The 144,179-nt window shown below is 44.4% G+C and overlaps 4 protein-coding genes, 5 long non-coding RNA genes and 4 pseudogenes across 23 annotated transcripts; 8 read left to right on the top strand and 5 right to left on the bottom strand.

Annotated features, from left to right (window-relative positions):
• The first annotated feature begins 57,280 nt into the window (after positions 1 to 57,280).
• LOC127336400 (uncharacterized) lies at positions 57,281 to 60,058 on the top strand. The gene is made up of 3 exons (XM_051363210.2): positions 57,281 to 57,686; positions 58,161 to 58,235; positions 58,316 to 60,058. Exons 1-3 carry the CDS (start codon positions 57,369 to 57,371, stop codon positions 58,424 to 58,426), a joined length of 504 nt encoding a protein of 167 aa, XP_051219170.1. The 5' UTR covers positions 57,281 to 57,368; the 3' UTR covers positions 58,427 to 60,058.
• Positions 60,059 to 64,073: 4,015 nt separating this feature from the next.
• On the top strand, positions 64,074 to 65,741 carry LOC139829904 (uncharacterized). The gene is made up of 3 exons (XR_011752731.1): positions 64,074 to 64,932; positions 65,042 to 65,131; positions 65,297 to 65,741. It is a non-coding gene; the product is annotated as an uncharacterized lncRNA (long non-coding RNA).
• A 2,153-nt stretch (positions 65,742 to 67,894) lies between these two features.
• Positions 67,895 to 69,829, top strand: LOC127336401 (uncharacterized). The gene is made up of 5 exons (XM_051363211.2): positions 67,895 to 68,041; positions 68,439 to 68,822; positions 68,938 to 69,137; positions 69,289 to 69,433; positions 69,560 to 69,829. Exons 2-5 carry the CDS (start codon positions 68,487 to 68,489, stop codon positions 69,692 to 69,694), a joined length of 816 nt encoding a protein of 271 aa, XP_051219171.1. The 5' UTR covers positions 67,895 to 68,041; positions 68,439 to 68,486; the 3' UTR covers positions 69,695 to 69,829.
• A 10,585-nt stretch (positions 69,830 to 80,414) lies between these two features.
• Positions 80,415 to 82,863, bottom strand: LOC127330709 (subtilisin-like protease SBT1.4; annotated as a pseudogene).
• A 1,961-nt stretch (positions 82,864 to 84,824) lies between these two features.
• On the bottom strand, positions 84,825 to 125,501 carry LOC127336404 (uncharacterized). Of its 15 annotated transcripts, none has more exons than XR_011752725.1 (16): positions 124,973 to 125,501; positions 124,034 to 124,319; positions 123,185 to 123,520; positions 122,838 to 122,878; positions 122,338 to 122,479; positions 121,717 to 121,817; positions 121,329 to 121,583; positions 120,540 to 120,855; positions 119,667 to 119,789; positions 119,384 to 119,438; positions 118,375 to 118,547; positions 117,858 to 118,034; positions 117,609 to 117,748; positions 117,300 to 117,519; positions 116,969 to 117,210; positions 115,650 to 116,018 (listed from the first exon to the last, which is right to left on the bottom strand). It is a non-coding gene; the product is annotated as an uncharacterized lncRNA (long non-coding RNA). The 15 variants fall into 15 exon arrangements; XR_011752729.1 differs by lacking the exon at positions 122,838 to 122,878 and having other exon boundaries at positions 120,518 to 120,577; positions 120,690 to 120,855; XR_011752724.1 differs by lacking the exon at positions 122,838 to 122,878 and having other exon boundaries at positions 120,540 to 120,577; positions 120,690 to 120,855.
• Positions 88,431 to 90,159, bottom strand: LOC127336405 (uncharacterized). The gene is made up of 2 exons (XR_007873298.2): positions 89,579 to 90,159; positions 88,431 to 88,925 (listed from the first exon to the last, which is right to left on the bottom strand). It is a non-coding gene; the product is annotated as an uncharacterized lncRNA (long non-coding RNA).
• On the bottom strand, positions 95,508 to 108,839 carry LOC127336406 (uncharacterized). The gene is made up of 3 exons (XR_011752716.1): positions 107,878 to 108,839; positions 96,373 to 96,842; positions 95,508 to 95,763 (listed from the first exon to the last, which is right to left on the bottom strand). It is a non-coding gene; the product is annotated as an uncharacterized lncRNA (long non-coding RNA).
• On the top strand, positions 95,800 to 96,418 carry LOC139836174 (uncharacterized). Its single transcript, XR_011752717.1, has 3 exons — positions 95,800 to 95,971; positions 96,074 to 96,145; positions 96,341 to 96,418. It is a non-coding gene; the product is annotated as an uncharacterized lncRNA (long non-coding RNA).
• On the top strand, positions 96,653 to 98,605 carry LOC127329467 (ubiquitin-like-specific protease 1A). The gene is made up of 8 exons (XM_051355983.2): positions 96,653 to 96,708; positions 96,794 to 97,085; positions 97,204 to 97,352; positions 97,439 to 97,618; positions 97,717 to 97,842; positions 97,921 to 98,054; positions 98,148 to 98,223; positions 98,309 to 98,605. Exons 2-8 carry the CDS (start codon positions 96,968 to 96,970, stop codon positions 98,603 to 98,605), a joined length of 1,080 nt encoding a protein of 359 aa, XP_051211943.2. The 5' UTR covers positions 96,653 to 96,708; positions 96,794 to 96,967.
• LOC127336403 (uncharacterized) lies at positions 98,592 to 100,078 on the top strand. Its single transcript, XM_051363212.1, has 5 exons — positions 98,592 to 98,887; positions 98,986 to 99,102; positions 99,173 to 99,432; positions 99,534 to 99,609; positions 99,696 to 100,078. Exons 1-5 carry the CDS (start codon positions 98,672 to 98,674, stop codon positions 99,828 to 99,830), a joined length of 804 nt encoding a protein of 267 aa, XP_051219172.1. The 5' UTR covers positions 98,592 to 98,671; the 3' UTR covers positions 99,831 to 100,078.
• On the top strand, positions 109,709 to 113,058 carry LOC127329468 (uncharacterized; annotated as a pseudogene).
• A 7,329-nt stretch (positions 125,502 to 132,830) lies between the features above and the next one.
• On the top strand, positions 132,831 to 135,089 carry LOC127329469 (uncharacterized; annotated as a pseudogene).
• Positions 135,090 to 137,436: 2,347 nt separating this feature from the next.
• Positions 137,437 to 139,316, bottom strand: LOC127329470 (subtilisin-like protease SBT1.4; annotated as a pseudogene).
• Between the last annotated feature and the right edge of the window lie 4,863 nt (positions 139,317 to 144,179).

Here is a 144,179-nt window from a genome sequence, read left to right as displayed (position 1 = left end):
TACTACTACAGCAAATGCCATTCAAGTTAGAATTAATGAGAATATAAGATTAATGGCTGAACTGCGTGCTAGGTGGGATAGAGAAGAAAATGAAAAACTAGCTAAAGAAAAGAATATAGCTAAAGTTTGGACTATTACCACCACTAGTAATGCTAATGCTACACATGTTGCTGCACCTCCCACTAATACTAATAAAAGAATTGGTGTTAGCAATGTTTCCACTTCTAATGCAAAGCGAAAAACTGCCTGAAATCGCTAAAATCATTAAATCGCCTGTGATAAAGCTGCTGAAATTTTTTCCAACATTGGGGATGATGATCCCATTGCTTTAGATTATAATGGTTTGAATTTTGATGATTGCCACATCTCTGAAGTTATAAAGTTCTTGCAAAAACTTGCTAAAAGTCCTAATGCTAGTGCTATAAATTTGGCTTTTACACATCATATTACAAATGCTCTTATAAAAGCTAGAGAAGAGAAACTAGAGCGTGAAGCCTCTATTCCTAAAAAGTTAGAGGATGGTTGGGAGCCCATCATTAAGATGAAGATTAAAGATTTTGATTGTAATGCTTTATGTGATCTGGGTGCAAGTATTTCTGTTATGCCTAAGAAAATTTATAATATGCTTGACTTGCCACCGCTGAAAAATTGTTATTTGGATGTTAATCTTGCTGATCATTCTACAAAGAAACCTTTGGGGAAAGTTGATAATGTTCGCATTACCGTTAACAATAACCTTGTTCCCGTTGATTTTGTTGTCTTGGATATTGAATGCAATGCATCTTGTCCCATTATATTGGGAAGACCTTTTCTTCGAACTGTTGGTGCTGTTATTGATATGAAGGAAGGTAATATAAAATATCAATTTCCTCTCAAGAAAGGTATGGAACACTTCCCTAGAAAGAGAATGAAGGTACCTTTTGACTCTATTATGAGAACAAATTATGATGTTGACACTTCGTCTCTTGATAATACTTGATACACACTTTCTGCGCCTAGCTGAAAGGCGTTAAAGAAAAGCGCTTATGGGAGACAACCCATGTTTTTACCTACAGTACTTTGTTTTTATTTTGTGTCTTGGAAGTTGTTTACTACTGTAGCAACCTCTCCTTATCTTAGTTTTGTGTTTTGTTGGGCCAAGTTAAGCCGTTGATAGAAAAGTAAGTACTAGATTTGGATTACTGCACAGTTCCAGATTTCTTTGCTGTCACGAATCTGGGTCCACCTCCCTGTAGGTAGCTCAGAAAATTAAGCCAATTTACGTGCATGATCCTCAGATATGTACGCAACTTTCATTCAATTTGAGAATTTTCATTTGAGCAAGTCTGGTGCCATTTTAAAATTCGTCAATACGAACTGTTCTGTTTTGACAGATTCTGCCTTTTATTTCGCATTGCCTCTTTCGCTATGTTGGATGAATTTCTTTGATCCACTAATGTCCAGTAGCATTATGCAATGTCCAGAAGTGTTAAGAATGATTGTGTCACCTCTGAATATGTCAATTTATATTGTGCACTAACCCTCTAATGAGTTGTTTCGAGTTTGGTGTGGAGGAAGTTTTCAAGGATCAAGAGAGGAGTATGATGCAACATGATCAAGGAGAGTGAAAGCTCTAAGCTTGGGGATGCACCCGGTGGTTCACCCCTGCATATATCAAGAAGACTCAAGCGTCTAAGCTCGGGGATGCCCAAGGCATCCCCTTCTTCATCGACAACATTATCAGGTTCCTCCCCTGAAACTATATTTTTATTCCATCACATCTTATGTGCTTTTTCTTGGAGCGTCGGTTTGTTTTTGTTTTTTGTTTTGTTTGAATAAAATGGATCCTAGCATTCACTTTATGGGAGAGAGACACGCTCCGCTGTAGCATATGGACAAGTATGTCCTTGGTTTCTACTCATAGTATTCATGGCGAAGTTTCTCCTTCGTTAAATTGTTATATGGTTGGAATTGGAAAATGATATATGTAGTAATTGCTATAAATGTCTTGGGTAATGTGATACTTGGCAATTGTTGTGCTCATGATTAAGCTCTTGCATCATATGCTTTGCACCCATTAATGAAGAAATACATAGAGCATGCTAAAATTTGGTTTGCATATTTGGTTTCTCTAAGGTCTAGATAATTTCTAGTATTGAGTTTGAACAACAAGGAAGACGGTGTAGAGTCTTATAATGTTTTCAATATGTCTTTTATGTGAGTTTTGCTGCACCGGTTCATCCTTGTGTTTGTTTCAAATAAGCCTTGCTAGCCTAAACCTTGTATCGAGAGGGAATACTTCTCATGCATCCAAAATACTTGAGCCAACCACTATGCCATTTGTGTCCACCATACCTACCTATACTACATGGTATTTTCCGCCATTCCAAAGTAAATTGCTTGAGTGCTACCTTTAAAATTCCATCATTCACCTTTGCAATATATAGCTCATGGGACAAATAGCTTAAAAACTATTGTGGTATTGAATATGTAATTATGCACTTTATCTCTTATTAAGTTGCTTGTTGTGCGATAACCATATTCACTGGGACGCCATCAACTATTCATTGTTGAATTTCATGTGAGTTGCTATGCATGTCCGTCTTGTCTCAAGTAAGAGAGATCTACCACCATATGGTTAAGCATGCATATGTTAGAGAAGAACATTGGGCCGCTAACTAAAGCCATGCTCCATGGTGGAAGTTTCAGTTTTGGACAACAATCCTCAAATCTCAAATGAGAAAATTATTAATTGTTGTTATATGCTTATGCATAAAAGAGGAGTCCATTATCTGTTGTCTATGTTGTCCCGGTATGGATGTCTAAGTTGAAGAATAATCAATAGCGAGAAATCCAATGCGAGCTTTCTCCTTAGACCTTTGTACAGGCGGCATAGAGGTACCCCTTTGTGACACTTGGTAAAAACAATGCATTGTGATGACCCGGTAGTCCAAGCTAATTAGGACAAGGTGCGGGCACTATTAGTACGCTATGCATGAGGCTTGCAACTTATAAGATATAATTTACATGATGCATATGCTTTATTACTACCGTTGACAAAATTGTTTCATGTTTTCAAAATCAAAGCTCTAGCACAAATATAGCAATCGATGCTTTTCCTCTATGGAGGACCATTCTTTTACTTTCAATGTTGAGTCAGTTCACCTATCTCTCTCCACCTCAAGAAGCAAACACTTGTGTGAACTGTGCATTGATTCCTACATACTTGCTTATTGCACTTATTATATTACTCTATGTTGACAATATCCATGAGATATACATGTTACAAGTTGAAAGCAACCGCTGAAACTTAATCTTCTTTTGTGTTGCTTCAATATCTCTACTTTGAATTATTGCTTTATGAGTTAACTCTTATGCAAGACTTATTGATGCTTGTCTTGAAGTGCTATTCATGAAAAGTCTTTGCTATATGATTCACTTGTTTACTCATGTCATATACATTGTTTCGATCGCTGCATTCACTACATATGCTTTACAAATAGTATGATCAAGATTATGATGGCATGTCACTCCAGAAATTATCTGTGTTATCGTTTTACCTGCTCGGGACGAGCAGAACTAAGCTTGGGGATGCTGATACGTCTCCGACGTATCGATAATTTCTTATGTTCCATGCCACATTATTGATGTTATCTACATGTTTTATGCACACTTTATGTCATATTCGTGCATTTTCTGGAACTAACCTATTAACAAGATGCCGAAGTGCCGATTCTGTTTTCGCTGTTTTTGGTTTCAGAAATCCTAGTAACGAAATATTCTCGAATCGGACGAAATCAACGCCCAAGTTCCTATTTTTCCCGGAACCATCCAGAACACCCGAGAGCCGCCAGAGGGGAGCCCTGGGGGCCCCACACCACACCCTGGCGCGGCCAGAGGGGGGGCCGCGCCGCCCTATGGTGTGGGCCCCCCAGAAGCCCTCCTGCGCCGCCTCTTCGCCTATATAAAGCCCCTGGATCGAAAACCCTGGGACGATTGGCGAAAACCACAGAAACCTTCCAGAGCCACCGCCATCGCGACGCCAAGATCTGGGGGACAGGAGTCTCTGTTCCGGCACGCTGCCGGAACGGGGAAGTGCCCCCGGAAGGCTTCTCCATCGACACCGCTGCCATCTCCACCGCCATCTTCATCACCGCTGCTGCTCCCATGAGGAGGGAGTAGTTCTCCATCGAGGCTCGGGGCTGTACCGGTAGCTATGTGGTTAATCTCTCTCCATGTACTTCAATACAATGATCTCATGAGCTGCTTTACATGATTGAGATTCATATGAGTTTTGTATCACTACTATCTATGTGCTACTCTAGCAAAGTTATTAAAGTAGTTCTATTCCTCCTGCACGTGTGTAAAGGTGACAGTGTGTGCACCGTGTTAGTACTTGGTTTATGCTATGATCATGATCTCTTGTAGATTGCGAAGTTAACTATTGCTATGATAATATTGATGTGATCTATTCCTCCTACATATGCATGAAGGTGACAGTGTGCATGCTATGTTAGTACTTGGTTTAGTCTTTTGATCTATCTTACACTATAAGGTTACTTAAACATGAGCATTATTGTGGAGCTTGTTAACTCCGGCATTGAGGGTTCGTGTAATCCTACGCAATGTGTTCATCATCCAACAAAAGTGTAGAGTATGCATTTATCTGTTCTGTTATGTGATCAATGTTGAGAGTGTCCACTAGTGAAAGTCTAATCCCTAGGCCTTGTTCCTAAATACTGCTGCGTTACTACTGCTTGTTTACTGTTTTACTGTGTTACTACTGCTGCAATACTACCACCATCAACTACACGCCAGCAAGCTATTTTCTGGCACCGTTGCTACTGCTCATACTTATTTATACCACCTGTATTTCACTATCTCTTCGCCGAACTAGTGCACCTATTTGGTGTGTTGGGGACACAAGAGACTTCTTGCTTTGTGGTTGCAGGGTTGCATGAGAGGGATATCTTTGACCTCTTCCTCCCTGAGTTCGATAAACCTTGGGTGATCCACTTAAGGGAAAACTTGCTGCTGTTCTACAAACCTCTGCTCTTGGAGGCCCAACACTGTCTACAGGAAAGGAGGGGGAACGTAGACATCAAGCACTTTTAAAGCGCCGTTGCGGGGAGGAAAGGTAAAAGGCACTCATACTTCGGTTCCAGGTAAAGTACTTTTCTGGCGCCATTGTGTTTGTGCTCGAAGCTATTTCCTTTAGATCCTGCAATTGCATCTTTTTGTTTCTTGTTTACACTAGTAAGGCATAATGGAAAACATCTGTGAGCTTTTTATTCTATTTCCTGAGTCAAGACATGAATGGTTTAATGCGAAAATTAAAAAACCCATGGAATCTTATTTGCATGCTAGTAGCAATGATATTAGTATGAACGCTTTGAACACCATTGTTGCTAATGATATGGAAAATTCTAAGCTTGGGGAAGCTGGCTTTGATGAGCATGATATTTTTAGTCCCCCAAGCATTGAGGAGAAAATTTTCTTTGATGATACTTTGCCTCCTATTTATGATGATTATAATGATATTGGTCTTTTAGTGCCGCCTACTATGGAGAGTAATTTTTATGATGATAATACTATGCCTCCAACACTTGATGAGAATAATAATGATAGCTACTTTGTTGAATTTGCTCCCACTACATCTAATAAAATTGATTATGCTTATGTGGAGAGTAATAATTTTATGCATGAGACTCATGATAAGAATGCTTTATGTGATAGTTATATTGTTGAGTTTGCTCATGATGCTACTGAAAGTTATTATGAGAGAGGAAAATATGGTTGTGGAAATTTTCATGTTACTAAAACACCTCTCTATGTGCTGAAATTTTTTAAGCTACACTTGTTTTATCTTCCTATGCTTGTTACTTTGCTCTTCATGAACTTGTTTATTTACAAGATTCCTATTCATAGGAAGCATGTTAGACTTAAATTTGTTTTGAATTTGCCTCTTGAAGCTCTCTTTTGCTTCAAATACTATTTCCCGCGAATGGATTATTAAAACTACTGAGCCCATCTTAATGGCTATAAAGAAAGAACTTCTTGGGAGATAACCCATGTGTTATTTTGCTACAGTACTTTGTTTTATATTTGTGTCTTGGAAGTTGTTTACTACTGTAGCAACCTCTCCTTATCTTAGTTTTGTGTTTTGTTGTGCCAAGTAAAGCCGTTGATAGAAAAGTAAGTACTAGATTTGGATTACTGCGCAGTTCCAGATTTCTTTGCTGTCACGAATCTGGGTCCACCTCCCTGTAGGTAGCTCAGAAAATTAAGCCAATTTACGTGCATGATCCTCAGATATGTACGCAACTTTCATTCAATTTGAGCATTTTCATTTGAGCAAGTCTGGTGCCATTTTAAAATTCGTCAATACGAACTGTTCTGTTTTGACAGATTCTGCCTTTTATTTCGCATTGCCTCTTTTGCTATGTTGGATGAATTTCTTTGATCCACTAATGTCCAGTAGCATTATGCAATGTCCAGAAGTGTTAAGAATGATTGTGTTACCTCTGAACATGTGAGTTTTTGATTATGCACTAACCCTGTAATGAGTTTGTTTCGAGTTTGGTGTGAAGGAAGTTTTCAAGGGTCAAGAGAGGAGGATGATATACCATGATCAAGGAGAGTGAAAGCTCTAAGCTTGGGGATGCCCCGGTGGTTCACCCCTGCATATATCAAGAAGACTCAAGCGTCTAAGCTTGGGGATGCCCAAGGCATCCCCTTCTTCATCGACAACATTATCAGGTTCCTCCCCTGAAACTATATTTTTATTCCATCACATCTTATGTGCTTTTCTTGGAGCGTCAGTATGTTTCTTGTTTTTGTTTTTGTTTGAATAAATGCTTGTGTGGGAGAGAGACACGCTCCGCTGGTTCGTATGAACACATGTGTTCTTAGCTTTTAGTATTCATGGCGAAGTTTCTCCTTCGTTAAATTGTTATATGGTTGGAATTGGAAAATGATACATGTAGTAATTGCTATTAATGTTTTGGGTAATGTGATACTTGGCAATTGTTGTGCTCATGTTTAAGCTCTTGCATCATATGCTTTGCACCCATTAATGAAGAAATACATAGAGCATGCTATAATTTGGTTTGCATATTTGGTTTCTCTAAGGTCTAGATAATTTCTAGTATTGAGTTTGAACAACAAGGAAGACGGTGTAGAGTCTTATAATGTTTACAATATGTCTTTTATGTGAGTTTTGCTGCACCGGTTCATCCTTGTGTTTGTTTCAAATAACCTTGCTAGCCTAAACCTTGTATCGAGAGGGAATACTTCTCATGCATCCAAATCCTTGAGCTAACCACTATGCCATTTGTGTCCACCATACCTACCTACTACATGGTATTTTCCGCCATTCCAAAGTAAATTGCTTGAGTGCTACCTTTAAAATTCCATCATTCACCTTTGCAATATATAGCTCATGGGACAAATAGCTTAAAAACTATTGTGGTATTGAATATGTAATTATGCACTTTATCTCTTATTAAGTTGCTTGTTGTGCGATAACCATGTTCACTGGGGACGCCATCAACTATTCATTGTTGAATTTCATGTGAGTTGCTATGCATGTCTGTCTTGTTTGAAGTAAGAGAGATCTACCACCTTATGATTAAGCATGCATATTGTTAGAGAAGAACATTGGGCCGCTAACTAAAGCCATGATCCATGGTGGAAGTTTCAGTTTTGGACAAATATCCTCAATCTCAAATGAGAAAATTATTAATTGTTGTTACATGCTTATGCATAAAAGAGTAGTCCATTATCTGTTGTCTATGTTGTCCCGGTATGGATGTCTAAGTTGAAGAATAATCAATAGCGAGAAATCCAATGCGAGCTTTCTCCTTAGACCTTTGTACAGGCGGCATAGAGGTACCCCTTTGTGACACTTGGTAAAAACATGTGCATTGTGATGATCCGGTAGTCCAAGCTAATTAGGACAAGGTGCGGGCACTATTAGTACACTATGCATGAGGCTTGCAACTTGTAAGATATAATTTACATGATACATATGCTTTATTACTACCGTTGACAAAATTGTTTCATGTTTTCAAAATCAAAGCTCTAGCACAAATATAGCAATCGATGCTTTTCCTCTATGAAGGACCATTCTTTTACTTTTATTGTTGAGTCAGTTCACCTATCTCTCTCCACCTTAAGAAGCAAACACTTGTGTGAACTGTGCATTGATTCCTACATACTTGCTTATTGCACTTATTATATTACTCTATGTTGACAATATCCATGAGATATACATGTTACAAGTTGAAAGCAACCGCTGAAACTTAATCTTCTTTTGTGTTGTTTCAATGCCTTTACTTTGAATTATTGCTTTATGAGTTAACTCTTATGCAAGACTTATTGATGCTTGTCTTGAAGTGCTATTCATGAAAAGTCTTTGCTATATGATTCACTTGTTTACTCATGTCATATACATTGTTTTGATCGCTGCATTCACTACATATGCTTTACAAATAGTATGATCAAGATTATGATGGCATGTCACTCCAGAAATTATCTGTGTTATCGTTTTACCTGCTCGGGACGAGCAGAACTAAGCTTGGGGATGCTGATACGTCTCCGACGTATCGATAATTTCTTATGTTCCATGCCACATTATTGATGTTATCTACATGTTTTATGCACACTTTATGTCATATTCGTGCATTTTCTGGAACTAACCTATTAACAAGATGCCGAAGTGCCAGTTCCTGTTTTCTGCTGTTTTTGGTTTCAGAAATCCTAGTAACGAAATATTCTCGGAATCGAACGAAATCAACGCCCAGGTTCCTATTTTTCCCGGAACCATCCAGAACACTCGAGAGCCGCCAGAGGGGAGCCCTGGGGGCCCCACACCACACCCTGGCGCGGCCAGAGGGGGGGCCGCGCCGCCCTATGGTGTGGGCCCCCCAGAAGCCCTCCTGCGCCGCCTCTTCGCCTATATAAAGCCCCTGGATCAAAAACCCTGGGACGATTGGCGAAAACCACAGAAACCTTCCAGAGCCGCCGCCATCGCGACGCCAAGATCTGGGGGACAGGAGTCTCTGTTCCGGCACGCTGCCGGAACGGGGAAGTGCCCCCGGAAGGCTTCTCCATCGACACCGCTGCCATCTCCACCGCCATCTTCATCACCGCTGCTGCTCCCATGAGGAGGGAGTAGTTCTCCATCGAGGCTCGGGGCTGTACCGGTAGCTATGTGGTTAATCTCTCTCCATGTACTTCAATACAATGATCTCATGAGCTGCTTTACATGATTGAGATTCATATGAGTTTTGTATCACTACTATCCATGTGCTACTCTAGCAAAGTTATTAAAGTAGTTCTATTCCTCCTGCACGTGTGTAAAGGTGACAGTGTGTGCACCGTGTTAGTACTTGGTTTATGCTATGATCATGATCTCTTGTAGATTGCGAAGTTAACTATTGCTATGATAATATTGATGTGATCTATTCCTCCTACATATGCATGAAGGTGACAGTGTGCATGCTATGTTAGTACTTGGTTTAGTCTTTTGATCTATCTTACACTATAAGGTTACTTAAACATGAGCATTATTGTGGAGCTTGTTAACTCCGGCATTGAGGGTTCGTGTAATCCTACGCAATGTGTTCATCATCCAACAAAAGTGTAGAGTATGCATTTATACTGTTACATTATGTGATCAATGTTGAGAGTGTCCACTAGTGAAAGTCTAATCCCTAGGCCTTGTTCCTAAATACTGCTGCGTTACTACCGCTTGTTTCTTGCTTTCTTGTGTTACTACTGCTGCAATACTACCACCATCAACTACACGCCAGCAAGCTATTTTCTGGCACCGTTGCTACTGCTCATACTTATTTATACCACCTGTATTTCACTATCTCTTCGCCGAACTAGTGCACCTATTTGGTGTGTTGGGGACACAAGAGACTTCTTGCTTTGTGGTTGCAGGGTTGCATGAGAGGGATATCTTTGACCTCTTCCTCCCTGAGTTCGATAAACCTTGGGTGATCCACTTAAGGGAAAACTTGCTGCTGTTCTACAAACCTCTGCTCTTGGAGGCCCAACACTGTCTACAGGAAAGGAGGGGGAACGTAGACATCACGTATCGATAATTTCTTATGTTCCATGCCACATTATTGATGTTATCTACATGTTTTATGCACACTTTATGTCATATTCGTGCATTTTCTGGAACTAACCTATTAACAAGATGCCGAAGTGCCGATTCTTTGTTTTCTGCTGTTTTTGGTTTCAGAAATCCTAGTAAGGAAATATTCTCGGAATTGGACGAAATCAAAGCCCTGGGGCCTATTTTCTCACGAAGCTTCCGTAAGTCCGAAGGAGAGACGAAGAGGGGCCACGGAGGGGCCACACCATAGGCGGCGCGGCCCCCCCTTGGCCGCGCGCCGGCCTGTGGTGTGGGGCCCCCGTGCCGCCTCTTGACCTGCCCTTCCGCCTATAAAAAGTCTCCGTGACGAAACCCCCAGTACCGAGAACCACGATACGGAAAACCTTCCAGAGACACCGCCGCCGCCGATCCCATCTCGGGGGATCCAGGAGATCGCCTCCGGCACCCTGCCGGAGAGGGGAATCATCTCCCGGAGGACTCTACGCCGCCATGGTCGCCTCCGGTGTGATGTGTGAGTAGTCTACCCCTGGACTATGGGTCCATAGCAGTAGCTAGATGGTTGTCTTCTCCCCATTGTGCTTCATTGTCGGATTTTGTGAGCTGCCTAACATGATCAAGATCATCTATCTGTAATTCTATATGTTGCGTTTGTTGGGATCCGATGTATAGAGAATACTTGTTATGTTGATTATCAAAGTTATGTCTATGTGTTGTTTATGATCTTGCATGCTCTCCGTTATTAGTAGATGCTCTGGCCAAGTTGATGCTAGTAACTCCAAGAGGGAGTATTTATGCTCGATAGTGGGTTCATGTCTCCGTGAATCTGGAGGAGTGACAAGAACCACTAAGGTTACGGATGTGCTGTTGCCACTAGGGATAAAACATTAGTGCTATGTTCAAGGATGTAGTCACTAGTTACATTACGCACCATACTTAATGCAATTTTCTGTTGTTAGCAACTTAATACTGGAGGGGGTTCGGATGATAACCTGAAGGTGGACTTTTTAGGCATAGATGCAGTTGGATGACGGTCTATGTACTTTGTCGTAATGCCCAATTAAATCTCACAATACTCATCATGATATGTATGTGCATGGTCATGCCCTCTTTATTTGTCAATTGCCCAACTGTAATTTGTTCACCCAACATGCTGTTCGTCTTATGGGAGAGACACCTCTAGTGAACTGTGGACCCCGGTCCAATTCTCTTTACTGAAATACAATCTACTGCAATACTTGTTCTACTGTTTTCTGCAAACAATCATCTTCCACACAATACGGTTAACTCTTTGTTACAGCAAGCCGGTGAGATTGACAACCTCACTGTTTCGTTGGGGCAAAGTACTTTGGTTGTGTTGTGCAGGTTCCACGTTGGCGCCGGAATCCCTGGTGTTGCGCCGCACTACATCCCGCCGCCATCAACCTTCAACGTGCTTCTTGGCTCCTCCTGGTTCGATAAACCTTGGTTTCTTTCTGAGGGAAAACTTGCTGCTGTGCGCATCATACCTTCCTCTTGGGGTTGCCCAACGAACGTGTGAAATACACGCCATCAGTCAGCACAGTCCTCGTGGTAGAACGAGAAGAAGAAGGGAAGATTCATGGAGTTCATCGGCCGATATATTTCCTCAGCAAAGTCTTATCACCATCCAAACAGCGCTACCCGCAATATCAGAAGCTAGCTTATGGAGTTTTCATGTCAGCACAGAAGTTAAGACACTATTTTTCGGCGCACCCGATAATAGTAGTCAATGAGGCTCCTCTCTCGAACATACTGAACAACCCAGAAGCTAAAGGACGTGTCTCCCTTTGGGGAATCAATTCCCCTCGGGATATCACATATGAAAAAATAAAGGCGATCAAGTCGCAAATTCTACCGGACTTTGTTGCAGAGTGGATGGAACTCCAAAATACGGGACCCCCAGATTTATCGAGTACCTGGCATATGAATTTTGACGGGTCCAGGAGATTGGAAGGAGCTGGAGCTGGCGTGGTACTTGTTTCACCACAGGGCGACAAGATGAAATACATATTGCGGATGACCTTCCCGAACGCATCAAATAATGAGGCAGAATATGAAGCTCTTATTCACGGGATGGCGAAGGTGTGTGGTGCTACTCGCTTAAAAATCTTTGGCGACTCCCAGTTGATGGCTCAATAGGTGATGAACAAGTGCGACGCAGCCAATGACAACATGATAGCGTATAAGCAGGTATATAACGAACTCGAGAAAACCTTCGACGGATGTGAAGTTAATCACATCAGCAGACTCATCAGCAATGATGAAGCCGACGTTCGAGAAAACATCGGCTCGCAGTGCCTTCTCATACCACCAGGAGTCTTTTTGGAAGAGATCAGTCAAAGATCAACCAAGGCAAAGAAGGCGCCGAAGCAGCCAAAGAAAAAGGAGAAATCCAAGAAAGACTCGGGGGCTCCAGCTGCTCCAGAAACACATACATCAGAAGATGAGGAAGAACCAGAGGAAGTCATGATGATTCAAATCCCCTAGATGCAGGTTTATCTGGCGTACATCACGAATAAAGAAATACCCGAAGATCCAGTTGAAGCAAGGCGAGTTATTTGACGATCCAAAGTGTTTACCGTGGTCAAGGGGAAACTATACAAACAAAGCATCTCAGGAGTGTTACAAAGATGCGTCACACCCGAAGAAGGGTGAGTTATATTAAAGGACATACACGAAGGAATATGTGGCCACCACGCAAGCAGTCGAGCAATAGCAGCAAAAGCTTTTCGCGCAGGATTTTATTGGCTGACGGCAATAGTGGATGCAAAAGACATAGTACGCACTTGCAACGCGTGCCAGAGATTCGCATCCAAACCCCACTCTCCAGCAGCAGAATTAATGCCAATACCATTGACATGGCCTTTCGCACAATGCGGGCTTGACATGGTGGGAAAATTACACAAGTCCTGGCCAGGAGGACACGTGTATCTGCTCGTCGCTGTCGATAAATTCACCAAGTGGATCGAAGCAGTACTAGTAACTTTGGCAGATGCAACATCGGCGGTGAACTTCATCAAGGGGATAGTTTTTCGGTTCGGTGTCCCCAACATCATAGTTATGGACAATGGCAGCAATTTCACCTCCCGAGAATTCAAGGACTACTGCGAAGGCATGTGCATCAAGCTACAGTTCGCATCAGTGGCGCACCCACAAACCAACGGTCAAGTCGAAAAAAACAACGGTCTTATCTGCAATGGCATCAAGAAGCGCATGTTAACATCGCTGGAGAAAGCGCGACACACCTGGGTCGACGAGCTGCCTTACATGTTGTGGAGCTTACAAACAACACCGAACGCGTTAACTCAAAAAACACCGTTCTTCTTGGTCCATGGAGCCGAAGCAGTGTTGCCGATAGAAATAGAACACAACTCCCCAGAGTTGTGGAATCTGAAGAGGAAACTTTGCAGAAGGTGCGGGAGGATGATGTTGACGCACTAGATGAAGCGAGAGATGAGGTCCTATCAAGAGTAAGCGCATACCATCAGAACCTCAAAAATTATCATAGCCGATGTTTGCGGCCCAGGTCCTTTCAAGTTGGTGATCTAGTCCTTCGACTCACGCAAGATGGACACGAGAAATATGAATCCCCATGGTTGGGATCGTATATCTTTATTGATGTTATTCCGGGAGGAGCCTATCGGCTAAAGGACAAGAAATCGGGCAAGGAAGAACCAAACCTATGGAACGTGGCGCAGCTACGATGTTTCTACGCATAGAAGCAAGTCAATATAGTACCAACTATGTAAACATACATTGTATCTGAAGAGCTCGTAAGTTTTCATACGCACTCTTTTCCTTTCACGGCACCGAGTGGGGATGAAAGGTTTTTAATGAGGTGGGCTTGCGATGCTGCAATATAGCATGGTTGAAATAAAAATAGTGATGGCATACACCTTTTTTCTTCACGAGCAAAGCTCGGGGGCTCGAACCCGACAAATTTTCTATATATTCGACTCCAAAGCATCTCTCAATTCACACGCCTTGGTTCCATGATAAACCTCGCGAACAATAAACATAGTCACGGCAACCGAGATACTCGGGGGCTCAAAGGAAAAAACATAACGCATGAATTTTCCTTGACTTTACACGAGTCTCGCAATGATAGTTACAATATATACGACTTACAGATACATGCAAAGCTGCGCTTTGGTTCAAACCTAACGCATTCGAAAGAAAAAACTCTTATATCAATCTATCTATGCTTATGTTCTCTCTTGCAGCCCGGACAATCTGTGTCGAATCATCATACCGAAACTCCTTGAAGAATGTGGCGTCCACCCTAAGAAGCTCATCGATCATTTTTTTGGCGACGGGAGTCACAGCCACATTATGCTTGTCAACATTTACCCTCCTCTTCGACATCTTGAGGTAAAAAGTATCAACAACATTGCCAAAGTCCAGCTTCGAGTGGCAGATCTTCAACCAAATAAAGGCCACCTTGGCGCCGGCCACCATTTGGGCCTTCACAAATTCATGGATACTGTGGACGTCTTTAAACTTACCCATCAGATCGGTAAGATTTTCAGGCTGAGGATTCCGAGAAAACATAGCATTGTACACCATAGCAAGAGTACTGCTGAAGAAGTCACAGAATTCCCGAACTTGGGTGGCTCGATCCTGGAACTGAACGATACGGCGAGTGTGAGCTTAGTCTGCCCAGAAGTCAATATCATTCGTCCTGGCAAGTCGAGGAAGGACTTTGACTCGCGAATTTACTCTCTGTTCTTCGGCGGCAGCATCCAGAAACGAGCCTATGAGCAACATAAGGAAGGAACAATATAGTGTAAGAAAGGATACGAAGAATACCAAGGAATCACCAAGATAAAAGTAACATTACCATCCATATCCTGACTTGCATCAGTCATCAAGTCAAGCATGTAGCCTCACGTTGAGCAGATCGTGTGGCGTTAGCAGTCGCCGATTCCTTCAACTCAAGAGCCTACTGCGCTTGACGAAGAGCAACTTGCTCGCGATCCGAGGATTTGCGAGACTGGTAAATAACTAGTACAATCTGTTTCTTCATCGCCTACAGTTTGTTATCGCAGATCGGCCATATCTTGTTGAGTTGAATCAGCACACGATGTAACATCCAAGGAAACGCCGCCAGGAGCTCTCGCAGAATGAGAAGTAGCGGGTGAAGCGTTGGAAGGTCCAGCTCTAGTATAGTTATCAAACTTCAACTGGAAGACAAGAAAGACCGACATCAATCATTCGACAAGGCACATCTTTTCATTCATATTCAACACATTTACATAAAGCGAATCCTTACAAAGTACGGCTCCTAGAGAGCCCATACAAATTTTTGGGAGCAACAAAAGGTGGCAATAGCTACAAAAAAGAGAAAAGAAAAAAGAGACGCGAGTTGGTCTACTTGAACTCCGTCCGAGCAATGCTAGCAGAAGCGGATGACGTTGGGTCAAGGAAGGTGATGAGTTTCTTCGAAAAAGCCTTGGCATCCTTCACCAGAAACTTCCACTTCGCCGAGTTCAAGCCTTTGGGAGTGCTAGCTTTCACCCACTCAACCTCTTGGCCGCTGGCCGCGACAAGGGCGATGGTCACTTCAACTCCAATCTTCAGGATAGCCTGAAGATAGGCCAAAGCCGGATCATCCTCTGCCAGGAAATGCTGGGTGAGCTGGGAGAAGATCTTCAGCTGGGTATCCTTCAGGAAGAAGTAGGGGAAGACGCGCTTCAGGGCGGCCCGTGCGGAAGAAATACATGTGTGCGCCAAGTCGCGGTTCAGTTCAAGAATATCGAGAGCGTCAATAAGACGATCATCGGATTCTTGGTTCAAAGTATACTGCTCACCCATCTTCCCTGCTGGAGAAAAGCAAGAGTTCGTCAACACTAAAGATAAACAAAATGAAGCAAACGCAGAAGGTAAACGAAAGCACGGCTTACTCAAAAATCTTCGGTTCTGCGTTTCGAAGCGCTCCACTATAGCATTTTTGTGCTCGACTTGCTGGGCCTCTTTGTCACTCAAGGCTTCTTCAGAGGCTTGAAGCCTCTGGCGAAGACCTTTGACAGCAGCAACACCCTTTTCAGCCTTCTTGCGAGCTGTCTCGCTGGCTTTGAGCTTGGCTTCCAGTTTGTTGGCACGTTCCTCGGCACGGAGGAGTGCATCTGAAAGGAAAGTGTTAGAAGACTCAGAATCAAGATGGGCATATTATAACATTTAAGAGCAGCAAAGCTTTACCTCTTAAAGTGGCAGCCTCGTCCCGGAACCCGATAAATCGGGAGCCCAGGTTGATCAGCACTTTCATTAAGGGCTGCACAAAAGTCGACAAGGTGGAAAAGCAACACCAGGGGAGAAAAATCCAACAAGCAAAAAGGGCGACAAGCAGGAAAAAGGGAACTTACATCCTCTAGGAGAGGACCCGATGTAATCCCAGTGGCAAGCTCTTGTGTGCTACCAGCCCCGGTCTTAGCTTTCTTCGACGTCGGCGCTCGGGGGCTGGGCACGGGAGTTGGCGCTTCTGAGTTATGCTGCGGGGGAGGCGAGGTTTCCGCAGCGACACGGTGTTCTTCGGAAAGTATCAGCGTGTTGGAGGTGCTCATAGGAGCTGGCCCATGAGCTGCGGTTCCTCCTCTTCTTATCCATCGTCGGCTCTATGAACATAGCAGCAAAATAAAAAATATGAGAGGACCGAAAGAAAAGGAGATAGAAAAAGACAAAAAATAATAACTTACAAGCTAATAGCGCCAGTCATGGTGAATTGGTCGAAGGCATCTTGTTCATCTGGAGAAGATTCTTCGACAGCTTGTTCGGCAAGCTTGGACGCGCTGAAATCTTTGTCATCGTTCATCTTCCTCTTGCGCCCATTTGGAGAAGTGGAAGGAGGAGGAGAGACGGAGTGAGAAGACTCAGAACGTTCTAATTCTGTGTCTTTATCAGAGGAACCCGCAGATCTGTGAGATCCTGCGGGTTCACTCTCAGGAATGAAGGATTCTTGCGAGTCGTGGGCAACAATGACCTGCTCATCCACTTCCCCACCTTCGGGTAGTGGGGGAAGAGAAGAGAGAGTTTGGTGATTATGCAAGGTACAACGTAAGAGAACACAAGAAAATAAATACACAAAGGGAAAACAACAATAGTCGAAAAATAGAAAATACAACTCGAAAGAAAGTACTTACTTCGGGAAGGGCGTGGCTACCACTAAATGGATCCACGCGACAGGACGAAGGAACTTCATGGTTTTTGTTCAAGGAGGTGAAGCGGCGGACAAAGTTTCTCCAAGTCCTTCACAGAGAGGTCCTTGGAAATACGGTCGGCATCTTCAGCCCCCGAATACATCCAAAGAGGATTTTTGCGAGCCTGCATGGGCTGCACTCGAATCCAAAGGAAGTATGCAATGATTTGCACACCCGAAAGTTCCGCCCCGTCAGTGTTTTGAAGCTCATGGATGCGGGTAATCAGGGCGTCAATGGCCGCTTTTTCTTCGGTTGTGGCCTCCGCGTCCCAGGAGATGCGCCTCTGAATTTCTTCGGCAACATCAAAGGGCACAAGACCGTATTCCTAGGAAGAAGAAGACTCATCCTTGATGTAGAGCCATTTCCTGCGCCAGCCTTGGACGGAGTTGGCGAACTTCACATCGAAGTAGTCAACATCGGGGCGGACGCAGATGCAAATGCCACCCACGTTGTACATGACGTTCTTCGATTTGTTGCGCCAGAGGAAGAAAATGCGTTTCCAAAGGCCCCAGTGAGGGTGGATGCCCATGAAACACTCACAGAGAATGATAAAGATGGAGATATGGAGAAGGGAGTTTGGGGTCAGCTGGTGCACCTAGATCCTGTAAATAAAAAGCTAGGCCGCGAGTGAGGAAGTCGACGAAAGTTACCCGGAATCCAATGGGTGGATGAGGATAGCTCTCGTCTTCGGGCATCTTCAGGGCCTCCTTCTTCTGTAGACCCAACTTCTTCAAGAGCTTGTGGTCTTGGGCAGAAAGCTTGGACCTTTCCCAGCCGGAGATCTTGGCTTTCTCCACGTGCTCGTCGGTGCCTGGGGCACGGTTCTTGCACTGCTTGGTGCGCAGAGCCATGGAGGATAGTTTGGTGGAGAAACAAGGACTAAGAGAGTGAGTGCGTGTTGTGGGTATACTTTATGGGTATATCAACGGCATGGCCTAGATCCGGCAAGCCCGGGTGGCCCATCGGGCGGCCCAGTTGCTGTAGATCATGAAGGATGAAGTCCAGCCCAGGAGCGAGGAGCCGGATCCTAACCGACCTACGAAGGAGGCCGGATCCGTGAAGGCCCATGAAGTATCCGGATCCAGCGTGACCTAGAAGGAAGGCGGATCCTTGACGTACACGGCAAGGCTTTGTACCGTAGTTAGGCAACTTGTATTCCGGCTAGGACTCTCCGTGTAAACCCTAGATCCGTGCGCCTTTATAAGCCGGATCCTGGGAGCCCTAGAGGGAGGACCACAACTCATTGTAACAACGCGAAAGCGCCCAGATAATTCCAGACAAGCAGCAGTAGGCCCTGTCATCGTGCAGGTGTTCCGAAGCTGGGTAACTCGCGTACCACCGTCCCGAGAGCACTCCGCCCTATGGCCCCTACTTCTTCTCCCCCTCGTGAGGATCCCTCCTCCGGGGTACCGTCGATTAGGCAACGACAGTTGGCGCCCACCGTGGGGCCTGTGGCGTCTGGAGGCCGGAACCGGGAGGGTTCCGCCATGGGAAGCTACGACGACACCATCGCTGTGGGGCGCGTCCTTTACGCCGGGAATCTGCCGATCGTCCCTCCGGATGAGTGCTGGATTCCGGCTAGGACAAACCCCGTCAAGCTCTCCATCGTCCCAATTGGCGGCATACACATCTTCATCGGGGAAACCGTCGATTCCGACGGAAACCCACTGGTAAGTAACGCAGACGCGACCGCCGCCGAGCTGGACGCTGTCGCAAAGATCCGATCTGAGATGCAGGAGCTTCCCAAGGAAGATTCCGCCTCGGATCTGGAAATTTCAAAACCCACCCAATCCGCCCCTGAGCAGGAAACAACGGTGGAAGACCAATGCAGATCCACCTGGGTCTCCCAGGTGTTAGAAAAGCAGAGGTGCCACTTCGTACACTTCTTGGCCCATACCGCCGGAACCGCCCCTCAAGAAGCCGGAGCTGGTCCTGAGCAGGTAGAGGCACCGGAAAACGGCGCAGATCCGGATCAGGCTGAGCTTGTCGGAGAAAGCGAAACTCCGGTTGAAGAGTCGATTTTGGGCAATCTGAGCCCAATTTCGGGAGATACCCCCTCCATGGAGTCTGATGACTTCGTTCGCAAGATAAGGGAATACGGATACAGTGATCAGCCTGAAGTCGACTCCGCCCAGCCTAAGCAGGTTCTCGCAACGATAGCAGCGCAGGGACAAACTGGATCTGAAGAACCAACCAGCCAATCTGACCCTCAACCATCCCAACAAGGATCTCCAATGTCTCGGGTGCGACCCCACAGGGATCCTTCCTCGGAGGAAATCCTGTCAGCAGAAGAGATGGTCGCGCGAGCAGTCCTTAACACACCCATAACCCCGGGCGACGCCGCAGATCTGGAGGCCCTAGAGGCTACTAGAAAGGAAATGCTGGCCACAGCCAAGAAGCTCGCCGATACCGAAGCCGCGTTAAGGGAAGAGAGGGCAGAAGCTGCAGGATTGGCGGAAAACTTCGACAGACAGGACCGCGAGATCGCTGCCACACTCGAGCAAGTCAAGAGCATGAGGGCTGAGTGGGAAGTAAAGATGATCTATGCGCAGGCGGAGGCCGATCGGATTGTTAGAGAAGCAATTCCGCCTCGCAGGATACCCTTCAACACGCCCGCAGAGCACCAGCCGCTGGAAACCCCAAAGGACAACATGCAAAAAGCTGCGGAATTGCTGAAGAAAAAGGACGAAGAGGTTGATATCAACTATCTCCGCACGCTTGTCGCTTCAGCAATGCAGCAGCAAAGCAAGGCGGATACTTCGCGCAGGTTGGAATCCAATCCGGATAACTGTGTATCTACCGCGCAGAAGGACGCCCGCGCTGATCGGCGACCCGACGACGAATCACACACCGGATCCTCGGAGCGCAGAAGGAAAGCCAGGGAACACCCAAATCCGATCCCCGTACCATCAAAGACGCCACCGTCAGATCCAAGAAAGGGAAAGGATGCAATGTACTCTGGACGAGACAAATACCGCAACCCCTCTCCTCCGCCCAACGGTTACCCGCGACCCCCTCGCCGCCGTAGTCCAGCCGGAAACACCAGGCCCCCAGGGCATGGTGGGATTGTTATCCGCGACAACGTGCTGCCAAGAAACAGAACGAGGAGCGCTCGCCGGAACCTCGCCGGAACCAGAACAATGTTCATGAGCCCGAGCCCAGAAGGAGTCGGAATGAGGACCGCGGTCCAGAACCTCGCCGGAACCGCGATCCAGAACCTCGTCGGAGCCATGACCCAGAGCCTCGCCGGAGCCGTGACCCGGAACCGCATCGGAACGACCAGGGCAGCCAACGCCAGGGCGAAGGCAGCCACAGGAGCCGGAGCCAGCACCAGGAAGGCCGAGGAGAGTCAGAAGGCGGAAGCAAGAAATCGCACCGCCCACCTCGCAGGTCTCCCTCACCACCACCTAGCGGTGGAGGCGGAGGTGGAGGCGGAGGCAACGGTCGAAGATCTCGCTCTCGCTCAAAGTCCCCTCGCCACGGCTCACGCGACGCACGGGATCGCCTCAACGAATACAGAACCGACTACATTGGTCCGAAGTGCTTTGGCAGGATGATTCGAGAGGAACCAAAGCCAAGGATGAACCTCAAGCTACCGGAAACCTGAAGCATTATGATGGCACCGAAAGGCCGGATACCTGGATTGAGGATTACTACAATGCTGTAACCTTCGCCGGAGGAACCCCTAACATCGCCTGCCGCATGCTTCAGTTGTACCTTGTAGGTCCAGCCCGGATCTGGCTCAGCGACCTCGAGAAGAATTCCATCTTTTGCTGGTTCGACCTGAAGAACGCTTTCGAGAAACACTTCAGGGGCACCTACAAGAGACCTGCCACAACAAGCGACCTGCAGGCATGTATCCAGAAGAAGGGCGAAACATCGAGGAATTTCCTCACCCGATGGTTGGCATGCAGAAACGAGTGCGAGAACGTCGACAACCGCACAGCAATGCACGCCTTCATTGGGGGCTTGCAGCGAGGAGGATTGCTACGGCACAAGCTAACTTGCATGGTCAATGCAAATCAACTGACGTTGGACAACATGATCACCATCGCCAGCGATCACACTGCCGCCGATGACGACACAGGCGGTGATCTCGTAGCCACAGCAATCCCCCTGCATCAGCAAAAGAAGAACCGTGACAACGGTAGCAGCAGCAGCCATAAGCGCAAGAACCCTGATGACCAGAAGAGTGGCGGATCCGAGATGATCGCCATGGCGTTTCAACGCGGAGGTTCAGGAGGCGGCAGAGGACGCAGACGCGGAGGCGGAGCCGGCAGGGGTCAGCAGCATACCTCCGAGGTCACAGCTGGCGGATCCCGCGCCCCGCAAACCTATGAGGAATACAGAGACATGCCCTACCTGGCCCATCTGGATCCGGCTACGGGGAAGTCCACTCACACCAACCGCAACTGCAAGTGGGTCAATGATCTAAAGAACGACCCGGAGGCAGGATACAAGCGCGCCCGGAAGCACCGCCCACGCGGCAAAGGTGGCAAGGGCAAGAACAAGGACAAAGAAGATGATAGTTCCGAGGCAATGGATGAGGATGATAACTCGCCGGATCCCAAGGCAGGATCCGCAGGAAAATCCAACCCATTCGATAAAAAGAGCGTGGGGGCTTACCACACTTTCCTCGGAACCCCAACAGTCCGCGCTACCAAGTCAGCTACCCGGATCCTGAACGCCACAGTTCCGGGCGTGCTGCGATATGTCGTGGTCGGAAGTCCCGTGCACATTTGACAGGGAGGATCACCCTGCCGTTGTGCCAAAAGAATGCTACGCCTTGGTTGTAAGTCCCCGCATAGACGGGTATGACTTCTCCAAGTGCCTCATGGATGGTGGGGCCAGTCTGAACATCATGTACCTGGAGACTCTAGAACGGATGAACCTCACCAAGGAACAGCTCAAACACAGCAACACTGAGTTTCACGACGTGGTTCCGGGTAAGAAGGTGAATTCCCTCGGCAGCATAACACTTCCCGTGGCTTTTGGCGATGTTCATAACTTCCGCCAAGAGAAGATCACGTTTGAAGTTTTGCCCTTCAAGAGCTCCTATCACGTCATCTTCGGCAGGCCCACCTACCACAAGTTCCACGCAAGAGCGTGCTACATCTACAACAAGCTCAAGATTCCGGGTCCTAAAGGTATGATTACCGTATCCGGAGACTACAAAAAGGCTCATGAGTGCGAGTTAGGCGAAGCCGCCTTCGCAGAGTCTGTGATATCTGGAGAAGAGCTGAAAGGCTACAGAGCCGCGGTGGATCCGACTGAGATGCAGACCACCAAGAAGCAGATCTCCGAGCAGAAAACCTCCTTCAAGGCCGCGATAGAAACCAAGAAGCACGACCTCATATTAGGCGACTCTTCCAAGCAGGTTTCGGTCGGAGCCAACATGGACCCCAAATAGGAAGACGCGCTCGTCGAGTTCCTCCGCGCTAACATGGATATCTTCGCATGGCAACCTTCTGACATGTCCGGAGTACCTAGGGAACTCGCCGAGCACTACCTCAACATAAATCCGGGGGCCAAACCGGTGAAGCAAGCTATGCGACGCTTTGGAGACAAGAAGCGCCGCGCCATAGGAATGGAACTAGCAAAGTTACTAGAAGCAGGTTTTGTAATAGAAGTTATCCACACCGATTGAGTCGCGAATCCCGTCCTTGTACCCAAAAAAGACACTGAAATACTAAGAATGTGCATCGATTACTCCGGCTTGAACAAGCATTGCCCGAAGGATCCGTTCCCCTTGCCGCGCATTGACCAAGTCATTGATTCGACGGCGGGGGCGGAACTTCTGTGTTTTCTTGATGCGTATTCTGGGTATCATCAGATCCGGATGAAGGAATCCGACCAAAAGGCGACTTCATTCATTACCCCGTTTGGCACTTACTGCTATGTTACCATGCCTTTCGGTTTGAAAAATGCAGGTGCCACCTACCAACGAACGATGCAGCGGTGCCTGAAGGACCAAATCGGCCGGAACGTGCACGCTTACGTCGACGACATCGCGGTCATGACCCGGAAAGGATCCGACTTGATCAGCGACCTCACAGAAACCTTCGACAACCTCCGCAGGTACAAGATGATGTTGAATCCGCTGAAGTGCGTTTTTGGCGTGCCAGCCGGAAAACTCCTTGGCTTCATAGTCTCTCACAGAGGCATTGAGGTTAACCCGGAAAAGATCAAGGCAATCCTGTGCATCAAACGGCCAACTTGTCTCAAAGATGTGCAACGACTAACTGGTTGCGTCGCAGCAATCAGTAGGTTTGTTAGCCGTCTTGGTGAGAAGGCGCTACCTCTGTACAAGCTGCTGAAGAAAACAGACAAATTAAATGCAGGACGACGCAGTGGCCCGCAGCTCTTCGAGGGTTGAAGGAAATACTCACCTCCCCACCTATCTTGGCAGCTCCAGCAGAGTCAGAGCCAATGCTCCTTTATCTGGCAGCTACCAACAAGGTCATCAGCCTCGTCATCGTGGTGGAGCGAAAGGAAGAAGGTCATGAATATGACGTCCAAAGACCTGTCTACTACATTAGCGAGGTGCTGACGGAGTCAAAACAAAGATACCCTCACTTTCAGAAGCTAGCCTATGGAGTATTCCTGGGCAGCCGGAAGTTGAGACATTACTTCCAAGAGCATCCAGTAACAGTCGTGAGCAAGGCTCCGCTGTCAACAATTCTCAACAACGCTGACGCAACAGGACGTACGGCTAAATGGGGCATCGAATTATCCGCCTTCGACATCGCTTACAAGCCCAGGACTGCGGTTAAATCCCAAGTCTTGGCAGATTTCGTTGCAGATTGGACAGAAGCTCCGGATGCAAGTCTGGAGCCGGAACCAGAGACATGGGTCATGCACTTCGATGGATCCAAGCAGCATCAAGGCTCAGGAGCCGGAGTCACCCTGAAATCCCCTACCGGAGAAGAACTGCAGTACGTTCTGCAGATCCACTTCGAAGCTACAAATAACATGGCGGAATACGAGGCTCTACTACACGGTCTACGCATCGCTAAGGAAATTGGGATCAAGCACATCATATGCTGTGGAGATTCCGACCTGGTGGCACAACAAGTAGCCGAAACCTGGAACGCCAGAAACTCCGTCATGGCGGCCTACAGAGACGAAGTTGATGAGATCGCCAAGTGCTTCCTCGGATACGAAGTCAAATACGTCAGGAGAGACGATAACACAGCGGCAGACATGCTATCCAAGCTCGGATCCGGCAGGAAGCAAATTCCGCCCGGCATTTTCCTGGAGCATCTCCGGATACCCTCGGTTAAGGGCGCTAACCCGGAAAATCCAGAGGTAGCAGTATCTCCGGCTAGGGAGGTGATGGCTATCATTCCGGCTTGGACACAGCCCTTCCTGGACTACCTCATCGATCAGAAGTTGCCAGAGGACGAGGTCCTCGCACGACAGATCGTCAGACGAGCGAGAACCTACACAATTGTTGATGGACAGCTCTACAAACGAAGTGCAGCGGGGGTGTTTCTCAAATGCGTCTCCAATCAAGATGGCATTGAAATCCTCAGAGAGATCCACGTAGGGGATTGCGGGCATCACGCCGCTCCCAGATCCCTCGTTGCCAAAGCTTTCCGGCTAGGATTCTACTGGCTCACAGCTAAAGAAGATGCTGATAAGCTGGTAAAAACCTGCCGAGGTTGTCAGTACTACGCTACACAACCAAACGCTCCAGCCCAAGAGCTGAAGACCATACCTATCACCTGGCCATTTGCGGTCTGGGGGCTCGATATGGTTGGTAAGTTAAAAAGATCATCTCCTGGCGGTTTTGAATACCTTCTGGTCGCTGTTGACAAATTCAGCAAGTGGATCGAGGCAAAGCCAGTGAGAAAAGCCGATGGTGCTACGACACTAAAATTCGTCTGCAGCCTCGTGATGAGATTCGGCATCCCGCACAGCATAATCACAGATAATGGCACAAACTTCGCCCAAGGATAGTTGAGGGATTATTGTGACACAATGGGAATTCGACTGGACCTTGCATCTGTGGCTCATCCACAATCTAACGGTCAGGTTGAAAGGGCTAACGGTCTAATATTATCAGGAATTAAGCCACGCCTTGAAGAACCACTGCGACGAGCAGCTGGAGCTTGGGCTGACGAGCTGGAAGCTGTTTTGTGGAGTTTACGAACTACCCCTAACAGATCAACAGGGTTTACCCCTTTTTTCCTGGTATACGGATCCGAAGCCGTGTTACCCTCCGACATCATCCACGATTCACCGCGAGTTTCCGCCTACAATGAAGAAACAGCTGATGAGGCCAGACAGCTATCTGTGGACCTGATTGAGGAAGCTCGGAACCTAGCTGACCAGCGCTCCGCCATCTACCAGCAGAAGCTCCGACGTTATCACAGTCGTCGAGTTCGGAATCGCTCCTTCATGGCAGGAGACCTGGTCCTCCGCCTTCGACAGGTGAAAGACCATAAGCTGCAATCTCCATGGGACGGACCCTTCGTCGTTAGCAAAGTGCTCCATAACGGGTCGTACTACCTTGTTGATTTCCGCGAGCTGAGGGATAGACCTGCTAACTGGCACCGGAAACGCAAGCGTGAGGATCCGGATGACATCTACGATGAAACAGATCGCCCTTGGAACATCGCACAGCTACGTCCTTTCTACACTTAGCATATTTTTTCCGAGTTACAAACTCTGTAATACTTATACATGATCAATGAAATAAAGCTTATGGTTCACTCTTTGAGTCTTTTACCTCCTTTACTTGTTCATTTTAGATCGTGTATGTTTTTCCAACTAAAACCGCAGAGCTGGATATTTCCGCCTAGGCGTGTATGAAAGTTGTGATTTCCAAAACCGTCTTTTAAGACGTAAGCTTAAGTTTTCTGATTAAGTTGTTATCTGTTGCGAACTCGTGGATTCCTAGTAGCGATTTTCGGCACCTATGACTGGGGGCTTGTTTCCGCGGTTATGGACGGACTGCCATTGGGCTTCGTCGCCGCCGGCGAGCATTTCCGGCTAAGGTTTTCCGGCTCGCGGAAGGTCAAGCGAATAAGCCGGAAAACAATGAAGTCAGCACTTGCTTTCTGACATAGAACGAAACATGCAAATAATTCAAAAGGATAGCAGGATAAGTTTTCCGCCCATGCATAATTGTTTCGTCCCTAGATACTTAAGAATTTAAAGTTATATTACAAACCCTCGCTGGGGCCAAAATGATGCATTGTCTCTCCCGCAGGAATAAAAGTTTTCACCCCCCCCCTGGCCGGAGAAGTCTTGCCCTCTGAGTCTTTCTTCTCGGGGTCTTCGGCCGGAGAAGACTCGTCTTCATCACTTTCTTCTTCTTCAGAAGCAGCAGTGCTGGTCTTGGGTTCCTCTTGGGGAGCGTCCTTGGAGCTGGTCCAGGTGTATTGGGTCCCGGATTCCGCAGGTCGCGCCTTCGCGGCGAGCTCTTTCTGAAGTTCTTCTTCCAAGGGCTCGTCGGCGGGAAGAACGACCTTGTCGTAGAATTCATCATGCCGGATCCTGCGCGCGATACGGGTGTCGTAGCCGCTCACTGCATCCAGCAGCGCGCTGACATCCGCATCCGGAGGAACGCCCGTGGTCACTTGATCAAGATCAAGACCCGGATTATGTGCTAGGCACATGGTCAAGGCCATTGCAGCTGCGCCTCGGGCTGATGATGCTTGCAGATCCGTCACCAGCTCCGGCAGAACATCCATCTTTCCAACAAGCTTGCGAACGTTGCATGTGCGACTCCTCTTGATGGATAAGTTGTAGCATATCTTGCGGGAGGCGGAGATGAGATCTTTGCAATCATCGCCTGCGAGTTGAAGAAGGTCGTCCCGGGGGAACAAATTCCGGCGCTGCTCCGGATATCCAAGCGGCTCTGCGTAAAGATAATCAGGATATAAGTATGCAGTTTGAGCGCAAAGTAAAAAGTCGGAGAAAACATTTGGGCAAGGTTTCAGTATCGTACCCAAGATGTTCTCGTTGAGCATGTCCCAGTGATGCTCCGCGGTCTCCATATATTTCCGGAGACCATTGAGCTCTTTCTGCTGCCTCTTGATGGTTTCGCTGTCAGCATTTTTCTTCAGCAACAGCTCGCCCTTTTCCCTGATATGTTCGGAGTTTTTCTCCGCCAGCTGCTTCTCGGCCTGCTCCCTCTTTAGTTCCGCCTCCTTTAATTTCGTTTCCAAATCTTGGTACGAGGAGCGCAGGTTCTCAAGTTCAGATGAGGCTGTAGCAAGGGAAGAGGATGCGCCTATAATAAACGTAAGTTAACAACAAAGTTCTAAGTCGGAATATGACTAGTGACGAAGAAGGCGGAAACCAACCTTGGGCGTCCGCCAGTTGCTTGGTCAGTTCCGCATTCTCATCCTTCAGAGTCCGGATATTTTCCGCCTGATTCAGAGTAACGCGGCGCTGAAGCGCAATGTTCTTGTGCAGCTCATAGTGCAGCGCCTGCTGTTCCTGTAAAACATAGACAGAGCAGGAGTAAAAATTCCGCCTGTAAAGTGGTTTTCTCCAAAGCATCATTGCCGGAACGTTTCCGCCATAATGCTTGGGGGCTACTGATCCAATTTAGTAATCTCCCGGAAGTAATCTTTCTCTAAGCATCTAAGCGCTAACTACTTTTTAAGTTTCCGCCTACATGCTTGGGGGCTACTGGGGAGTACCTTTTGCTTGCAAATGAGCTGGTCGAAGAACTGGCCGACGTTCTTCTTGAAGTCTTGGATTTCCGATGTCCTGGAGTCAGGTTTCCCCCAGGCGTTGTTCAGCATGGCGTTGAGCAGGTCTTGTTCAAGTTCCCACTTCTCCGCCTCGGACAGCTTGTTGAAAAACTTGGTGGCATACGCCTTGGGGGTGGAAGTGGTGTCAGCCGGATCTCCAAAGTTCTTCGGAAAAACGACCATGTCGCCAGCGCCCTCTCCAGCCTTCTCGGAAGAAGTGACTTCAGCCTCTCCTTGGCCTTGTGCTTCCGCGTCTTCTTGGGCAGGGCCCTTGGCCTTAGGATCTTCTCCGCCCGCATGCTCGCTGCTAACCGGAATTATTTCCGGTGGAGTATTTGCGGCAGGAGGGGGAGATGGATCAGCCTGAGGGGGAGATGGTTGAGGAGTTGGGTGGGAGGCACTCGGCGGAACTGGAGTAGAAGGACCAACAGCCGGAGATTTTTTCATATATTTCGTGATGGGCTCCTGGCTGGTGGTCCGTGTGGCAGTGGTATTCAGATTCCTGCAAACAAGTGAAAGGGTTTAGACCAAAGATATTTTTGCCAAGATAAAGTTGCATCATGTTCGGAAACTTACGGGGCGCCGGGGATGATGGGGCGCGTGCGCTGGCCAGCCGTTGAGAGCATCCTTAGGCGCGCACGCTCCGCTTTCCTTGAGTCTAGCGGAGGTGGTTTTGTCGTCTTGGGCTTCTTGGCGGAGGCCTCGCCGCTAGTTCCGGCTTCAGTGCCGGAAGCCTTGGCGCGGGGACGCTTTGTAGGTCGAGGGGCCGCCTTGCGGGGCGCCTGTTCCTCTTCCTCCTCGTCGTCTTCCGGAGCCTCCTCCGCCGCGTCGCCACTGACGGGGACACGAAGAATGGTGCGGAAGTTTTCCTCCACCAAAGTGTTGAGCTGGAAGGAAATGAACAAGAGTTAGAGATAACATAAAAAAACTTGCGAAGTTTGAAGCAACGAAAAGAACAAAGCTTACCGGAGGACATTGGTCGTTCGTGTATATATCCTTGATCAGTTCCGGGACCTGTTGGCCCCTCGGAATCTTCACCAGTGTCTTGAACCTTCTCTTCAGAGAGTCAGCCGGAAGATCGTGGCGTGTAACCCGGAGAAGATCGTCCGCCCCGGTATAAGCGCACATCAGGCGCGCGTTGTAGCGTAGAGGCTGGATTCTCCGGGAGAACCAGCTAAGAGTGAGCTGGGCTCCGGTCAGTCCGTCGTGGACTAGCCAGGAGATTCTCCGCGCAGCCTTCTCCAGGATAGGGGTCTGGGCGAGCGAAGGGACGAAGCTCCAGCTTGCAAGCTCTTCCGGAGGTTCGTTGACAAACTGGGGCAGACCTTCATGAACATCCGGAACTGAAGCATTCTTCTCATAGAACCATCCGGCGTTCCAGTACCGGACGGATTCGTGCGAGTCGTGAGGAGGGTACATGCGGCTAGGGAGGAGCATAAACGTCATGCTTCCGCAGTTCACCATTGCTTTGTCCTTGGTTTCCTTCTTCACCCGGAAAAAGAATTGCCATAACTTGACATCTGGCCGGATCCCAAGATGCCCTTCGCAGAGAGTCACGAAGTTGGACAGGAGGAGATATGAATTTGGGCAGATGTTGTGAGGCTGAAGCCCGTATGTGTTGAGGACGGAGAGAAAAAACTCCGAACAGGGAAGTGAGAGTCCGCATTCCACCCAAGCCTTGGTCATAACAATTTCTCCGGCTTCTGGCTTGGGGACGTCGGAATCATGAGTGAAACTCCAATGTGTGGAGATCATGCCCTTGTTCTGGAGCTCTCTAAGCTCCACGTCGGTAGTTGTGCAAGGCCACCACTGACCCCGCTCTCCTTCGCGGATCCGGGCTTTGGACGCCCTCTTGATTTCCGCCTCTTGCACCTTTGCTGCCATCCGAGCTTGTCCCTCGAGTTCTTCTTGGAGCTCTTGGAGGGAAGGGATCCGGCTTGGAGCGGTGCTGGAAGATGCGGAAAAAGGTTGAGCTAGTCTAATGTCGGAAACATATGGTGGCAGGAATGATATGGGATCCGGGCATATGGGTTCTATTTGATTGGGATCCGGGCTACTCGGAGAGCTACCAGTACAATGCGAAGAATCGAGTGGCATGCTTCCGGCTGCACCCATACAAAGTGTTTGAGAACCCGGATCACCTAAGTCTATCTTCTACACTAAGTCTAAGTCTATCTTCTACGAGGCCGGCGCACTTACCGCTAATGGCGCGGTGGCTCGACGGAGCTCCGGTGAAGATGGGGTCGCCGGACTTGAAGAAAACCGACCAGCGAGACCACGAATCGGCGGCGGAGGGAAATTCCCGTTCAACCGCAGGAATCTTGGCGCGAGCGGGGTCTTGGTTTGGCGGCGCGTGAAGCTCACCGTGGTGAAGATCGCCGGAATCGAGATCCGTCGGGCGGCGCGGCGCGAGGAGGAAGACGAAGTGGTGAGGAGAGGTGAAAGAATGAATTTTTACCGGGCCGCGGGGTATTTATAGGCCGCGCGCGGAGATTCGGGATCCGGATCCGACGGTGGAAACGGAACGGTTGCACCGTTGGATGGATGACACGTGTTTTAGGTCAAGTGCGGTAAAACGACGAGGAGGTAACTTAACCATGCACTCCCGAAATTTCCGGCTAAAGATTCGCATCTGCGAAAATTTAGCGCGGGAAATGAGGAAGTTGTGCGCGGGAAAAGTGGACTTTCCGTTGTTGTGCATGATCTGAAGATGAAGGATTTCCGGAGGAGTGAACCCGGAATCAAGTAAGAAGTTTTGAAGCTCTTCAAGATTCTCTTCGTTTCCGAGCTGTATGGAGTCGGAGGAATGATGAATCTCGGAGAACTTCGGGGGCTACTGTTGTGGGTATACTTTATGGGTATATCAACGGCATGGCCTAGATCCGGCAAGCCCGGGTGGCCCATCGGGCGGCCCAGTTGCTGTAGATCATGAAGGATGAAGTCCAGCCCAGGAGCGAGGAGCCGGATCCTAACCGACCTACGAAGGAGGCCGGATCCGTGAAGGCCCATGAAGTATCCGGATCCAGCGTGACCTAGAAGGAAGGCGGATCCTTGACGTACACGGCAAGGCTTTGTACCGTAGTTAGGCAACTTGTATTCCGGCTAGGACTCTCCGTGTAAACCCTAGATCCGTGCGCCTTTATAAGCCGGATCCCGGGAGCCCTAGAGGGAGGACCACAACTCATTGTAACAACGCGAAAGCGCCCAGATAATTCCAGACAAGCAGCAGTAGGCCCTGTCATCGTGCAGGTGTTCCGAAGCTGGGTAACTCGCGTACCACCGTCCCGAGAGCACTCCGCCCTATGGCCCCTACTTCTTCTCCCCCTCGTGAGGATCCCTCCTCCGGGGTACCGTCGATTAGGCAACGACAGTGCGCGAGGATCTCGGGAGGCAGCAATGGCGGAGAGAGAGAGAAGACTTGTGCGGCGCGGCGAAGGGGATGAATGAGGAGTACGAAGTGATTTTATAGGGAGAAGATGATACGTCCAGCCGTTGGATGAAAAGGGGAAGTGTTCTGAACCCTACGCATGTCCAAAGGGTAAAAGGGTCGTACCGCTCCAAATTTACTGAAGGGAAGTTACTTCGCGCGTGCCGGAAATTACGGAGGATGTGTGTCCCCCACTTGCGCGACGTGTCAACGACACAGAGTTACAGACCCACGGCCCAGTGATGTCTACGCACGCTTCTATTCCTATAGAAAGTGTTGGGCCTCCAAGAGCAGAGGTTTGTAGAACATCAGCAAGTTTCCCTTAAGTGAATCACCCAAGGTTTATCGAACTCAGGGAGGTAGAAGTCAAAGATATCCCTCTCAAGCAACCCTGCAATTAAGATACGAGAAGTCTCTTGTGTCCCCAACACACCTAATACACTTGTCAGCTGTATAGGTGCACTAGTTCGGCGAAGAGATAGTGAAATACAAGTAATATGGATGATTGTAAGTAGTAATTGCAATCTGAAATAAAGATGACAGCAAGCGAACATGTAACAGAACTTGTTGGAAATGGTGTTTCAATGCTTAGAAATAAGGCCTAGGGATCATACTTTCACTAGTGGACACTCTCAACATTGATCACATAACTGAATAAATAAATGCTACTTTCTACACTCTCTTGTTGGATAACAAACGCCATTCATTGTGTAGGGCTACAAAAACACACCTCAAGCCGGAGTAAACAAGCTCCACAACATCCGGAGTTCATATTTAAGTAACCTCTAGAGTGCATAATAGACCGTTGCAATTTAGACTGAGTACTAACATAGCATACACACTGTCAACAATAGCTATGAAAGGGGGAATAGATCGCATCAATACTATCATAGTAATAGTTAACTTCATAATCTATAAGAGATTACAATCATAACCTACGCCAAGTACTACATGATGCACACACTGTCAACATTACATCATGGAGGAGGAATAGACTACTTTAATAACATCACTAGAGTAGCACATAGATTAATAGTGATACAAAGCTCATGATCACATAAAGATCACACCATGGGAGAGAGAGATAAACCACATAGCTACCGGTAGAGCCCTCAGCCTCGGGGGAGAACTACTCCCTCCTCATCATGGGAGACAGCAACGGCGATGAAGATGGCGGTGGTGTCGATGGAGATGACTCCGGGGGCAATTCCCCGTCCCGGCGGCGTGCCGGAACAGAGACTTCTGTCCCCCGAATTGGAGTTTCGCGATGGTGGCGGCGCCCCTGGAGTCTTTCTGGAGTTTCGTCAATTCGTGTCAGGTTTTTAGGTCGCGAGGGACTTTATAGGCGAAGAGGCGGCGTCGGAGGGGCACCAGGGCGCCCTCCCCATAGGCCAGCGCGGCCAGGGGCCCACCCGCGCGGCCCTGTGGTCTGGGGGCCCTGGGCCTCCTCTCCGTCTCCCCTTCGGTGTTCTGGTCCGTCTCGGTGAAATAAGATGTTTGGCTTTCGTTTCGTCGAATTCCGAGAATATTGCCCGAACAGCCTTTCTGGAACCAAAAACAGCAGAAAACAGGAACTGGAACTTCAGCATCTTGTTAATAGGTTAGTTCCGGAAAATGCATAAAAACGATATAAAGTGTATATAAAACATGTGAGTATTTTCATAAAACTAGCATGGAACATAAGAAATTATAGATACATTTGAGACGTATCAAGCATCCCCAAGCTTAGTTCCTACTCGCCCTCGAGTAGGTAAACGATAACAAGGATAATTTTTGAAGTGACATGCTACTATCATAATCTTGATCAATACTATTGTAAAGCATATGAGATGAATGAAGTGATTCAAAGCAATAGGAGTTAACTCATGAAGCAATAGATTCTTAGTAGAAAGTTTCGTAGCAACACAAAGGAAGATATAAGTTTCAGCAGTTTCTTTCAACTTCAACATGTTTATCTCATGGATAATTGTCAACACAAAGTAATATGATGAATGCAAATAAGCAAGTATGTAGGAATCAATGCACACAGTTGACACAAGTGTTTACTTCTAAGATAGAAAGAAGTAGGTAAACTGACTCAACATAAAGTAAAAGAAAGGCCCTTCGCAGAGGGAAGCATGGATTACTATTTTTGTGCTAGAGCTTTTCATTTTGAAAACATAGAAACAATTTTGTCAACGGTAGTAATAATTCATATGTGTTTTGCATAAGACATCTTATAAGTTGCAAGCCTCATGCATCGAATACCAATAGTGCTCGCACCTTGTCCTAATTAGCTTGGATTTCCATGGATTATCATTGCATTACATATGTTTCAACCAAGTGTCACAAAGGGGTACCTCTATGCCGCCTGTACAAAGGTCCAAGGAGATAGATCGCATTTGATTTCTCGTTTTTGATAGATCTCAACTAAGGACATCCATACCGGGACAACATAGAAAACAGATAATGGACTCCTCTTTAATGCATAAGCATTCAACAACAGATAATATTCTCATAAGAGATTGAGGGTTAATGTCCAAACTGAAACTTCCACCATGATTCATGGCTTTAGTTAGCGGCCCAATGTTCTTCTCTAACAATATGCATACTCAAACCATTTGATCATGATAAATCACCCTTACTTCAGACAAGACGAACATGCATAGCAACTCACATGATATTCAACAAAGGTGTAATAGTTGATGGCGTCCCCAGAAACATGGTTACCGCTCAACAAGCAACTTATAAGAAATAAGATACATAAGCTACATATTCTTTACCACAATAGTTTTTAAGCTATTTTCCCATGAGCTATATATTGCAAAGACAAAGAATGAAATTTTAAAGGTAGCACTCAAGTAATTTACTTTGGAATGGCAGAGAAATACCATGTAGTAGGTAGGTATGGTGGACACAAATGGCAAAGGTTTTGGCTCAAGGTTTTGGATGCACGAGAAGCATTCCCTCTCAGTACAAGGCTTTGGCTAGCAAGGTTGTTTGAAGCAAACACAAGTATGAACCGGTACAGCAAAACTTACATAATAACATATTGCAAGCATTATAAGACTCTACACTGTCTTCCTTGTTGTTCAAACACTTGACCAGAAAATATCTAGACTTTAGAGAGACCAATCATGCAAACCAAATTTCAACAAGCTCTATGGTAGTTCTTCATTAATAGGTGCAAAGTACATGATGCAAGAGCTTAAACATGATCTATTGAGCAAAACAATTTCCAAGTATCAAATTATTCAAGACCATATACCAATTACCACATGAAGCATTTTCTGTTTCCAACCATATAACAATGAACGAAGCAGTTTTCAACCTTCGCCATGAACATTAAAAGTAAAGCTAAGAACACCAGTGTTCATATGAACAAGAAGAGTGTGTCTCTCTCCCACACATGGATTGCTAGGATCCGAATTTATTCAGAGAATGAAAATAACAAAACGAAAATAAAACACACAGATGCTCCAAGTAAAGCACATAAGATGTGACGGAATAATAATATAGTTTCACTAGAGGTGACCTGATAAGTTGTCGATGAAGAAGGGGATGCCTTGGGCATCCCCAAGCTTAGATGCTTGAGTCTTCTTGAAATATGCAGGGATGAACCACGGGGGCATCCCCAAGCTTAGACTTTTCACTCTTCTTGATCATATTATATCATCCTCCTCTCTTGATCCTTGAAAACTTTCTCCACACCAAACTCAAAACAAACTCATTAGAGGGTTAGTGCATAATCAAAAAATCACATATTCAGAGGTGACATAATATTCTTAACACTTCTGGACATTGCACAAAGCTACTGAAAGTTAATGAAACAAAGAAATCCATGAAACATAGCAAAACAGGCAATGTGAAACAAAAGGCAGAATCTGTCAAAACAGAACAGTCCGTAAAGACGAATTTTTCTGGGGCACTTAACTTTCTCAGATCAAAAAGCTCAAATTGAATGAAAGTTACGTAAATATCTGAGGATCACTCACGTAAATTGGCAGATTTTTCTGAGTTACCTACAGAGGGGGCTACTCAAATTAGTGACAGCAAGAAATCTGTTTCTGCGCAGTAATCCAAATCTAGTATCAACCTTAATATCAAAGACTTTACTTGGCACAACAATGCGATAAAATAAAGATAAGGAGAGGTTGCTACAGTAGTAACAACTTCCAAGACACAACAAAACAGTAGCAAAATAAAAACATGGGTTATCTCCCAAGAAGTGCTTTCTTTATAGCCATTAAGATGGGCTCAGTAATTTAAATGATGCTCACATAAGGATGAGAATTGAAGCAAAGAGAGCATCAAAAAGCAAGTATGAAACAAATTTAAGCCTAACCCGCTTCCTATGAAAAGGAATCTTGTAAATAAACAAGTCATGTAAGCATAATGCAACAAGCATAGAAAGGCAGCACAAGCGCAACTTCAAGATTCTCAACATAAAAAGGGGAAACTTAATATTATTAAGATGCATATAACCATGTTTCCCTCTCTCATAATAACTTTCAGTGGCATCATGAATAAACTCAACAATATAACCATCACATAAAGCATTCTTATCATGAGTCTCATGCATAAAATAATTACTACTCCCAACAGAAGCATAGTCATTCTTATCAATTGTAGTGGGAGCAAATTCAACAAAATAGCTATCATTATTATTCTCATCACCATAATCATCAAATGTAGGAGGCATATTGTAATCATAATAAAATTTATCCTCCATAGTAAGTGACACCAAAATACCACTATCATTATAATCATCATAAATGGGAGGTAAAGTATCATCAAAGAAAATTTTCTCCTCCATGCTTGGGGGACTAAAAATATAATGCTCATCAAAACCAGCTTCCCTAAGCTTAGAATTTTCCATAGCATTAGAAACAATGGTGTTCAAAGCGTTCATACTAATAACATTTCCATTAGCATGCATATAAAGTTCCATAGGTTTTTAATTTTCTCTTCAAACACCTCATGTCCTAACTCAAGATAAAGTTCATAAAGATCTCTAATTTTTGTTGTTGTTTTTCATTAAGCCTAACTAGTGAAAATAAAAACAAGAAACAAAAAGATATAATTGCAGGATCTAAAGAAAATAGCTTCGAGCACTCACACACCGGCAACAATGCTAGGAAATAGCTTAGTAGTCGGAGGATGTGAATACCTTTTACCTTACCTCCCCGGCAACGACGCCAGAAAATAGATTGATGTCTACACACGCTTCAATTCTTGTAGACAGTGTTGGGCCTCCAAGAGCAGAGGTTTGTAGAATAGCAGCAAGTTTCCCTTAAGTGAATCACCCAAGGTTTATCGAACTCAGGGAGGTAGAGATCAAAGATATCCCTCTCAAGCAACCCTGAAATTAAGATACAAGAAGTCTCTTGTGTCCCCAACACACCTAATACACTTGTCAGATGTATAGGTGCACTAGTTCGGCGAAGAGATAGTGAAATACAAGTAATATGGATGATTGTAAGTAGTAATTGCAATCTGAAATAAAGATGGCAGCAAGCAAACATGTAACAGAACTTGTTGGAAACGGTGTTTCAATGCTTAGAAATAAGGCCTAGGGATCATACTTTCACTAGTGGACACTCTCAACATTGATCACATAACTGAATAAATAAATGCTACTTTCTACACTCTCTTGTTGGATAACAAACGCCATTCGTTGTGTAGGGCTACAAAAACACACCTCAAGCCAGAGTAAACAAGCTCCACAACATCTGGAGTTCATATTTAAGTAACCTCTAGAGTGCATAATAGACCGTTGCAATTTAGACCGAGTACTAACATAGCATACACACTGTCAACAATAGCTATGAAAGGGGGAATAGATCGCATCAATACTATCATAGTAATAGTTAACTTCATAATCTACAAGAGATTACAATCATAACCTACGCCAAGTAATACATGATGCACACACTGTCAACATTACATCATGGAGGAGGAATAGACTACTTTAATAACATCACTAGAGTAGCACATAGATTAATAGTGATACAAAGCTCATGAGCACATAAAGATCACACCATGTGAGAGAGAGATAAACCAGATAGCTACCGGTAGAGCCCTCAACCTCGGGGGAGAACTACTCCATCCTCATCATGGGAGACAGCAACGGCGATGAAGATGGCGGTGGTGTCGATGGAGATGACTCCGGGGGCAATTCCCCATCCCGGCGGCGTGCCGGAACAGAGACTTCTGTCCCCCGAATTGGAGTTTCCGATGGCGGCGGTGCCACTGGAGTCTTTCTAGAGTTTCGTCAATTCGTCTCGGGTTTTTAGGTCGCGAGGGACTTTATAGGCGAAGAGGCGGCGTCGGAGGGGCACCAGGGCGCCCTCCCCATAGGTCGGCGTGGCCAGGGGCCCACCCGCGCGGCCCTGTGGTCTGGGGGCCTTGGGCCTCCTCTCCGTCTCCCCTTCGGTGTTCTGGTCCGTCTCGGTGAAATAAGATGTTTGGCTTTCGTTTCGTCAAATTCCGAGAATATTGCCCGAACAGCCTTTCTGAAACCAAAAACAGCAGAAAACAGGAACTGGCACTTCAGCATCTTGTTAATAGGTTAGTTCCGGAAAATGCATAAAAACGATATAAAGTGTATATAAAACATGTGAGTATTGACATAAAACTAGAATGGAACATAAGAAATTATAGATACGTTTGAGACGTATCACCCAGAGAGGTGACATGAGTCGTGGCTTCCCAAGATGGGCGTCGTGGCTATCGTCAGCAGCGACGTCATTCAAGAAAGCTTCGAGTGGTTTAACAAAATATAACGACAAGAAAACTTCGAGTTATAAAAGAAGTGCAGGGTTAAAAAGGAAAACTTTGAGAGCCTATGATCAAATGCAAGCATCTATTCATATGCTCGGGGGCTACTCTTATCAGAAGTATTGACTATACTTCTGATAAGAGGATGAGGCGAAAGAAAAAATACAGAGTTGATTAAAGTAGCAAAAGTTGAGCCTTGATACTTCTCCGACGTATCGATAATTTCTTATGTTCCATGCCACATTATTGATGATATCTACATGTTTTATGCATACTTTATGTCATATTTATGCATTTTCCGGCACTAACCTATTAACGAGATGCCGAAGAGCCAGTTGTTGTTTTCTGCTGTTTTTGGTTTCAGAAATCCTAGTAAGGAAATATTCTCGGAATTGGACGAAATCAACGCCCAGGGGCCTATTTTCACACGAAGCTTCCAGAAGACCGAAAGGAAGACGAAGTGGGGCCACGGGGCGCCGCCACACTAGGGCGGCGCGGCCCAGGGGGGGGCCCGCGCGGCCCTAGCGTGTGGGGCCCCCGTGTGGCCCCCTGACCTGCCCTTCCGCCTACATATAGTCTTCGTCGCGAAACCCCCAGTACCGAGAGCCACGATACGGAAAACCTTCCAGAGACGCCGCCGCCGCCAATCCCATCTCGGGGGATTCAGGAGATCGTCTCCGGCACCCTGCCGGAAAGGGGAATCATCTTCCGGAGGACTCTTCACCGCCATGGTCGCCTCCGGAGTGATGAGTGAGTAGTTCACCCCTGGACTATGGGTCCATAGCAGTAGCTAGATGGTCGTCTTCTCCTCATTATGCTTCATTGTCGGGTCTTGTGAGCTGCCTAACATGATCAAGATCATCTATCTGTAATGCTATATCTTGTGTTTGTTGGTATCCGATGGATAGAGAATACTATGTTATGTTGATTATCAATCTCTTTGTGTTGTTTATGATCTTGCATGCTCTCCGTTATTAGTAGAGGCTCTGGCCAAGTTTTTACTCTTAACTCCAAGAGGGAGTATTTATGCTCAATAGTGGGTTCATGCCTCCATTAAATCTGGGACACTGACAGAAAGTTCTAAGGTTGTGGATGTGCTGTTGCCACTAGGGATAAAACATTGATGCTATGTCCGAGGATGTAGTTATTGATTACATTACGCACCATACTTAATGCAATTGTCTGTTGTTTGCAACTTAATACTGGAAGGGGTTCGGATGGTAACCTGAAGGTGGACTTTTTAGGCATAGATGCATGCTGGATAGCGGTCTATGTACTTTGTCATAATGCCCAATTAAATCTCACAATACTCATCATATCATGTATGTGCATTGTCATGCCCTCTCTATTTGTCAATTGCCCAACTGTAATTTGTTCACCCAACATGCTATTTATCTTATGGGAGAGACACCACTAGTGAACTGTGGACCCCGGTCCATTCTTTTACATTGAATACAATCTACTGCAATACTTGTTCTACTGTTCTCTGCAAACAATCATCATCCACACTATACATCTAATCCTTTGTTACAGCAAGCCGGTGAGATTGACAACCTCACTGTTTTGTTGGGGCAAAGTACTTTGGTTGTGTTGTGCAGGTTCCATGTTGGCGCCGGAATCCCTGGTGTTGCGCCGCACTACATCTCGCCGCCATCAACCTTCAACGTGCTTCTTGGCTCCTACTGGTTCGATAAACCTTGGTTTCTTACTGAGGGAAAACTTGCCGCTGTACGCATCACACCTTCCTCTTGGGGTTCCCAACGGACGCGTGTTGTACGCGTATCAAGCTCCTTTTCTGGCGCCGTTGCCGGGGAGATCAAAACACGCTGCAAGGGGAGTCTCCACATCCCAATCTCTTTACTTGGTTTTTGTCTTGCTTTATTTTATTTACTACTTTGTTTGCTGCATTATTCAAAATACAAAAAAATTAGTTGCTAGTTTTACTTTATTTACTGTCTTGTTTGCATACTCTATATCAAAAATACAAAAAAAAATTAGTTACTTGCATTTGCTTTACTTATTTCAACATGTTTCCCTTTAATTTTACTGTAAAAGATATACCGGTAGGACAAGGGTCTATAATTGGAAGAGATAATATAGAAGAATTTTTCACCCACGTTAGTATGCATGAAGATCTTAAAGATATACCCCTTGCAAAAGCTGTCCCTACTTATGAAGATGCCTCTGTTTGTTTGGTACGCATGATGGAAGCTAGATTTATTAGTCTCAACCCCATGATACAACACATGTTCCTTACACTTTCTGATATGGAGAGGGGAGAGAAGAGAGATTTTGTTCTAAAAGTCCTAGTGCGAGAATTTGAGGATATAGCCAAAGAAGCTAGAAAAGTTTTTAGTAAGCATGAGAGGCTTGGTATGACCACCGACTTTAAAAGAACACTTGAAAATATGGACATGGATAGAATTAAGTACACTAATAATGTTAATGATGGTGGGGAAATTAAAGCACCAATACCTTGTAAGCTCCTAGCAATGCATGAAGCTCTAGATGATAATTATGCTTGACTTGTTCCTGAAAATTTGTTTGATGAGAGTAGCAACCCAAGACTAATGAAAAGGGAGCCACTGAAACTTATGTATCCAAAATACTATGCATGGTTGAGAAAACTCCACACCCCGCTGTAGATGCACCATCTCTTGATAATACTTGATATACACTTTCTGCGCCTAGCTGAAAGGCGTTAAAGAAAAGCGCTTATGGGAGACAACCCATGTTTTTACTACAGTATTTTTATTTTATATTTGAGTCTTGGAAGTTGTTACTACTGTAGCAACCTCTCCTTATCATAGTTTTGTGCATTGTTGTGCCAAGTAAAGTCGTTGATAGTAAGGTTCATACTAGATTTGGATTACTGCGCAGAAACAGATTTCTTTGCTGTTACGAATCTGGGCCTAATTCTCTGTAGGTAACCCAGAAAATTATGCCAATTTACGTGAGTGATCCTCAGATATGTACGCAATTTTCATTCTATTTGAGCATTTTCATTTGAGCAAGTCTGGTGCCTCTTAGAAATTCGTCTTTACGAACTGTTCTGTTTTGACAGATTCTGCCTTTTATTTCGCATTGCCTGTTTTGCTATGCTTGATGGATTTTTCGATTCCATTAACTTTCAGTAGCTTTGTGCAATGTCCAGAAGTGTTAAGAATGATCATGTCACCTCTGAACATGTAAATTTTAATTGTGCACTAACCCTCTAATGAGTTGTTTTGAGTTTGGTGTGGAGGAAGTTTTCAAGGATCAAGAGAGGGAGATGATACAACATGATCAAGGAGAGTGATACGTCTCCGACGTATCGATAATTTCTTATGTTCCATGCCACATTATTGATGTTATCTACATGTTTTATGCACACTTTATGTCATATTCGTGCATTTTCTGGAACTAACCTATTAACAAGATGCCGAAGTGCCGATTCTTTGTTTCTGCTGTTTTTGGTTTCAGAAATCCTAGTAAGGAAATATTCTCGGAATTGGACGAAATCAAAGCCCAGGGGCCTATTTTCTCACGAAGCTTCCAGAAGTCCGAAGGAGAGACGAAGAGGGGCCACGGAGGGGCCACACCATAGGGCGGCGCGGCCCCCCCCTTGGCCGCGCCGGCCTGTAGTGTGGGGCCTCCGTGCCGCCTCTTGACCTGCCCTTCCGCCTATAAAAAGTCTCCGTGACGAAACCCCCAGTACCGAGAGCCACGATACGGAAAACCTTCCAGAGACGCCGCCGCCGCCGATCCCATCTCGGGGGATCCAGGAGATCGCCTCCGGCACCCTGCCGGAGAGGGGAATCATCTCCCGGAGGACTCTACGCCGCCATGGTCGCCTCCGGTGTGATGTGTGAGTAGTCTACCCCTGGACTATGGGTCCATAGCAGTAGCTAGATGGTTGTCTTCTCCCCATTGTGCTATCATTGTCGGATCTTGTGAGCTTCCTAACATGATCAAGATCATCTATCTGTAATTCTATATGTTGCGTTTGTTGGGATCCGATGAATAGAGAATACTTGTTATGTTGATTATCAAAGTTATGCTTATGTGTTGTTTATGATCTTGCATGCTCTCCGTTACTAGTAGATGCTCTGGCCAAGTAGATGCTTGTAACTCCAAGAGGGAGTACTTATGCTCGATAGTGGGTTCATGCTGCATTGACACAGGACGATGTGAGAAAGTTCTAAGGTTGTGTTGTCTTTGTTGCCACTAGGGATAAAACATTAGTGCTATGTTCAAGGATGTAGTCACTAGTTACATTACGCACCATACTTAATGCAATTGTCTGTTGTTTGCAACTTAATACTGGAGGGGGTTCGGATGATAACCTGAAGGTGGACTTTTTAGGCATAGATGCAGTTGGATGACGGTCTATGTACTTTGTCGTAATGCCCAATTAAATCTCACAATACTCATCATGATATGTATGTGCATGGTCATGCCCTCTTTATTTGTCAATTGCCCAACTGTAATTTGTTCACCCAACATGCTGTTCGTCTTATGGGAGAGACACCTCTAGTGAACTGTGGACCCCGGTCCAATTCTCTTTACTGAAATACAATCTACTGCAATACTTGTTCTCTTGTTTCTGCAAACAATCATCTTCCACACAATACGGTTAACTCTTTGTTACAGCAAGCCGGTGAGATTGACAACCTCACTGTTTCGTTGGGGCAAAGTACTTTGGTTGTGTTGTGCAGGTTCCACGTTGGCGCCGGAATCCCTGGTGTTGCGCCGCACTACATCCCGCCGCCATCAACCTTCAACGTGCTTCTTGGCTCCTCCTGGTTCGATAAACCTTGGTTTCTTTCTGAGGGAAAACTTGCTGCTGTGCGCATCATACCTTCCTCTTGGGGTTGCCCAACGAACGTGTGAAATACACGCCATCAAGCATAGATTTCTGGCGCTGTTGCCGGGGAGGAAAGGTAAAAGGTACTCACACTCCGGACCTCAGCTACCAAGCTATTTTCCGCCATTGTAAGTACTCGAAGCTATTTCCTTTAGATCCTGCAATTGCAACTTTTTGTTTCTTGTTTACACTAGTTAGGCATAATGGAAAACAACAAAAAAATTGGTGAGCTTTTTAGTCTTTTTCCTGATTTAGAATTGTTTGATTCGAAAATTAAAAAACCTATGGAACCTTATTTGCATGCTAGTAGCGATGTTATTAGTATGAATGCAATTACTGCTAATGCTATGAAGAAGTCTAAGCTTGGGGAAGCTAGTTTTTGTGGTCTTTTTAGCTTCCCATCTTTAGGGGAGAAAATTTGTTCTGATAATGCTTTATCTCCCATATGCGATACCGCTAATGATGCTCCTGATATTTTGAATCCACCTGCTGAAAGTATTCCGTATAAAATACCTATGAAAATTATTGAACGTGTTATGGACAATCACTATAAAGGGGATGGAACTGTCCATCCTAGAGATCATTTACTGTTTTTGCACGAATTATGTGGGTTATTCAAGTGTGCAGGTATCTCTATGGATGAAGTGAGGAAGAAGCTATTCTCTGTTTCGCTGTCTGGTAAAGCGGCGCATTGGTATAAATTATTGGAGAATAGACATTCTCTTGGTTGGGAGGAAATTGCATCTCTCTTTTATTCTAAATTTTATCCTCCGCATGAAGTGCATATTGATAGGAATTATATTTATAACTTTTATCCTCGTGATGGAGAGAGTGTTTCTCAAGCGTGGGGGAGATTGAAATCTCTAATGCTCAAATGTCCCATTCATGAGCTCCCCCGTAATGTTATTGTTAACAATTTTTATGCGAGACTTTCAGGACAACACAAGGACTATCTGGACGCGTGTTCGGAGGGATCTTTCACAAGCAAGGAGGTTGAAGCTAGGTGGGATCTTCTTGATCGGATTGAGGACAACGCTGAAGGATGGGAGAACGACAAAGGTAAAGAGTCAGGTATAAATTATGATTATGAATGCATTGAAGCTTTTATGGATACCGATAAATTTCGAAATATGAGTGCTACTTATGGTCTTGACTCTCAAGTTGTTGCAAATCTTTATAAATCCTTTGCTTCTCATTTTGAACTGCCTAAGAAGAATTTTGATAAGTATCATGAACCTTTTAAAGAGGCTTGCATGAAGAATGAAATTGTTGTTAATTATTGCCATAAGCATGCTCAAACTCCTAAGAGTGCTATTTCCTATAAGCATGTTAATTTTTGTGGAATACATAGACCATGTGGAATTAATCAAATCAAAGATGAATATTGTATCCATCATGCTAATGAAAAAACTAGAAAGTGGTTTAGGGCTCTAGATGATCTTGGTAAAAAAGTTTGTGCCCTCTATCCTTTTATTTGTGAAGTTTGCCATGAAGTGGGTCATTTTAATTTTCAATGCTCCTCCAATGATAATTTGAACCCAATGAGTGCTGCAAATTTGTATTGTGATGATGAAATTTCTCCTAATCAGCATGATGAACTTACTTTATTTTTGGGGTGTGAAGAACTATCGAGAAAAATCTCTTTGTTACATATGAGTGATCTTGATATTGATGATGTCCTGCATGGGTGTTTTTCTTATTGCATTGATAATAGCCATACAAATACTTACATACAAAATATTTTAGAAGATGACACCTTGCCAAAATATGATAGGACCGCTGTGTGTTTTCAACTAATTAATCAAAAGGAGGGATCCTCCCAAGTTTCTTCTATTGTTTCTGAAAGTAAATCAGGTTATGCGGACAAGCCACCCTTCAAGCCTATTCCTCCTGAAGAAGGGAACGAGGAGAAGGAAGAGAAGAAGAAGAAGAAGGGAAAGAAGAAGAAGAAGAAGAAGGAGAATAAAAAGAAAGAGGTAACGGCGTATCCCCGCGTGAATGAGATAACGCTAGGTAACCGTAAGTATGTTGCTCCTAATGATTATTGTGATAATGAATCTGAATATGATGATCTTCCTATGCCCTTTACATACATTAGCAATCATGATTTGAATGAGCACACTACTTTTGATATTGCAAATCTCTGGGAAATTAATTCTGAAAATGATGACAATGTGCCTCCGATCTTTGATGATTATTATAAAGAATGCTATGATATAGGTTCTAACTATCCTTATGAAACTTGTCATAGTCATGATTGGGTTACCAAAAACAATTCTCTTAATATGCAACTTGTTTACCATGTTCAAATTCTTGATAATAATCTTGCTCCAATTACTATTAATGAGAATAACTCCTCTTATGCCAAATTTAATGATACTTCTATGCATATGAACCATGATAAGAATGTTTTAAGTGATGGGTATATTGTGGATTTCATCAATGATGCTACTGAAAGTTACTATGAGAGAGGGAAATATGGTCGTATGCATCTTAATAATATTAAGTTTCCCCTCTTTATGTTGAGAATCTTGAAGTTACTCGTGTTTTATCCTCTTATGCTTGTCACTTTGTTCTTCATGAATTCATTTGTGTACAAGATTCCTCTTCATAGGAAGCATGTTAGACTTAAATTTGTTTTGAATTTGCCTCTTGAAGCTCTCTTTTGCCTCAAATACTATTTCCCGCGAATGGTTTATTAAAACTGCTGAGCCCATCTTAATGGCTATAAAGAAAGAACTTCTTGGGAGATAACCCATGTGTTATTTTGCTACAGTAATTTGTTTTATATTTGTGTCTTGGAAGTTGTTTACTACTGTAACAACCTCTCCTTATCTTAGTTTTGTGTTTTGTTGTGCCAAGTAAAGCCGTTGATAGAAAAGTAAGTACTAGATTTGGATTACTGCGCAGTTCCAGATTTCTTTGCTGTCACGAATCTGAGTCCACCTCCCTGTAGGTAGCTCAGAAAATTAAGCCAATTTACGTGCATGATCCTCAGATATGTACGCAACTTTCATTCAATTTGAGCATTTTCATTTGAGCAAGTCTGGTGCCATTTTAAAATTCGTCAATACGAACTGTTCTGTTTTGACAGATTCTGCCTTTTTATTTCGCATTGCCTCTTTCGCTATGTTGGATGAATTTCTTTGATCCATTAATGTCCAGTAGCATTATGCAATGTTCAGAAGTGTTAAGAATGATTGTGTCACCTCTGAATATGTCAATTTATATTGTGCACTAACCCTCTAATGAGTTGTTTCGAGTTTGGTGTGGAGGAAGTTTTCAAGGATCAAGAGAGGAGTATGATGCAACATGATCAAGGAGAGTGAAAGCTCTAAGCTTGGGGATGCACCCGGTGGTTCACCCCTGCATATATCAAGAAGACTCAAGCGTCTAAGCTTGGGGATGCCCAAGGCATCCCCTTCTTCATCGACAACATTATCAGGTTCCTCCCCTGAAACTATATTTTTATTCCATCACATCTTATGTGCTTTTGCTTGGAGCGTCGGTTTGTTTTTGTTTTTTTTGTTTTGTTTGAATAAAATGGATCCTAGCATTCACTTTATGGGAGAGAGACACGCTCCGCTGTAGCATATGGACAAGTATGTCCTTGGTTTCTACTCATAGTATTCATGGCGAAGTTTCTCCTTCGTTAAATTGTTATATGGTTGGAATTGAAAAATGATACATGTAGTAATTGCTATAAATGTCTTGGGTAATGTGATACTTGGCAATTGTTGTGCTCATGTTTAAGCTCTTGCATCATATGCTTTGCACCCATTAATGAAGAAATACATAGAGCATGCTAAAATTTGGTTTGCATATTTGGTTTCTCTAAGGTCTAGATAATTTCTAGTATTGAGTTTGAACAACAAGGAAGACGGTGTAGAGTCTTATAATGTTTTCGATATGTCTTTTATGTGAGTTTTGCTGCACCGGTTCATCCTTGTGTTTGTTTCAAATAAGCCTTGCTAGCCTAAACCTTGTATCGAGAGGGAATACTTCTCATGCATCCAAAATACTTGAGCCAACCACTATGCCATTTGTGTCCACCATACCTACCTATACTACATGGTATTTTCCGCCATTCCAAAGTAAATTGCTTGAGTGCTACCTTTAAAATTCCATCATTCACCTTTGCAATATATAGCTCATGGGACAAATAGCTTAAAAACTATTGTGGTATTGAATATGTAATTATGCACTTTATCTCTTATTAAGTTGCTTGTTGTGCGATAACCATGTTCACTGGGGACGCCATCAACTATTCATTGTTGAATTTCATGTGAGTTGCTATGCATGTCCGTCTTGTCTGAAGTAAGAGAGATCTACCACCATATGGTTAAGCATGCATATGTTAGAGAAGAACATTGGGCCGCTAACTAAAACCATGATCCATGGTGGAAGTTTCAGTTTTGGACAACAATCCTCAAATCTCAAATGAGAAAATTATTAATTGTTGTTATATGCTTATGCATAAAAGAGGAGTCCATTATCTGTTGTCTATGTTGTCCCGGTATGGATGTCTAAGTTGAAGAATAATCAATAGCGAGAAATCCAATGCGAGCTTTCTCCTTAGACCTTTGTACAGGCGGCATAGAGGTACCCCTTTGTGACACTTGGTAAAAACAATGCATTGTGATGATCCGGTAGTCCAAGCTAATTAGGACAAGGTGCGGGCACTATTAGTACACTATGCATGAGGCTTGCAACTTATAAGATATAATTTACATGATGCATATGCTTTATTACTACCGTTGACAAAATTGTTTCATGTTTTCAAAATCAAAGCTCTAGCACAAATATAGCAATCGATGCTTTTCCTCTATGGAAGACTATTCTTTTACTTTCAATGTTGAGTCAGTTCACCTATCTCTCTCCACCTCAAGAAGCAAACACTTGTGTGAACTGTGCATTGATTCCTACATACTTGCTTATTGCACTTATTATATTACTCTATGTTGACAATATCCATGAGATATACATGTTACAAGTTGAAAGCAACCGCTGAAACTTAATCTTCTTTTGTGTTGCTTCAATGCCTTTACTTTGAATTATTGCTTTATGAGTTAACTCTTATGCAAGACTTATTGATGCTTGTCTTGAAGTGCTATTCATGAAAAGTCTTTGCTATATGATTCACTTGTTTACTCATGTCATATACATTGTTTCGATCGCTGCATTCACTACATATGCTTTACAAATAGTATGATCAAGATTATGATGGCATGTCACTCCGAAATTATCTCGTGTTATCGTTTTACCTGCTCGGGACGAGCAGAACTAAGCTTGGGGATGCTGATACGTCTCCGACGTATCGATAATTTCTTATGTTCCATGCCACATTATTGATGTTATCTACATGTTTTATGCACACTTTATGTCATATTCGTGCATTTTCTGGAACTAACCTATTAACAAGATGCCGAAGTGCGCTTGTCTTTTTTGCTGTTTTTGGTTTCAGAAATCCTAGGACGGTAATATTCTCGTATTTGGACGAAATCAAAGCCCAGGGGCCTATTTTCTCACGAAGCTTCCAGAAGTCCGAAGGAGAGACGAAGAGGGGCCACGGAGGGGCCACACCATAGGGCGGCGCGGCCCCCCCCCCTTGGCCGCGCCGGCCTGTAGTGTGGGGCCTCCGTGCCGCCTCTTGACCTGCCCTTCCGCCTATAAAAAGTCTCCGTGACGAAACCCCGATGCATCGAGAGCCACGATACGGAAAACCTTCCAGAGACGCCGCCGCCGCCGATCCCATCTCGGGGGATCCAGGAGATCGCCTCCGGCACCCTGCCGGAGAGGGGAATCATCTCCCGGAGGACTCTACGCCGCCATGGTCGCCTCCGGTGTGATGTGTGAGTAGTCTACCCCTGGACTATGGGTCCATAGCAGTAGCTAGATGGTTGTCTTCTCCCCATTGTGCTATCATTGTCGGATCTTGTGAGCTGCCTAACATGATCAAGATCATCTATCTGTAATTCTATATGTTGCGTTTGTTGGGATCCGATGAATAGAGAATACTTGTTATGTTGATTATCAAAGTTATGCTTATGTGTTGTTTATGATCTTGCATGCTCTCCGTTACTAGTAGATGCTCTGGCCAAGTAGATGCTTGTAACTCCAAGAGGGAGTACTTATGCTCGATAGTGGGTTCATGCCTGCATTGACACCCGGGACAGTGACAGAAAGTTCTAAGGTTGTGTTGTGCTGTTGCCACTAGGGATAAAACATTAGTGCTATGTTCAAGGATGTAGTCACTAGTTACATTACGCACCATACTTAATGCAATTGTCTGTTGTTTGCAACTTAATACCGGAGGGGGTTCGGATGATAACCTGAAGGTGGACTTTTTAGGCATAGATGCAGTTGGATGACGGTCTATGTACTTTGTCGTAATGCCCAATTAAATCTCACAATACTCATCATGATATGTATGTGCATGGTCATGCCCTCTTTATTTGTCAATTGCCCAACTGTAATTTGTTCACCCAACATGCTGTTCGTCTTATGGGAGAGACACCTCTAGTGAACTGTGGACCCCGGTCCAATTCTCTTTCTTGAAATACAATCTCTTTGCAATACTTGTTCTACTGTTTTCTGCAAACAATCATCTTCCACACAATACGGTTAACTCTTTGTTACAGCAAGCCGGTGAGATTGACAACCTCACTGTTTCGTTGGGGCAAAGTACTTTGGTTGTGTTGTGCAGGTTCCACGTTGGCGCCGGAATCCCTGGTGTTGCGCCGCACTACATCCCGCCGCCATCAACCTTCAACGTGCTTCTTGGCTCCTCCTGGTTCGATAAACCTTGGTTTCTTTCTGAGGGAAAACTTGCTGCTGTGCGCATCATACCTTCCTCTTGGGGTTGCCCAACGAACGTGTGAAATACACGCCATCAGAGAGTGAAAGCTCTAAGCTTGGGGATGCCCCGGTGGTTCACCCCTGCATATATCAAGAAGACTCAAGCGTCTAAGCTTGGGGATGCCCAAGGCATCGCCTTCTTCATCGACAACATTATCAGGTTCCTCTAGTGAAACTATATTTTTATTCCATCACATCTTATGTACTTTGCTTGGAGCGTCGGTTTGTTTTTGTTTTTGTTTTGTTTGAATAAAATGGATCCTAGCATTCATTGTGTGGGAGAGAGACACGCTCCGCTGTTGCATATGGACAAATATGTCCTTAGGCTTTACTCATAGTATTCATGGCGAAGGTTGAATCTTCTTCGTTAAATTGTTATATGGTTGGAATCGGGAAATGATACATGTAGTAATTGCTATAATGTCTTGGATAATGTGATACTTGGCAATTGTTGTGCTCATGTTTAAGCTCTTGCATCATATACTTTGCACCTATTAATGAAGAAATACATAGAGCTTGCTAAAATTTGGTTTGCATAATTGGTCTCTCTAAGGTCTAGATAATTTCTAGTATTGAGTTTGAACAACAAGGAAGACGGTGTAGAGTCTTATAATGTTTACAATATGTCTTTTATGTGAGTTTTGCTGCACCGGTTCATCCTTGTGTTTGTTTCAAATAAACCTTGCTAGCCTAAGCCTTGTATCGAGAGGGAATACTTCTCATGCATCCAAAATCCTTGAGCCAACCACTATACCATTTGTGTCCACCATACCTACCTACTACATGGTATTTCTCCGCCATTCCAAAGTAAATTGCTTGAGTGCTACCTTTAAAATTTCCATTCTTCACCTTTGCAATAATAGCTCATGGGACAAATAGCCTAAAAACTATTGTGGTATTGAATATGTACTTATGCACTTTATCTCTTATTAAGTTGCTTGTTGTGCGATAACCATGTTCCTGGGGACGCCATCAACTACTCTTTGTTGAATATCATGTGAGTTGCTATGCATGTCCGTCTTGTCTGAAGTAAGGGAGATTTACCACTAAAATGGTTATAGCATGCATAATGTTAGAGAAGAACATTGGGCCGCTAACTAAAGCCATGATCCATGGTGGAAGTTTCAGTTTTGGACAAACATCCTCAATCTCATATGAGAAAATTAATTGTTGCTACATGCTTATGCATTAAAGAGGAGTCCATTATCTGTTGTCTATGTTGTCCCGGTATGGATGTCTAAGTTGAGAATAATCAATAGCGAGAAATCCAATGCGAGCTTTCTCCTTTGACCTTTGTACAGGCGGCATAGAGGTACCCTTCTGTGACACTTGGTTAAAACATATGCATTGCAATGATAATCCAGGTAATCCGAGCTAATTAGGACAAGGTGCGGGCACTATTAGTATACTATGCATGAGGCTTGCAACTTGTAAGATATAATTTACATAACACATATGCTTTATTACTACCGTTGACAAAATTGTTTCTTGTTTTCAAAATCAAAGCTCTAGCACAAATATAGCAATCAATGCTTCCCTCTGCGAAGGGCCTTTCTTTTACTTTTATGTTGAGTCAGTTCACCTATTTCTCTCCATCTCAAGAAGCAAACACTTGTGTGAACTGTGCATTGATTCCTACATACTTGCATATTGCACTTGTTATATTACTCTATGTTGACAATTATCCATGAGATATACATGTTATAAGTTGAAAGCAACCGCTGAAACTTAATCTTCCTTTGTGTTGCTTCGATACCTCTACTTTGAATTATTGCTTTATGAGTTAACTCTTATGCAAGACTTATTGATGCTTGTCTTGAAGTACTATTCATGAAAAGTCCTTGCTATATGATTCATTGGTTTACTCATGTCATTTACCATTGTTTGGATCGCTGCATTCATTACATATGCTTACAATAGTATGATCAAGGTTATGATGGCATGTCACTCCAGAAATTATCTTTGTTATCGTTTACCTGCTCGGGATGAGCAGAAACTAAGCTTGGGGATGCTGATACGTCTCCGACGTATCGATAATTTCTTATGTTCCATGCCACATTATTGATGATATCTACATGTTTTATGCATACTTTATGTCATATTTATGCATTTTCCGGCACTAACCTATTAACGAGATGCCGAAGAGCCGATTCTTTGTTTCTGCTGTTTTTGGTTTCAGAAATCCTAGTAAGGAAATATTCTCGGAATTGGACGAAATCAACGCCCAGGGGCCTATTTTCACACGAAGCTTCCAGAAGACCGAAGGGAAGACGAAGTGGGGCCACGGGGCGCCGCCACACTAGGGCGGCGCGGCCTAGGGGGGGCCCGCGCGGCCCTAGCGTGTGGGGCCCCCGTGTGGCCCCCTGACCTGCCCTTCCGCCTACATATAGTCTTCGTCGCGAAACCCCCAATACCGAGAGCCACGATACGGAAAACCTTCCAGAGACGCCGCCGCCGCCAATCCCATCTCGGGGGATTCAGGAGATCGTCTCCGGCACCCTGCCGGAAAGGGGAATCATCTCTCGGAGGACTCTTCACCGCCATGGTCGCCTCCGGAGTGATGAGTGAGTAGTTCACCCCTGGACTATGGGTCCATAGCAGTAGCTAGATGGTCGTCTTCTCCTCATTATGCTTCATTGTCGGGTCTTGTGAGCTGCCTAACATGATCAAGATCATCTATCTGTAATGCTATATGTTGTGTTTGTTGGGATCCGATGGATAGAGAATACTATGTTATGTTGATTATCAATCTCTTTGTGTTGTTTATGATCTTGCATGCTCTCCGTTATTAGTAGAGGCTCTGGCCAAGTTTTTACTCTTAACTCCAAGAGGGAGTATTTATGCTCGATAGTGGGTTCATGCCTCCATTAAATCTGGGACAGTGACAGAAAGTTCTAAGGTTGTGGATGTGCTGTTGCCACTAGGGATAAAACATTGATGCTATGTCCGAGGATGTAGTTATTGATTACATTACGCACCACACTTAATGCAATTGTCTGTTGTTTGCAACTTAATACTGGAAGGGGTTCGGATGATAACCTGAAGGTGGACTTTTTAGGCATAGATGCATGCTGGATAGCGGTCTATGTACTTTGTCGTAATGCCCAATTAAATCTCACAATACTCATCATATCATGTATGTGCATTGTCATGCCCTCTCTATTTGTCAATTGCCCAACTGTAATTTGTTCACCCAACATGCTATTTATCTTATGGGAGAGACACCACTAGTGAATTGTGGACCCCGGTCCATTCTTTTACATTGAATACAATCTACTGCAATACTTGTTCTACTGTTCTCTGCAAACAATCATCATCCACACTATACATCTAATCCTTTGTTACAGCAAGCCGGTGAGATTGACAACCTCACTGTTTCGTTGGGGCAAAGTACTTTGGTTGTGTTGTGCAGGTTCCACGTTGGCGCCAGAATCGCTGGTGTTGCGCCGCACTACATCTCGCCGCCATCAACCTTCAACGTGCTTCTTGGCTCCTACTGGTTCGATAAACCTTGGTTTCTTACTGAGGGAAAACTTGCCGCTGTACGCATCACACCTTCCTCTTGGGGTTCCCAACGGACGCGTGCTGTACGCGTATCAAGCCTACAACCAAGTGCAAACACTCGGCTGCAGCCTCGGGGGCTACAACCATCGGGAGCGCTGGTTGCGCACCCGATGAATTATGAGGAAGAAGAAAGAAGAGAATGACAATACAATATAGAATTGCAGATGAAGTATTCTTATCGTACATCTTTGAGTTACACATAACTTGTCGTGTACTCCCATCGGGAGATCAAGATATTGTCATCAGACAACTCGAGGAAATTCACAATTCCAGCAGCCGACAAAGGCACTCGACAATATATTCTCAGAGCGCGTCCGTCGCGGTAAAATTCTGAATGTTGTAACTCAAAAGAGTTAGCGAAGATAAGTCCCAAGGATCCGTCCTATGTGTCATGGTATCGCACCTGTGCGCTCTCCCACTTCATCTGTATCAACATATGCGAAGAAAATCCTAGCGGACACATTAGGTACTCGATAAAACATAGCTGGGATTCGATTCACGATAAGTCCTTAAGCGGCGCGTGTAGAATTACACCAGTATCCCAAGTTCAAGTCCAGGGACTTGAGCTTGAAGTAGGTTTATACGGGTTTGCCACAAGAGCAGTTAACTGGCACCTGATCCGTCAGATGAACCAGCCCCATCTACCAATATCCCTGTACAAAAAAGATGTTAAGCAAAAGATATTCGACTCTATGATGTATAAAGATGCGACTCAATTCTACGATGGAGATTTTGCTTGATCCTACGATTCAAACTAAATCTCGGGGGCTACTGACATAGGAATACCAAACGGGCCTGCCGAATAAGGTACCCGAGGTTATATGGAGGCCCACGACTCGAAGCTTTCAAGGCCCAGAAGCCCAGAGAATCTCGATAAGGAATATAGAGTTGTATTAGGAATCATAAATCATGTAACGATATGGGAGAGTCTTGGATGGCTTCCCAGAGTTTGTAACTTGTACAACACGAAATCCCTCGGCTCTTCCTCCTATATAAAGGGGACTGAGGGGAGAAGAAAGGATCAAATCTATTTGTCAATACACACCCTAATTCGTGAGTCGAGCACCTTTTCAACTGAACCTTCGATATCTACTTGCCCTCTACTTTCTACGAAACCCTAAGTCTACAATCTGTAGGCATTGACAAGTAGATACCCTGTCAACAGGCGTTAGCAACAACGTGGAACCTGCACACAACACAACCAAAATACTATGCCCCAATTTACAGTGAAGTTGTCAATCTCACCGGTTTTGCTGAACACAAAGGATTAAACGTATCACGTGGAAAGAGATGCTTGCAGTGGAATTAAAGAGAACGATGCTTGCATAAAGTAAACAGAACATGATTACAGTAGATAAATTTATTAGTGTAAAAGAAAGGACTGGGGTCCACAGTTCACTAGAGGTGTTTCTCCATAAAGATAAATAACATGTTGGGTGAACAAACTACAGCTGGGCAATTGACAGAATAAAGACCATACATGACAACATGATTACTATGATATTCGTTTGGGCATTACAACATAATACATAGACCGTAATCCAACTGCGTCTATGATTAATAATCCACCTTCCGGTTATCGTCCGAACCCCTTCCAGTATTAAGTTGCAAGCAACATATTATCGCATTAAGCAATGTGTGAAAAGTAAATAATAGAATTACCCTTGGATAAAACATTGTTGTTTACTCCCTAGTGGCAACATCGCATCTACAATCTTAGAAGTTATTATCACTCTTCCAGAAAACTAGAGGCATGAAACTACTATCGAGCATAAATACTCCCTCTTGAAGTCGCAAGCATTTACTTGGCCAGAGCAACTACTAACATTGGAGATCATGCAAGATCACAAATAACATATGAAAAATATATAATCGATCTCAACATAGTATTCAATATCCATCGGATCCCAGCAAACACAACATGTAGCATTACATAAAGATGATCTTAATCATGATAGGCAGCTCACAAGATCTAAACATGAGGGATAAATTGGAGAAGACAACCATCTAGCTACTGCTATCGACCCATAGTCCTGGGATGAACTACTCACGCATCACTTCGGAGGCGGGCATGGCGATGTAGAGGCCTCCGGTATGATCTCCCCCTCCGGCAGGGTGCTGGGAAGAGCTTCAGAACCCTCCCGAGCTAGGGTCTACGATGGCGGCCACGACGGAAGTTTTCGTGGATGGAGGCTCGGGTGTTTATATTTTTCCTGAGATCATGAATAAATAGGCGGAAGGGCGAGGTCGGTGGCCGCCTGGGGGCACACACCACCCCTTGGCGTGGGCCCACCCTTGGCCGCGCCATGGGGTGGTCTGGCCGCCCTGTGGCGCCTTTTCGACCCCCCTATGGACTCTGTCTTCTTTACCGTAAAATATTGACTTCGGCTTTTGTTTTATCCAATTCCGAGAATATTTCCTGTATAACTTTTTTGAAATACAAAACAGCAGAAAACAGGAAACTGGCACAGTGGCATCTTGTTAATAGGTCAGTGCCGGAAAATGTATAAAAGTGCAACGAAGTGTAAGAAAAAACATATATAAATTGGTGTAAAACAAGCATGGAGCATCAAAGATTATAGATACGTTTGCAACGTATCAGTGACCCCGTTCCAAAAAGGAGAAAAGTTGTTTCCATGGCAACAGAAAATGTTCGGGTTTCGAGTGTCATACTTAAAATCCACAATTTGTTTCCATAACTTGTGCTCATCCAAACTATACCTCCTAATCCAATAGGCAAGTAAGCAAAGGTTCATTTCTATGATGCTTGAAATCCTCAGGACACCATAATATTTTTTCATGGTAACCAACTCCCAATTAGCTAAGTAATATTCATTGTACCCCTTATAATTATCCCACAAAAATGAACCAGTTGGGAGTTAATGACCCTAATTACCAACTTTGAGAACTTAACAGCAGATAACAAGTAAATGGGAATGCTTGTTGAGCAGATCCACAAACCGCCTATTATTTTTTATGTTTTTATCGATTAACGGTTGCAAATATTTTTTCTCAACTTCTCATAGTGTAAAGACACTCCAGGTATTTAATAGGGAAAACTCACTTCGGAGGCACGTTTAGTGCTAATAACTCATGTTGTCTAACATGGCCCCCACATACACACCTTTTTTTATCCCCAGTTCTCCCATCTTCCCCGTGGTTCCCCGCATCATCTTCTACCTCCGGCCCTCCTTCTCCCAACCGACAGCCTCCTACTCCCATCCTCAACTCCTTCCTCACCATGTCGAAGCACGAGCCAGATCCGGCGATGCCATGGTCGCGGCGGAGAAGGATCCAGTGAGCCATGATCGAACCGGAGAAGGGGCCGACGCGGCTAGCCGTGGCGGAGCCAACAGTGGGGGAGATGGAGGAGGTGGTGGTGTTAGGCGAGGAGATGGAGGAGGTTGTGGTGCTCTCTTCTTCCTCCCCTCTAGCAGTGTTTCGGCAATGCTCTCCATCCTCCCCTAGCTTTCTCCATATTCCCTGCGTTCCGACCAGAAAAGGCACCCGTGGGCCATTGGAATTTCGACCGTGCCCACTGATGACCGTACACTAGCAGCGCCATTAATAAGTACCAGATTTTGCACTTTTCAAAGTTTATTGTCATCCCCCACATTTGTTCAAACATAGTAGAAAGGATATACTTAAAGTTTAAATCAGCTTCTACATTTTTTTTCAGGAATAAGAGGACACCCACTGGGGAAGTTTTACCTCAACTACAAATTTTTTTTAAAAAAAAAGTACTGTAAAATTAGTTCAAACCTCAAACCCAATCGGAAATATTCGGGATCGGGCAAAACAAAAAGCAAAACAAAACGAGCAGCACCACGAGTCCTCGCCGGACGACTGATCCCGCCTCAACAACCAAATCCGAGCTCCCGCCATGGCAGCAGCTTCCGTCGGCGCCACGTTATCGCGAGCGCTGGAAACCCACAGCGACCCCTCCCCTGAATCCTTATCCAAGGCGCCGTCCTCGTCGTCATCGCGCGCCGCCGAGGCAGAGGCGAGCCCGGTGTCAACTGATGGCGGCGCCGAGGAGGACGTGCTCGACCTGGACTCCCCGTGGGTAGCGGCGGCCGATGCGGAATCGAGGCTGGAGGAAGCCGCAATGGCGGCAGCTGCAGCAGCACTCCACCTTCGCGCCGGGAACGAGGCAGATGCGGATGAAATACGAGACAACCAGCAGCGACAGGACGACGAGGTCGGTCTACTGAATATCAAATTGGAAAATTCATTTATCTTATCTACTACTACTATAATGATCTAAGCTGGGGAGAAAAGTTGCAATGCATTCTCTCAATTCCGACGGTCGTGGGGCGAATGTCTGATTATTAAGGGGTTTATTTAGGCGAGGGTTTACTGAAAACTACAGAGCAATACGATACTAGTACAGTAAGAGTGTGAACATTTTTATATTGTACTTCCTCCATTCCAAAAAAAAAAAAAGCTTCTTAACTTTTTCTAGATACGACAAAGTTGAGAAGCTTTTTTATTTCGAACCGAGGGAGTAATATCTAACGATTTGTTGATACGAAATACAATTAAATGACATTGGGAGATTGTGTGGGTATTGCTTTTAACTTTGCGAATCACCTTGCTTTGCTGTGCTGTTGTCTGTTGACCCTTTACGATTTTAGCATGGCTCATTTGTCTCCTCGTTTGATCTTTACTGCAGCTGATGGCACTGGAAGCAATATATGGGGATGATCTTGCTGTACTAGAAAACAAAGGAGGGCTCCGCTACTTCCAGGTTCCTTTTATCGTACATCAGTGTTCTTGTTTAATTAAAACTTTGTTTTGATTGTTTTTGTTTCCCCTCTCTAATTCCAGATATACATACATTACGAATTGCATGATGGTATTGAGGTGTGCGCTAAGATATCCTCGGCAAATCGAAATCGAGAACCAGAAGGATGTCCTAATGGAATCCCACAATCATAAAACGCCTCTCGGGTCGCCCCCTCCAGGCGACCAGGGAGGCGAAACCCTAGTCGCGCCGCCGCCGCCTCCCCCAGCCGTCCTCTTCCTCCTCGTCGCCCCTAGAGGCGCCGCCGGGCTAAGCCCGCGACGCCGGTGAAGGGGGCGGCGGGGATCTGGGCCCTCGCCCCCCGCGCGGAAGATCGGTGGAGGAACTCCGCGCTGGGTTCGCCGTGGCCGGTGGGGCTGCTCGGTGGCTCTTCCGTCGCCGTTGGCTGGCCTCGGGCCTAGCCGGAGGTAAGGGAGGGTGCTGCCGGCGGCGTCCTCGGAGGGGGCTCTGGACCTCAGGGCGGCGGCCCTGATCTGGTGGACGGCGCCGGCTCTGCGGCGAGCGGTGGCTGTGAGTGCTTGCCCTCCTCTCTGGTCGTGCGGACGGCGGAGGGGTGGCGGGCGTCTGGTGTGGCCGGGGAGCTGCCGCCAGCTCTGTGTGCCTGTCCCCGGAAGATCCCCCCTTTTCCGGCCGGTGAAACCTGCATCCCTTGGCCAGATCTGCTTGCTCTGGTTTGCTGGATGGTGGCGGGAGGCTCGGGACCGGGGAAACCTGTGGCCGGCGGTGGCCACGACGCTGGCGACGCTCCTGGCGCCGTGTCCCTCCTTGGAGGCAGCGTTGAGATCCCTTGTTTCTTCCCCACCCTCACCCCTGCCCGGGGTGAAAACCCTTTTTCCTCGTGTGGGCGTTGGCGGCATTGCGATGGCGTTCCCTTCCTGGAGGCTTCGTCTGAGGATTGCAGGGGTGGTTGGCGGGTTCCGGTTGGTCGTGGTGGTGCTTGGCAGTGCGTTCTCTCCTTTGTCAACCTTGTGCTTGGCCAGGTTGATGCTCTTGTTTGCCGATCTTCGTGGTGCGCCGGCGCCCAGCAGCTTGCGTCCTCCTCATGGTGGTGCCGAGGCGGCTGATGGTGCTCGTCGGGAGCTCTCTGTTGCGGTAGCCGACTTGCCCACTTCCATGCTCTTTGGGTGTTCTTACTCTGGTTTGCTCTTGGGAGAGCTTCTCTGTCTGCCGATGGCGGCGCTCTTCGGACCGGGGCGAGAGGGAAGGGTCCCTCTTCGGAGTCAGAGGCCATGAGTTGGACACTAATCACTCTTCTGGAAGCTGGCGTGCTCGTTCCTTCCGCTGATGGTGCTCCCTTCTAGCTATGTTTCTTCCTCTGGTGGCTGCTCGGGTAGACGATGGCCTTAGTGATCATAGCATCTGTGCTTTTTCTCTTTGGTTTGTAAGCTGTGTATGCCTTGTTGCACTCTGCCGTTTTGGCTTTATTAATTTAAAGCTGGGCCTTTGGCCTTATGTTTAAAAGGATGTCCTAATGATGACACAGAAGATGAATTCTGTTACAGCTGCAACTTTAAGTACCTCCCTCCGTTGATATTGACATGCTTACTTCCAAAATCTTATCCTAGCAAAGACCCCCCATATTTCACTGTCACCGCTCAATGGATGGATGGGCCGAGTGTTTCTCAACTCTGTGAGATGCTTGACGCCGCTTGGTCAGACCTTCTTGGCCAGGAAGTAGTTTATCAATGGGTTGAGTGGATACGTAATTCTTCTTTGTCACATCTCTCGTTTGATGGAAAAATAATGCTGGGGGAAGACATTATTACTTCTATAAATGTTCAAAGACTACCCTCTCAACCAGGCCATCTGAAAGGGGCAAATCAATCCTGGTCGCACGTTTGTGAAACCCACCTCCCACTTTCTTCCTCAACCGTCCGATGTGGTGAATTTTTTCTCACCAGTTGCTTCTCTGGATGAGTCTATGACGCCTGGGGCCAGCTACGTGCGGGGGCCAACGGTTAGAGACAGCCACGTACACTCGTTCGGGTCACCTTCCGTCTCCATCCGCGGGACAGGGAAAACCTAGATCGAGGCATCCAAAGCCGCGACCCAATCCCCGCCCCTCCTCTCGTCTCACCTCCTCCCCAATCAGCGGAGGCCAGCGGCGCGCCGCCTCTCCCCCGAATCCGCGGCGCCGGAGAAGGAGCAGCCAGCCCGAGCAGCTTGGGCGGCCCATTCAGGTGGCGACATCGGTGGCGGCGGGCGGAGACAGGCTGGCGCGGGGCGGATCCTCGGCAGCGGCGAACGGAGGCGTCGGGCGCGGCCGGAGACGGTCCGGCGCGTGACGGAACCGCGGCGGCTTCGACTGGAGGCGCCGGGCCTCGGCCGCGGCGCGGAGGCCGGGACTGAGATCCAGGCTCGCGCGCGTCCTGCTCGTCGACAAGGTGGACTACCTCCAGTGGATCGGCACCGCCGCGGCCTTCTTCTTCGTCACCATCCTCGTTGCAGTGACGCAGGTGACCTCCACCCTTTCTTTAGACGGATCCGTAGTGACCCCTCCCTGATCTGTCCATTCCCGTCAAGATAACTAAGATCACATCTACTTTGTGGGCTAGAGACGTTCTTTGGATGGCTGCAGCCTGCAGACGCGCGCTGGATCTGGAACAACCGAGTATGTAACTCGCCATGACTGGTTTGTTTGTTCTGTTCGATTTGTTCCCTCACTGGTAGCTTGGGTAAGTATGCCTCGTATTTCTTATCTATGAATTGAATAAATCTTCTTTTGGTATTTGTTTATGTCATGGTGTCAAATCTGGGGAATACATTATATATGTGTGTGCTTGGTAAAAAATTCCTCGCTGAGATCCGGAGTTTTGGTTTTGGAGCATTGCGTATCTTTTGCCCAGATTTGATTGCAATTACCAGACATTTTTTCCGGATATTTTCAAGGTTTACTGAGTGGCAAGGCTAGCGAGTGCGCAGCCAGCCCACCTGGGTTTGAACCCCGACCTAGCGGTATTTTACCTGGGAGGGGCGGACTTTAAACAGGATTATCATCCTAGCGTCCATTCGCGAGGAGAGTTTCATCCTATCTAACTAACAACATATAGCCAAGGGAGGGAGGTATCATTCCCCTGTTGGTCAACGTTTTTTAGGTTTACCACGAGCATGCACATGAGGTAAAGCACTCCTTATGTCAATTCAACCTTGAGCAGGTACATGCCTAAATTTTCCTATTTGGATGGGTGCCATGGCAGCGGCCAATAGCAATGTTGTACTGGAGGTTAACTCGAGTTACAGTACCATTCCCGATGCAGTACATTGTTTGAGATAATTCTCTATTTTTTATAAGCTTTATGCTCTGATCATAATCAGCTTGCTACTATGTTTAGTATTTGGATATTCATGACATTTTAAGGATGCACAAAATGCTAGATTGTTAACCTTTGCCTTCATTCTTTTCAAAAATGTTTATTAGTAGTTGCATATTCTTGAAATTTTGACATGCCTGAGTTTTATTGTTGTTGTTTTAGGTCGAGGAGACAAACCAACATCATATCTGACAGGAAAATCAGAGGCAAGAACATGAAGGTAACCCTACGAAGCATGCATGGCATTAACATTTTGACGCGCCAGTTTCAAACATGGCTCGCTTGAATTGCATTGTCAAGTGTCAACTGAATAATGGACTTATTTCAGCTAAATTTCATTCACTGACCTGACCAAGAGCAGTGGCCAGCTGTAGGTCATCGACCCCTTTTACAACTGGGCCGGAGGCTACATGTCCTTTCCGGCGACCTCGCCATCTCCATCCCATCCATAGGCTTACAACAGCTCCAACATGTCATTTTTCTATGCAACCGACTCTTTGGTTTATGCTAGGTGGTGTGCAATGTGGTTGATTACTTCCTAATCCAAGCATTAGTCTTTACTTGCTAATCCAAACTATGCATGAAAATATTATGTTGTAACATGTAACCTTATTGTGTCACTCTTGCAGCTGGTCATGGATGTGTGATGCTATTCCGCTGGTGAGCATGAAAGTAAATCATGAAGATATGATTCACACTTGGAACACAGGTGCTCCCATTGGTGAACACTCGTCCGATCCCATTAACAAAAGTCTCATGTTTTATCTAGATAGGTCTAACATTTGTGCTGCTGGCTCATTACTTCATGAGTAAACACTCCTGATGTTTATTGGAAAATACTTCTTGGGGAAGAAAAGGCTCAACCGTTGATAATTTCTCTTGCCTATAGTAGGTCAAATTACAAGGTCAAGAAGTTCAAGATGAATGTCACTAGGGAGGAAGCTCTCATAAAACAATGCAGGTATGTACCGAACCATGTTACCATTTCATATACTCCATATGTGCATGCATTCAAGTGTTCCGAACTTTCCATGTAAAGTCGCTACAGTTCTTCTGTCACTTATAATTTTGCTTTATCTGTTCACTTTCGTTTTACCTGAATTACCAGCACTCCAACACTAACGAGTTACTTGGAATTAACAGTTCCAACTTTTGGTGAGCTTCAACATTTAGTGTTTCTGTCCGGTGGTTCTGAGTTATTTCATTCGGTTAGTTGGATTTTCTCGTAGATTATTTGCTGACTAGGATTTTCTGTGAGATCATTCTGAATCATTTGATTGTCCTTGCAGATTGGTACATTAGAACTTTTTTTAGGATTTGGCAACTTTTTTGGGATTTTGATATCCAGATCATTCATTTGATCTCGTGATCTTGGGCTCACTCATATCTGTGTAGGACTGAACAACTATATTTGCTAGATTCTATTATAGGGTCAAACGATTAGTTTTCAGCGCTACTCAAATCCATAATAGCATGCATTGTGCAAGTTCAAGTCTGAGTATATCTTTAACTGCTTATTACTGTAGGGATATATCCACACCACTAGATGTGAACATCCTCTCCACATTACCACCAATAAAATAGATTCATTAAAGAGGGTAAGAACTAGATTTAGCATTATTGATAGGTCAGCAATTGTCATGTTGCAAGTAGTCGGTAGTTGACATTACACAATGGTATGGATACACAATTGTGGCTTCTGAACACGGAAGTGCTAGAACTGTCGTCCTTAAGAAGGGATTTCAACAACTATTGCAACACCATCTAAGAAATTTATAAAATTAGTTTAGAAAGTTCAGACTTTTTTTGATCATGCTGTAATTTTCACTGGAAATAATTTATGTAAATAGTCAAAGTGGGAGGAATAGAGACGTGTTTATTTTCTTCATAAACTGCAAGGTCCTAACTACTGGCTACCATAATTCACATATTTTACATGGGATTGTGAGACAAGTCTCATGAGCTTTTTTTTTATTTTGCAATGCACCAGCTTTGAATTAAAAATGTACATGGACAAAGGATATTGCACATTTAATTATCTGCTACATTTTCAAGCTATATTCGATAAAAGGTGCTTTATTATTCAAAAGTTAGTATTGCAATGATATAATTTCTAACTATGTTTTGAAGATATGTGCTTGGTGCTTGTGGATGCATGACATTGAAGTTCTCTAACTGATCTGTTCGTTTTGTTTTGCAATTGGGATAATTTGCTTTCTATTATTATATAATCACTTTCATCATTTAATGTTGGTGCTACTGACCAACACTTACGTACAAGTTTTTTTTTAAGAAGAGAGCTTTTTCATAAGTTGTGTAAAAATATTATGGGAATGAATTTGCCAACTGGATAATCCAATGGTGTCTACAGGCTATATTTTCCGAATTGATTTATTTGTTCACTTCTAGAGAATGGTACAAGCCATAGAGCCAAAATAATTTGTCAAAGGACATTTCACTTCAAATTAATAGAACTATTACAATTACGAGCACTCATTTCAAATTTTTGGTCAGTATAGACAATACGGCCCGCATGATATCTTTGGGTTGTGGTAGGTTTTCTTGGCGAATTCTTTAGCTTAACTGTTGTGTGATCGTTATAATTTTCAAGAGCAACTGTATCACGTATTCCATATGCCGTTCTGAGCCCTCTTTTCTGTTTGACTATTTACTTCTAACTAATTGATATATTTGATTTGTATCTTCTACTAGGAAATGCAGTTCTGTAGTTTTTGCATTTAAGACCCAGCATATCACTTACATGTGCAGTTATGTCATCCCGATTCTCCATTTTCTTTGCTTAATATATATGTTCAGATCATGCTCCAGTCTGTGTTACAAAAATATGTATGACTGTTACATGCTAGATCAATATGGTCTGGCCGTAGCGAGGTATCATAGTTGTTTTATCTCCCTTTCTCGATCCTCCATTTCTGGATGCACCATTTTGAAGTGCCCCTGAGATATTGTGATGCCTTCACAATCTAAGAATGATATTTTTTTTTGTAGTTAAAGCGGAAACACAGCAGAGTAGATAATGAGGTAGCTGAATGAAAAATAACAGGCTTGGTGTTAACTATAGTATTTGTGAATTTAGATTGGCATATATAGCTAAATCTACTTTTTGCCCGTCATTCTATTTTAATAGCATTTGTCCATGCTTTTACATTTTGCTTTGTATCACTATGATCTTTTTTGAGACTGACATATGTTTCTTTGAATAGAGTCAAGGTTGTGTCTGCTTTCTTATGTTACTATTGTGAAAATGTAGGCATGAGTTTGCCATACTTGATAAGGAAGAGAATATATGAAGCTAGGCCAAAGTTAGGGTGAACACTTCTATTTCTCTTATTGAACTTTCTTGGCTTATTTGGTTCTTCCCGATGTGTCGCCTAGGTTGAAAAAATTCCTTATCGTGCACTCATTCTTATGTCTTAGGACCGACACTGCTGCTAGCTCATGTGGAACGGGCAACAAACCAAACCAGAAGTTGGTCTGATGTATCTGCAAATGGTGTATGTGTATAAGGTAGAACCTACTTACTTTGTGTATACACTTTTATGATCTTTGATACTGCTATCTTGAAATAGTTCTGTTTCTATGTCGTTCCTTTTTTTCACGGGACTCTTTTGCTTCCGAGTACCAGTACACTATAATGGTTCTTTGTTCTTTGTTCTTTTCTCTGTTTACCAGGTCATGTTCTGTACAGCCATATCTTCATGACGGGCTCGGCTGCAGGGGCTAGGTGAGAGCTCATCAGTATATGTTAGTAATGCTCACTACCTCGGCGTCCACTGGTACTTGGTGCGACTTCCATACATCATCAAGCTAGCGAGATGGGCTCACCGCCTTGACAGCATCAAGCTAATGTGATGCCCTTATTATTTGCCTATATGCTTCCGCTGGATGTGTCTTCTATGCTGCGGCATTGACCTGCTGTGGTAGCTACGTAGATAGGGCTATGTAAAAGTTATTTTGTGTAAGTGCAGTACATCCTCTGGCTGATTGGGAGGCTTGTAAGACAATCCTTCATCCAGACCCTATGTTGAGAATACGGGCTTAGCTTTATATGCTCTTTAACTACTCCTATGCATGACACGAACTGTTGCCCAGGAAGAATTTTTGTTGATACACTTTCCGTCTGTTTCTCCTTCGCAGTCGTGATATTGCTTATTTTGTCTTCTGTGGTAATTGTGATAAATCATGCTGTCTTGGCCTTACATTTTGGACAGCAGTGGCTGCTGCTCCAATTTGTTGTTAGAACTTAATTAGCACCTCTAGGGTGCACAATTAAGGGGAATATATAGTAGTTTTCAGTGTCCTGAAGAGGTATGAGATACACTTCCGTGGTTTTTTCGCCATCGAAACTATAACCCGTAAGGTAATGTGATTATCATATGCATGTCATCCCAGTAACCACTCAAGCTCATTAATCCACACCATGCATATAATATTGTAAGAGATCTTTCATGGCCTTCACAACATTTTGGTGCCCTGTGAGTGTGAGTCTCACAGTACGTTACATTCCAATTATGTGTTGGTTGGTCAGTTGAACCGATCCGGTGTAACTACTACCAGTTCAAAATTGCTGTGGCAGGGGCAGGGCATGCGGCGGCGGGCCGAGCGCGAGGTGCGACAGGAGTTCCTGTTGTGGCTGCCTGCCGCGGCAGACAAACTACCGGAATTCCTGCCGTGGCAGCCTGCCGCGGCAGAGAAAACGCCGAATTCTCTGCCGCGGTAGAGGACCCGGCTGGGCGAGGCGGTGTCGAGGCGGGGGCGCTCGAGGCCGGGGCGGGCGCACTTGGGCTGGCACTAGGGTGCGCGGGGCCGGTGCAAGAGCTCGCGTTGGCGGCACGGGCGGCGTGCCGAAGAGGTCGTCGAGTCCGCGCGGCGCAGGAGGCGCAAGCGCGGATGACGAAGCTGCATGCTGAACAGGAAAAACCTTCTCATCGAAGACAGCATGTCGCGAGACGAGTATTCTTCCAATGACAGGGTTAAAGCAGCGGTAACTCCGATGGTTAGAGGGATACCCAAGAAAGACACATGCCATGGAACGAGCACTAAGCTTATGTGGAGCGGTGGACGCGATTTTAGGATAACAAAGACAACCGAAGACACGAAGATCAATGTATGAGGGAGGACGACCGTGGAGGCATGTGTACGGAACCTGGGACTTTATGGTTGTACTAGGACAACGATTAAGCAGGTATGTGGCAGTAGCCAGAGCGTCAGCCCAGAGAGGAGCTGGAATGTGAGCCTGGAACATAATGGTGTGCATAGTATCATTAATGGTACGAATGGCACGCTCGGCTTTACCGTTCTGCTGGGAAGTGCATGGGCATAATAGTCGCAGGGCGGTGCCGTGGGTGGTGAGGAGATTATCAACAGTCTTGTTAAGGAACTCGGAACCGTTATCTGTCTAGAGGGAGTGAATAGTGACACCAAACTGCGTGCGCGTAAGCGAATTTTTTTTCCGAGAGTACGTGGGCAACTTATTAGTTGGGCAACTTGTTAAAGCGGCGTCTTTCTAGAAATTATTTCAAACTTATTAAAACGCCGTGCATAGGTACACTTAAACATTGCGATGAGAGACAAATGTGCAAGTAACGAAATAAGAAATCGCAGCCACTTTCCGGTGATGGCAACTGCATTGCCCAAAGGAAAGTGGAAGAGACACCGAGAGCATTACCCAAATGAGAGTACAAGGGCCGTCGAGGGCGTTTCCTCCAACGAAACACGCTGAATACTACTATAGCTCACCATGGGACGGCCATCGAAAGAGCTACACGCTCCCGAGCCTCCAGTATTGAAATAAACCAACGGTTACGATGAGCAACGCGGTAACACGCCCCGTCGGATACTATTGTACTCGATGCAAGAGCTCTGCTCCAACCCTCGGTACAAAAAATAAGCCAAACCCTATGGTTAGCCTCCGCCATTTGCGCGATAGCGCAACGGGTATTATTTGAAAGTTATTAAAACGCCGTGCATAGGTACACTTAAACATTGCGATGAAAGACAAATGTGCAAGTGATGAAATAAGAAATCGCAGCCACTTAACCATAATATTCCCGTGATAGCAACTGGATTACGCAAAGGAAAGTGGAAGAGATATCGAGAGCATTACCCACATGAAAGTATAAGGGTCGTCGAGCAATGCGATAACACGCACGTCGGATACTATTGTACTCGATGGAAGATCTCTGCTCCAACCTTCGGTACTAAAATAAGCGAAACCCTATGGTTAGCCTCCGTCATTGCGCGATAGCGCAACGGGTCATCTAGTTACAACAAATAAAGGAGATGTCCGTGCAATCTCAAGAAGTCTGCCATTGGAGTCTCTGATCCCTTCGATGCTCGGCTACAGTAGTAAGAAACGGCACCAAGCTTTTCTTGAGGAGGTCCATATGTGCACGATATGCCTTAACCAGAGCAAAGGTAATGCCATTTCCTTTTTGCGTTCTTAAGTGCGAAATAGGTTAACTTAGTCTCTTTTTCAGCCAAAATAATAACTTTTTTTTCGAAACGGGAGCCTCACCCCAGCCTCTGCATCAAGTGATGCACACAGCTTTTCTTTATTAAAAAGGTTCAAAGTATGAGATAAACAAAAGTTTACAATCATGAATCAGACAAGGTCGATACATGAATCAACCAAAGGAAAATGAGACACATAAATAAGCTAAAATGTAACTAGCATTAGAGGAGAAAACATGGTACTCCCTTCCAATCATGTTTTCTTGTGGTACCGAATTTCACCAATTGTACTTTGTTCCATTTTGAACTGTTTTCTGAACGCAGTTCTTTTGTAAATTGTCTCTAATTTTGAATCAAATAGGCTCAAACTTCGTCAAGCTTCCATGCCAGCTTGTTCTGTGTGAAGTGCATGGAGACCTTATGCAAGATGCATGTGAAGGAAGGCAGTTTGTTTCAGTTAGTCTGCCCTGACACAAAGTGCAATACTTCCATTCCACACAATTTGTTAAAGAGGCTTCTCAGCGTAGAAGAATTTGAACGTTGGGATAGGCTTGCTCTTGAGAAAGCATTGAAGTGTATGGCAGACGTGGTTTACTGCCCAAAGTGTGAGGTTGGTTGCTTGCAAGATGACGATTACAATGCACAATGTCCCAAATGTTCATTCACCTTCTGCGGCCTTTGCAAGGAACTTTGGCATCCAGGGAAGCAATGTCTAACTACAGAACAAAGGCTCCAGCGCCAGAAGGTTAAAATGCAGCTCTTTTTTTTTTTTTTTTTGCGTGTTAGTACTGCAAGCAGACTGTGAATGCCATAGTTTTACTGAGCATTTATTATTTGATGTCTTTAATTTACAATTTCAGGCGTCAGGCAAGTTGACCCAGACGGAGATGGCACAGGAAATTCTGAACATCAGAGAATTGTACAAAGATGTTCGGTTATGTCCCACTTGTCGAGTGGCCATCAACAGAATCTCAGGCTGCAACAAAATGATGTGCACTAGTTGTGGTCAGTTATTTTGCTTCCGTTGCTGCAAGGCAATTAGTGGCTACAGTCACTTCAAGTAGGCCATTCTACAATATCCAACCTCCCTCTCTCAAATCAGTGGCTACAATCAGTGGCTTTTGTTGCTGCGATGGAATCTCATTCACAATGTTTTTCTTACTTATTTGCATGTGCAATTTGAAATCGAGCCTCAAATCTGTCCGTTGCAGGAACTGTGGGCTCTTCGAGGCTAGAGATACCACAGAATGGGACGCCCAAATGACCCAAATGCAGAATGGAATCCAGGAGCGAGCTCAAAACCAACCATTGGGCGGCAGCATAAGGTGTCCGAGATGCCGTGAAAAAACTTTCAAGGTAACAACATCCAAGCTCCGAATTTGCATGTATCAGGTGGAGCAGAATTTGGTTCCATATTCACATGGATGGTGTCATTTGACCAATCTAAACATCACTGACTACTAATTTACTGATGTCATCCAGGATGATGACAAATATGTCTTCTGCTGGGCGTGCCGAACAAGCTACTGCACGCTGTGCAAACGGGCTGTGGAGGGTAAGATACTGAAGAGGGGGCACTGGGGATCGCCGGAATGCGTGGGGCTTGAAAATATGTAGTAGCACCGGCTACCCTTATGATGACTTTTAAGTTATCATCATTATGCTTATGAGTCGGTTAGTGACTATATACACCATCGAGTCTATCGTCATTCTGATCACCTGGCACTAGTAGAAACAAGGGCTTTTGTCCTGTTCTCGAAAGAGTTTTTGCACCGGATTTGGCACGAACCGGTGCTAAAGGGGTCATTAGCACCGGTTCGTGCGGTCTGGACGTCCAGGGTTGGCGTCAGCCGCGAACCATTTTGCACCGGTTCGTGTTACGAACCGGTGCTAAAGGTCTACCCTTTAGCACCGGTTCGTAACACGAACCGGTGCAAAAGGTTTTTCTGCTCCCCACGCACCTCCACACACACACACACACACACACACCGTGGATCGCCTTTTTTAGCACTGTAAAATAGAAAAGAAAATGATAGAAAATTCAAAAAATAAAATCTTTTCAGATTCCTGTATGTTACACAACCTACTATTAGGGAAAATTAACAAATTTCAATTTCAATTTTTTTTCAAAAAAAGTTTGAAGAATGGTAAAACCGCATTAACTTTTGCATACGACGTCGAAAAAAAACGTATAACATATCAAAATCATCGTGGGAAAAAGTTACATCCGAATTCACCCGGGTTTACCCGGTTAGCCAATTTTTAGATTCTCAAAATTCCAAATGAAAATATGAAACCAGGAAGATTTTAGTTTTTTCTAGAAATTTAGGATTTAATATATTTTATATTTTTCAAAATTAAAATTAATAATTGCATCCTGCATAAAGATTACACTCTGAAAAATATAAGTTTTTCAAATTTTCAAGTTTTAGGTTTGGCAAAAAAAAATTAAAAATTGAAAATAATTAAAAATAATACAAATTATAAAGTTAATGTTTATTTATTTAGTCTAAATTATTATTAATCATTACTTTTGTTTATTAAAAGAATTATTTGAAATTCGAACAATAAAGAAATATGACATCTACCGATATGTTAATAGGATTGATATGATACTACTGATACGTCCAAAACGTATCTACTTTCCCGAACACTTTTGCTATTGTTTTGCCTCTAATTTGTGTATTTTGGATGCAACTAACACGGACTAACGCTGTTTTCAGCAGAACTGTTCTGGTGTCTCGTTTTTGTGCAGAAATCCAACTTTCGGGAAAATCCTCGGAATTTATGCAGAAGGTCCTATTTTCCCAGAGAACTGACGGAGCCAGAAGGACAAACCAGGTGGAGGCCCGAGGGCCCCACACCATAGGGCGGCGCGGCCCAGGGGGGGCCCGCGCGGCCATGTGGTGTGGCCCCCTCGGCCGGCCTCCGACGCCCTCCTTCGGACTATTTATCGGCCTCGACCTAAAAACGCACAGAAAAAAGTCGAAGTCGCCAGAAACCCTCCAGAACGCCGCCACATCGCGAAACTTCGTCGCGGGAGCCAGAAGTCTCTGTTCCGGCACGCCGCCGGAACGGGGAAGTGCCCCCGGAAGGCTTCTCCATCGACACCGCTGCCATCTCCACCGCCATCTTCATCACCGCTGCTGCTCCCATGAGGAGGGAGTAGTTCTCTATCGAGGCTCGGGGCTGTACCGGTAGCTATGTGGTTCATCTCTCTCCTATGTGCTTCAATACAATAATCTCATGAGCTGCCTTACATGATTGAGATTCATATGATGATGCTTGTAATCTAGATGTCATTATGCTATTTTCTGGCGCCGTTGCCGGGGAGCATAGCTTTATTTGGAAGTTCACTTGGATTAATATTGTTCGCTGCAAATTCTCCATCATGGGTAAACCTCGCGATACTAAGATCGCCATATTACCATCCACTACAAGAAAAGGTACAGTCCTGAGTACCTCCGCTACACTTGATTCACCATCTGTGATTGATAAACTTGTTTCACCGCCACATGCTTCACATGCGGGTACTTCTGCTGAATCAGAAAACTCTCATAATATTGATAATATTTCTGCTGTGCTTGATGATAGTGGTTCTTTGGGATCTTTTCTAGATGCTACAATTGCTAGGTCTAGACAAATTGAAAATACTGAAACTCCTAATGCTACTACACCTGTTAATTCACCTGAACTTGATTATTTTAGTGATGATCCTGATGAAGATTATGTGGAGCTTAATGATGATTTTATTGAAAAATGCAATGCTACTACTGATGCAAGAAAAATTAAAAAGTTGCTTGCAGAACATGCTGTTAGATATAAACTGTCTCCTGATCCTAAGTTTGCCACATCTCCCATAAACATTAAGGATAAAGATTATGATTTTTCTCTTGATCTATCTCATATAGCTATTGTTGAGAAAACACCCTTTTGTGGTACTGAAAAAGAAAGTGCTGTTGAACACATGACTGAGTTATCTACTCTAAGTAGCTTGTTTTCTGATGATGTCAAGATGCGTACTTACTTTGTTGCTAAAATCTTTCCATTCTCATTAAAGGATGACGCTAAAACTTGGTATAATAGTTTGCCGCCTAATTCTATTAAAAGTCCAAAAGAATTTCTTGATGTTTTCTTCCGTAAATACTTTCCTGCTAGTGCTCAACATATTGCTTTGCAGAGAATCTATAATTTTGATCAGGGAGATGGAGAGAAATTGCCTGGGGCTTGGGCGAGATTTTGCTCTCTTATTAGAGCTCGGCATGACCATGATTTGGAAAAGCATGATTTACTTGATATATTTTATAGTGGACTAACCATTGAGTCTAGGGCATACCTGGATAGTTGTGCTGGTTGTGTTTTCAGGAAAAGAACTCCAGACGACGCTGAAGAATTATTGGCTAAAATAGGCCGGAATCATGATGATTGGACTACGCCTGAACCAACTCCAACGCCAATATTGAAGAAGAGGGGTTTAATTAAATTGAATGATGAAGATATGAGGGAAGCCAAGAAGTCTCTCAAGGAGAAAGGTATTAAACCTGAAGATGTGAAGAATCTTCCTCCCATAGAAGATATATGTGAGATAATTCCCCCTTCGTCCATGATTGAGGTAAACTCCCTTCAACGCTTTACTAGGGAGGATATTCCGTATTCGAAACCTCCTGCACAATGCTTAGATGAGTTTGATAATTATATTGTTAAGCAAGAAAATTTTAATATGAGAGTAGAGAATCATTTAATGGAAAATTCTCGAGCTATTAGTGAATTGCATGATATTGTGGAGAGAACCTCCAATGATGTTAAGATGCTTGTTAAACATTTTCATATGGTTCAAACTCAAATTGATCAACTCACTAAAGTGCAAAATGACTTGTTAGGGAATAATTCTAATGAAAAACATGCTTATGAAGTAACAACTAGAGGTGGTGTCTCTACCCAGGATCCTCTATATCCTGAAGGGCATCCCAAAAGAATTGAACAAGATTCTCAACGCATTGAACCTAGTGTTCCTTCTAAGAAGAAAAAGAAGAAGAAACATAAAAATGTTGTAGAATCCTCTGAACCTGTTAATGATCCTAATAGTATTTCTATTTCTGATGCTGAAACTGAAAGTGGTAATGAACATGATAAAGATAATGATAAGAATGATACTCCTGATAAAGAAGAGGTTGAAGAAGAACCTGAAAAGCATGCTAAAAATAAAAAGTACACTAAAGAAGATTTTATTGCTGAGAAACATGGTAATGAAAGAGAACCTTGGGTGCAAAAGCAAATGCCTTTTCCTGCTAAGAAACTAAAATCAAAGGAAGAAGAACACTATAATAAATTTTGTGATTGGATGAAACCTTTATTCTTGCAAATCCCTTTGACTGATGCTATTAAATTGCCTCCTTATTCAAAGTATATGAAAGATATTGTTACTAACAAAAGGAAAATCCCAAATGAGGAAATTTCCACTATGCTTGCTAATTACTCTTTCAATGGCAAAGTTCCAAAGAAGTTGGGCGACCCAGGTATACCTACTATTCCTTGTTCTATTAAGAATAATTATGTTAAAACTGCTCTATGTGACTTGGGAGCCGGTGTTAGTGTTATGCCTTTTTCTCTTTATAAGAGACTTTACTTAGATAAGTTGATACCTACTGATATATCTTTGCAAATGGCTGATAAATCTACTGCTATTCCTGTTGGTATATGTGAGGATGTTCCTGTTCAAGTTACTACTAACTGCTTGATATTAACTGATTTTGTTGTGTTGGAAATGCCTGAAGATGATAATATGTCTATTATTCTTGGGAGACCTTTTCTTAACACCGCAGGGGCTGTTATTGATTGCAATAAAGGAAAGGTTACTTTCAATGTTGATGATAGGGAGCATAACGTTTATTTTCCCAAGAGGATTGAGAAAGCGTGTGGAGTTAATACTATTTCTAATGTGAGAACTATCAAAGTGGGAACTATTGATTGTCCTATATATGAGCCTAAAGAAGAATATCAAACTCTCGTGATTGGATCCATATCAATACAATTCAAGGTAACATGATTGATTTGAGGTTTATTTCTTCTTATGCTATGAAAAATTTATTTGGTGGCAAGACTTGATCAACCTTGTTAACAAATACTTTTTATATGCATAGAGGCGGTAAACAACATCTCTTTCTCACCCCACTTGTCTTACTTGCTGTAGCATTTTTAATTTGCAAGGTTCCTTAGTTATTTGGAGATTTCAAAAATTTTCCTGGCCAGTAATAATAAATTAAATACCCAGAAATGTGCATTTTTCAAAGTTTTCAAAAATTCACAAAAATTATACCGTTGGTCCTATTTTTCGACGAGGCACCTGGGAGCACCAGAGGATGACCTGTGGGGCACCAGAGGGTGCCACACCACAGGCCGGCGCGGCCAAGGAGGGGGGCGCGCCACCCTGTGGTGTGGGCCCCTCCTTGCCCCACTTTGCCATCTCTTTCTCCCAGCACCTTCTCTCTCCCGAAAAAACTCGTACCAGGTTCCTCTCACTCGCGTTTTTGCTCAAGAGCTCCAGATTTTTCGATCTCTTTGCTCAGCCCAGATTTCTTGCTGAAATTTGGCACATTTGCTCCTTGGTATGTGACTCCTCCACCCATCCAAGTAGAATTTTGTTTGGTTGAGTATATCTTGAATATTTTGCTGCTGTAGGTAACATGTTTAGTGAGCTTGCATGCTTGTTCTAAGTGGTAGAAACTAGTTTTGATGCATGATTAGTACTCTAGCAAGTTCCTATGGTAGTTTCCCTCAAATTATATGTCACCAAACCAAATTTTATATCACTTGTTGAAAATTTCAGAGAAGAGATGAAGAAGTTCAACTTTGGAGAGTTGTTCAAGAAAGGAACAACCAGCACCGGGAGGCCTTCTAGGGCCGCCACCCGGATTAGGCGATCGTACAATGAGGATATCATCGCGCCTAGCTTCGCGCCCGAAGAGGACAATGGGGCTCCTAATGCTTCGTCTTTTCCATGCTATGATTTTCTGAGGAATGCAGGGATATTGGAGGATTTCTTCACCATTGTCAACAGGGCGGGCTTAGCCACCTATGTGGGAGATGAAAGGGAGCAATACTACATGCTCACCAAAATCTTCGTCGAGAGCTTCAAGTTCCACAACAAGCAATATGAGCCGACAGTTGCATTCAAGATCTATGGTAATCCTGTTACTATGAGATTGGAAGATTTTTGTCGTGCATTGGATATTGCCCCTGTAGGTACAGCAAGTAGGATTGATGACAACCCCCGGGACTTGTTGGAGCTTTATCGAGGGATTACCGATGATGATTGTCGCACCATTCAGCGTGGCGAGATAAGAAACATTCAACTCCCCGCCATTAAGTATTTTGCATATTATATTGCTACTAGCATTCTTGGTAGGGAGAACACTAGCAATATTTCTAGTTACCATCTTGCTTTCTTGAATATTGCACTTACTGGTCAGACATCTTATCATCTTGGTTCTCTTATTGCTCGCCGCCTGACTAACAGGGGGCCTATTTTTGGAGGAACTATTGCACTGCGCGTTTTAACATATCTAAGGCTTCCTCTTGATCCTAATGATGTGCCATTGGCCCCTAGGAAACTTGATATTGCTGCTATGAAGAGTCATCATTTTGTTACCGCTGATTCTACTGTAGATAATATGGTCTATAGAATGTTGTTTTCTGACGGGGATGAGAAGGAAATCCCTCTTCCCCAACCAGGTTTGTTCAGTATTGACAGGCAATCATGGTCGTGCACCAAGGAGGAGGTGGATGAACATATGAAGATACAAGACTTCCACTAGCAGCATGACTCCGAGGACGCCGAGCCCTCTTATGACTACACCGTCACGTATCCGGGTGCCTCTTCTAGCACATACCCGGAAGATGATCCATCTTCATCGTACTACGGAGATACTACCTCATGGGATCGATGGGATTGAACTCCATTTAGGCCAAAAGCCTAAGCTTGGGGGGAGGTATACCGGCATCACTCATTCTTTGCATATTATGATTTCTGGATACTTGTACATACTTGTTTTGTTCGTTTGAGTGGTTTTCTAATGAGAGGAAGATGATATTTGGGGAAGTGCTGCCCGAAAACAGATTCTGGACTGTTACTAGAAAAATTCGTGCGCACAGCCAGAGCGTTATTTTGAGTTGCCAATTTTTGTGCAGGTTCCCCAGGTTGTTATCTAACTTTCATTAGTTGAACACTTTTCGAGCTGAGCAACGTAAGATTTTTGTAAAAATCGATTTCTGTACTGCTGTCAGGTTTTGGCAGATTTCTGTCATCCTGCTGTCATGTGTTTCTTTTTAGTTTGCTATTTCTTGTTTTTGCTTTGTTTCCTTCCCAAAACACAAAAAGACCAAAAATATTTCTGTTTTTTCTCTTCACCATTTGTTTGCTTTGGTTTCTTGCATTTGTTTCGCTTTATTTGCTGTTCCTAGTTTGTTATAAGAAAATCCAAAAAGATTTTGCTTTGTTTGCTTGTTTCCTTTTGTTCTTGTTTCAAATTCAAAAACACCAAAAATATTTGCTGTTCTTCTTTGGTTTGTAAAGTTCTTTATGAGTTCAATGGTCTTCGGTGGCTGGAGCGTGGTTTTCATTTCATATTATCCAAGCTACACAAGTGAAAGGGCAATAATGACGATCTACGACAATCTAATTGTGGTGAGAGGCTGGTATGAACTCTATTTGTTTTCATTTTTGTACATATACTCATCCATGTGAGCATGCTTAGTTGGTTCATGTGAGGTATATGTTATTTGAGAAAGTCTAGTAGTTTATGATCTCTCATGTTTAGCTCCAATTTATTAATATGAGTAGCATGTCATGGATGTTTGCTTGCATTGTTTTATTCATAAGTAAGTATGGCATTGTGGTATCCTCCTCTGAATAATTCATTTATATCGACTTGGCACATGCTCACGCATGCATATGACTGAACAAAAAGTCAATTAAGCCTCGATGATCTATATTGCTTCAGAGTTCTTGTATCACTTTTATGCCTCCGTTAATTTATTTTGCCGCAAGCATGATTATGACGATTCTTTGCTCTCTTGATTTGTCGCTCCCTAGTCTATTGCTAGCCTTCACTTGTACTGAGCGGGAACGCTGCTCGTGCTTCCAAACACATGAAAACCAAGTTATTCCAGAGTGTCCACCATAAATACCTATGCATGGCATTTCAAACCATTCCAACTAAATTCTCATGCGCTACCTTTAAAACCTTCAAAATGCTTCTCAATTTGTGTTTATGTTTCATAGCTCATGAGGAAGTATGTGGTGTTTAGCTTTCAACCTTGTCATTTACTTTTGACGGACTCTCATATGGACTAGTGGCACATCCGCTTATCCAATAATTTTGCAAAAAGAGCTGGCAATGGGATTCCCAGTCCCGAATTAATTAACTTAATAGACACTCCTCCATGGTTTGTGATTGTTGGACGGCACCCGAAGGATTCGGTTAGCCATGGCTTGTGTAAGCAAAGGTTGGGGGGAGTGTCATCATCATAATAAAACTAAAATAGAAAAGGGGCACTCCTTCATGGTATGAGATTGTTGGCAGGCACCCGAAGGATTCGGTTAGCCATGGTTTGTGAAAGAAAGGTTGGAAGGAGTGCCAAATAAATATGCAATAATTCATGGGAGCCGCTCTTGGAAGTCCGGTTGGCGAGGTAGTTAGTGTACCCATTACCATTCGTTGACAACAACAAACACCTCTCAAAATAATTTTACTCCTGATTTCAAAAATGAAAAGCTCTAGCGCATGTTAATCCCTGCTTCCCTCTGCGAAGGGTCAATCTTTTACTTTTATGTTGTGTCTCCATTATTTCTTTGAGCACTATCTTGAGAGCACAACTGTCATTCTTAGTATAATATGCTTGTCTCAAAATATGATTGATTGTGGTATAACTTTGATGCTTTTATCTTTGACAATCACTACTTCTAGTCTTTCTATGAACTCCAGAGGTGCCCGGGCATTTATGTTTTGCCAATCAAACACAGGCAAGCGAGATACCACTATATCATACTCTCTTATGAACATTGCAATCCTGCTTATATACATGATTCATGATGCTTATTATTAATTGTTGGTACCTCTCCATGATTGACATAGCTGTTAGATGATCTTATTTGCATGTATATCATTATGAACTGCTTAAGTATTAGCCATAACATGAGAATATATACATCATATGAGCAAATGTGTTCGTGAAAGTTCTTTTATCGCTCAGTTGTTAACTGAATTGCTTGAGGACAAGCAATAAGCTAAGCTTGGGGGGAGTTGATACGTCCAAAACGTATCTACTTTCCCGAACACTTTTGCTATTGTTTTGCCTCTAATTTGTGTATTTTGGATGCAACTAACACGGACTAACGTTGTTTTCAGCAGAACTGTTCTGGTGTCTCGTTTTTGTGCAGAAATCCAACTTTCAGGAAAATCCTCGGAATTTATGCAGAAGGCCCTATTTTCCCAGAGAACTGACGGAGCCAGAAGGACAAACCAGGTGGAGGCCCGAGGGCCCCACACCATAGGGCGGCGCGGCCCAGGGGGGGGGCCCGCGCGGCCATGTGGTGTGGCCCCCTCGGCCGGCCTCCGACGCCCTCCTTCGGACTATTTATCGGCCTCGACCTAAAAACGCACAGAAAAAAGTCGAAGTCGCCAGAAACCCTCCAGAACGCCGCCACATCGCGAAACTTCGTCGCGGGAGCCGAAGTCTCCGTTACGGCACTCCGCCGGACGGGGAATTGGAGGAGATCATCACCGCCATCACCGCCAACGCCTCTACATCAACCAGCCATGTTTCCCCCATCCATGTGTGAGTAATTCCCCCGCTGTAGGCCGAAGGGGATGGTAGGGATTGGATGAGATTGGTCATGTAATAGCATAAGATTGTTAGGGCATAGTGCCTAGTGTCCGTAATTGGTACTTTGATGATATTGTTGCAACTTGTTATGCTTAATGCTTGTCACTAGGGCCCGAGTGCCATGATCTCAGATCTGAACATGTTATTGTTTCATCAAGATAATCATTGTTTATGGTCTTACCTATAAGTTGTATACACATGTCGCTGTCCGGAACCGATGGCCCCGAAGTGACAGAAATCGGGACAACCGGAGGGAATGGTAGTGATGTGAGGATCACATGTGTTCACGGAGTGTTAATGCTTTGCTCCGGTACTCTATTAAAAGGAGTACCTTAATATCCAGTAGTTTCCCTTGAGGCCTGGCTGCCACCGGCTGGTAGGACAAAAGATGTTGTGCAAGTTTCTCATTGCGAGCACGCACGACTATATATGGAACACATGCCTATTGATTGCTTTGTACTTGGACACCATTTTATTATTATCTGCAAATGTCCTGCTATGATTGTTACATGAGTTTCTCTCATCCATGCAACGCCCGTCATCCGTCCCCGTGCCTACAGTATTTTAATCCTACTGTTTACTAAAATCACTACTGTTGTCTCTGTTGCTCTGCTGCTGTTATTTCACTACTGCTACTGCTATAAAACTGTTACTACTGATAAACTCTTTCGAGCAAGTCTGTTTCCAGGTGCAGCTGAATTGACAACTCCGCTGTTAAGGCTTCCAAGTGTTCTTTGTCTCCCCTTGTGTCGAATCAATAAATTGGGTTTTACTTCCCTCGAAGACTGTTGCGATCCCCTATACTTGTGGGTCATCAACTACTATCACATACATGCGCGCGAAGCACTTGGATACGGGATGGAAAGGAACTTGAAAGTTAAGCGTGCTAGTGCTAGAGTAGTGGGAGGATGGGTGACCGAGCGGGAAGTCTAAGCACGAGTAAGTAATTAGACTAGAGATAAGGGTAGTTAGATACTAAACTTGTGAAATAACTAAAATAATAGAAATTCTGAAAAAAAAGGAAAAAGAAAAGGAGTGAAAAATAATTCGAAAAAAATTACGGTAGCGGGGTTCTACCGCGGCAGCGTTTTGGGACATTTTCCTGCCGCGGCAGACCCTTTAGCACGAACCGGTGCTAAAGGTCCTCTCGCTCGGGCGCCCGACAGCCGCCACGTGGTGCCCATTTAGCACCGGTTCACAACTGAACCGGTGCAAAAGAGGGGGCCTTTTGCACCGGATGATTTGCACCGGTTGGGCATCCGGTGCATATGGCCCTTACCAATCGGTGCAAAAGCACCATTTTCCACTAGTGTAGAGCTTGACTTCACCACCAAAGCGGCAGTGGCGAAGCTTGGGCTGAATATCGCACCTGCAACTCGAACCATGGGTGGGCGAGCTCAGGCTGTTAAGTCAGTGCTTGGTTCTCCTAGGGTGTGAATTCTGAAATCTCACATATATAGTAGTATTCTCATGTGTGGTTCATCATATCTTTGCAACTTTAGGGCAGTGAGGGGACACACCGCCAGCCAGCAACTGCAAAACCAACCCACACATCATATATCCGCTATTTTGCTCGTCGACGGCCAAGTTATTGCGATGGGGCTCATCACCGTGTGCTCGCCGTCGCTCCACACGATCGACCCGAAAGTGTAGGCCTCCTTGATGCTCCCTGCGGCTCGCTTGAAGGTGATTTCGTACTCCTGCGTCTCTTTGGTCACGTTGAACCGTAGCTTTGGCGGATTCACCGTGACGCGCACGCCGACGGGACTGGTGACCGTGGCATTATAGGTGGCCTCGGTGTTTCCGCCGACGTTGCGCACCATACGGCGCTGAGTGATGACCTTGTGTTTTTTCGAGCTGAACACCGCCGCGAAGGCCGGGTAGTTAAGGTCCCCGACGGAGGAGCCCGCGTGCGCCCAGCAGTTGGTCGCCGGTCCATCTCTCGTGAAGATGGCTACCTGATCATCGGTGTAGCCGAGCGCGCAGAGGAAGGTGATGTAGTCCTCGACGCCGGCGTCGTACACCAGGCCTGGGTCGACGGCGCGGTTGGCGTCCACGTGTCCCGCCCCGCGTCCGAACGGCGTGGACGCCTTGCCGGTGGACGTGTCGCCGATGACACCGCCGGCGCTATCTAGGTTGTACGCGGTGGTCATCAGCGCAGACTTGATGGCGGCGGGGCTCCACTCCGGCCTTGCCTGCCGGAGCAACGCCGCGATGCCGCTCACGTGCGGGCACGACATGGACGTCCCTGACACGATGTTGTATTGCACTCGCCTCGTGTCCCACTCGAGGCCCGAAGGCGAGCTGGCGCCGGTCCAAGCAGCGAGGATTTCCACGCCGGGGGCAGTGATGTCCGGCTTGAGGATCTCCGGCGCGAGGACGTTTGGCCCGCGGCTCGAGAAGGACGCCATTCTAGGGGAAGGAGGTGTCGGGCCGCCGATGACGGAACACGATCGTCGCCATGGGGGATGTATTCTTGCTTATGTATTTCTGAATCTTCTTAGCGGCGGCGAAGGTGACGGCTGTAGCGGGGAGGATTTGGGGGCTGCCGAACGCCTGCTCGCCCATCTCTTTCGCGCTCGTGAAGATGGCTCCCACGCCGCCGGCGAGTTTCACAGCGTCCCCTTGCTCGAAATTCACGCCGGGGTCGCATAGAACGATCTTCCCGACGACCAGGCTGGCGTTCAGCTTCCCGGCTTCACAGGTCTTTGAGCCGACGGTCCGGCCGTATATCAGCGGTACCTTGGTTGCGCCAAGCGGGGGGCCGGCGTACAAGGAAGAGCCTGGAAATGTATCGCCGTTGCCGAGAACCACGTCCGCTGCGAACCGGCGGTTGACGGTTGACGCGCCGACTGTGAGCAACCACGGCGCGACGTTGCGGGCAGTAGACTCGCCGGGACCGGAGTTTCCCGCGGAGGCCGAGACTAGGATGCCCTTGCGGACGGCGCTGAAGGCGCCAACGGCGATGCTATCTATCCATATCAAACGACTCTGCCGAGCCTGTGGAGCCGAGCGAAATGGAGATGACGTCCACCCCGTCGGCGATGGCCTCGTCAAACGCGGCGAGGACGTCAGAGGTCATGCACCCGTATTTCCAGCACACCTTGTAGGACGCGATGCGCGCGCCCGGGGCCATGCCCACGGCTTTCCCTTTGGCGTAGCCGTACAAGGCCGCGTCCGCGACGGCAGAGCCGGCGGCCGTGGAGGCGGTGTGCGTGCCATGGCCGTTGGTGTCCAGCGGCGACCTCGACTCCTCCGTCTCGTTGATCGGACGGCCAAGTTCAAGCTCGTACCCCTCGTAGAAGGCCTTGGCGCCGACGAGCTTGCCGTTGCAGTACGCGGAGGCATTGAACGACGGAGCCGAGACGCAGCTCCCTCGGAACTTTCCAGGCGGCAGCGGCGGCAGGGACGGGTCCGCTGCGAACGAGTCGCGGTCGATGGGGTACACGCCGGAGTCCATGACGCCAATGACGACGTCCGTGGCGCCGTTGGACGCCGGGAGCAAGCCGGACGAAGCCGAGAGGCCGAGGAAGGACGGCGTCAGCGTGGTGTGCAGCTGAAGCGTCGCGTCGGGGACGACGGCGAGGACGGAACGCTGGGACGCTAGGCGCGCGGCCTGGCGTCCCGTGAGGCGCGCCGCGAAGCCCGTCGCCGCGTGGGAGTAGGAGTAGAGCACCCTCGGCGCCGGGACGGACATGTGCACGGGGATGTGGTCACGCAGGAACGCGAGCCTTACGCTCCGGTGGCTAGCAGTCCGCCGCGGCCTGGCAGCAGCGGCGCGTGCTTGTGCGCGACGTGCACAATGTATGAGGACTGCTTCTCTGTTTCCTCCGCCGCTGCCGCAGCGAAAACGACGGCGAGCAGGATACATAGAGCCCCGCAACGTGGTCGGTTCGTCGCAAACTATCAGTGAAGGATGCTGTGGTGGTGGTGGTGTGATCGGAGGCGCGAATTAATAATAGAGGCAGATGAGCTTGAGCCCCGCATCGTGCTGGACTACTGCAGTCTGAGGGACCGGCAGTAATCATGTGTGATACTTACAGGAACCAAATCAAGCGAAATTGCTTAAATATTGAGAGGAACAGTTTACAGTGATAGGATACCAGCAGAGAAACTAATTGAACGGCTACTCAATCATAAGTCGTGCAAATAGAAATGATGAATATGGCATGTGAAGTTTCCAGCGATACGAACTAATCAATCTACTGAACCATACATCATGTCAACAGGAGTGAAATAATGAATATGATAAAAGAAGGCAAATAACACAACACATATGATTGATTATAAATATGCATCTGATAAGGTTATTGGTATTGGTATTTCATTTCCCAGGCAAAACATTCTACATAAGTTGCAGGTCGGAAGAGCCAGGAAGGATGAGCAAGAGTGCCTACACGAAAGGTCGAATCCTCTTTAGGGCCGGCCGGCCGGCGATCCATTGCCTCCTGCGGCCACCCCCAATTTCTTGGCAGGAGATCATGCCGACGACGAGGATGTACGCGTAGTGGAGCTTCTTCTCGCCGGCCATGGCCATCTCATCTCATCTCCTCGCCGACGCCAAAGTCCAAAGTCACAAGTCACACACACGATCCCCGCACGCGGTGTATGACAATGAACTTGTATTTATAGAGGAGGGAGGCAGGTTTGAATTTTCATCGAGGGAATAGCTGAGCGGGAAAGAGTTTTCGGCTCTTCTCTCCTCTGCTCTTGGTTCGTAGATTGATGGTTGGTTTCATGGATTACTTATGTGAGTTGCCTAGAGAAGACAAACAAACGACCTATAAATTAGGCACCCTTCCTTAATTATGCGAGCGAGCCCAGAATTTGAGCATACGATGGGAGTAACTCCTGGTGCAGGTCAGGGGCTGGATTCCTGTCCTATTAATTAAGTAATTCCTTAATTCACGGACTGGATTCATATCTATGTCTTTTTTTTTTGTGTCCCCAAGGTCTTCTTCTTATCTACCATTTGTGAGTTCGGCTGAAATTAGTGGGTCCAAAAATGATGTACATATATACATATGTTTTGGGCAGACTCGAAAACCATTTATATATGGATTAATTTGCAAATCTTTACTTTCTCCATTATGTTGCCTAGCTATTTCATCAATCACAATGGTTGGCATGGTGGATTCGTCCGCACATCGTACGATGGGTCAAGCTTTTCTAGATGATGCATTGACCTCGTAAAATATGGACTAGAGTAGTTAAGTAGGCCGAGAATTTGGGAACCATGAATCACACAATCGAGGTTACCAAATCAGAGCACCCTATCTATGAGGTTGAAATCCCAGATAAATAGACAGGAATCCAGCATGTAAAATATTCTCTTTCAATAGTTTTTCACTTAGCCTGGTAGAAAGGACTTTTTTGCAACCACTAGCCCCCACGCATAGTCAACTGGAGCTAGCAAGCTCATCAGGCTTGTGTAACCGTGACTTGCAGGATTGACCATGGTGTGAGTACGTGGGGTTGACCGCGATAAGAGGAACAAGACATCAGGTCTAGCTAGCTTGCAAAACCAATATGACTTGAAATATTCTTGGTATTACAAAGATTAAGCACGTTGGTAATTACTCATGGAAGGAGCTCAATCGACGACTGAAGTGTTGGAAATTGACCTTAACTCTATTTTGGACATCCACATCACTTCACAAACAATGAACTACTAGTACTATGCATAACGCATAGGTATTTAAGTATACATGGAGTATATGAATGTAGTAAAGATGACAACTGCAAGTAGATAATAAAGAAATACACAGGTAAGAACTAAATCTACTGATTTGGACAACACAATTCGAATACTTAGTATTACAACAAATGGAACAGTACTGCATACGCCGCCGGGTCAAGGCATAACGGACTGGAGGCAAGCCGCACCGCCCGAGCCAGTTGGCGATAGACCATGTCTGCGGAGCCCCATGAGGACGGGCCGTGTAGTGCTCCAATGAATACTTCTTTACAAGACACCTTCTTTACGAAATGTTGCCGCCTGGATGAACTTCCACCACTAGGGCTGCACACCATACAAAACAATGCTATAAGACAAAATAGCAAGGCTGGAAAGAAAGTAAAACCAACATGTTAAAATCTCTCCTGCTTGTGGCCACGAACATGCATAAAACAATTTATGTTGATGGATTTTAATCATATATAACTTCAAAATGACTAATACCAACTATCTCCAATTCACATCTAGCACTGGCTTAATGTATCACCACCACCTGCTTAAATATATTTGTCTCAGATGATGAAAACCAAGAGGCTCAGGTACAGAATTTAAGCCACATATGTATAGATGCATTATTGCAAGGGTTGGACGTGTGCCTTGTAACATAGTATATGTTTTATTATAAAATCATATAAGAAACTAGTGTCAACATCTATTAAATAAGAAACCAACATATAGAGCAAGACCACACAAGGTACAGTAGTACCAGCTATACATATGTGGCTTCAGTTAAACAGTACCAAGATGCACAGGTTTCAGTGATTCAGCTCACCTTGAGCTCCTGGAGGAGGACGTCGGGGCAGAAGAGGTTGGTTCTATAGGACACCGGCTGCACAAGGTCGAGGACCAGCAGTGATGCTTGGCGTTGCGGTTTCGCCGGCAAGAGGAGCAGGTCGAGGAGGACCAGCGGCCCTGCAGCAGCCCAGCAGGGGTTGACCTGTGCTATGCTCGACGAGGAAGAGGGCTCGACGTCGGGGCCGGGCGCAACTGGCGCAACGGCGAGGCCGGGAATCTAGCCGGGACGGTGAGGCCGGGCGCAGCAAGCGCAGCTTCCCCAGGTCGCGCGGCGAGGCCTCTGGCGCGGCGGCGAGGCAGGGCCCAAACGGAGTTGCGGAGGCGGACGGCGATGGAGCTGCGGAGGCGGACGAGAACGAAGACGGGAGCACCGGCGCCGTAGGAGGGTGCGCGACTAGCTGGACGGCCAGCCGCCAGGTCGACCCGCCCCGTCGAGTGTCGCCAAGCTCGTGCGCATCCGCGATGGTGGCGTCCTCGAGATCGTGCGCGTCTTGGAAGAGGGAGTGCGGGAACTCGCGCGCGTCCAGGTAGTGAACTCGAGGCCATGGCCATCTCATCTCATCTCCTCGCCGACGCCAAAGTCCAAAGTCACAAGTCACACACACGATCCCCGCACGCGGTGTATGACAATGGACTTGTATTTATAGAGAAGGGAGGCTGGTTTGAATTTTCATCAAGGGAAAATGCTGAGCGGGAATGAGTTTTCGTCCTTCTCTCCTCTCCTCTTGGTTCGTAGCTTGATGGTCGGTTTCATAGATTACTGATGTGAGTTTCCTAGGGAAGACAAACAAACGCCCCATAAATTAGGCACCCTTCCTTAAATATGCGAGCGAGCGCAGAATTTGAGCATACGATGGGAGTAATTGCTTGTGCAGGTAAGGGGTTGGATTCCTGTCAAGTAGTTCCTTCATTCACGCACTGAATTCATATCCATGTTTTTTTTGTGTGTCTCCAAGGTCTTCTCCTTATCTTACCATTTGTCAGTTCAGCTGAAATTACTGCGTCCAAAAATGAGGTGCATATATAGTACATGTGTTTTGGGCAGACTCGAAAATCCTTCATATGGATTAATTTGCAAATATTCACTTTCTCCATTATGTTGCCTAGCTATTTCATCAATCGCAATGGTTCGCATGGTGGATTCTTCCACACATCGACGATCGGTCAAGCTTCTCTAGATGATGCGTGACCTCGTGAAACATGGACTAGAGTAGTTAAGTAGGCCGAGAATTTGGGAACCATGAATCACACAATCGAGATTACCAAATCAGAGAACCCTATCTATGAGGTTGAAATCCCAGATAAATAGACAGGAATCATGTAAAATATTCCCTTTCAATAGTTTTTCACTTAGCCTGGTAGAAAGGACTTTTTTGCAACAGCTAGCCCCCATGCATAGTCAACTCGAGCTAGCAAGCTCATCAGGCTTGTGTAACGGTGACTTGCACGATTGACCATGGTGTGGGTGGGGTTGACCACGATAAGAGGAACAAGACATCAGGTCTAGCTAACTTGTAAAACCAATATGACTTGAAATATTCCTTGTATTAAAAAGATGAAGCATGTTGGTAATTACTCATGGAAGGGGCTCAATCGACGGCCGAAGTGTTGGAAATTGACCTTAACTCTATTTTGGACATCCATATCACTTCGCAAACAATGAACTACTAGTACAATGCATAACGCATAGGTATTTAAGGATACCAAACATGCACAAGTTTCAGTTAAACAGTACCAAACATGCACAAGTACCTACGAACATCCATAAAACAATTTATGTTGATGGATTTCTAATCATAAATAACTTCAAAATGACTAGTACCTACTATCTCCTATTCACATCAAGCACTGGCTTAATGTATCACCACCACCTGCTTAAATATATTTGTCCCAGATGATGAAAACCAAGAGGAACAGGTACACCAACCAAATGTAACAGAATTTAAGCCAAATATGTATAAATGCATTATTGCAAGGGTTGGACGTGTGCCTTGTAACATAGTATATGTTTTATTATAAAATCATATTTATTATAAAATCATATAAGAAACTAGTGTCAACACCTATTAAATAAGAAACCAACATATAGAGCAAGACCACACCAGGTACAGTAGTACCATCTATGCATCAGTAGCATAGACTCAAATCCCAAGCAATGATTTATATTATCACTAGCACAAACTTTCCTTAATAATGCAAAGGCAGATGAGCAAATTATTAGAGCACGTTCAAGCAACTCAAACACACATGTGCATTCTACTCTTACGTCATTATAGATTAAGTGCTTCTCATGGCATTGCAATCTGCAGTCATGCTGGATCTAGTCCAAAGCATAGATCAATAAGGGCACATTCTAGCAACTCAAACACACATGTGCATTCTACTCTTATGTCATTATAGATTAAGTGCTGCTCATGGCGTTGCCATTGCAATCTGCAGTCATGCTGGATCTAGTCCAAAGCATAGTTAAATAAGGGCAGCACAATATATCCTCAACATTTGAACAATATTTTGCCCTCAAATTAGCGAAAGTGCCCATGCTCTAATTTGGATTAAGGAAATTAGTTAGAGAAACTAAAAATCTAATCTTTCCATGCAGGAATCACATTTTCCCACTCTAGCAAACATAAACAACACGGTCCAGGGAAAACAGGAGGCATCGAGAGAGAAAGGGAGACCTCCCGAGGGAGACGTTGTGATGTAGGAGACGTCCAGGTCAAAGAAGGCATGGGCAGCAGGTCGTACTAGACTACCAGCAGCACCAGCGGCAGCAGGAGCTCCCGTGGTTGCCGGCAGCAGCTCCAATGAATAACACCACCAGAACACCAACAGAGTGCACCGCCACCAGAACACCAACGGAGGGTGCCAGCGCCACCACACCACCACCAGAAAAACAACTTGACCAAAACGGAGATGAACTTAAATGTTCAAGAAATATAGCTAAATCCGGCTTGATTTTGTTAATCAAATGAATCGCCGAAAAGTATGTACTACCAGAGATTGATTCCAAAACACCTCAGCAACAGTAGCTATATGTGGATGTTTTGAATTGCATCCTATAACTAGGAGAAGAAAGAACTAACTAGCATATCATTCACGGACAGAAAAACACTTGAAATAGACCTAAAAATAAGTGAGAGGTCTACCTCACTATGGCAGAACAAACTAAACGAAGACATGCAGTAGTAGCAGCAGCTAGCAGCCTTGGTTCGTCAGCTAGGTCAGGGCAGCAACGCTCCAAATGCCTCTCAGCTCTTGGTCCGAGGGCAGGGAGGACCGAGAAGGAGTGCACATGGCGTTGCGGTGACGTTGGTCACTGTCCGACTTCGGCGCCAACTAGAGTGCCACTGTGGTCGCCACTTCACGGCAAGATGCACAGCGTCTCCTGTTCAATCTCTCTCACATAGGTGCTCAAGAATATGTCTGATCAATCTGCAAATTATTTCCACAAGCACGACTAAGAGTTTAACTCCCAAATTTGACAAGATTATAGAGAAATAAAATCATTTCGCAGATAATGTCAAAATACGAATAGGTTTTTTATTTACAAGTAAAAAAGACAGAAGCGGTGAAATGCTCTAGGTAATGTAATGTAACACCGTACTAACATCAAGCACAACAAGATTCTTAATGGCCGCTGTACCAAAATCAGGACATACCAAATCAGGTTCGAATTCCTATCTTAGTGACTCCGGCGCTAGTACATAAAAAAGGTGAATCAATAAATCGATACCCAGATTTGATCATTATATGATGAACTACAGTCCAAACCAATATTTAATACATTAGGTGCTTTCCAAAAGAAAATTGCATCTCACCAACCAAAATTCATGAATGTTTGATTGCATCTTGTAATAAAATGAGAGATAGCTAGCAGATCACACAGAGAACAAGCGTGCAATGAAACAGACCTAGAAAAAGAACAGACCAGCAAAGAGAATCTATCATGATCTGATGAACCAAACAGAGGACGGAGAACCAATGTTTGTGGATGATGTACTAGTATTTAAAAACATGGTGAATCGATGAACCAACACACAGCTTTGACTGTGAAATCCAAACGATTTTGCAGGAAAAAAAAAGACCTTTTGCGGGGCGGCGTCATGGAGGGCGCCTCCGTCTAGTTGGGGCTGGGCGATCTCGAGGATGTCCAGGTCGCCCCCCTCATCCCCTTCTGCCATCGGAGGAGGCTGCCCCTGCAGCTGCTGCAATCCATCCGAGATGGAGAAAAGGGCGGAGGAGGAGGGTCAGCGGGAGATGCAGACACCCGGGGCACTCGGACGCGCTCGCCGGCGGTGATGCGGGGCCCAAGATGGGCGACCGGCGCTACAACGTGGACGCCTGCATCCGCGAGGGCCGCGGCTGGTGGCTGGCTACGTCTGCTGCAGGTGGCCGGCGAGCCGCCCCACCGACTAGCTATTCCTCGCTGTGGGACTAGACTAGAGAGGATGGGAGGGGGAGAGGGGGGAGATTGGAGGGGAATGCGTTGGGGAGAGGAGGAGGCGGCGACCTCGACCATGGTGTGCTGCGGGCGGAGTGAATGCCGGCGGGTGGCGGCGGAGTGAATGCCGGTGGGTGGATGGCGGGGGTATCGAGGTTGGGTCGCGTCTTCGGGAGGCTCGAGGCGTTGGATCAGAAATTGAGGATTGGCTTTCTGTTGTCGCATTGGCTCTAGATCAAGAGGCTAATTTTTCTTCGCTAATTTCAGCATCTCCAAAATTTCAGCGGCGTGCTCAACTCCATTTTCGTTCCGCGCTGGATTTTTCTTCGCTAAAGGGTTTGCAATATGGCCACGCGTGCATCCACACGTGTTACGAACTCCCTCCTTACTAAAATGTACTAGTGCATATGAATTTTTAGACAAATCAATGTAAAGTTTGACCAAGTATGTGTAGAATAAAATATCAGCATTTGGAATACCTAATGAAATACCATTAGATTCATCATCATTTATATTTTCATACAGTATACATTAAGTCTTGTAGATAAAAAATAATTTTATCTATAAATTTATTGAAACATTACATCGTTTGACTTTTGAAATATGTTATACACACTACATTGTGGCAGTGAGTGTAAAAAGGTTCATCTCGAAAAAGCGGGTTGTGACCTGATGATGGTGGATGACCTAGGGAGCCCAGACCGAGCCACGTGCATGAGCATGTTGCCCGCCGAAAGGCGATGCAGAGTCGGACACAAACCGAGACGACGCGTTGGAAAACCTTGAGCTGAAGCGCTAGACTCTACATGGTTCGTCGAGAACCTGACAACACCCAAGGTGCCAAGAATTAATCCCACATGAAGAACCAAAGGGGGATATGCTTACACCAAGTACAAGAACACATTGGAGTGTCTATGGCGCGATCCAAAGGCATTCAATATATAAGAGTATGTGACGGCAATCGGTGTATGCATATTCCCCCGACCACAAACATGCGGCATCAAAGTGTTGTCACCATGGTCGAAAGTCGGCGCCACCCCAAGACGCCCAAGCAATTTTGCATGGAACACCATAAACACAACCTAGTGGCTATTTTGGGTTTCTAACGAGTTTTTGGTGTGATGTCATGTGTCCCCTAATATACGACTCATAAATATTCTATGTTTTCTTCCAAGCGGTGACTTTGTGTGAATTTTCTCTTTGATAGTAATAATATCATATGACATAGGAGCAACACCAACTCAAAAATAGTCCATGCAAGCGGAGGAGAGTTCCCGACCTTTGCTCGCATATATTTCATGTGAAACCCTAATTCGTGGGTTCTCTGATGTGTACCCCTAGCTTTTTCATGTAAAATGCTTATTTCATGTGACTTAATTACTCCTTATTTATGTTAGAATATGTCATAAGGGCATGACCAACACAAAAAGAAGTTACGCCGCGTCCAAACAAGCGTTAGGTCGATGGCCTCAAAGTCTACATTATAAGTATGGAACCTTCTTAAATGATAATTTTGTTCGTGAAGCAAGTGCCACTTTAGAGTTGAGCGCTAGTTTTTTCACTATACAGCACCCTATATACCCATATAAGGACCTCATGCAAGAGTAGGAGAGTTCTCAACCCTTTCTCACACGTTTTCATGAGAAGCCCTGACTCGTGAGCAATATCACCCCTACCTTTTCACTGAAAGTGGTTATTTCACGCGACATAACCTCCTTTCTTCTAGAATATGTCGTTGCAACGCAATCATCCCAAAAATAGGCCATGTTCAAACAAGAGTGGGGTCGATGGCCTCGGAGTGGGAGTTTGCACTATAAGTTCACAATCTTCCTAGTGAGTAGTTTTTCTTGCGGAGAACTTGCCAGTTCATAGTTGTATCACTAGTAGGAATTAGCTTATAGGCGTAAAATAATAGTAGTAGCGCACTATAAAAGTTCCATGATGTCGGTATTTGGATAAAATACCATCAGCGTACACAATATTCAAACACCGCTAGTAGTGGCATATCAACGGTGTAGCCAGGGCATGGCACACTGTCACTTTTGTGGGCCCCAGCAACCTGGCCCGAACAAAAAAAAGGGCGGCGTGGCCCACTAAGCTACGCCGCTGACACATACCAGCTATGTAGCCCATTGGGCCAGGCCGCCGACTTTACCACATGACCTACCAACAAAAACCACAACATCCTCTTCCTCGCCTCCCCGGCTCCCCACACTACTTAATCCCACATGTTTGGCTCCCTCCCACTCCCACCCCTGCCCCGTCCATCGCGCCGCAACCATGCGTATATACTTAGGTGTCCACTGTTTGTGTGCATCATGTACACATGACCGGACATGCACGTGACTGGTCTGACTAAGAGCCTAGACAGTGCATGCAAGCATGTCGCGAGACAACCCCTTTGAGCGTGACATGCTAGGCTTTGAGACCGCTACCTCACCCCCGAGGCAGTGCGCCCGATAGTCATTCCGCCCATCGATGCTAATTTCGTCAAGAAGAGGTCTATAGATGTCAAAAGATAATAATTATGTGTTTGAAAAATAAAACCGATTGTATTAGTTTGTGAAAGTGGAAAAATGGAAAAAAATATTATTAGTGGATGTTATTGCATTTGCTAAAGGAAAAAAAAAGTAGAAGCTAGAGCATATGTACCCATTGGTACATTTGATCACAAGGATTAGTCATGAACAAAGAGTGAGTATCCATGAGTGGCCTTGCTAGCTAGAGAAAGAAAGAAAACCAGAATTTCTCAACAAAAAAAAAGATAATCAGAAGCAGTTACATACTAATCAAACCGGCTGACATGCATGCATGTAAGCTGTTAAGGCATCAGCTAGCTAATGGCGACCTCGAACGCAATACTAATAGAATAGATAGTGTAGTGGAGATGGAAAATAGAGAAAATGTGGGCCGGGGTACATAGCCAAATTCGGCCAACCTGGAGCAAGGAGGCCCGTTCTGCTTCCTTCGCGCTCGGCACCGTTCGGAAGATCATCGTCTGGAGTTGATTTATTCGGCCAACCCTAAGCCTACCCACCATTTTCCTCTCCGCTCCCCTTCCCGCTCTGTCCCCTCCAAACGACGAGAGAGGCGGCGGCGCTCCAACTCGTCGGCCCGAACCCTCTCGCCGCTGATGGCTTGCTCGCCGGCGCGCGCGCGCGTCGTTGCGCGCGGCACCGTCTAGCTCGCCGGACCGCGTCGCGCGCATGGCCGTTGGAGCCCGACTCCTTGCCGTGCGCCAGTTCGCCGGCGTCTAGCCGGGACGCCGACGGCAATTAGGCCATGGCCGTGCGGCATGTGGACGCGTCCGCGCTCATCCCCGAGGACCACCACGGCCACCAAAGGTCGATTTTTTTTGCCTACTACTGAGGCCAATCTAGCTGTACACCCAAGATCTTGGTCATTGTTGGAGCAGAAATAGAGCTCCTTTCCACGTTTTGGGTTGCAGATAGATGCAAACCAGGTCTATGTGAACATTTGGGAAATATGCAATTTGAACAATTTATAAGGAGATTTGAGTTGTTTCAGTTTAGTAAATTAAGCATGGATTTTTCGTGTGTTAGCAAACTGTCCCTTATCTGCAGCTATTTAGTCAACTAATTTCTATTGTTTAATACTAGTTTCCTCACCAATTGCTCTAATTAGTTAGCTGAAACTTTAGGTTGGTGAAAATAAGATCAAAGTTTGTTTTTTATTGAAGTGGACAGGGTAGTGCTATCAGCTGTTTATGTTATTGCTTTGGCATGCTAGGAGGTCGATTTAGTAGCTTGTTAATTTTATTATGTTAGGAAGTTCACTTATGCTAATCGGCTATTGAGCAGCTCGAGCAGTAGGTGGATTGGACAAATCTTGTGTGGAAATCTTGGATTAGAGTCTCATGTACATATCCAACTTCCAAAAAATTGTTTCTTTTCTCCTGTTGAATGAAGTGAATTTGTAGGCAGCAGAGGAAGCCTGCATGTATGGGTTACATATTTTTCAGGTTCATAGCATATCAGAGGTCCACCTCCGCCCTCGCTGGCTTGCGCTGGCATCGGAGGCCTTCTTCTTCGATGCCCATGGGTTTCGGTAAGTTACTGGTTCCTACCATTTAGCCTATGTCATGAACATGATTATTTGAAGTGTTTATTGGCATGCCATGCATCAGGTCAGGCTGTTGTATCAGAGTGATGTATAACCATTTAATGGCATGGAAAGATTTTGATCTGACCACGTATCGAAATGTACACAATTTGGCTGGGAGTTGCAACATGGGCCTTTGGTGTTTTTATGGACCGTCCGTGTGAAGAAGAGCTTGTATGTGTTGGCAGTTTGTCCTTGCCTGTCATGTTAGGATGCCCGCCTTGGCTGAATCTGGTTGAATTTGGTCGTAGTGATCATGCAACTATGTAGCAAATCTGTTCCTGTTGTGTTTCGGCTTTTTAAATGCAAAATGAATGCATATACACGTACCATGTGAGCAGCATGTATACAAAATGTTTAGTGTTGCTGGCATAATGTTTTGCTGAAGCTTTGCTTGTTGAAACATGCCCTTTGTTGTTTTAATGGTATCCATCTGTCGGAAGAGTGTAGTTTTGAAGAGCTGTACAGATTTGCGAAAGTTTAATGGTGTTCAAGTACAAGACGGCGTGGGTGAGAGTGAGGCTCTGCTGCTTGATGCTGTTGGTGCCGTGTTTATGTAGAAAGATTAGTGCTTCAAGTCTTGTACTGTAGAGTCTTATTTCAGAGATTGTAATTGATAGTATGTACTCGGTTTGCAACCTTATTAGTACTCGGTTGAAAAAATAAATCCTCCATTTCCTGGGCGTTTCTTATTAACACTTATTTAGTAGTACGTATATGTTTGGACGATTTGTTTTTGTAGCAGGTTTGGCTAGTGGGTGGTGCGATTGAAAGAAGCAAAGCAAGTTTGCAAATGGATGGAGGAAGAGAAAAAATAGGTTTGGTTCAATCAGGAATTCGTTGCGTACAGATGGTGGAATCGATGGATGGATCAAGAAAGAAAATGATTGAAACATCATAAATGGAGTCGAGTAGTAGCTGCCGCTGGGGTGCACGTACTTGGGCGAGTTTGAAAATCAATCGACGCAGTTAAAGAGGCAAGTTTGGGTGGCGCAGAGTAAAAAACCAAACCCGCGGGGAAAAGCGTCAAGCTTGATTGAATAATCTTTACCTACTAATAAAGGAAGGAAGGTTTCTCCCCAAAATTTTCGTCCGTTTTTGAACTACCCTTTATTTTCAGTTCAATTTACGAGCAATGCCACCGCCCATGTTACATAACGATTCGTTCAGTCGTCGCACGAAAAATAGTTCACGTCGCGTGGTTGTCCTGGGCTCCAGCAGCCCAAACAGTCCTCTGCCTGATCTCTCCGTAGTGTAGTTGTCCCGGGCTCCAGCAGCCCAAAACGTCCCTTGCTGAGCGCCTTATGGGCTGTCAGCTCCAGCAGCCCAAAAAGACACCTGCTGAGCGCCCGTTATGGGCTGTCAGCTGATGGACGTATGCATACTGCATCTATTGTTTCGTACGTACCACTTCTACCTTTGATCGCACCACATCAAGGAGGTTCAGGATCTGACAAAACGACGACAACGTACCAGAGGAAAACTCTTGCTCTCCTGCATGTACACGCAATTTTGCCCGTTCCTCAAGCCAAAGTTAGCTATAAATACTGCTCGACTCCCTCGAATACTACCTCAACAGGAGATTCCTTTAGACACCGCCGTTCTACCGACTTCGTCCGATATCTGCACGAGTTCGCAATTGTTGTTGCGCTCTTGAGCAGAATTAAACAGAACACCAACCGGCTGTGGTCCACAAGGTACGCCTGCCTGAGATTGCATAGATTGTAAAAGTTAGTGCGTGAGGTTAGTTTAGATTGGCTACATCTACATGACTTTCGAGTAGAAGGTGAAAAATCCATGTGCATGTATATTGGATTACTCAATCAGTGATTTTTTCTTCTCAACAGGTAAGGTAATGGAAGGAGCAGGACAGGCCCCCCAGGAAGCAAAATCATTTGAATCTATGGATGACGAGGTAATATTTCCTTATATTCTAAGAGTTTTGTGCCGATGAAACAAGCATGCATGATCCGTTATAGCATTAGATACTGAATCTTCGATTGCTTATTTCTTGCAGACAATTGAGGAAATAGAAAGAGCAGGACAGATCTGTGAGGAAGCAAAATCATCTGAATCAATCAATAAGGAGGTAAATTTTCCATAGCTTCTATAAGTTTTCTTCCAGTGAAAAAAATGCTTGATCCGTTCTAACGCTTTGAAAAAAGCATGCTTGTAAGTAATTTTTCCATAGCATCTATGAGTTTTTTGCCGGTGAAACAAGCATGCATGATCCGTTACCATTATAGCATCAGATATTGAATCTGGCAGTGCTTGTTTGTGGCAGAGAATTGAGGAAATAGAAAGAGTAGGACATACCTGTGAGGAAGAGGAAGCAAAATCATCTGAATATATCGATGAGGAGGTAAATTTTCCATAGCTTCTACAAGTTTTCTGCCGGTGAAACAAACATGCTTGTACTTGCTGAACTATAGTCCTTGTGTTGGCAGAAAATAGGACAAACCTGTGAGGAAGAGGAAGCAAAATCATCTGAATATATCGATGAGGAGGTAAATTTTCCATGGCTTCTACAAGTTTTCTGCCGGTGAAACAAACATGCTTGTACTTGCTGAATTATAGTCCTTGTGTTGGCAGAAAATAGGACAGACCTGTGAGGAAGAGGAAGCAAAATCATCTGAATATATCGATGAGGAGGTAAATTTTCCATAGCTTCCACAAGTTTTCTGCCGGTGAAACAAACATGCTTGTACTTGCTGAATTATAGTCCTTGTGTTGGCAGAAAATAGATTACAACATTGAAACAACCACGGATGACGATCTTGGTAACCCTATCAAAAGAGCAAAGTGTTCAGAATCACCTACATTCTCAACATCATCTCTGGTTTCTGAATGTCCAGAAACAATTAGTTCAGAAGTAGAAAATCAGTCAGCATTGTCTCCAGTTTCTCAATTGATGAATGAAGAAACAATTTCAGCACATGATGATGAGCAAATATTTTCAGAAGATGGTGAGAAGCAACAAGAAACTAAACACATAATTAATAGTATAACATATGATTATCTCCCACAAGGTAAATTTTAACTTGTTTTGTTTTACTTTTGTTAGAGATGCTTTCCAATATAACGCAAATGTTATTAAGCATTATATATGAATGTGCATTTATTTATTTATTTTTCTTATTTTTTCAGATTATATATTGACCGATCTGGATTTATCTGCTCATTGTGTTATACAATACTCTAATGAAGACGATATACTCGTGATGATAGATGATATATATATCAAACAACGATATCTGGTGTGCCTGCTAGATGGAAACAAATGGCTAGACGATGAAGTAAGTACCCTTATTACTAACAAGAAAATTGTTTCTGATTATTCATATACATTAGTAATGTATTTTTATAATTTTAATATTTTTAGGTAATCAGCGCATACATATGTTGTTTAAAGGAGCAAGCACAACTTCTTAATCAGAATAAGGCTAAAGTATATTTTGAGAATCCATTTGTTACCAGGCTATTGAAACAAGATGGTGAAAGTGGAATAGGTGGACCTACCGGTTTGACAACGGTTGTCAAAAACTATCTGGACCATGACATGGTAACATTGATATCCATAATTGTCAAGTTTATGTTTATCAGACTTTTAAATTATAATAAGTATAGATGTCTTAAAATAACTCATTATATTTGTTACAGATCCATCTTCCAATAAACATTAAAAACTCGCATTGGTATTTAGCCTCTGTTAATTTTGACAAGTCTGAGATACAAGTACACGACTCCTTGTGTTGGAAACACAGTCGAGCTGATCTCATTCTTACGGTAGGTCACTAACATTTATAATGATTCCGTAAAATATATTAAATTGATCCGTTACATTTATTGGTAATCATTTTACAGCTGAAAGGACTGCAATACCATCTAAACATTCTAAAAGGACAAGAAGTTTTGAGTGATCGTCATAAATGGAAAGACATCGATTTTACTAAATGGAAAATTACAGAACAGCTCCAAAACCCGATCCAGAAAGATAGGTACAGAGAGAAAAATATGTTTTATAATAATAACCATATCAGAAATATTGTGATTCATGAGGATAATTCATATTTATTCTAATTATTATGTAGCTCATCTTGTGGTCTATTTCTCCTTAAATTTATGGAATATTGGACCGGACATACACTGTCCCATCCAATTACACAGGTAAATGGCTGTATTGTTTGATAAATGTACATATTTACTTCTTTTTTAAATTTTCTGTATGCTAATATTTGTTGGTCAACTGCAGGAAATTATTACTTCTTTTAGATTTAAGTTAGCAGCAGTACTATTATGCTGGAAAAACAACAGGGCACCACCGACTACATCGGTTGAAGAAAGTGAAGAAAGTGACGGAGATCCAAGTGATGTTATAATGTCAGAAATTCCATTTGATCAAAAAAAATCAAAAGAACTGAGCTCATTATCTCCTGAAAACAAATACCAGTCGCTGATGTCTATTCTTTCTAACTTGAGATTACATGAGTTAGTAGGTGGACTTTGTAACTACATCAAATCAATAAATTCTGCAGAAGCTTTAGAGTAAGCAATATATTGTGTATAATTTATTATATTGAATACAATTGACAGCATACATTAGCTTATTTTCCTTATGATAATGATTTACAGGAAAGTCTGGGTACAAAACTCTGATCCATATCCCATTAGCTTGACTCTCCAAAAAATACAAGAAATGCTGAATGAGGAGTTGGCCATGGATCGAGATTGTTTCAACTTGGTCGTGCGGAAAATTATGTTTGACGACATCCAAATGGTAAAGAAAAGGAGAGGAGTCATAACAAAGCATTACCTTGACATAAAATTCTGGGTATGCTCTTCCACACGCTATATATTTTTGTGTCTACCTACATATATACTAAATTATTTTTCATGACCTTTCTAAACATATTTTTTGTAATATCATAGATGATTACTGATTTTGGAAGACATCCAGACTACCGCAAAAAGTTAGATGTGGAACAACTAGCATATTCCGTTCGTAGCTGGCCTGGTATCAAGTATAGTGTTTCATCATGCAAATCGGTAAGGAAATTGTCCTATAAGTGTCTAGACAAAAATAATTTTGATACATCTAATATCTTTCCTATTTTAGATTCATATTCCAATACAATCTGGCCGTGATTTTATTCTATTCATACTGGACAAAGATACCAGAACTGTCTACATTTTGGACCCTACTCCTATTGATCCCATCTACCAGCGCAACCCACACGCAAAATATATGCACCGACTTTTATGGATTGCTGAAAACTTGCCCAAAGCCATGTCAAGGGCATGCCCTGGATCTATATGGAACGAGAATATTTTCCTATGGCAGCAAAAAGTAGTACATGGTATTTCAGGTTATAAAAGGTAACATTTGTTAAGAGACTGAGGCTGTATACTTTGTATTTAATGTTCTGAGCATGCCCGATATGTATTTTGTCAATGATTACTAATCTATATTTATATAGGGAGCTCTCTGGTTTTTTTGTTACCCTCTTCATGTCCACATGGGAAGAAGGAAAAGTTAATTTGCCATTTTTAAAGGTGAATATCATAAGCATTTAAATCATTGTTCTTCTTTCAAATATGGTGTTTTTCTTATTCGCTTACAAAAAATGATAAATGTGCAGGACGGATACGAACTCAGGAAACAAATTATGGGGAATCTTCTAACAATGAAGGATAATGAATGTCAAGACAACATGCACACTGGTGTCCTGGATTTCATCAGTTTTATTAGGAAGATCCAAGACAACAGAATCTGAAGACATGACAATCAAAGGGCAACCAATACCTAAAAGAAGCTGCATTTCAAACTCCGTCTCAAGCTGTTGCCCCTCAATTGTCACCACGCACTTAGAGGCTTCCACAGTCCTATATTTTATTTTTTCAAATTTTCGGTGAACAACATAGGTTTAGCCAGTAGCGATGTTTTGATTCTTGTCCGAAACATGGAACTTGCTTCAAAGTGAGTTATTGTGGCACAATGCTATCTTTAAAATTAATTCCTTACAAGGCAAATAAATAAATATATATATATGAGTTTGTCGTGTAATTTTATATTATGTAACTGTTTCATGTGCTTGCGTGTTGATTGCATGTATTTGCGCAGCGTGACTACATGCATTTTAACTAAAGGCTAGGATAACACAGAACGTTGCACGAAAAGAAAAGACGCCCATAACAACATCTGTATGCTAAGCAAATGAGACAACAATGCAAACAAATACTAAAGACTGGGTTTCCACCCTTCACCTAACCCACGCCTCTGCGCGCCTACCGGTTTCCCTCCGTACGACCTCCCCACAACACCTCTCCTTCTCACACTCATAATGTGATGATTTCTTCCCTGACATGTTTCTGCAAGGATTTGTTCTGGAGCTGCCGCATAATCTGATGCTTTCTTCCCTGCCATGTTTCAAGAATACGCCTCCATCTCAAAATTCTGGGCAAGTTGCGCCGGATCCATCGTGCATATTTTGTAGATGACGTTGAGAATGCCTAACATGGATGAATCCAGGTGCTTCAATACAGGTTCGTTGATTCCAAATATGAAAAATGCAACCGAAATAAGGATAAAAATAAAAGGAAAAAAATGTAACAAGGGATAAAGATTTTTGGTTAAAAACGAAATAAATATGAAAAAACGTGTTTAATACAGGATCTTACTTAGCTAGGAGTCTACGAGAGTCCTGATCTTACTTAGCAAGGACTCTAATGTAACAAGGGATAAAGATTTTTGGTTTAAAAACGAGATAGATATGAAAAAACGTGTTTAATACAGAGTCCTGAACTTACTTAGCTAGGAATATACGAGAGTCCTGATCTTACTTAGCTAGGACTCTACGAGAGTCCTGATCACGAGTCCTATCCTACCAAAATAGGTGAGTCCCGATCAGTTGATATACTGAACAATAGATACGGTTTTTCGTTTCCCTTTTTTGCCAGATATTGACGAATAAGAGGAGTCGAGTGCCCGTGCTCTGTTACTGGTACGTGCGTCGAAACTCCCGAAGGATTCAGCTGCGCTTGCCCAGACGAGACGACAGGTCATTAATACTTTCGGTTTCAGCCTCTTTGTTCTATCCAAGATTCTATTGCTTTTTCAAGGATAAGTATAGGTTAGATTAGACATGAATTGAGATGAAAGTTCCAGCGACTTTGCTATTTTCAGAATTCTGCTTTACAAGTTTCAGTATAGGTTAAATATAAATCAAGATGAAAGTTTGTATCGTTCAATAAACTCATCTTTTCCCAGAGCAAAAATTCAATGTATCGTTCAATAATCTCATCTTTTCCCAAAGCAAGAATTCAATAAGGCCAAGAAGCAAAAAATTGGGAGCTGTATCAGGAGGGTACTTACTTGGCTTTTCTTGCTCCGTTACAGATTTAGTAGTCGGATAGTTCTGAAGCCTGCTGAATAAAATAGCATGATCTTCGATATCAACTGGCATAGATCTACTGCATATTAATTGTTCTAATTAGCCAAACGTACATTGAACTGAAATCAAATATTAGTAATGGTGACTTGTTAGCCATTTATCAAATTGCTTGATGTTACTTTCATGCTTACAATATACAAGCTATCATACAGGCAAGTCATTTGGGTCAGAAATTCAAGTAATGGATGCTAAGGAAGAAAGAAGGAAAAGAGACAGAGAGCGGTATGCAAGGATGACAAATGAAGAAAAGCAGGAAAAACTTAAACAACGCCGTGAAGCCTATATGCAAAACAAAACAATTAAAGAGCCGAAGAAACAAGCAAATATAGAGGCAGAACAAAGCACAAAAAAATGCAAACAAAAAAGGCAGAGATATGCAAATATGGAGCCAGAGCAAAAGAAGGCTCGAATAGAACAAATCATCGCCAGAAAGGAATTGAAGCGCAGTACACCATGCAAAGAATCGATTGCGATGGTGAACCCAGCATATATCCCAACAGAAGAGGAAGTTCGTGCATCTACCTTGAATGTGCTACAAAGAAAGTCTGTGACGCCAGGAGAAAGACAAACATTGCTACATCGTCGAAATGAAGTGTTCTCGGCAAAAAAGAGGAAAACTGTTTCGCTATCATCACAAGAAGACGCATCCGTGATGAACAGCTACAACGATGGCACAGAACCACCAAACCAGCCACAAGTAAAGATTAACGGTAATACTTTAAATCTCATACAGTACCGAGACATTCCAAAAACAATATACGGTATGTACAACTAACAAACTTTCATGGACAGGCATTTACTATCCATTGTGTCCGACCAATAAAGATGGAGATGCGCCAACACAACCATTCAGCACTGATGATGAACATGGTAAGGCTATCGATCTCATAATATCAATGATGAAAAAGGGCAACGGTGAAATACAAACTATAAAGCAGCCAGAAGAAACAATTAAAGATGGAGATGCAGCAGAACAATCATTCTGCAATGATGATGATCAGGGTAAAATTAATTTCATATATATTCTTACAGGACACAAATATACAGTATGAAGTGTCGACAACTAACCATCTTCCGTAAACAGATATCCCCTCTTCAGCGTGTCCAACAAACGAAGACACGGATGCAGCAGAACAATCATTCTGCAATGATGATGATCACGGTAAAATCAATTTCATATATACTCTTACAGGGCACGAAATAATCTACGACCAAATTTGTTGTGCAGGTAATAATGAAGTCATATTTGAACATGACACAAGCGACGATGAACACATATTCTCTGGTCAAGGTATGCTCCATACAGTATTAAATATATTTGCATCATTAAGGTACAACTTTAATAAACTTTTAATGCTGCAGATCAACAAGATTGGGAAAAAGAAGTGGAAATCGAAATCATAGAAGACGAGGATGATAACAACCCTGATCCGTATGACGACGTCTACAGAAACATACCACAAAGAACACACATGCTCAAGAATGAAGAAAATTGCAAATTCTGCGGTGCAAAAAAATTCCAATATGAAGCAGTGGGGTTATGCTGCAAGAAAGGACGGATAAAACTTGCCAATCCAGAGACACCAACTGAACTCATGAGACTTTGGACAACCAATGACTCAGATGCAAGATATTTCCGGGAAAATATAAGATTCTTCAACGGACATTTCTCATTTACAACTCTATACTGCCACCTTGACAGAGACACAACTGACATACGAACGGCTGGTATTTACACCTTTCGAGCTCATGGTCAGATCTATCACAATATACACTCATTTGCTAACAGTAGATCAGATCCAAAACATCTGGAGCTATACTTCTATGACGATGATCCAAGCTTAGAACATCGGTACCGCCGTTGCCGGAAGGAAACATACGAGCAAGATAAACACGTAGTCGGCGTGATAACCGGCATTCTACGTGACAACCCATACTCTCAACAGTTTAGGAGTTTGGGGCAAGCCGAGAACCTTGATGACTACAGGCTTATCTTAAACCTTGACCACAGATTGGACCAGAGAACATACAACGCACCTATCACTTCAGAGGTAGCTGCAGTGTGGGTCGAAGGAAGTGAAGGAGGAAATAATTTTGACAAGAATGTAGTACTACATGGGAACAATAGTGATATACAGACCATTAAATCATACTATGGGTGTTATGATCCGCTATCGTATCCTCTATTCTTTCCAAGAGGTGAACTGGGTTGGCATCGAAAGATAAAGAAGGAGCCAAAAAAAAAGGGAAATGTGAGAAGGTCCGCTGCAGAAGATAACGATGGTGATGATGACGATGACCCAGGTTAATATTTCACATATTACCATTTACAAATTTCAGTATTGATATATGGTACACTCCTGCAAATGCAACTAACCTTTTATTTCCAAATGCTTTGAACAGATGCAACCAATAGCCAGTGGGTAACCATGAAAGAATACTATTGCTATAAATTGCATACGCGACCAAACATATTCAACCCTATATTATACGGCGGACGGCTGCTCCAACAGTTTGTTGTAGATACATACATCAAAATTGAGAGCTCCAGACTGGAATACATGTTTCATCATCAGAAAGAACTAAGGGCAGACCTATACAAAGGACTTCTGGATAGCATTCAGGCAGGAGAACAAGACGGAAACGCGGTTGGGAAACGAACAATCCTCGCGTCATCATTTATCGGAGGTCCGCGAGATAAACTACGCAGGAATCTAGATGCAATGGCTTTAGTTAGAAAATATGGAAAGCCAGACATATTCCTCACAATGACCTGCAACCCCAACTGGGAAGAAATTACACGTGAGCTGGAGCGTGGGCAAACACCACAAGATCGCCCAGATATCGTAGTCCGTGTTTTCAGGGCTAAACTAGAAGAGATGAAGAAGCAACTATTTGAGAAGAGCATTCTTGGTAAGGTGATGGCATATACCTATGTTGTGGAGTTCCAAAAAAGAGGACTACCACATGCTCACTTCCTGCTAATCATGACCGGAAAATACAAGTACACGAGTCCAGAGCAATATGACAAAATCATCTCCGCGGAACTACCTAACAAGCACAAATATCCAGAGCTATACAAAATGGTCATCAAGCATATGATGCATGGTCCTTGCGGTGCACTAAACAGAAACTGTCCATGCACAAAGAATCGCAAAACATGCAAGAACAATTATCCGAAGCCATTTAATGAAAATACAATTCAAGGCAAGGACTCATACCCAGTGTATAGGAGACGCCAAGACGGCAGGACCGAAACTGTCCGTAAGTGCACGCTAGATAACAGGTGAGTCGTCCCTTACAACCCCTACCTATTGAGGATGTTCAACTGCCACATAAATGTTGAGATATGCTCAAGCATTAAAGCCGTTAAGTACCTGTACAAGTACATTTACAAAGGACATGACCGGGCATCTATATCTGTGACTGAAAAAGAAAACGAAGCCGATATTGACGAGATAAGACAGTACAGAGATGCACGGTGGGTGACACCTCCAGAAGCACTCTGGAGAATATATGGCTTCGAACTAAGCAAAATGAACCCACCTGTTCTACAACTGCAGCTACATCTCGAAAATATGCACATGGTCTCATATAATGCCAAAGAAGATATCGACAACGTTATCAGCCGTGATGGAACAGATAGGTCAATGTTGACAGCATACTTTGAGGCAAACAACTTAAATGAGGAAGCCCGAGGCATTCTATACAAGGACTTCCCAGAGCATTATACTTGGCAAAAAACAGGAAAATTTTGGCAAAAGAGGAAACGGAAAAGTTTGCTACAGGTTGGCAGGATCGTCGCAGCACATCCGGCTGAAGGAGAACGATACTATCTCCGAGTACTCCTAAACAACGTGACAGCGCCACAAGCTATGAAGCCCTAAAGACAGTCGATGGAGAAGTAATGCAAAACTTCCGTCAAGCTGCAGAAACAAGAGGGCTCATTGAGGCAGACAACACACTAGATGACTGCATGACAGAAGCGGAGTTGTTTCAGATGCCATCGTCCCTTCGAAGGCTATTTGCGACAATCTTGGTGTTTTGCGAAACCAACGACGTCCGTGGACTCTGGAACAATCACCTCGAGGCAATGTCTGAAGACTACAGCAGAAACTACAAATGCAAGCACACGGTCCAACAGATGGTACTCAAAAATATCAGAGACATGCTGCAGTCAATGGGGAAAGACATCCGGTCGTTTCCTCTGCCTGAGATCGACGAGCAGCATGACACAACAGATGACATACCTAGGGAGATGACCGAGGAGTCGTCTATAGAGGTAAACCCCGAGGACAAATCTTTACATAAGAACCTAAACAAAGAGCAGAGGGCGGCCTACGACGAAATCCTAGCAACGATGGACAGTCAAAAAGGAGGCATATTCTTCGTCGATGGGCCAGAGGCACAGAAAACATTCCTTTACAGGGCTCTCCTAGCAACGGTACGCGAACAAGGAAAGATTGCACTAGCAACGGCCACCTCCGGTGTTGCCGCTTCCATAATGCCCTGGAGGGAGGACAGCACACTCAAGGTTCAAGATTCCACTAAGAACAAACGATGGAGCTATTTGTGGATTCACCAAACAAAGCGGGACAGCGAAGCTACTACAAGCGGCATCGCTAATAATATGGGACGAAGCATCTATGACTAAGAGGCACGCAGCTTGAGGCGTTAGACAGAAGCATGAGAGACATAATGGACAGACCAGATCTACCATTTGGTGGCAAAACGGTCGTATTTGGAGGAGATTTTAGACAAGTGCTCCCTGTTGTACGAAAGGGTACAAGAGCACAAATAGTAGATGCTTCACTAAGCAGGTCAGAGCTCGGAAATGCATGAGACAAATGAAGCTTGTGCGTAACATGAGAGCTCAAAACGACCCGGGGTTCGCAGAATACCTACTGCGTATTGGAAATGGAACCGAGGAGACAAATGAGAACGGCGAAATACTTCTACCTACAACTATATGTGTTCCAAATAAAACAGATGATAATGGCCTGGATAGACTAATCGATGATATCTACAAGACGGATGGCACCTCCCTAGAAGATCCAACATACATCACGTCAAGAGCAATTTTAGCAACAAGGAACGACAGCGTAGACAGAATAAACATAAAAATGATTGAACGATTCCAAGGAGAGGAAATGGTCTACCACAGTTTCGATTCTGTGGAAGAAGACACATATGGCTACTATCAACAAGAATTCCTAAACAACCTTACCCCAAACGGACTGCCTCCCCATTTGCTAAAGCTCAAGATTAACTGTCCGATCATACTACTCAGGAACATAGACCCCGCTAATGGACTTTGCAATGGCACAAGGTTGGTCGTGCGTGGATTTCAGAAAATGCAATCGATGCAGAGATTGTGCTAGGGCAGCATTCTCGAAATCGAAGTTTTCTTGCCTCGAATTCCATTATGCCCCTCGATGACGACATGTTCCCGTTCCGTTTCAAAAGGAAACAATTTCCAGTCAGACTAAGCTTCGCGATGACAATAAACAAATCACAAGGACAGACAATACCAAATGTAGGCGTCTACCTACCTGAGCCGGTTTTCTCACATGGTCAGCTATATGTCGCACTTTCTAGAGCAACCGCAACAGCAAACATAAAGGTACTAACAGGTACGATTGATGAAGAGGAGGACAAGAAGAAGAAAGATAACAAGAAGGAAAACAAGAAAAAGGACAGCAAAGAGACAAAAAAAAGAAAAAGGAAGAAAAATGACATCAGTACAAATGAGACATACACAAAGAATATTGTGTACAAAGAAGTACTCAATAAATAGGTTATGCAACCTTCCAAAAGTTACTTTTTGCTTCCATTATTGTAAGGTTCTGTGAACACATTCGATATAGTTAAAATTACCCGTGGTTTTTTACCCCTTCTCATTAGAGGGGTTTTTCCACGTTAAAAAACTTGTCTCCCCTGTGTTTTGTTTACTCGTTCTTCATTCTTTTGCTTCTCGCAATTATAACACAAAATAACTGTGCACTAGCTGTAAAAATAACATCCAAGAGATTGTGTACGTATATGAATTTAAATCTGCTTACCAAATGCAATATACTGCAGTTCAGAAAGTGTCTTAATCATGCGAAACTAAGTAAAAGAGCTACACAGATAGTACAACTCAAACGTGAAAGCTATACAGTTACTCATTCCATATTTTAGGGGCAGATCAAGCAAATCGGTAGTTTACTTAGCGCACTTTTTTACCTTACACATATTCTGCCTCAAGACAGAACTAAAAACTACAGTGAAAAACAAAACAATAGAAGTATAGATGAGAACTAGCCTAACATTCAACAATACAAAGTAAGCTAACGTACCAGCAAAGAATGCAGGCAAGAATGGATCATACCGGTAGTACTAACTGCAAGTAACGCCGAAATTCCATAGAGATGGCCCTCGAGTGCCGCCTGTTGCGCCGCCGAGAGGAATCCGAGACTCAACGGAAAGCAACTTCAACTCCAGAAAGGCGACATCCACCTCACGGCAGGCCACAATCAACCGCATCAACCAACCTCGAAAACTTTCCAGGACCACGCGTGCACGCCCAAGTCAAGAAGGCCAACAATTAACTCAGGAGAATCGACTCCAGCCACAAATAGCGACAAGCAGCCACACGCACTCAACTATTGGCGATTTAATCCAGGCAATTTGCTTCAGCAAACGAACAAAATTAATGGAGATTTGCAGCAGCAGCTTCCACTCAATAGAGCTACCACAAAGGGGATAAAGGGGGGCCAGACAATAAAGGGAAACACCCAGCAGGGAGGAGGTCAACGACTCATGGCTATGGTAGAGAAAGGGGAATGAACGTGAGAACAGGAGAAGTGGATTAGGGGAAGGACAGGAGAGACTGAGAGAGAAAGTCAGGGAAGGTGACAAGGCCTGGGTGCGGGAATTAAAAAATGAGGCTAAAGAGTGAGCAAAGATTAAAAAAATAACTACGGTGTTAATTTATTGTAAGCCGTATGTTAACAAGCAAGCAAGAAAAATCCAGACGGGCCTTGTAAAGGGCATGGATCACGATATTTATTCGAGTCTTGACATCCTTGTGAGAAATAGAGCAAATATTTCTTAGCAGAAAATATTGATAAGGATAAGTCCCTTAGACCTTCCCTTCCTTTTCTTATTGAGCGCGGATAAACGGAGACGCAAAAGTCGAAGAGACGACACGGATGCCAATGCGACGGTTCTTCTTCCAGGCAACTGCATGTGCGCATAATTTGTTGGTTCCCCATCGACAATTGTCATAATAATGAAAATGCAATCAAATTCTAACATTTGCTCCACCCGATGCAACGCACGGGCATTTTTACTAGTAATAATAATGAATTGATTGGATTAAGCAAACGGATGAAAAGGAAGGAAACGGGAACCTGTGCGCTGTATCGTCGTGCCCGTGTTTACAGTAAGTAGTTATTTTTTTTCCTTTGATTTTGTGGTTTAGCGTGCAGGGAGCGAGCGAAGAAACAAAAGAGCGCGTCTTATTATTTTTTTTCCTTTGATATTATTTGCGGGAGAAAAGAAAAGAAAAGAAGTATAGCAAACAGTGACCGAACCAGGGCGATGCTAAATAGCGCGCACTCTGTTTGCCGATTCTGAGTGCACGCGCTATTTATTTGTTTGGGCGAAGAAGAAAAAAAAAGGAGAGGGTGGTAGGACTCCGCGAAAATGTATCGCTTCAACAAAGAAAAAGAAAAAGGAGGCCGGCATCCAAATAGTGCCTTCCATGCATCGATCGGCCGTGCGCGGAACCAGCCGGCTGAACCCAACCATCTTTCTCTATTTTTTCGTAACGCAGTCTCTTTTTCTTTTCTTTTGATTGCACCGAAACGGAACAAACGTGGGAAGAAAGTCAAGAAACCCGCGCGCAATTATTACCAAGTCAATCGCGGACGTGACAGCTGTAGCGTAGCGGGTAAGATTTGGGGGCCAGCTCACCCAACTCCTTGGCGCCCGTGTACATAGCTTGCCGTTGAAACTCGTACCACGAGTTTTTTTATAAAGTTTTTCAAACTGAATTTATTTTCAACTCGGTACAAACCTAAAAGTATAATTGCGTATACATCCAAACAGGGCCAAGGAAACCTACACAAACGCAACGGGGGACGATCGGCTGAAAAAACCGAAACAAAGATCGACACCGCTCCCCGAATCGTGGATCGACCCCGACACAACGGCAACTCCGAGCTCCCGCCATGGCAGCAGCTTCCGTCGCCGCCGCGACCTCGCGAGCGGTCGAACCCCACCGCAACGCCTCCCCGGAACCGTCATCCCAGGCGCCCTCCTCGTCCTCATCGCGCGCCGCAGAGGCAGAGGCGGGACCGGTGTCCTTTGATGGCGGCGCCGAGGAGGGCGAGCTCCACCTCGACTCCCCGTGGGTCGCGCCGGCTGAGGCGGACTCGAGGCTGGAGGAGGCCGCGGCTGCCGCGGGACTCCGTCTTTGCGCCGAGAACGAGGCGTGCATGAGATACGGGACAACCTGCTGCGACAGGACGACGAGGTCGGTCTACCAAAATCAAAATTGGAATTTTTCATCACTAATCTTACCTATGATCTTGATCTGAGCTATAGCGAAAAGTTGCAATGCATTTTCTCAATTCGTACGGTCGTGACGCTGCGTCTGATTTGTTATTTTGGAAGGTTCTGCTGAAAACTGCATAGAGTGGATATTAGATTACTTACTGTAAAACTGGGATATTCTCGTATTTCAATTTCTAAGAAACGAAGTTTAGCTAATTTTCCTTATAAGTTGCGCATATACTGTAAAAAAAAGGAAAAAAAATGACTTTTTGAGGTTGTGATGGCGTTGCTTTTGGAATTACGAACTGCGTCGCTTCAGGGTTTGCCAACAGCGTTGCTTCATTGTACAATTTGATACTTCACGATACTAGCATGGCTAATTTTTGCTTCCTCATTTGATCTTCACTACAGATGATGGCACTGGAGGCAATATACGGGGACGATCTCGCTGTACTAGAAAACAAAGGAGCGCTCCGCCATTTTCAGGTTACTTATACTGTCCATCAGTGTTTTGTTTGGGCGATAAAAACTTTGTTTTGATGATTTTTTTTAAAAATTTCTTTAATTCCAGATTTACATACGGTACGAATTGCAAAATGCCGCTGAAGTGTGCGCTAGGTTTTCTCCAGTCAATAGAATTGGAGAAGACAGAGGATGTCCTGATGATTGTCTAGAACAACATGAGGAGGATAAAGGGGATGACTTCTCCTATTCTTGCAGCTTTGAGCACCTACCCCCTCTAATATTGACATGCTTGCTCCCGCAGTCCTATCCAAGCAAAGAGCCCCCATATTTTACGGTCACCGCTAAATGGATGGACGGGCCTAGTGTTTCTCAGCTCTGTGAGATGCTTGACACCGTTTGGGCAGACCTGCCGGGGGAAGAAGTTGTGTACCGATGGATTGAGTGGATACACACTTCTTCTTTGCCACACCTCGGGTTCGACAACAAAATAACATTAGGTCCAGATATTCCTAAGCACAAAGGAGATAGCCGTGCAATCTCTAGAAGTCTCTCATTGGAGTCTGTGATCCCTTTGATGCTCAGTTACAATAGTAGGAAGTGTCATCAAGTTTTTCTTGAGGATCTCCACATGTGCATGATTTGCCTTAACCAGAGCAAAGGTAAGTTTTTTTTTTCTTTTTTGACTTCTTTTCTGTTCTGCAGTAGTGCCAAATAATGAGCATGCCTAGTTATTATTTTCTGGCCGTTGGTGGCTTTATTAATTTAAAGCTGGGCGTAATGCCTAATGTTTAAAAAAGTTATTATTTTCTTTTATTGGGTCTTCCTTGGAAGAATACCACTTGTTCTATGGCATCTATTCCACGCTGTGCTAGCTCTTCTTGAACTGTCCCACGGTGGTACCAATCTGCGGTTAAAATTTTCATAGCTCACAGTAGATAGTATAAGAACCGTCTGGCTTCTAATTAAGCATATTAGGAAATTCAATTGGGCCCATGGAATTTTATCCTCCTTGTAGACTAACTTTCATTTGGAAAAATCAGGTTCAAACTTCATCAAGCTTCCGTGCGAGCACTTGTTCTGTGTCAAGTGCATGGAGACCTTATGCAGGATGCATGTGAAGGATGGTACTTTCTTTCAGTTGGTATGCCCTGATACTAAGTGCAATGTTTCTATTCCGCCGTATTTGCTAAAGAGGCTTCTGGGCAAGGAAGAATTTGAGCGTTGGGATAAGCTTACTCTTGAGAAGGCATTGGACTCAATGTCAGACGTGGTCCAGTGTCCAAGGTGTGCAATCAGTTGCTTGGAGGACGAGGATAGCAATGCGCAATGCCCAAAATGTTGTTTTGTTTTCTGTTCGGTGTGCAAGGACCCACGCCATCCAGGAAAGTTGTGTCTAACTCTGGAAGAAAAGCTCCAGCGGCAGCAGGTAGAAATACATCTAAAATCTTTAATGTTGTATGTTTGAAACTTGCATCTGTTGTTATACCGCGCAATTGGTCCTCACTTTCGTAGTCGGGGTCGGTGTACCTTCATAAAATATCTGTTGTTTTCTTTCCAAATCTTTCAAATATCCAATATGCATTTGATCTGCAAATCTCTCATAGATCTTCGTAGAGTGTCATACGCTTTTGGCACCTCCTTGGGGGCATTACATGTCATATTGACTGCTGAAATATAACTTCAGGTTACTGAACATCTGTCGTCTTCAATTTTATCTTTGCAGGCATCAGGCAAGATGGCCACACAGGGGATGGTGGAGGACATGATTAGTGTAAAACTGCTTTACAGCAATGCTAGATCATGTCCAAAATGTCAAATGACCATCAGCAAAACTGACGGATGCAACAAAGTTGTGTGTAGCAGCTGTGGTCAGACATTCTGCTTCCGCTGTGGCAAGGCTATCATCGCTGGCTATGCCCATTTCAGGTTGGCAGTCTGAACTATGCAGGGTCTTTTATATAAATAAAGACAAAGGTTCATAATCTAGGCTTACTTATCTTTATGCATGCATGTTTTAACAAACTGCAGCGGGAGATGTGACCTCTTTCATCATAAAGAAAAAGACACAACAGATCGCAAGCTGCTGGAACAGTTAGAAACAAGAAATCGCGTACGTACTGAAAAACAACCTGTAGGCAGTACCATAAAATGTCCAAAATGCCGTCAAAAAATTTATAAGGTAATGAACCACATCATTTTTCAGACTGGAACATTCTGTTCCACATTACAGATCACCAGTTTGCCTCTATTGCATCTAACCGGTGGCCATATGCATTCAGGATGATGATAAATATATTTTCTGCTGGTCGTGCCAAGCCAGCTATTGCACACTGTGCAAGAAGCAGGTCCAGTTTGCCGGGGAACAAAGCGAGCACTGGGGCTCACAAGATTGTGTGAAGATAAAGTTCTAGTGTCATATCCCTACTCCCACTGTTACATTCTTTCAGATTAGGTTGCAGTATTGCAGGTTAGGGCTTTCACATTTGATGTATGTTTTATTGGGACACTTTTCTTCTATTCTGACTAATCATATCCCTTTTGCTAGTTCTAGTCGATCACAATTAAATTAGTTCTAAGTCGACTCTAGTACCGTTAAATTTGTATCGTGATTCATGCACATGAGAATTGCACATATGTGTGCAATTACACATATTTTTCTCAGTGCACATGAATTGCACATAAAACTTAGTGATGTCATAGAATTTATCTAGTTCTAGGTCGAGCAAAGTACTAGCCGCATGCAATCAATTAAACATGACATGCGTGTATAACAACAAAGGGTGATTACTTACTCCCTCGGTTGGGTTTATTAGTTTTGCATTATCCCTAAGAATCAACTTCACCTATATAATATAAATCACATCTCAAGTTTATAGTGATATATTTTTTTGCAATATATATGAGTGGAATTTTTTTTGGCTCCAGGGCACCAAGATCCTATTATTTTAATAAATCCTCTATGTTTTTATTCACGGCATTTGACATTCTCATCAATGGGATTCCCGGCCATATGATTTGGCATGTCCGTGGCTTAAGGCAAGGGGGCACTTCATCCCAATGCTTTTTTATTTTAGTTATGGATGCTCTTTGTCTACTTTCTTTGCTAAAGCTGGTGAATATGGGCTGCTAAAGTTGTTCCTCCTTGCTTGAGCGATGAGTACAGAAAATCCAATTCAGTGAGCAGCAGGCATAATCCAATGAAAAATCGAACCAATTCGCAGGGGAAGCAAAACGTCAAGCAGGTTTGTAGCCGGCGCCCAAGCTAATAGATTGACAATCAAAAGGTTTGTAGCCGGCGCCCAAGCTAATAGATTGACAATCTATGAAACTAATCAATCTACTGAACCATACATCATGTCAACAGGAGTGAAATAATGAATATGATAAAAGAAGGCAAATAACACAACACATCTGATAGATTATAAATATGCATCTGATAAAGTTATTAGTATTTCATTTCCCAGGCAAAACATTCTACATAAGTTGCAGGTCGGAAGAGACAGGAAGGATGAGCAAGAGTGACCATACGAAAGGTCGAATCCTCTTTAGGGCCGGCCGGCCGGCGATCCATTGCCTCCTGCGGCCACCCCCTGTCTCTTGGTAGGAGATCATGTCGACGACGAGGATGTACGTGTAGAGGAGCTTCTTCTCGCCGGCCATGGCCATCTCATCTCTTCTCGTCGCCGACGCCAAAGTCCAAAGTCACAAGTCACACACACGATCCCCGCACGCGGTGTTTGACAATGGACTTGTATTTATAGAGGGAGGCTGGTTTGAATTTTCATCAAGGGAAAATGCTGAGCGGGAATGAGTTTTCGGTCCTTCTCTCCTCTCCTCTTGGTTCGTAGCTTGATGGTCGGTTTCATAGATTACTGATGTGAGTTGCCTAGGGAAGACAAACAAACGCCCCATAAATTAGGCACCCTTCCTTAAATATGCGAGCGAGCACAGAATTTGAGCATACGATGGGAGTAATTGCTGGTGCAGGTCAGGGGTTGGATTCCTGTCAAGTAATTCCTTCATTCACGGACTAGATTCATATCCATGTTTTTTTTGTGTCTCCAAGGTCTTCTCATTATCTTACCATTTGTCAGCTGAAATTAGTGCGTCCAAAGTCACAAGTCACACACACGATCCCCGCACGCGGTGTATGATAATGGACCTGTATTTATAGAGGAGGGGGGCTGGTTTGAATTTTCATCGAGGGAAAAGCTGAGCGGGAAAGAATTTTCGGCTTTTCTCTCCTCTGCTCTTGGTTCGTAGCTTGATGGTTGGTTTCATGGATTACTTATGTGAGTTGCCTAGAGAAAACAAACAAACGCCCTGTAAATTAGGCACCCTTCCTTAATTATGCGAGCGAGCGCAGAATTTGAGCATACGATGGGAGTAATTCCTGGTGCAGGTTAGGGGCTGGATTCATATCCATGTTTTTTTGTGTCCCCAAGGTCTTTTCCTTATCTACCATTTTTCAGTTCGGCTGAAATTAGTGCGTCCAAAAATGATACATGTATACATATGTTTTGGGCAGACTCCAAAACCCTTCATATGGATTAATTTGCAAATCTTCACTTTCTCCATTATGTTGCCTAGCTATTTCATCAATCAGAATGGTTGGCATGGTGGATTCGTCCGCACGTCGTACGATCGGTCAAGCTTCTCTAGATGATGCATTGACCTCGTGAAACATGGACTATAGTTAAGTAGGTCGAGAATTTGGGAACCATGATTCACACAATGGAGGTTACCAAATCAGAGCACCCTATCTATGAGGTTGAAATCCCAGATAAATAGACAGGAATCCAGCATGTAAAATATTCTCTTTCAATAGTTTTCCACTTAGCCTGGTAGAAAGGACTTTTTTGCAACCGCTAGCCCCCACGCATAGTCAACTCAAGCTAGCAAGCTCATCAGGCTTGTGTAACGGTGACTTGCAGGATTGACCACGGTGTGTGTGGGGTTGACCACGATAAGAGGAACAAGACATCAGGTCTAGCTAGCTTGTAAAACCAATATGACTTGAAATATTCCTGGTATTAAAAAAGATGAAGCACGTTGGTAATTACTCATGGAAGGAGCTCAATCGACGGCTGAAGTGTTGGAAATTGACCTTAACTCTATTTTGGACATCCACATCACTTCGCAAACAATGAACTACTAGTACTATGCATAACGCATAGGTATTTAAGGATACATGGAGTATATGAATGTAGTAAAGATGACAAGTGCAAGTAGAGAATAAAGAAATACACAGGTAAAGAACTACACCTACTGATTTGGACGACACAATTCGACTACTTAGTATTACAACAAATGGAACAGTACTGCATACGCCGCCGGGTCAAGGCATAACGGACCGGAGGCAAGCCGCACCGCCCGAGCCAGTTGGCAATAGACCATGTCTGCGGAGCCACACGAGGACGGGCCGTGTAGTGCTCCAATAAATACTTCTTTACAAGAACCTTCTTTATGAAATGTTGCCGCCCGGATGAACTTCCACCACTAGGGCTGCACACCATACAAAACAATGCTATAAGACAAAATAGCAAGGCTGGAAAGAAAGTAGAACCAACAACATGTTAAAATCTCTTCTGCTTGTGGCCACAAACATGCATAAAACAATTTATTTTGATGGATTTCTAATCATAAATAACTTCAAAATGACTAGTACCTACTATCTCCTATTTACATCAAGCACTGGCTTAATGTATCACCACCACCTGCTTAAATATATTTGTCCCAGGTGATGAAAACCAAGAGGCTCAGGTACCAGCAACCAAAATGTGCCTTGTAACATAGTACATGTTTTATTATAAAATCATATAAGAAACTAGTGTCAACACCTATTAAATAAGAAACCAACATATAGAGCAAGACCACACAAGGTACAGTAGTACCAGCTATGCATAAGTAGCATAGACTCAAATCCCAAGCAATGATTTATATTATCACTAGCACAAACTTTCCTTAATAATGCAAAGGCAGATGAGCAAATTATTAGAGCATGTTCAAGCAACTCAAACACACATGTGCATTCTACTCTTACGTCATTATAGATTAAGTGCTTCTCATGGCATTGCAATCTGCAGTCATGCTGGATCTAATCCAAAGCATAGATCAATAAGGGCACATTCTAGCAACTCAAACACACATGTGCATTCTACTCTTACGTCGTTATAGATAAGTGTTGCTCATGGCATTGCCATTGCAATCTGCAGTCATGCTGGATCTAGTCCAAAGCATAGTTAAATAAGGGCAGCACAAGATATCCTCGACATTTGAACAATGTTTTGCCCTCAAATTAGCGGAAGTGCCCATACTCAAATTTTGATTAAGGAAATTAGTTAGAGAAACTAAAAATCTAATCTTTCCATGCAGGAATCACATTTTCCCACTCTAGCAAACATAAACAGCACAGTCTAGGGAAAACAGGGAGTTATCAAGAGAGAAAGGGAGACCTTCAGAGGGGGGACATTGTGATGTAGGAGACGTCCAGGTCGAAGAAGGCAGGGGCAGCAGGTCGTACTAGACTGCCAGCAGCACCAGCGGCAGCAGGAGTTCCCGTGGTTGCCGGCAGCAGCTCCGGTGAACAACACCACCAGAGGACACCACCACCAGAATACCAACGGAGGGCACCGCCACCAGAACACCAACGGAGGGCGCCAGCGCCACCACACCACCACCAAAACAACAACTTGACCTGAGAAAAATGGAATCGAAGCATGCATTCAAACGCAGATCTGAGCCAAGCGGTTCAAGGAGGAGGGAGATGGAAAGAAAAATGCTTACTTTCGGGCACGGGGACGTCAGCTCCAGGTCGAAGAAGGCAAGGGCAGCAGGTTGTACTGGCCGCCAGCAGCACTAGTAGGAGCTCACGTGGTTGCCGCTAGCAGCTCTGGTGGACAACCACCATAGGGCACCACCACCGGAACACACAGAGGGCACCACCACCAGAACACCATCGGAGGGCACCAACGCCACCACACCACCACTGGAACAACAATGTGACCTGAGCAAAATGGAATCAAAGCATGAATTCAAACGCAAAACCGAGCCAAGCAATTCAAGGGGCAGGGAGATAGAAATAAAGGTGCTTACTTTTGGACACGGGGACGTAGTTGGAGCATTAGTTCTCCTACAGGTCAGAGCAGCAACAGGCCTGGTCGATGTAGTGAGCTAGCAAGGACGAGCACAAGAACAAACTAGTTACTTCAGGTCTTAGCTCTTTTCTTCTTTACCTGAAAATCACAAATAGAAAGATCAGACTCAAATGTTTAGTATATGGAATTATAATTTGAACTCCTAAATAAATGTACAGAGTTCGAGCCAAAGAACACAGCCAGTCACCTTCACGGTAGTGTTTGTACTAGGTTTAGAACCATTGTTCCCCTTGGCGTTCCTAGCAGAAGTAAAGCATCTTGTTGTGCACATGGAGTCTTCTGAGTGGAAACTGCTACATATTCCTCGACACGAACATAATGATGGCCTATGGAGTGCTTTTGCGGACCAACTCAAGACCCAGACCTGAAACGCAGTTATGCTTACATCAAGTAAGGTGGTTGCGGTTATGGAGTAACACATTTGAATTTTTGGAGACACGAATATAAGTATTTCACGAAGGTCTGCTATTGAAAAACAAACAAGACATGAATTTTTGGACTAGAACAATGTTCTTGGAGACCTAGAAACACTACAATTTTAAAGGAATATATACAAGTACAACCTCATGTTCAAGGGGTATTCAAACATGTTGTCCTCATCAACATCAACACAAGACGCACATGAACTCACACACACCACCAGGCCATGAGGGCCATGATTCAGAGCACCACGGAGGGGGTTGCAAGATGGAAGGAGCATGTACTGTTCGGTTGTAGCAGAAGAACACCACCGCCACCATGGTTGTGTTGCTGTGCGCCCACCACCATCAGGCTGACGGCGGAAAGAGATCAATCAACACGAGAACGGATGCTCAATCTTGCATTCCACGACTGTAGATTCAACCTCCAAACTATTCAATTAAACAAAGGCCGAACCCTGCATTTCATAGTTGGTGAATCAGTAAGAAGCTACACCTCCATGAGTATCGAGTTTGAAAAACACTCTGGCTGAAGAAGAAAACTAATGAGCATATGTGAAAAATCCTCAAAAGCCAACAATTGCACATATGAATGGCATATCAGTCTACCAGACTTAGTACATCTTTCATCAACAAGAATGTAAAGATGAATGTATTCAGATATTTGAAACCACCATTGTAAAATGAATAAGAAACATGCACAAGCTTCGCTAATATATGCATATATATACTTACCAGAGAAGCATCACCCAGACGGACATACCATTGATAATTCTTGAATAGAAATCTCACTAGACATATATAGTCATGCTGGACCAATAAAATTTATTTATGGACGATGCTAAAAATCCTATCAGTCTAACATATTAAGCACAAACTCTTGCATCAACAGGAATATAAAGATGAACCTATTTCACAATTTGATTTAACAATTATAAATCACAAGCACATGCTTCGCTTTCAGTCAATACAATTAATCTCCATGCTGACTCTGTGTACATAGACATGCACATGCTTACACAGCTCATTCACTTGTCCCTCAAGAAAAACATGGACACACTACTGGCATCATGGCATCAGATGATGGCTCGAACATGTTCTTCCAACGGAACTTGGGGAGAATGCATATTGTTGTTTGAATCAAATCAAATGAATGGCAAGACACTTTCTTTAGTCCATGCACACGCTAACCAGTAAATATCAGCACTAAAGCATTCAACAATACCGAGTATACCATCAGATCAACTTTTTTGCCAACAATAGAATTTCAGTATAAAACTTGGTCCTGTACTACCTATACTGCACCTCATCTTCTTTTGGCTATCTGCTGCTTCACTCACTCCACCAATCTACAAGAAAATGATAAGCAAAAAATGGTTTCAGTCAAACCAATGAATAATAAATCAAGAATGTGTATTTTCGTTGTGTTTGAGTGAATCAACACTTGCTTAAAGACACAAAAATTCTGGCAGCTGAATTCTTATTCTTGTCTAACCTATTTATTTGCATTTGGCAAGAAGATAATGCACATCTGTAGTAACAATAACAAAGCGCCAGGGCTTAAGAGAGTAGATTACTTTGATGCCATTTAATTTGCGCTCGAGCTCATCCACAACCGAGCAACAAGATGTTGGCAGTGGCCTCTCCGCCGACATCAGAAAGGGCAGAAACATGTGTCCCACAGAGCAACCAAGGGTGCGCTGCAGAAAAAAACATTAGGTACAAATCATCACGATAAAAATTAATTGCTACAGTTCAGTACATGAAAAGTACAATCATGCATGACATTCTCTATGCTTGGCATGCAGAATTTTCAAGAATATAAATTAAATGCTAAAAATCAGTACATTTCCTAAATAACAAGTATTACCTCCATTCCGAAATATAAGCCTTATATTTTGGAACAGAGGTGGTATCACTCTATCATGCTGATTGAACTACAATTGCTTAAGTTCTTCTAGATCCAAAGAGATGATTTTTTTCCAGGAGAGCAAAAATGCTGAAGTGGCTGGTATACAACAAGGTCCGAGATTCCAAACAAAGGACAACAGACCATCTCAGACTCAATAGATTGCTATATTTGATGTTGTGCAACTTAAAAATGAATGGACATGTTCAGGTAATTTTTTCCCTATAGTCGCTACACTAAATAGATCATGTTTCCCTTACTGTAATCAATAAGAGGGTTTCCTAACGCAAACAATCTCTTCTATGTCCAGACAAACAAACCATCAATCTAGGTTCACGTATCCATGAAAAGGCACTAGCTAGTCAAAGTGTTAAAGTAGATAAGTAGAGAAAAGCTTTGGTTTAGCTAGCAAAATATGAAACTTTTTTCAGTGCTCAATTCAAATATGACATAATATTCAGATTCATATAGGAGAGCAATAGCTCAGAAGTTGCAAGTACTAGTATAATATCCAAGTACAATTTCGAGGAATGAACTTCACCACGGTATGCTAAGCAGGCTCATCCTCATCAGTCCCCCCTGGAATAAATTCTTGAGCTCACATCGAAAAACAGCACATCAATCAATAGTAATAGTCACAAGAAAAGAAAGTTTATCTGGCAGCACCGGACATGCCACGAGTTCTACTTGCCACTGGGAGAAAGTGAGGTCCTGCTAGTCAGAGGGAAGCTCAAAGAGGAAGGCAAGACGAGGGGTGCCGCCCTGGAACTCTTTCCTAGTCGACCCCGTCGCGTTGGCCAAGTCGAACTACCGAGGAAGAGCCTCAAACACATGTACCCAAGCTCCGATCTTATCGCCTAAAGAAATCAACATGTCAAAGATAATGAGGGGGTCGCTAAAAAATGACAACTGAAAGTATTATCAGGTGACCCGAAACAGTGCGACAACAATGCTTCTTTTATTTTTTAGTGTCATCATAGAAAAAGAACATTGTTATTCTAACTACCATGCACTCTAGGAAATAAAAATTAATAGTTGCTAAAGGGAAAGATATCCATTAAGGATACAAAAAAACTTCAAACCTAGCTTGGATATCTGACATGTAGCTTTGACAGTCATAATCATTTCAGAACCACCAAAGATGGTTACCAGCACATATATCTAATGGGAATGTAAGAAAACACTAGTGAATCAAACTTCAAATAGATTGTGAAATAGATTGTCACCGATATGATATCTTACTTCTAGTTTCAAAAAGATATGAACGTAAGTACAGATAATGAATGCATCTTGGACTGAAAATTAGAGAGAAAATAACTTAGAAACATACCTACTATCTACATAGATGAGCATGCAAAGCCAGTTACTATCGACGAAGGAAGACAATAGCAGCGTCGGGTCGGTCGCACGCCTCTCAGCCCTTGGTCTGGGCAACAGGGAGGCTCAGGCAGGAGGGTGGCGGTGCTGGTCGCCATTCGGCGTCGATGCCAGGCAAGAGCACCGATGCGGTCGCCACTGCTGGCAAGCTGCAGGGCTCCTCTCCAGCTCAATATCTCTCCCACAAGATGATCAAGATGGCATTCCTCTACAAGTCGGAGAAATATTTCATGCTATAATCATTCACACAGGCTACCCACTCAGTAGTCATATGGAAGTGCAATGTACTGAAGGAAACACACGCACATCATTCAGAGTAAGAAGTGGCAGATTGATCTTACTCTGAATCCCATAGCTCCAACGAGCCCTGCTACTCCAATCGATGACAAGACTGGGCATCGATGTTCGGACATACCAGGAGCAAGCATGTAGGTGCAAAACTCTGAAATATTCACAACATGGGGAAAATGTAAACCAATAGCTCGATGGAACAAACATAAATAAGAAAATTCAAGGAAGGCACAACCCTTCCCCAACCTGGTCTGTAACAAGTGCTAGTTTCTCGATGCGACGCAAGCCAAGAGGATGCAACATCGTAACAGAGAAATAGCACTAACTACCACCTTAAGATGGGTGAACCAAATTTCATAATCCAATAGAAAAACATCACCAGTTTTGATACAATGATACGGTCCGTTCAGCTAATTGAACAAAATGAAAATATTATGTGCCTTATAGATAAAGCAAGCATAAGAAATGTAGAAATATAGATAAGAGTCACTACAAAACTATACCTCTACATTATCAAGCTTTGCTCTTTGCATCAGTAGCTAGCAGCCGTGATAAATTAAAGTAGGAGAATCTCAGATACAAGGAGAGCATATCGCACATGATTTCATCGCATCAGACAAGCGCAAACTTGGGGCCTTCAGAGCTTAATCACAACAACAGATAGCACTCACGGAGAACATGAAGAGAAGCTCCCGGAGGTCGCAGGCCCCGCTGGTACTATCTCTGGCCTTGTAGCTCGTAGTAGAGGCAGCATTCTAGCAACCGGTGTTCATACTGGCCCTTCCACAATAGAATGTCCCCGTTTGATAAATCCTGTGAGTAAAGCATGGATATCAACTTCTAAAAAGGTACATAACATCCAAACTTAAAAAAAAACACTTAGATATTGGCAAAAGGGATTTCATTTTACTCGCAGCATAAGAATAAGAATAGTCAGCTGTTATCACTTTACTCTTAAGCCTATACCAAGTAAGGAAAATACTCCTAGTCAAACCATCAAGAGGGCTAACTACTGGAGGACAATACGACTGTTAATCAGGTAAATAAAGAGCATGACAAAATAAGTGTACTTTTGCAAGCTAAAACCATTATCAGGAATTACATATATATAGATGGGAAATGTAAGTGCAAAATAAGAAATTCTAGCGTAAACCATGATTGAGCTGAGTACATTGAAATGCAGCCAATGGTTGACACGTTAATAAGTAGCACCTGCCATGTCAGCAAAAAGAAACAAGAACTTGAGTTAACAAGTTAGGAAGACAGCTTCCAAAAAATAGAGCTAAATCAGCCATAGCTTGACTTTTTGTTGCTCAAATGAATCACCAAAAATCCGGTAACCTTCTAGAGATTTATTCTTTTAGTACAAAAGCTGAATCCATTATCATGATACGAGAACAATGATTAATCAGGACTACCAAGTATGTACAAAGCAATCACCTAGATACCCAAAGGATGGCTGGAGTAGGACACAAAGCAAGTAGGCTAGAGGACAAGGCAGAACAGTAAAAAATGGACCTTTTGCATGCAATCATCAACATCTCCCTCGAGCTCGAGATGGGGATGGACGAATTCCTCATCGAGATTGTCTAGCTCATTCTCCTCCACCCCTTCTGGATCATCATCCACGTCCATACCCTACTCCAGCCCACTCCTTGCTCCAGGTGGCACGAACAGTGAACAAACATAGGAGTTGCTGATGGAGGTGCGGGCCATCAACCTCTCTATCCAAGCGGCGGGGAGGGCCGAGTAGGGCAACAGGGAACATAGCGTGGAGGTGTCGCTGTTCGTTGGCAAGAGTTGTGTTGTACATGGTTGTCACCTTCCAGTGAGGCGCGCATCTCCTCTCTCTGTCTACCACAACAAACCACCCGTTAATCATGTATAAAACGAGTAGCATGAGCAAATATGTTTTACTTTTGAAAGTTGAAACCATTATGAGGAATTGCATGTATAGAGATAGAAATAAACAAAGTGAATACATTGAAATGCAAACAATGATACTTGAAAAGATAATAAGTAGAACCTGCCATGCCATGTTAGTAAGTAGAAACAAAAACCTTCTATTATTAGCTTGAGAAGATAGCTTTTTATTTCATGAGACACAGCCGTGGTCATACAAATGTACGGAGATGCACTTAAATGTTCAACATATAGAGCTAAATCCGGCTTGGTTTTGTTGATCAAATGAATCGCCGAAAAATTTGTACTACCAGAGATTGATTCCAAAACATCTCAGCAACAGTAGCTATATGTGGATGTTTTGAATTGCATCATGTAACTAAGAGAAGAAAGAACTAACTAGCATATCATTCGCAGACATAAAAAAACACTTGAAATAGACCTAGAAATAAGTGAGAGGTCTACCTCACTATGACAGAACAAACAAAACGAAGACATGCAGTAGTAGCAGCAGCTAGCAACCTTGGTTCATCAGCTAGATCAGGGCGGCGACGCACCAAATGCCTCTCAGCTCTTGGTCCGAGGGCAGGGAGGACCGAGAAGGAGTGCACATGGCGTTGCGGTGACGTTGGTCACTGTCCGACTTCAGCACCAACAAGAGCGCCACTGTGGTCGCCACTTCACGGCAAGATGCAAAGCGTCTCCTGTTCAATCTCTCTCGCATAGGTGCTCAAGAATATGTCTGATCAATCTGCAAATTATTTCCACAAGCACGACTAAGAGTTTAACTCCCAAATTTGATAAGATTATAGAGAAATAAAATCATTTCGCAGATAATGGTCAATATACGAACAGGTTTTTCATTTACAAGTAAAAAAAACAGAAGCGGTGAAATGCTCTAGGTAATGTAATGTAACACCGTACTAACATCAAGCACAACAAGATTCTTAATGGCTGCTGTACCAAAATCAGGACATAGCAAATCAGGTCCAAATTCCTATCTTAGTGACTCCAGCGCTAGTACATAAAAATGGTGAATCAATACATCGATACCCATATTTGATCATTATATGATGAAGTACAATCCAATCCAATATTTAATACATTAGGTGCTTTCGAAAACAAAATTGCATCTCGCCAACCAAAATTCATGAATGTTTGATTGCATCTTGTAATAAAATGAGAGATAGCTAGCAGATCACACAGAGAACAAGTGTGCAATTAAACAGAACTAGAAAACGAACAGACCTACAAAGAGATTCTATCATGATCTGATGAACCAAACAGAGGACGGAGAACCAATGTTTGTGGACGATGTACTAGTATTTAAAAACATGGTGAATCGATGAACCAACACACAGCTTTAATCGTGAAATCCAAACGATTTTGCAGGGGAAAAATGACCTTTTGCGGGGCGGCGTCATGAAGGGCGGCGCCTCCATCGAGTTGGGGCTGGGCGAGCTCGAGGATGTCCAGGTCGCCCCCCTTATCCCCTTCTGCTATCGGAGGAGGCTGCCCCTGCAGCTGCTGCAATCCATCCGAGATGGAGAAAAGGGAGGAGGAGGAGGGTCAGCAGGAGATGCAGACACCCGGGGCACTCGGACGCGCTCGCCGGCGGTGAGCGGGGCCCGAGATGGGTGACCGGCGCTACAACGTGGACGCCTGCATCCGCGATGGCCGCGGCTGGTGGCTGGCTACGTCTGCTGCAGGTGGCCGCCGAGCCGCCCCACCGACTGGCTATTCCTCGCTGTGGGACTAGAGAGGATGGGAGGGGGAGAGGGGGGGAGCTGGGCCGGCAGAAATTGGAGGGGAATGCGTTGGGGAGAGGAGGAGGCGGCGACCGGCGGAGTGAATGCCGGCGGGTGGCGGCGGAGTGAATGTCTTCGGGAGGCTCGAGGCGTTGGACGAGATAAGAGCAATTCCAATAGTCTAGCTATAACCTAAGGGTGTGTTTGGTAGCCCGGGGCTACTCAGAAATTCTCCTCCCAACCAAGATTTTGAGGGCATCCTCTGTTTGTTAGCTCGGCTCTTCCCACCTCCACCCTGCTGAGCGGATACGAAAAAGGGGTCAGCGCCCTGCCGAGCAGCGAAGGCCGAATCGAGCTTCGCTGCTGAGCTCGGACGAGTCCGCCCCGAAAAGAGAGAGCCCGCGCTCCCGAAAATATCTCCGCACGTCCCCGCTGAGAGGGTACGGATGCAACTACTCCTTCACCTTCTTCTGGCTCAAATAAGAAGAGAAAGAGGGCTTCTATTTTGAGTGATGAAGATTCAACTCAGGTTAGCAACATGTCTGATGCATTGCGTGTTGTGGCTGGTGCTATCAATAACACTTGCCATGCCGAAACACACCCGGATTTGTGCAAAACTATTATGGACCTTCCAGATTTTGAAATGGATCAAAAGTTGGCTGTTTTAGATTATTTGACAGAGCATAAGGGTAAAGGTCTAAATTTCATGAAAATGGAAGTTGAAGTCCGTCAAGCCGCATTCAAGCGTATCATTGCAAAGAATCCTGATCTTGTCTGACTTGGTGTAGCCTGATGCAATATTTCTTTTGTAATGCTGGGACCTATTTGACCATGTATTATGCTTGGATCTTGTCTGACTTTGTAATATTGATCGCTGGATGATGAATTATCTTTTATGTGGATTCGATGTTATGTGTGTATGTACCATGGAGTCCATATGTATGTATTTGTGGAAAATCTATTCCATTTGGTGGTAGTCTCACCAACTTAAGGAGAAGGTAACCACATCATGTCTCAAACAGTCTACCAAACAACATCCCAGGCAAACATATCTCAATAGACACAGGCTAACAAACAACATCTCTGCTTAACATATCTCAGCTGACCCGGGCTACCAAACACATGACAATTTCTCAGCTCAACTCAGCTAAGGTTAGCTTGTATGAGGAGAGATGGAGAATCTGAGTAGCCCCGGGCTACCAAACACACCTAAGTGTCATGTCATCTATAGCCAACTTAGAGCCAACATATACAATAGTGAGCTATAAAAATGTATACTTAATCAATGTGTGGCCCACCTTTCACTCTCACAAAGTGCCTAGGAGCACGTGCTAGAGCTGGCTCTTGCATAAGAGCCCACTCTCCTTCTCTCTCCTCCAACTAAGCAATAATATAATATTTTAATCCTTATAGCCAGCTGATTAGGACTTATTGTACTTACTCTAATAATACTACTGGACAATTGAGGTTGGGTCGCATTGGTTAGATCAAGAGGCTAAATTTTCTCCGCTAATTTCAGCATCTCCAAAATTTCAGCGGCGTGCACTTTCGTTTCGCGCTGGATTTTGTTTTAAAATGGGAGGTGCTGGAGTAAAGGAATTGCAATATGGCCACGCGTGCATCCACACCTGTTACGAACTCCCTCCTTACTAGTAAAATGTAGTGCATATGAATTTTTAGACAAATCAATGTAAAGTTTGACCAAGTATGTGTAGAATAAAATATCAACATTTGGAATACCAAATGAATTACCATTAGATTCATCATCATTTATATTTTCATACAGTATACATTAAGTCTTGTAGATAAAACTAAATTTATCTATAAATTTATTCAAACATTACATCGTTTGACTTTTGAAATATGTTATACACACTACATTGTGGAAATGAGGGTAAACAGTTTTATCTCGAAAAAGCGGTTTGTGACCTGATGATGGTGGATGACCCACGGAGCCCAGACCGAGCCACGTGCATGAGCATGTTGCCCGCCGAAAGGCGATGCAGAGTCGGACACAAACCGAGACGACGCGTTGGAAAACCTTGAGCTGAAGCGCTAGACTCTACATGGTTCGTCGAGAACCTGACAACACCCAAGGTGCCAAAAATACCAAATGAAGAACCAAAGGGGATATGCATACACCAAGTACAAGAACGTATTGGAGTGTCTATGGCGCGATTGAAAGGCATTAAATATATAAGAGTATGTGACGGTAATCGGTGTATGCATATTCCCCCGACCACAAACATGCGGCATCAAAGTGTTGTCACCATGGTCGAAAGTCGGCGCCACCCCAAGACGCCCAAGCAATTTTGCATGGGACACCATAAACACAACCTAGTGGCTATTTTGAGTTTCTAACGGTTTTTTGTGTGTGATGTCATGTGTCCCCCTAATATACGGCTCATAAATATGCTTTGTTTTCTTCCAAGCGGTGACTTTATGTGACTTTTCTCTTTGATAGTAATAATATCATATGACATAGGAACAACACCAACTCAAAAATAGTCCATGCAAGCGGAGGAGAGTTCTCGACCTTTCCTCGCATATATTTCATGTGAAACCCTAATTCGTGGGTTCTCTGACGTGTACCCCTAGCTTTTCATCTAAAATGCTTATTTCATGTGACTTAATTACTCCTTATTTATGTTAGAATATTTCATAAGGGCATGACCAACACAAAAAAGAAGTTACGCCGCGTCCAAACAAGCGTTAGGTTGATGGCCTCAAAGTCTACACTATAAGTGTAGAACCTTCTTAAATGATAATTTTGTTCGTGAAGCAAGTGTCACTTCAGAGTTGAGCGCTAGATTTTTCTCTATACATCACCCTATATACCCATATAAGGATCTCATGCAAGAGTGGGAGAGTTTTTGACCCTTTCTCACACTTTCATGAGAAGCCCTGACTCGTGAGCAATATCACCCCCTACCTTTTTCATTGAAAGTGGTTATTTCATGTGACATAACCTTCTTTCTTCTAGAATATGTCTGTTGCAACACAATCATCCCAAAAATAGGCCACGTTCAAACAAGAGTGGGGTCGATGGCCTCGGAGTGGGAGTTTGCACTATAAGTTCACAATCTTCCTAGCGGGTAGTTTTTCTTGCGTAGAAGTTGCCAGATCGTAGTTGTGTCACTAGTAGGAATTAGCTTATAGGCGTAAAAATAGTAGTGGCGCACTATAAAAGTTCCATGATGTCGGTATTTGGACAAAATACCATCAGCGTACACAATAATGTTCGAACACGTACCGCTAGTAGTGGCATATCAACGGTGTAGCCGGGGCATGGCACACTGTCAATTTTGTGGGCCCCGGTAACCTGGACCGATCGAAAAAGGGCAGTGTGGCCCACTAAGCTACGCCGCTGACGCATACCAGCGATGTAGCCCATTGTTCTAGGCCGACAACTTTTCCACATGACCTACCAACAAAAACCACTGCATCATCTTCCTCACGTCCCCGACTCCCCCCACACTACTTAATCCCACATTTCTGGCTCTCTCCCACTACCACCCCCACCCCGTCTGCCGCGCCGCCACCAAAAGATAGCTAGCGTACTAGAACCAATGAATCAATCACATGCACGACACTTGCTACCTTCTAGTACTGATCCATGCAATATATACTATTACTTTCCATTGTTGGTCATGACAATCATCAAATTTAGATGATCAAGATTAACAAAACTAAAATGATCACAATGTGGGTTCAACGACGGGGTCTACCAGGAGATTTCGCCATGCGTATATATATATATATATACTTTGGTGTCCATTGTTTGTGTACACCATGTACACGCGACCAGACATGCGCGTGAGTCGGTCCGGCTAAGAGCCTAGACAGTGCATGCAAGCATCTCATGAGACAACCCCTTTGATCGTGACATGCTAGGCTTTGAGACCACTACCTCACCCCCGAGGCAGTGCACCCGATAGTCATTCCGCCCATCGATTACAATTTGGTCAACAAGAGGTCTATAGATGTCAAAAGATAATAATTATGTGTTTGAAAAATAAAACCGATTGTATTAGTTTGTGAAAGTGGAAAAATGGAAAAAATATATTATTAGTGGATGTTATTGCATTTGCTAAAGGAAAAAAAAAAGTAGAAGCTAGAGCATATGTACCCGTTGTTATATTTGATCACAAGGATTAGCCATGAACAAAGAGTGAGTATCCATGAGTGGCCTTGCTAGCTAGAGAAAGAAAGAAAGAAAATCAGAATTTCTCAACAACAAAAAAGGTAATCAGAACCAGTTGCATACTAATCAAACCGGCTGACATGCATGCATGTAAGCTGTTAAGGCATCAGCTAGCTAATGGCGAAAATAGAGAAAATGTGGGCCGGGGTACATAGCCAAATTCGGCCAACCTGCAGCAAGGAGGCCCGTTCTGCTTCCTTCACGCTCGGCACCGTTCGATGGAGAATTGGAAGATCATCGGCTGGAGTTGATTTATTAGACCAGAAAAAAATCAATCGAACCCTAAGCCTACCCACCATTTTCCTCTCCGCTCCCCTTCCCGCTCTGTCCCCTCCAGCGACGAGAGAGGCGGCGGCGCTCCAACTCGTTGGCCGGAACCATGTCGGCGCTGTTGGCTTGCTCGCCGGCGCGCGCGCGCGTCGTTGCGCGCGGCACCGTCGAGTTCGCCGGACAGCGTCGCGCGCATGGCCGTTGGAGCCCGACTCCTTCCCGTGCGCCAGTCCGCCGGCGTCTGGAAGGGACGCCGACGGCAATTAGGCCATGGCCGTGCGGCAGGTGGACGCGTCCGCGCTCATCCCCGACGACCAGCACGGCCACCAAGGTCGATTTTTTTTTGCCTACTACTGAGACCAATTTAGCTGTACACCCAAGATCTTGTTCATTGTTGGAGCAGAAATAGAGCTCCTTTCCACCTTTTGGGTTGCAGATAGATGCAAAGCAGGTCTATGTGAACATTTGGGAAATATGCAATTTGAACAATTTATAAGGAGATTGAGTTGTTTCAGTTTAGTAAATTAAGCATGGATTTTGTGTGTGTTAGCAAACTGTCCTTACCTGCAGCTATTTAGTTAACTAATTTCAATTGTTTAATACTAGTTTCCTCACCAATTGCTCTAATTAGTTAGCTGAAACTTTAGGTTGGTGAAAATAAGATCAAAGTTTGTTTTTTATTGAAGTGGATAGGGTAGTGCTATCAGCTGTTTATGTTATTGCTTTGGCATGCTAGGAGGTCGATTTAGTAGCTTGTTAATTTTATTATGTTAGGAAGTTCACTTATGCTAATCGGCTATTGAGCAGCTCGAGCAGTAGGTGGATTGGACAAATCTTGTGTGGACATCTTGGATTAGAGTCTCATGTACATCTCTAGCTTCCAAAAAATTGTTTCTTTTCTCCTGTTGAATAAACTGAATTTGTAGGCAGCAGAGGAAGCCTGCATGTATGGGTTACATATTTTTCAGGTTCATAGCATATCAGAGGTCCACCTCCGCCCTCGCTGGCTTGCGCTGGCATCGGAGGCCTTCTTCTTCGATGCCCATGGGTTTCGGTAAGTTACTGGTTCCTACCATTTAGCCTATGTCATGAACATGATTATTTGAAGTGTTTATTGGCATGCCATGCATCAGGTCAGGCTGTTGTATCAGAGTGATGTATAACCATTTAATGGCATGGAAAGTTTTTGATCTGGCCACGTATCGAAATGTACACAATTTGGCTGGGAGTTGCAACATGGGCCTTTGGTGTTTTTATGGACCGTCTGTGTGAAGAAGAGCTTGTATGTGTTGGCAGTTTGTCCTTGCCTGTCATGTTAGGATGCCCGCCTTGGCTGAATCTGGTTGAATTTGGTCGTAGTGATCATGCAACTATGTAGCAAATCTGTTCCTGTTGTGTTTCGGCTTTTTAAATGCAAAATGAATGCATATACACGTACCATGTGAGCAGCATGTATACAAAATGTTTAGTGTTGCTGGCATAATGTTTTGCTGAAGCTTTGCTTGTTGAAACATGCCCTTTGTTGTTTTAATGGTATCCATCTGTCGGAAGAGTGTAGTTTTGAAGAGCTGTACAGATTTGCGAAAGTTTAATGGTGTTCAAGTACAAGACGGCGTGGGTGAGAGTGAGGCTCTGCTGCTTCTTGGAGATGATGCTGTTGGTGCCGTGTTTATGTAGAAAGATTAGTGCTTCAAGTCTTGTACTGTAGAGTCTTATTTCAGAGATTGTAATTGATAGTATGTACTCGGTTTGCAACCTTATTAGTACTCGGTTGAAAAAATAAATCCTCCATTTCCTGGGCGTTTCTTATTAACACTTATTTAGTAGTACGTATATGTTTGGACGATTTGTTTTTGTAGCAGGTTTGGCTAGTGGGTGGTGCGATTGAAAGAAGCAAAGCAAGTTTGCAAATGGATGGAGGAAGAGAAAAAATAGGTTTGGTTCAATCAGGAATTCGTTGCGTACAGATGGTGGAATCGATGGATGGATCAAGAAAGAAAATGATTGAAACATCATAAATGGAGTCGAGTAGTAGCTGCCGCTGGGGTGCACGTACTTGGGCGAGTTTGAAAATCAATCGACGCAGTTAAAGAGGCAAGTTTGGGTGGCGCAGAGTAAAAAACCAAACCCGCGGGGAAAAGCGTCAAGCTTGATTGAATAATAATAATAATGAATTGATTGGATTAAGCAAACGGATGAAAAGGAAGGAAACGGGAACCTGTGCGCTGTATCGTCGTGCCCGTGTTTACAGTAAGTAGTTATTTTTTTTCCTTTGATTTTGTGGTTTAGCGTGCAGGGAGCGAGCGAAGAAACAAAAGAGCGCGTCTTATTATTTTTTTTCCTTTGATATTATTTGCGGGAGAAAAGAAAAGAAAAGAAGTATAGCAAACAGTGACCGAACCAGGGCGATGCTAAATAGCGCGCACTCTGTTTGCCGATTCTGAGTGCACGCGCTATTTATTTGTTTGGGCGAAGAAGAAAAAAAAAGGAGAGGGTGGTAGGACTCCGCGAAAATGTATCGCTTCAACAAAGAAAAAGAAAAAGGAGGCCGGCATCCAAATAGTGCCTTCCATGCATCGATCGGCCGTGCGCGGAACCAGCCGGCTGAACCCAACCATCTTTCTCTATTTTTTCGTAACGCAGTCTCTTTTTCTTTTCTTTTGATTGCACCGAAACGGAACAAACGTGGGAAGAAAGTCAAGAAACCCGCGCGCAATTATTACCAAGTCAATCGCGGACGTGACAGCTGTAGCGTAGCGGGTAAGATTTGGGGGCCAGCTCACCCAACTCCTTGGCGCCCGTGTACATAGCTTGCCGTTGAAACTCGTACCACGAGTTTTTTTATAAAGTTTTTCAAACTGAATTTATTTTCAACTCGGTACAAACCTAAAAGTATAATTGCGTATACATCCAAACAGGGCCAAGGAAACCTACACAAACGCAACGGGGGACGATCGGCTGAAAAAACCGAAACAGCATCGACACCGCTCCCCCGAATCAGGGACTGACCCCGACTCAACGGCAACTCCGAGCTCCCGCCATGGCAGCAGCTTCCGTCGCCGCCGCGACCTCGCGAGCGGTCGCTCCCCTCCGCAACGCCTGCCCGGGAGCGTCATCCTGTGCGCCCTCCTCGTCCTCATCGCGCGCCGCAGAGGCGCAGGCGGGACCGGTGTCCTTTGAGGGCGGCGCCGAGGAGGGCGAGCTCCACCTCGACTCCCCGTGGGTCGCGCCGGCTGAGGCGGACTCGAGGCTGGAGGAGGCCGCGGCTGCCGCGGGACTCCGTCTTTGCGCCGAGAACGAGGCAGAAGCAGATGAGATACGGGACAACCTGCTGCGACAGGACGACGAGGTCGGTCTACCAAAATCAAAATTGGAATTTTTCATCACTAATCTTACCTATGATCTTGATCTGAGCTATAGCGAAAAGTTGCAATGCATTTTCTCAATTCGTACGGTCGTGACGCTGCGTCTGATTTGTTATTTTGGAAGGTTCTGCTGAAAACTGCATAGAGTGGATATTAGATTACTTACTGTAAAACTGGGATATTCTCGTATTTCAATTTCTAAGAAACGAAGTTTAGCTAATTTTCCTTATAAGTTGCGCATATACTGTAAAAAAAAGGAAAAAAAATGACTTTTTGAGGTTGTGATGGCGTTGCTTTTGGAATTACGAACTGCGTCGCTTCAGGGTTTGCCAACAGCGTTGCTTCATTGTACAATTTGATACTTCACGATACTAGCATGGCTAATTTTTGCTTCCTCATTTGATCTTCACTACAGATGATGGCACTGGAGGCAATATACGGGGACGATCTCGCTGTACTAGAAAACAAAGGAGCGCTCCGCCATTTTCAGGTTACTTATACTGTCCATCAGTGTTTTGTTTGGGTGATAAAAACTTTGTTTTGATGATTTTTTTTTAAATTTCTTTAATTCCAGATTTACATACGGTACGAATTGCAAAATGCCGCTGAAGTGTGCGCTAGGTTTTCTCCAGTCAATAGAGTTGGAGAAGACAGAGGATTTCCTGATGATTGTATAGAACAACACGAGGAGGATAAAGGGGATGACTTCTCCTATTCTTGCAGCTTTGAGCACCTACCCCCTCTAATATTGACATGCTTGCTCCCGCAGTCCTATCCAAGCAAAGAGCCCCCATATTTTACAGTCACCGCTAAATGGATGGACGGGCCTAATGTTTCTCAGATCTGTGAGATGCTTGACACCATTTGGGCAGAGCTGCCGGGGGAAGAAGTTGTGTACCGATGGGTTGAGTGGATACACACTTCTTCTTTGCCACACCTCGGGTTCGACAACAAAATAACATTAGGTCCAGATATTCCTAAGCACAAAGGAGATAGCCGTGCAATCTCTAGAAGTCTCTCATTGGAGTCTGTGATCCCTTTGATGCTCAGTTACAATAGTAGGAAGTGTCATCAAGTTTTTCTTGAGGATCTCCACATGTGCATGATTTGCCTTAACCAGAGCAAAGGTAAGTTTTTTTTTTCTTTTTTGACTTCTTTTCTGTTCTGCAGTAGTGCCAAATAATGAGCATGCCTAGTTATTATTTTCTGGCCGTTGGTGGCTTTATTAATTTAAAGCTGGGCGTAATGCCTAATGTTTAAAAAAGTTATTATTTTCTTTTATTGGGTCTTCCTTGGAAGAATACCACTTGTTCTATGGCATCTATTCCACGCTGTGCTAGCTCTTCTTGAACTGTCCCACGGTGGTACCAATCTGCGGTTAAAATTTTCATAGCTCACAGTAGATAGTATAAGAACCGTCTGGCTTCTAATTAAGCATATTAGGAAATTCAATTGGGCCCATGGAATTTTATCCTCCTTGTAGACTAACTTTCATTTGGAAAAATCAGGTTCAAACTTCATCAAGCTTCCGTGCGAGCACTTGTTCTGTGTCAAGTGCATGGAGACCTTATGCAGGATGCATGTGAAGGATGGTACTTTCTTTCAGTTGGTATGCCCTGATACTAAGTGCAATGTTTCTATTCCGCCGTATTTGCTAAAGAGGCTTCTGGGCAAGGAAGAATTTGAGCGTTGGGATAAGCTTACTCTTGAGAAGGCATTGGACTCAATGTCAGACGTGGTCCAGTTGTCCAAGGTGTGCAATCGCTTGCTTGGAGGACGAGGATAGCAATGCGCAATGCCCAAAATGTTGTTTTGTTTTCTGTTCGGTGTGCAAGGACCCACGCCATCCAGGAAAGTTGTGTCTAACTCTGGAAGAAAAGCTCCAGCGGCAGCAGGTAGAAATACATCTAAAATCTTTAATGTTGTATGTTTGAAACTTGCATCTGTTGTTATACCGCGCAATTGGTCCTCACTTTCGTAGTCGGGGTCGGTGTACCTTCATAAAATATCTGTTGTTTTCTTTCCAAATCTTTCAAATATCCAATATGCATTTGATCTGCAAATCTCTCATAGATCTTCGTAGAGTGTCATACGCTTTTGGCACCTCCTTGGGGGCATTACATGTCATATTGACTGCTGAAATATAACTTCAGGTTACCGAACATCTGCCGTCTTCAATTTTATCTTTGCAGGCATCAGCAAGATGGCCACACGGGGGATGGTGGAGGACATGATTAGTGTAAAACTGCTTTACAGCAATGCTAGATCATGTCCAAAATGTCAAATGACCATCAGCAAAACTGACGGATGCAACAAAGTTGTGTGTAGCAGCTGTGGTCGACATTCGCTTCCGCTGTGGCAAGGCTATCATCGCTGGCTATGCCCATTTCAGGTTGGCAGTCTGAACTATGCAGGGTCTTTTATATAAATAAAGACAAAGGTTCATAATCTAGGCTTACTTATCTTTATGCATGCATGTTTTAACAAACTGCAGCGGGAGATGTGACCTCTTTCATCATAAAGAAAAAGACACAACAGACTCAGCAAGCTGCTGGAACAGTTAGAAACAAGAAATCGCGTACGTACTGAAAAACAACCTGTAGGCAGTACCATAAAATGTCCAAAATGCCGTCAAAAAATTTATAAGGTAATGAACCACATCATTTTTCAGACTGGAACATTCTGTTCCACATTACAGATCACCAGTTTGCCTCTATTGCATCTAACCAGTGGCCATATGCATTCAGGATGATGATAAATATATTTTCTGCTGGTCGTGCCAAGCCAGCTATTGCACACTGTGCAAGAAGCAGGTCCAGTTTGCCGGGGAACAAAGCGAGCACTGGGGCTCACAAGATTGTGTGAAGATAAAGTTCTAGTGTCATATCCCTACTCCCACTGTTACATTCTTTCAGATTAGGTTGCAGTATTGCAGGTTAGGGCTTTCACATTTGATGTATGTTTTATTGGGACACTTTTCTTCTATTCTGACTAATCATATCCCTTTTGCTAGTTCTAGTCGATCACAATTAAATTAGTTCTAAGTCGACTCTAGTACCGTTAAATTTGTATCGTGATTCATGCACATGAGAATTGCACATATGTGTGCAATTACACATATTTTTCTCAGTGCACATGAATTGCACATAAAACTTAGTGATGTCATAGAATTTATCTAGTTCTAGGTCGAGCAAAGTACTAGCCGCATGCAATCAATTAAACATGACATGCGTGTATAACAACAAAGGGTGATTACTTACTCCCTCGGTTGGGTTTATTAGTTTTGCATTATCCCTAAGAATCAACTTCACCTATATAATATAAATCACATCTCAAGTTTATAGTGATATATTTTTTTGCAATATATATGAGTGGAATTTTTTTTGGCTCCAGGGCACCAAGATCCTATTATTTTAATAAATCCGGAAATCATATTTACAAATTTCAAAATAATTTGAAAAAATCTGGATGTACCCAATCATGTATCCACAAACGTGCAAAACATTAATTTTAAATACTTTGTATTCAAAGCTACACAACAATGACAAACATGTGGATTTGAGTATGCATATTTAAAAATATTTAAATTTATCAGAAATTTTCATTTTTGTGTAGCCCGCAATACAAACAATTTCGCGTTGCGATTTTGCATACTTGTAGTTCACTTCATTGGCTATGGTAGGATTTCTTTTCAAAAAAAAAAAAAACTTGTAAATATATATTTTTTATACTCTTTATAACAACGGGCTCACTAGTGCTCAGAAGGCAAAGAGACTTTTCGTAATAAGTAAATTGATAATTTATAGGAATACTAATATACCCGACCGACGGGAGTATGGTCATGCATGGTATGTTACCTTTATTTGCTGGAACGGAGATGCATGCAATTGCAACACCTGGATGCTATATTTTGAATTCGTGTGTGTATGTCAATCCTATATTTTGAAGCGCATTTCTATCATATTCTTGTGTTTTATATATTTATTATGTTTGTAGAATTCTGCAAACCAAGCATGCCCTCAACCAGAGAAGCCCTAAGTACCCATCACAAAACTACAAGCAACAATAACACGAAGTGCAAGGTTACATCATCTCCACCGAACAACCCCAAATAGAAGCCCAAAACAGCATTTGACAAGCCGTTTTGGGGGCACCAACACAATGTCACTCTATTGTTGACATATATCCAAAGCGGCGCCTCCAATACAGTCTACCCAAAAAAAAAAAGTTAAAAGCAAAATTCAAACAGACCAACAAAAAAATAATCAAATAGTTAGAAATTTATAAAAATCTGAACGGAAAATTTGAATGGTTGGCGTCCACGTGTCCCGCCCCGCGTCCGAACGGCGTGGACGCCTTGCCGGTGGACGTGTCGCCGATGACACCGCCGGCGCTATCTAGGTTGTACGCGGTGGTCATCAGCGCAGACTTGATGGCGGCGGGGCTCCACTCCGGCCTTGCCTGCCGGAGCAACGCCGCGATGCCGCTCACGTGCGGGCACGACATGGACGTCCCTGACACGATGTTGTATTGCACTCGCCTCGTGTCCCACTCGAGGCCCGAAGGCGAGCTGGCGCCGGTCCAAGCAGCGAGGATTTCCACGCCGGGGGCATTGATGTCCGGCTTGAGGATCTCCGGCGCGAGGACGTTTGGCCCGCGGCTCGAGAAGGACGCCATTCTAGGGGAAGGAGGTGTCGGGCCGCCGATGACGGAACACGATCGTCGCCATGGGGGATGTATTCTTGCTTATGTATTTCTGAATCTTCTTAGCGGCGGCGAAGGTGACGGCTGTAGCGGGGAGGATTTGGGGGCTGCCGAACGCCTGCTCGCCCATCTCTTTCGCGCTCGTGAAGATGGCTCCCACGCCGCCGGCGAGTTTCACAGCGTCCCCTTGCTCGAAATTCACGCCGGGGTCGCATAGAACGATCTTCCCGACGACCAGGCTGGCGTTCAGCTTCCCGGCTTCACAGGTCTTTGAGCCGACGGTCCGGCCGTATATCAGCGGTACCTTGGTTGCGCCAAGCGGGGGGCCGGCGTACAAGGAAGAGCCTGGAAATGTATCGCCGTTGCCGAGAACCACGTCCGCTGCGAACCGGCGGTTGACGGTTGACGCGCCGACTGTGAGCAACCACGGCGCGACGTTGCGGGCAGTAGACTCGCCGGGACCGGAGTTTCCCGCGGAGGCCGAGACTAGGATGCCCTTGCGGACGGCGCTGAAGGCGCCAACGGCGATGCTATCTATCCATATCAAACGACTCTGCCGAGCCTGTGGAGCCGAGCGAAATGGAGATGACGTCCACCCCGTCGGCGATGGCCTCGTCAAACGCGGCGAGGACGTCAGAGGTCATGCACCCGTATTTCCAGCACACCTTGTAGGACGCGATGCGCGCGCCCGGGGCCATGCCCACGGCTTTCCCTTTGGCGTAGCCGTACAAGGCCGCGTCCGCGACGGCAGAGCCGGCGGCCGTGGAGGCGGTGTGCGTGCCATGGCCGTTGGTGTCCAGCGGCGACCTCGACTCCTCCGTCTCGTTGATCGGACGGCCAAGTTCAAGCTCGTACCCCTCGTAGAAGGCCTTGGCGCCGACGAGCTTGCCGTTGCAGTACGCGGAGGCATTGAACGACGGAGCCGAGACGCAGCTCCCTCGGAACTTTCCAGGCGGCAGCGGCGGCAGGGACGGGTCCGCTGCGAACGAGTCGCGGTCGATGGGGTACACGCCGGAGTCCATGACGCCAATGACGACGTCCGTGGCGCCGTTGGACGCCGGGAGCAAGCCGGACGAAGCCGAGAGGCCGAGGAAGGACGGCGTCAGCGTGGTGTGCAGCTGAAGCGTCGCGTCGGGGACGACGGCGAGGACGGAACGCTGGGCCGCTAGGTGCGCAGCCTGGCGTCCCGTGAGGCGCGCCGCGAAGCCCGTTGCCGCGTGGGAGTAGGAGTAGAGCACCCTTGGCGCCGGGACGGACATGTGCACGGGGATGTGGTCACGCAGGAACGAGCCGTATGCTCCGGTGGCTAGCAGTCCGCCGCGGCCTGGCAGCAGCGGCGCGTGCTTGTGCGCGACGTGCACAATGTACGTGGACTGGTTGTCTGTTTCCTCCGCCGCTGCCGCAGCGAAAACGACGGCGAGCAGGATGCATAGAGCCCCGCATCGTGGTCGGGCCATCAGTTCGTCGCACACTAACAGTGAAGGATGCTGTGGTGGTGGTGGTGTGATCGGAGGCGCGAATTAGTAAACAGTAAAATGGAACCACCTACGGCCATCTACAGTGATTTGAGCACGTCAGCCGTCGGATATTACTTCCAAACGGACACGATCATTTCATCAGCCCGCACATTAACTTGCACGTTGTTAGATTCTTCATTTTGCCGGTAACAGCGGGCGAGCGTAGCTGGGCCTCTACTCTAGAGGTTGATTTCGGCGCCCAGATGTTAATTGGGCTCATAGTGAATCAAATGAGCCGACGAATGTGTACGGGAGGCGCTTTGATTTCTTTTATTCTCAGCTGATCCTGTTCGCTTTTCCGGGCTTCCGGCGCTACGAGGTTATCTTTTCGAATCCGTTTCTGCAGCCCCATAATTAACCATTCATGATGACAATACCCGACTGTTTCCTTGCGTGGTAATAATGGTGATTGAGATCCATCGGGCGCTTGGGCTGACTTATTTTCTTCTATTTAGATGGGAGGCGCCGGGTACATCCCATCTTTCTTGGTTCGCCCACCTACTTCGTCTTGAGAATAAACCTGGCTGTTTGTCTTCTCCACCCGTCAAAACACAGATCTAGACGTGGATGTTGCTGGTGCCTGGTGAGTCCCTTTGCAGCAGCCCGATCAACTACTTTTAGCACATGTTTTTCTTAATATTGAGGCGCTAATATTTCTTAGTTCTCCCTTGGATAGAAGAGACTAGCAGAAATTGATTCTCGCAATAACTCTGCAACCACAACCGCGGTTGTTTTCATTTCTTCCTTTAGGTCTCTTTTTTATTCACGACTCCAATTTCTCAAGATTTTTTTGCGGAAGAATTTCTCAAGAGTTAATTCTTGTAGTTATCATGTGAATTTCTTTCCACACAGATTGGAAAAGGTATAAAAATCAGGGTTTCAATTGTTCAAAAGAAGAAACAGAAAACTATCGTCAGACGCAATGAGGTTTCCTTCTTCTCACATATGTTTCGAACAATTATTATTACGGTGTAGCAGGAATTAGACTTTTTTTTTGTTGAATCCAATTTGACACACATGATGGGGCAAAAAAACTACCAAAACATGGCGATGTTGTATTATGTGCAAGAAGTCAAATAGGATATGCATAAGATGATGCTACCTACAGTCCACCCTTTTCCCGAATTGAGTAACTTAGCGCCACTGCATTCACTGAAAATGATATACACAAACATGCATGTGCCCAAGCAGGAGCAAGAAACAGTTCGCCAGAACAATTTTTTCTTTTTGATACAATCATCACCGTCTGACCTCAAAACACAAGAACTAGCGCTACATGTTATTATCACAACAGGGAACTTCAACACAACAAATCAAAAATCCCTTCTTGTCGAATTGGAGTGGCATCATGGATATCGCCACTCATGGTATGGCACTGGCAATAGTGGTTTGTGGCAAGGATGGCAGTGGCGACGGACGCTTGGCAGATGCAGGTATGATCTGCCACCCTCCCTCTATCGTCGAGGGATATTCAATCAAATGCTATATTTTGATCTACTAAATGTGCATGATGGCAGGCTGGCAACAATGAGGTTATGCTGACTTCGGGTATTGGCATGCGATCAAGTTGTTCGACTAAACGATAAACATCATTAAAAAGGGTGACTTTTGCTGCAATAAAATATATTGGCCTCAAGTCATCCCACAGTAGTAAATAGAAGGCATAGATCGTTTTTTTTCCGAAGCAAACATGTATGTTTAATATCTGTTTAGTCTTGATAGACTGGGACAAGTTGATACAACTACATACATATCAAGGATGTGGCTGCAAACAAGTCAATCGGAAGATAGATTTGTCCACGCGGTGGCGCCGGGATTCTCAATATCATGTTTATGGCAACCAATTCAATATGAGATGTTTTTTCTCTCTGCCTCCTTCATTTGAGTTTCTCTCGGTTTCTTCATTTCCAAAGGTAGCTAATGATAATTCTTTATGATATTTGACAAAATTTCAAAGGAAACTTTGCCTTGTAGACTTCATGCATACTTATGTTTTTGTTATGTCCAGCACACTGATCTCATGTTTGTGCCATAGCCCATAGAAACATGCTACGTTTCACTACTTATCTCTTGATTGTACAAAACATCACAGACCGTGACCTCTCACTCTATGAAACATGTACTTTTGTAGTTCATCAGGTTTGATCTTTTATATGATAGTTAACTAGACATTATTTATTATCAAGTAGCTTCCTACTCCCGTCTTCACAGATGAGCTTTGTTTTCAAGCGGCCCAAGGTATTTTACGACAGTGCGTCTAATAGCTGCAAGCACGCACAAGGGCTATCTTTCACAGTTTCACTGACATCTATGGCTTACCCGTTTGCCGTGATTACTATATTTTTCTCTCGATTTACTTGCATTGTGATTAACAGTTTTAGGAATCAGCAAAAAAACTAAAGCAATCGTTAATTGAGACTTCATACATTCTTGTATGGGATCGAGTTACTACTGAAGTACTGGGCCAAGGACTGAGAGACAAAGTAACTAAAGAAGTATGGGAAATGCCTATCTGATCCCGGGCTCAGATGCTCCCTATTTCTAAACCAATCACGTTCACCTTCTCTCTGCATTCCAGTGTATTTGCTCATGTATTTTAAGTGTATTCTTTATTGTGAATAGTGCATGGACCACCACATAAGAGCTCATCAATGTGCTCACGGCCGTCTCCGTTGCATCAATCCATCCAAGCTACAGCGCGGCCGGAGGGGAATCTACCCAGCTCCTTCGCAATTGAGAAATTTTCTGTGGGAACGTAATGTTTTGACGGAGAGACGCAGTTTCATTTTCTTTCCCCAACCCAGCACCACGATTCGGCATCACCTCCCATCGCACAAGACCAAGGAGGCGTTCGTTGTGGCGCACGAGGCGGCGTCGGAGGCCGGGCACACGCAGATTCTGCGGCTGCTCGTCTCGGCCGCTGACCGCCGCCGGCCCATCTCGCCGTTCTTCCACCCACGCCCGAGACAGTGACGAGCTGAAGGCAGCAGCCCCCGCCGCCGGCCTGAGAGGCTGAGAGAGAGAGAGAGAGAGAGAGAGAGAGAGAGAGAGAGAGAGAAGTAGAGGAGGCTGTGAAGCCAACGATGCCGTCCGCGTTCGATCCAGCGCCGCCCAAGGTCCAGCCGCCGAGTTTGTGTCGACCGATTTTTTGCCGCCGCTCGCCTTAGCTCCATCTGCAGGCTAATCCAGGCCTACATATTACACAGACGCGTGTTTCTGTACCAAGGTCCATGTAATTCCTGCGATATGTCCCCGCAGTCCAGGAACGTCATGCCTCCACGGCCATCACTTTTGGCCTACCGTACACGGCGAGGTCCATAATTTACGCCATTTATTGCTGAGGTGTAGTTCAGCGGAAAAGCTGCTGGGACGTAGATCCCTACACTCCACGCACGGTTCAGATAAAGGGTGTATCTGTGCTCGGGACCAGAAACACCTCTCCCAAGAAGTATAGTTATTTTTCCCAGTGAGACGTATATCAAACACGTCATTTATAACTTATAGGTGATTCCAGTTGAGCTGATTACTCCCTCCGGTTCGAAATAATGGCTTAAAATGAATGCATTTATATGATTACTACTATGTACTTGTGTTTGACGTACAACTATTATACATTACTAATATGTAAAATAAGTGTGGGACCGTGGGGTGGTATGTCAAGGAAAGGTAATGAAACAAACAAGCTTGACCTTCTATGCCCAGGCTTTTTTTGTAAATAAAAATTCAAGTTTTATGGTATGTTTGTCCTGCTCCACTTTTTGAAGTAGTTCTTTCATATTTTCTTCACAATGGACGGGCGCGGCGAAGCGCGCCATAATGGTCTAGTTAATAATAGAGGCAGTTGAGCTTGAGCCCCGCATCGTGCTGGACTTACTGCAGTCTGAGGGACCGGCAGCAATCATATATGATACACACAGGAACCAAATCAAGCGAAATTGCTTGAATATCGAGAGGTTTATCTCGAGCCAGCAATCCCGTTATGTAGGTCTAGTCCAAATCAAACTGGTTGGAGCTTCCAATGTGTGACGCGCTAACAGCACATTTGGATTGCTCACTCGCACTGGAAACAAATTCAGCACATGCATCAATTGATGCAGAAAACCCTTTTTACTAAGGATTTATATAAAGTCTTATTAAAGATGTATTATAGCTCATGGATCACGTAAAGTCTCCACACGAACCAACCATCTAAAAAGTACTTGCCACTATCATTTCAATCTTCGATCAGCAGGTCAACCGTATCGGCTGTAGAAATTTCATGCCACCATTGCCAAATGGTTACACCTAAACTCCATGGCATGAACACCCTCCACCGGCTGAGATAAGACCACATATGGATCCAATACGTAGCCAAAAGAATAACCTGCAAAAATGATAGGATTTTTTTTTTTTGTTAAAGATAAAGTCAGTTTACATTTTCCATATATAGTCCAAAGTAAACGCACACATCAACTATAATGTGGTCTTTATTTTTTTTAGCTAATCTATTAAACCAATTCCGAAACATGTAATATTGGCGGGAGGTGGGATATTGAAAGTCATGTATACAATCCTCCATACATTAAATAAAGGCATGGGAATAAAAAGATGTTGAATTGTCTCATCTTGACCACTGTTCGATGAATTTTTGGCGTTTAAATGACAGAGTTCGGCTGCTAAATTATCAGCAAATTTTATATACGTATAAGTATGCAGAGCTCTAAGGTCTGAAAAGACCTAACATATACGTGAGCTAGCTCATCACGCGTACATGAGTATGCATCGATCGGCCAGGTCCACTCGTCAGCCAAGAAACCATTTAAA

Source organism: Lolium perenne, chromosome 2 (assembly GCF_019359855.2).
Source record: "Lolium perenne isolate Kyuss_39 chromosome 2, Kyuss_2.0, whole genome shotgun sequence".
Classification (NCBI taxonomy): Eukaryota; Viridiplantae; Streptophyta; class Magnoliopsida; order Poales; family Poaceae; genus Lolium; species Lolium perenne.
This window is presented reverse-complemented; position numbering and strand designations above follow the sequence as displayed.

Coding starts and splice junctions, on each gene's coding strand:
- LOC127336401 (XM_051363211.2), top strand. CDS start 68,487: ATGGAGACCTTATGCAAGATGCATGTGAAGGAAGGCAGTTTGTTTCAG. Junction 68,823..68,937: donor AAAGGCTCCAGCGCCAGAAG/GTTAAAATGCAG, acceptor TTACAATTTCAG/GCGTCAGGCAAGTTGACCCA. Junction 69,434..69,559: donor GCCGTGAAAAAACTTTCAAG/GTAACAACATCC, acceptor GATGTCATCCAG/GATGATGACAAATATGTCTT.
- LOC127336400 (XM_051363210.2), top strand. CDS start 57,369: ATGGCAGCAGCTTCCGTCGGCGCCACGTTATCGCGAGCGCTGGAAACC. Junction 57,687..58,160: donor AGCAGCGACAGGACGACGAG/GTCGGTCTACTG, acceptor TCTTTACTGCAG/CTGATGGCACTGGAAGCAAT. Junction 58,236..58,315: donor GAGGGCTCCGCTACTTCCAG/GTTCCTTTTATC, acceptor CTCTAATTCCAG/ATATACATACATTACGAATT.
- LOC127336403 (XM_051363212.1), top strand. CDS start 98,672: ATGATAATGATTTACAGGAAAGTCTGGGTACAAAACTCTGATCCATAT. Junction 99,103..99,172: donor GTGTTTCATCATGCAAATCG/GTAAGGAAATTG, acceptor TTCCTATTTTAG/ATTCATATTCCAATACAATC. Junction 99,610..99,695: donor TTAATTTGCCATTTTTAAAG/GTGAATATCATA, acceptor ATAAATGTGCAG/GACGGATACGAACTCAGGAA.
- LOC127329467 (XM_051355983.2), top strand. CDS start 96,968: ATGAATGAAGAAACAATTTCAGCACATGATGATGAGCAAATATTTTCA. Junction 97,086..97,203: donor ATATGATTATCTCCCACAAG/GTAAATTTTAAC, acceptor TTATTTTTTCAG/ATTATATATTGACCGATCTG. Junction 97,619..97,716: donor ACTATCTGGACCATGACATG/GTAACATTGATA, acceptor TATTTGTTACAG/ATCCATCTTCCAATAAACAT.